The sequence below is a fragment of the Urocitellus parryii genome, chromosome X (assembly GCF_045843805.1).
Source record: "Urocitellus parryii isolate mUroPar1 chromosome X, mUroPar1.hap1, whole genome shotgun sequence".
In the NCBI taxonomy this organism is placed as follows: domain Eukaryota; kingdom Metazoa; phylum Chordata; class Mammalia; order Rodentia; family Sciuridae; genus Urocitellus; species Urocitellus parryii.
This window is the reverse complement of record NC_135547.1, coordinates 67144717-67288895: the sequence shown is the minus strand read 5'-3', so window position 1 is coordinate 67288895 and position 144179 is coordinate 67144717. Positions and strand designations below refer to the sequence as shown.

The following is a 144179-nucleotide window of genomic DNA, read 5'->3' as shown; positions in this document are numbered from 1 at the left end:
ATAATTTTTTGAAGTGAAGTGTCTTTACTGATTTTATACCTGGACTGAATATCTATTGGTGAAAGGGGTGTATTGAAACCATCCAGTATTATTGTGTTAGGATCTGCTTATGTTTTAAATCAAGAAGTGTTTCTTTTATGTTATTGGGTGCATAACATTTTGTGGCATACATATCTACTATTGTTACATCTTCTTGTTGGTTTTTTCCCTTTACCAGTGTGAAGTGGCCCTCCTTGTCTCTTCTGTTGTTATGTTTTCTCCAGTATGTGATGGTTAATCCTGCTTTTGTTCAGACTTCATTTGCATGCAATATTCTCTTCCATCCTTTTACTTTCAGCCTGTGGTTGTCTTTGCCTAGAACATGAGTCTCTTGCAAATAGTATATATTTAGTTCTAGTTTTATAATCCACTCTTCAAGTCTATGTGTTTTAATTGGATAGTTGAAATCATTTATATTGCATTATTATGGTATGATGTTTATTATTTCCTGGCATTTTGATTTGTTTCATATATTTATTTCAATTTACTTCTCATTTTCTTAACTGCTCTTATAGTGAGCTCCATTCTTTTGGGGTGTTTTAGAGTTTGTTTTAAAGTTTTTCTATATGTACTATTTCCTTAATTATTTTCTATAGTTATGTTTTAGTGGTCAGGAATTCTTGAAGTTTATCCTAATCTTTTAAAGGTTTTATTTCCCTTTAATTCATAGTTGCTGGCAACTAATTGCTATATTCAGCAAAACTATCCATATGAATTAAAGGGGAAATAAAAGCTTTTGGAGCTTGGTTATCTCATTCCAAGTACTCCAGCATTTTTGAGGTTGATCTGAGAAATTTATCTTATTGATCTGGTTTATCTTACTGTGTGTGTGTGTGTGTACAAAATACATATACATTAAAAGCCTCAGAGTAAAAGTTTAGGACATATATATGTATATATACACATATTGCATATATGTCCTAAACGTTTACTCCTGAGTCTTCTAATATTCTATCCTTATTTTCTATGTTAGTCATCATGATAATGATATGCCTAGGAGACAGGTTCTTTTCTGTTTTATTGTATCATTTTTTTTTTTTTTGGTGCTGGTGACTAAACTCAGGTCTTATGTATTCCATGAAAACTCTTCCACTGAGCTATATCACTAGCTTAAGAGATTCTTTCATGATACTGCATATTTGGTGTTCTATATGCACCCTGTATGTGGATGCCTATCTCATTTTGAAGTCTTGAAAACTTTTTTTGATCTTATTTCATTGAAAAGGTGCTAATGTCATTGACCTATATCTCCATCACTTCTTTAGTATGGTTTCTTAATGTTGACCCAGAATTCTTGCATATTCTGATAATGGTGTTTTATGTTATTTTTCTTTACTGCTTTCCAGTTGTTTCCAATTGTATACCCTCTCTTCTAGGCCTTAAATACTATATTGAACATAATCTAATATTTTAGTGATACTTTAAACTTAATTTGATTTATTATGCCTTTCACTTCTAGGAGTTCCAAAAGATTTCTTTTCAGAATTTCTGTCTATTGAAATTGCCTTTTATGTACTGTATTTTGTCACCCAATTCATTCCTAAGATCTTCTTTTAGTTCAGTAATTATTTTAGTCTTTCCAATTTCATAGTCTTTCCAATTCTAATTTCAATATTTTTTTGGCTTCCATTGTTGTTGGGTTGTAAATTTGGAGGGAGTTCTCATTGGCCTGCTTCATCATGTTTTCAGAGGTCTTAGATTTGTGTATCTGTTGAGATGTTTTTTTCTTCCGATTTTATGTGATGTTACTTGGGGTAATAGTTATATTTTTAAAATAAGTTCTATCCTGGTGGTATATCTTAATTTAAACACTCAGAATCAACATAATCCAGGCATTAATTTCTTTGAAATTAAATTTTATCCTTTGAAAGGAGTCATGCCACAAGTCACAATGGTCATTAAAGTAAACCATATATCAGAATATACTGTAAATGTAATTGATGATGATGCTTATATCTGTATTAACCAAGGGGTGTTAGAAATAAAATATAATAGGTTAAAAGGGTTACACATTAATACTTCTATACCAAGCTGAATTTGAATGTGGAATAAAAATACAAAATGCAGAGAAATTAAAAATGGAAAGATTGAAGAAAGAGGGTGAGAGAAGGAGAGGAGAGAGATTAAAAGGGGAAGAGTAAAGTGGGTGCAGAAGAAGAAGATAGAGGGGAATATCTGTATATAGGAGACACTAAGTATTTGTTAATATCAGTCAGTTAATGAATTAATTATCATACAGAGATCCAGATTACTTATAGCTAAAGTTTTTTTAAAAATAAAGCCATTTTCAATCTGCTGTTTCTAATTTTAAAAAGAACCAAATGTTAGAAAGTCATTCAAATTCAAATCTCATACCTTTTACCAATTTCAGTTCTGACACAGAGTGTCCAAACTTGTTAGGTAGATCTGTATGCAGAAATTTACTCCCTCTTTCCTGTCCTTATCTGCTGGAGGGTGGATGAGAATAAACTGCTTTTCTGTCTTAGAATCGCTAAATTGTGTCTGGGGGTGAAAGTGTAAATCTGACAGGGCAACTGACAGCTCCTTCACTTGCTTCATCTGTAGACTTATTTTGCTGAAATTATAGCTCTCATTCTGATATTCCCTGTGTGCTATGGAGAGGTGTGTATGTAGATTTAGGAGGGTGAGATTTCCCCTCTGACCCTGTTTTGTCCCATTTCTGTGCTTCCTGTCAGTCACACTCTTTATCTCATAGATCAGACTTTCAATTTCAAGGGTAGGTGCCCCTTGTTCTTCTGTACTCTGCAGAGTCTCAGCAGCATCCCCGTCTCACTTCTATGTTCATACTGTTATCAGTATGGACACTCACGGATATGGTGAAAAGTAAAGCCTAAGTTGCTGTTTGATTTTGGATAATTAAAAAGTATGTATGTAAAACACAGGACAAAAAAAGAAAAAAAAAAGAAGAGAAAGAAAGCAAAAAATAACGGAGCATGCTTCTGCAAACAATGTTATGTTGCATGAACTCCATGTTTGCTGACTTGAGAAATCTGAAAATGAATTCCTTCAAGCTGTCAGTGCTTTGACTTTTTGAACCATTTGTTGAGGATTACTGATTCTCTATCCAGTTGGAGAACCTTGGGACTTTCTACCTGCATAGGACAGCCCAGGTTTTCTAAGTTTATTATCTGCTCTGATTGTGGATATTTGGATTAACACCTGTTTTTCTTAAGCTTGGTGGAGAAATGTGTTTTGCCTTGTTGGAGGTGTGTTTCCCTTCCCCAACAGAGTCAGAGCATGTGAAACACTGTTACTATCTGTTGCCCTAATTAATTCTCTTTAAAGTCTAAAAACCAATATTTTTGCAGGTTTTCTCCTGCACACTGGCTCACTGAGTTGCCTCACTGTTACTTAACCCTCCATTTCCCAGCCTCTATTGGCTACCGTAGAACTGCTGTTTTATTTTTACTGGGGACCTGCTGCAACACTATGGATTCCTCTGAGCTAATATCTTTCCTGTGACCTGATTTCTTGATTGTAGTTAGAATTTAGACCAAAGACATTATAAATGACAATGTCATTCCAGTATAGTAAAAATCTATGTAAAATGATAAATGTGATACCAGAATATTAATTATCCTTGCTTGGTCCACCATATAAACACTACTGGTATTTTACCACTTGAGACAACCTTAACAGAAGTATTGCTTTTTCTAGTTAGAAAACTGTTGGCAATAGTGAATGATAGCTATAAAGCATGGTAAAAAAAAAAAAAAAAAAAAAGGTCTTATCCTTAATTAGGGGATTAACAAAGTGTGATGGAAGTAGAGGGAGTAGTCATTTTACAAAGTTTTGGGTTGGAATGAACAATGTTTTTGTTTCTTTCTTTTATTCCCAATGTGCTTTGAAATGTGAAAATTTCTAACATTTCATTGTTTGCTATACTATATTTTCCAGAGAGACCTTGCCTTCAAATCTCTCATGGGGATCATAATGTAACTAGTTGATAGATGATAATGTGAAGTCTGACAATTTTTATTCTGTGCTTGAACCAATTTTTGAACACTCAGTTTCTCAGAGTGATACTTTTTTATTTGTTCTTATTAGTTATACATGACAGTACAGTATATTTTGACATATTATAAATATGAGAACTATAAATTCTCATTCTTCTGGTACATGATGTGGAATTATATTGGTTGTGTGTTCATATATGCACATAGTAAAGAAATGTCCAATTCATTCTACTGTCTTCCCTAGTCCCATTCTCCCTCCTTTCCCTTCATTCCCCTTTATCTAATCCAAAGTACTTCTGATCTTCCCTACCTCCCTTATTGTGATTTAACATCCACATATCAGAGAAAACATTTGGCCTTTAGTTCTTTGGGATTGGTGTATTTCATTTAGCATGATAGTCTCCAGTTCCATCCATTTACCAACAAATACCAAAATTTTATTTCTCTTTATGGCTGAGTAGTATTCCATTTTATAAATATATCATATTTTCTTCATCCATTCATCTGTTGAAGGGCACTTAGGCTGATTCCATAGTTTAACGATTGTGTACTGAGCTGTCTTTATGTGACTGCATCACTATAGCATGCTAATTTTAAGCTCTTTGAGTATAAACTGAAGAGTGGGATAATTGGGTCAAATGGTGATTCCATTCCAAGTTTTCTGAGGATTCTCCATACTGTTTTCCATAGTGCTTGCACCAATTTGCAGTCCTACCAGCAAGGTATGAGTTAGTCAATTTTTCCACATCCTTGCCAGCATTTATGGTTACTTATATTATATTATTAGCAATTATAACCTAGTTTATATATTGTTATATTAATTAAAGAATAAAAAATTTATAATTATTATTATCATATAATTATATTTTTTAAACTACATTGAAATTTTTGTAAGTGTTCCACATCTGGGATGATGAGGCAAAATGACTGAAGTTCTGCCAACACATTCTAGGGTTTCTCTATCTTGCATTTCCAAACCATTTCACATTCTTCCTGCAAACCAATTCCAAAGACATCTGAACCTCCTCATCAGGTATAATCATAGTGATGACCCCACTTATAGGTTCCAATTTTCCATGTTAATTATTTTCCCATCATTGGGATGCAATACCTGAGAAAATAAACATAGAGGAGGAAAGGTTTATTTTGGTTCACATTTAGTGTCCATGGTTGGCTATCTCCATTATTTTCTCATCCTGCTATGAGGTAGTATATCAAGGCCCAAGGGCATGGAAGAGAAAAGTTATTCACTAGAAGCAGGGAAAGAGAGAGAAAGAAAATAGAGAACCTGCCTTATTGTTAATAAGAAGAATAAAGCAGAGCCTGGGGTTGTGGCTCAGTGGTAGAGCACTCACCTAGCAAGTGCAAGGCCCTGGGTTCGATCCACAGCACCACATAAAAATCAATAAATAAAACAAAGGTACTATGTTCACCTACAACTTTAAAATATTATATATATATATATATATAAAGAATAAGCCAATTTGGCCTCTTTTTCCTCTCATATGGCCTACTCTTGCTTTTGCCTTTTTTTTTTTTTTTGTATTAAACCCACGGATGCTTAACCACTGAGCAACATCCTCAGCCTCCCCTTTTATTGGCATGATATATCTTTCTTCATCTCTTTATTTTTAGTTTACTGGTACGCTTATATTTAAAGTGGATTTTTTTAAGAGAGGGAGTATGGACTTGTTCTTGTTTTGTGATGCACTTTGAGAATCTGCCTTTTGATTATTATATTTTATACCCTTAATGTTTATTTTTTTGTTATTTTTAGTAATATATGACAGAAGAATGTATTTTGAAAAATGTGTATATATATATATATATATATATATATATATATATATAGAGAGAGAGAGAGAGAGAGAGAGAGAGAGAGAATAATGTATTCTATTTAGGATTCCATTCTTATGGTTGTACATAATGCAGAGTTACCAGCTCTTTTGTATGTTTAATTTGAAATGGGGTCTTGCTAAGATGCTTAGGGCCTCACCACATTGCTGAGGCTGGTTTTGAACTCTAAGTCCTCCTGCCTCATCCTCTCCTGAGCAGCTGGAATTAAAGGCATGTACCACCGCACCAAGCCACCCTTGCATTTGTAATTACTTTAGTACCTATCAACATATATTTCTTATCAATATGAGGAATTTACAGTAATATAACAGTAGAATACAATAGAATCATAAAATATTAGAAATAGAAAAGACCTTAAGGATTACTTAATCCAGCATCCTTATTTTGCCAATGAAAAACTGAGGAAAGAAGAGGTAAAATAATCAGTTCAAGGACCCCACATATGATTAGTAACTAGTGACTGCCTGAAATCTTTACAACCTTTGTAGGAACAGGAAAAAAAACTGTGGAGAAAATATAAATTTATTTCCACTGGAGTTACCACAAGGCATCCAGTAAATTTAGTACATGGCATCTCTTTTTATTTCTTCCCTGTATATAGTAAGTAGTCAAAAGTAGTTTTGAATAAATGGATAAATTTCCTTTGTTCTTATTGCTTTAGTTGCAAGTTCTATTCTGGAGTTTGGATTTCATGTCTGCTAAAAAAGTTAAAATACATGGAAAGAAGATAAATCAGAACCTGATTTTGCTGTGACTTGGTTCAATAATAACTGTGTTTCCAGCTCATTTCTGTTTTAGGTATCTTCAGACATTTGACTTCATTTAGATGCGTACTATCTGCCTGTTATTCAGCCTGTCCTGTATGCACACACATGTGTACACACACACAAAAAAAAATACACAATCCAAAATAGCAAGAGAGCTATATTTAGAATACAGGATGCTTTTTTCCTAATCCAGTATTGTTTCTACTCTAAACCCTCACACAGTTCATAGATGTTTAAATGAATTTTGAGTTATACCGATACTGAGACCCCAAATAACTCAGACCACACATTGCCATTCCAATTAATCCTTTATTGCTGGCCAGCAGTAGGCACTCTACTCTAAAAGTGAGATAGTCAGAGTGGCACATCCCCTTTGGTTTGGCCTCATATTTAAGCCAAAAAAACATAAAACAGAGTTTGGGGGTTTAGCCAACACAAGCAAGCCAAGTTACAGAAGCGGGAGATTGCAGTCAGGTTGTGGGAGGCTTAGCCATTCAAAATAAGCCCAATTACTCCAGTTTCAGAAACAGGAGATTGTAGTTATATAGTTCCATGTTCTTGAGAGGAACTATATAAGGAAAAACAACTTGCCCCAGTCATGACCTTTCTAGTTGGCATGGCTATTTCACAAAATGGAGTTACTAAACAAAATGGAGTCTCTATAGTCAAGACTTCTGTTTCATCACATTTGAACTCCCAAAAGTCAGTAAAAGTTGCTCCTTTATTAATGAAAATGACAACATATTAAGTGACTAAAAACAACTAAGCAATAAAAATTGAAATTAAAATTATAAATTTTAAAATTTCTTCTAGAGCTTTTGCTATTCTCTTTCATGCAAAGTAGCTCTTTATATTTAGCCTATTGGTTTATCTGTTCCAATACTTTCTCACCTAAATAGAAGTTTCTTGCAATTAGGTGTGTTTTCTATGTTTCATGTTATTTCATTAAATCATTGTAACAGTCCCAAGAAGCAGATAAAACACTACACTTCAAAATAAGGAAACTATGATCTATATAAAATAATATACTTGTCTGGAGACAAAGTTAAGAGGGGTTTTCTGGTCCCTGAAACCAGTGCTATTTCTATTGCATTTAAGCTTTACAAACCTCATTAATTATCTATTTAGCATTTTTACTCTGTCACAAAATGATTAAAACAGATTGTTTAGATAACATATTTCCAGTTAAGTCATTATATTTTATCAGAAAAACTATAGCTTCAATAAAATTTATGCATTTAGAATAGACTGTTGATAATTAGTTGTCAATGGCAAGCGTCATTTTGTTTGCTGTAACAAGTATTTAAAATGTGGATATGGTCTTAGAATTGGGTAATGCAAAAAGGCTAGAAAAAAATTTGATGAACATGTTATCCCAACACTAAATTATTTTTAACAGACTGTATATAAATATGCATGATAAAAGCTCTGTTACCATTGGGTGTGGTGGTACACACTTGTGCACCTAGGGACTTGGGAACTGAGATTGGTGAATCACAAGTTTAATACCAGTCTCAACAAATTAGCCAGACTTTGTCTCAAAACAAAAGCAGCTCAGGATGTAACTTGGTGGTAAAGTGCCCCTGTGTTAAATTCTCAGCACCAACAAACAAACCCTTAAACAAACAAAAACAAACCCTTAAACAAACAAACAAGAATTCTGCAAGGTCTCAAGCAAAAACCAAGAGCACAGTCAGGGAAAAAACCCTATATTGACTTAGAGAACACATATATAACTATAAAACAAAGTATTGGTAGAAATATGGACATTAAAGATGCTTATATCAGTACTTGGTAGGAAGTGAACAACAGAGGAAGTTGCTGCACTGTTGGCTTTTGAAAATTAAGTCAAGTAAATTAGGTGGCCTCTGGAAGGGATAGAAGAGATTCCCCACAGAATCTTCCAGAAGGAATGCAACTGTGCAGACAAATTTTAGAGATCTTGTCCCCAGAAGTATACTATAATAAATATATGTTTTTAAGATGCTAATTTTATAGTGATTTGTTAAGCAGAAAATAGAAAATGGAATTTGGGAGAGTACCTTCAAATCTATGTGATGTGATTTCTAAGGAATTTGCTTCTTGATTTGCCACCTGAATTCTATCTAGAGCAAATTGATCTGGCCAATTAAATAAAGCACTCTTTAATTACTATGGAGGGAGCTTTTGTTAAAGATCAGATTCTGAGCTAGTGGGTCTGGAGTTGGGCTTGTAATTCTGCATTTCCAAAGTTAATGCCAATACTGATGCTCCACTGATTATGCTTTAAGAAGAAAGACTCTAAAATAAATCAGTAATTACAATTTACTTTACAGCTCACATTGTAATTTTAATTATATTGTAATTTAATTATTCCTATACCACTAAAGAGAGTCATTTAAAGTGATAGAGGTTGAAATTAAAGCAAGGATTTTCCTTTAAGTGGAATGGGAAAATTTTGTCCTTATTTTTTCAATTTGAATCTTCTTCACATATTTTTTTCCATAAATCTTGAAGTGAAGCCATTCATTTTTGTTGACTATCCTGTAGAAAATTATATATTAGAATTGTAGCCAGTTGGTGAAATAGCTATCAGTACTAATGAAATGAAATATTCCCACAAATGGTTATTTTGTACCAAAATAGCAGGAGATTTAGAAAGTTAGATCAAGATATGAGAACAAAATCAGTGGTATGCCAACAATTTAAATAATTTTTTTATTAACAGAATTAACTGTACAAATAAATTGAATTCACTGTGATATTTTCACACATGGATGCATCATGCATTGATAATATCCACCCACATTTCTTCTAACATTGCCCTATTACACTGCACCCTGTCCATTTCCTAGTAATATTTCTTTTACTTACTTTCAGTTTTACCCCCTTATTCCTGTTTTTTTCCACATGTGTGAGAGAAAGAGATCATGCAAATTCTTTTATGTGTATGTCTGTAGTATTTAAGATGATTCCAACCAGTTCCATTCAATTTGCTACAAATGACAAGATTTCATACTTCTTTATGACTGAATAATACCCCATTGTGCATATATGTAATATTTTCTTTTTTATTAGAGCATTATAGTTATACATTATAGTTGGGTTCATTTTTACAAAATCATATGTGTATTGTATTTGATTTTAATCCCTGTTCCTTCTCACTTTCCCTATCTCTCTCTCTCTCTCTCTCTCTCTCTCTCTCTCTCTCTCTCTCATTCTGCTTTGTCTACTAATCTTTTCAGTCATTTATTCATTCATTTTGATCACTATTTTCTATATATAAAGGTGATGTCTCCTGTGGTATATTTATATATGCATATAATACGCTTTTATTAAATTCATTCCACATTTTCTCCCCTTTCCTATTCCTCCTCCCTCCTTTTCAATTTCCTTTTTGTACCCCACTGAACTTCCCTGGATCTCTATGATATCCAATCTCCTACCTTCATTCCCTTATTTTGCTGTGCCTTCCACATATTAGACAAAATATTACACCCACATTTTCTGAGTCTGGCTTATTTAACTCAGTATAATTTTCTCCATTTCCATCCATTTACCAACAAATGCCATTATTTCACTTTTCTTTATGGCTGAGTAAATTTCCATTGTGTATATACATCACATTTTATTAATATACTCATCTCTTTTTTTTGGTACTGGGGAATCAGGGGCATTCAATCCCTGAGCCACCTCCCCAGCCTTATTTTGTATTTTGTTTATCACCTTGCTTTTGCTGAGGCTGGCTTTGAACTTGTGATCCTCCTGCCTCAGCCTCCTGAGCTGCTGGGATTATAGATGTGGGCCACTGCACCCCACTCTACTCTTCTATTGATGGGCATCTGGGCTCATTCAATAATTTTGCTATTGTGAACTGTATTGATATACACTTTGAAGTGGCTCTGGCACTATATATGCTGATTTTAGTTTTTTGTTTGTTTGTTTGTTTTTTGGTTAAATAACAAGGAGTAGGATAGCTGGGTCATATGGTGGTTCCATTACTAGATTTTAAGGAATTTCCATACTGCTTTCCAGATTGGTTGCACCTAATTTACATTGCCACCAATAATGTGGGCTCCTTTTCCCCATATCATCCCCAATATTTATTATTTGTATTCTTGATAATTGCCATTTTGACTGTAATGAGATGAAATACTTGTGTAGTTTTGATTTTCATCTCCAAATTGCTAGATATGTTGAACTTTTTTTCATATATTTGTTGGCCATTTGTTTTTCTTCTTCTGATAAATATCTTTTTATTTTCTGATCCATATTGTTAAAGTATTTATGGGTTTTTTTGGTGATAAGTTTTTTGAGTTATATATGTATTCAGGGTATTAGTTCCCTGTCAGAGGAGTACCTGGCAAAGGTTTTCTCTCATTCTATAGACTTGTTCTTCATGCTCTAAATGGTTTTCTTGGCTGTGCAGAAGTTTTTTTAATTTGATAGTGTCCCATTTATTGATTCCTGGTTTTATTTCCTGAAGTTTAGGGGTCTTGTTGAGGAAGTTGGTGCCTGTACCTATATGATGTAGTATTGATCTTATGCCTTCTTCTAGCATTTGCAAGTTTTCTGGTCTAATACCTATGTCTTTGATCCATTTTGATTTGACTTTTTGAGTTAAAATTTTCTACACCTGGATAACATATTTTCCAAGATCCATTTGTTAAAAAGGCTACCTTTTCTTGTAACATTTATTTTTGGCACTTTTTTCAACTATCAAATGACTGTAAGAATGTGGATTTGTCTCTGCAATTATTTTTTAATATTTATTTTTTAGTTATAGGTGGACATAACATCTTTATTTTACTTTATGTTGTGCTGAGGATCAAAGCCAGTGCCCCACACATGCCAGATGAGTACTTTTCCTCTAAGCCACCATCCCAGTCCATGTCTCTATAATTTCTATTAGTTTGCTTTGGTATTTATGTGTAACTTGATGCCAATACCATGCTCTTTTTGTTACTACAGTTTTATAGTATAGTTTTAAATTTAGTGTTTTGATGCCTCATGAACCAATCTCCTTGCTCAGGAATGGTTAGACTATTCTGGATCTCATAATTTTCCACATGAATTTAAGGAATATTTTTACATCCAGTTCTTTGAAAAATGTATTTGATATTGTGATATAGATTGCATTTAATCTGATTATTTGTTTTTGTAGCATGGCCATTTTGACAATACTGATTCTCCCTCTACAAGAATATGGGAGGTTTTTCCATCTTCTTTGGTCTTTTTTAGTTTCTTTCTTCAATGTTCTGTAATTTTTATTATGGAGTTATTTCACCTCTTTGGCTAGATTAATTCCTGTATTTTATTTTTTGAGGTTATTATAAATGGAATTGTTTTCCTGATTTCTTCTTTGGCTCAATGACTGTTGGAGTATAGAAAAAGTATTGATTTATGGGTGTTAATCATGTATCCTGATACTTTGCTAAATTCTTTTATAAAAGAAAGCTTCTACTGGATTTTTTTGGTCTTCTAGATATAAGATTATATCATCAACAAACAGAGATAGCTGGATAAGTTTGAATTTTCAGACATACACACAAACTTATCCAGAGATAGCTGGATAAGTTTGAATTTTCTCCTATTTGTATCCCTTTAATTTTCTTCTTTACCTGATTGTTCTGGCTAGAGTTTTGAGAATATATTGAATTGGAATGGTAAGAGTAGGCATCTTTGTCTTATTCATGGTTTTGCAGGAAATGTTTTGATTTTTTTCTCCATCAATATGATGTTGGTTTAGGGTTTGTCTTTTATAGTCTTCAAAATGTTGAGATAAGTTCCTTCTATCCCTAGGTTCTCTAGTGTTTTATATATGAATGGAAGCTGGATTTCAAGCAAAGGGTTTTTTAGCATCTATTAAGATGATCAGATGATTCTTGTTTTTTTTTCTATTTAAGTGATGAATTACATTTATTGACTTTCATATATGTGTAACAAACCTATATATTGAAATTATTCATGCTGTATATACTATTCTACAAGGTTACTTCTTTGAAAAATTTACTGTATATTAAGCCACCAGAATTCTGGTTTCAGTTTGGCACTTGCTTATCTAGTCAAGATCAAATGTGCAAGTAAATCTAGGGGGAAAAAAACCTTATATTAGTTGCTATGAAGAGATATCAAAGAAAAATATTTCAGCCTTCACTTTTAGTAGCTTAAAGTCCCCCAAAATATAAAAGTGACTTAAAAGGATACACCAAGCGGCAAGTAAATAAATGCTAAGGAAAATAAAATTGGGAGTTCCCCTGTAACAATAATACCCCACAAAACGGCATGATCAGAGTGCACTAGAGTTAAGAAAAGTTCTTTTCTTTTTAAAAGTAAGTGCCTACCATATCTTAGGGACTGTATAAGGCACATATCTGTATTATATCACTTAACTCTCACAAGAATCATGTGATGTTAACATTATTAGTGTTACCTTAATAATGAGGAAACTGAAGCATAAATAATTAACTGGCCCAAGGTTATACAAGTGGAAAGTGGCAGAATAGGTACTAGAACTCAGGCCACTCTCAGTTCAAAGTTTGTTTTTAACCATATTTACTTGTAAAGTGTACATACTAATGGAAACCAAAGTAAACAAATCCCAATTAGATACATTACATACTAAAAAAAAATCACTATTATTTTAGATTAATATAACCAGATGATTTGGGAGTTAAGTTACAGATGAGGAACCTAATGATAAGAGAAGGAAATTACAAACTCAAAATCACAGTACTACTAAATGTCATAATTGTAACTAGAAAACAAGTTTTCTGACTTCTTGTAACTATTTTCTCCCAGTTTGTCCCATTTTATCAAGAAAGACTTTGTACAATATAAATTTCCTATACTGATTTTATGTAGTCTTAGCTCAGTTATGCCAATCACATATAAATAATGCATATGATTTAGCATATTACACCACTACCCTGATTGACTCTTATATGTAATTTCTTTTGGGGACCAAAAGCATGGAATATAAGAAACACACCATTCAAAGTTATGTTTAGTACAGTAAGAAGACACCAAATCACAATACATGTTTGTTTTATGATCCCCATGAATATTAGTCTATTTTGCATTTTGTTATTCCAGTAGAATCAATGACTGACTCATGTGCAAAATTGGTTATGACCATTTATGAATGATATAAAAAATGATCTATGCACTAACAAATTATAATGAAATTGATGCTGAGCCAGACAAAAGTTGCTGAATTATAAAGAGAATACACATGATGACTTTTGTTCCTTTTAGCTAAATATTAGAAGAGATAATTCCCTTAATTCTCTCAGTATCATCTACTTCTGGCAATCTCATTTTTTGAGTATACAAGATATGGTGGTATACATGTTGAAAGGGTTGTAATTACAAAGGTAGTTCTTTTGTTGTACACATTAATTTACTCTGTAAAATGGTTTCTGAATTAAAAGTGACATTAAAATAGAATGTTTTAGGGGCTGGGGATGTGGCTCAAGCGGTAGCGCGCTTGCCTGGCATGCGTGTGGCCCGGGTTCGATCCTCATCCTCAGCACCACATACAAACAAAGATGTTGTGTCTGCCGAAAACTAAAAAATAAATATTAAAAAATTCTCTCTCTCTCTCTCTCTCTCTCTCTCTCTCTCTCTCTCTCTCTCTCTCTCCCTTACTCTCTCTTTAAAAAAATAGAATGTTTTAAAAATTTGGCCAAGAATATTAAACTGTATTGATCAATAAAGATTGTAAGTATTAATTGTCGACCTAGGTAGAAAATTGTTATAGGTAATGGAAATGTAGACAAGACCAAGATAGGTAATGTTCCTTCCATTATAGAACCAATAGACCCTAGTTTTATGGTCAGGGAGAGGACAATAGGAAGGGAGGCAGTCAGTGATAAGTAGTCTGCAAAGAACAAATTCCAAATAAACATGATAATTTTTCATAATAATGAGGACAAAAATACAGGAAGATGTAATAAATTTATTTGGAGTTAGGAGAGAATATTTGATTGTGTAGTAAAAAGCAGCCTTGCTGAGGATAGACCTCAGATCTAAGCCCTAAATATTACAAAGTTCTAGTGAAAAGTTTGCAAAAACCTAAATTAGGATAAAAAGTTTGCTGTGTTTGAGTCCAATGTGACTGTATCAAAATAAATTAGCATAATAGGCATCAGGGAATTGTAGTTGGCATGGTACAATGGAGACAGGTCATGTATGATTCCTATGTCAGAATATATTATTATTGATATATTAATATATATATAAATATTATCAGTTATAATTATATTTATTATATAGTTAAATTCACTCACAACTCATTACCTTGGCTCCTGCTAGTACACAAATATTCAGCAAATGCATGACAAATGCACAACTTTTTTCTCATTTTTTTCTAAAGGACCTTGGCAAATAGCATCTGTCAATTATATTCAACAGGAAAGATATTTGTAAAGGCAATTTTTTCCTTTTTAAAAATTCTTGATTTTTATTAATGTATTTAAGTTAAACATAATATTTGGATTCATTTTGATATAATCATCCTATGTAGTTATTAACTGGTGGATTTTTGTCTGCCTTATCATCTTCACCATTCTTTTCTGAATGCATTTAGTCCTCTTCAATGTTCTTTCAAAGCATGATGCTAAGATATGAGTACCTTATCTAAGGGTGAATTAATCATTGCAAAAGACAGAGGTCATCATTGTGCTATATTCTCAAATAAGCATAGCATAATTTGGTAGATTTAATTCTTCCTGTCTCCCCTTCCCCTGCTTCAATCCCCTTCTACTCTATTGGTCTCACTTATATTTGGTTATGTGTATGTATGAATATTGCATAATGATTTCCACTATTATATATAATTATAATAAACAAATAAAATTTTTAAAAGAAATGACTAGGAAACATGAAAAGTAAAAAAAAAATAAAGGAGAGAACACATTTTATGCCCAGTATCCTATGTCTTACATATTTGTTTTTCGGGGGAGGGCATACCAGGAATTGAACTCAGGGATACTTGATCACTGAGCCATATCCCCAGCCCTATTTTTGTATTTTATTTAGAGACAGGGTCTCACTGAGTTGCTTAGCACCTTGCTTTTGCTGAGGCTGGCTTTGAACTCTTGATTCTTCTGCCTCAGCTTTCAGAGCTGCTGAAATGTGTGTGTTACAGGTGTGTGCTACCATGCCCAGCTTGTCTTGCATATCTTTAGAAAATTGCTCTACCAAAACCCAATTTCCAAACCCTAAATTTCACTAGTATCAAGTGTACAATTTAATGGTCTTCAATATATTCACAATTGTGCAACCCCCATCACTATTCCATTTTAGAACACTTTTATCACTTCTCAAGACATGTCACACCCATTAGTAATTACTCTTCTTTTCCTGCTAACACTCAAGCTTCACACAAACACTAGCCAAATTTCTGTTTTTTTTTTTCAGATTTGTCTCTTGTGGCCAATTTATATGAATGATATGCACAATATGTGGCACTTTGCAACTAGTTTCTATTTTATTTAGTATGATGTTTTGATGTTTTTCCATATTGTAGTGTGTATCTATACTTAATTTTTGATTATAAAATAATATCTCATTGTAAGTAAACACTACATTTTATGGATCCATTTTTTAATAATGAATATTAGGCTTGTTTCCTTTTTCTATTATCAACAATGCTTTTATATTGAATTATATAAAACATGTTTTGAATTTTTGAGATATATTCCTAGGAGTGGAATTATTTCATCATATGATTACATTTTGAGGAACTGCCAACTTTTTACCAGTCTCTATATTTATTTTAATATTTCACTTGGCTGTTAATTTGAGTATTTTTTTAATTTAGAAATGTAATTACAGCAATTGCATTAAGATATTTGGAAATTTCATAATTCTTTCTATGGATTTTTGCTCGCATACTTTTATTTGCTGCTATATAATGATTACATATAGAACATATGGGTTATTGTTAGTAGTTTCTAGAGTGCTATATATTAAATTTTGTTTAAAAATCATTTGTGCATTTGAAACTTTTCAGAGTTATTTTAGAGCTTTTAAAATGTTCTAATGAATGATTTTACAGCACTGTTTACTTGTCCATTGTGAATGTTTTGACAGGAACCAGAAGAAAGGCAGGTCTTGAGAATTTTCCAATGTGATTCTAAAGCCAAAGTGACGGAAATCCCATTTCAAAGACTGTTTTCCTGAAGCTTCCTAAACAAATTATAGTCTCAGAGGTGAGTCTCCTTCTGATTAGTTGAATGTAAGCAATTAGTCTTGGAGATAGGATTGCTGACATTCCTTCCTCCCAGCCACTTCCCAAGAATAGCAAACTTTAACGAGGAAGAAGCATGGCCCCTGTCAAGGTTCTTTGTGCAGAGAATGCTCATTGCCACATCTCAGGTCTTTCTAAGTATTTACTATGACCCTCCTTCTTACTAATCCTAATCTGAATCACTAAATTTCAGCATAGTGACACTTTTCCAACACCATTTTCCTTTTGATATTTCTATCTTAAAGAGTTTTACAATACGTATTTTGAACTATATTATCTTGTGTTTGAATTTATGTCCTGTATAGTTCACTAATAAAACCACTAGCCCTTTAAAAACAAGGACCATCTGTGTGTGCTCCCCCTTTTGCATTCCCTAGAGTGCCTACAATATATCTATTAGAAGCTTAGTAAATATACATTGTCTGATTGATGTTTTCACTGTTTTTACAATAGTTCTAGCTAGAAAGACATTTAAAATCTATTCCTTGCTTTCGAGCAACCCTACCGTATGTGATAAGATACCTTATGTGTTACAAAAAAAAAAGAACAAAAATCAAAAACAAAACTTCTGGAATTAGAAGAATGGATTCTAGTTCCAGAACTATTGTAAATAAATTTAGTTCTGGTGCTAAATATCTTTTATAAATGAAACTCATATATATTGGAACCACATAAGAGAGTAATATCTTCATTTAAAACATCATATTCTGGGCTGGGGATGTGGCTCAAGTGGTAGTGCGCTCGCCTGGCATGCGTGCAGCCCAGGTTCGATCCTCAGCACCACATACCAACAAAAATGTTGTATCCACCGAGAACTAAAAAATAAGTATTAAAAAATTCTCTCTCTCTCTCTCTCTCTCTCTCTCTCTCTCTCTCTCTCTCTCTCCTCTCTCTCTCTCTCTATCTCTCCCTTTAAAAAATAAAATAAAACATCATATTCTTAAATGCATTGATAACAAGATAGTCAGGAATGTCTTAACCAAGATCTGTGAGAAGAAGAATTCAGAAATCAGCTTAGCTTTCAGATAGCCTTATATTAATCCTGATGAAGTTCCTGAAAGGTTGACCAAAAACCAAATGGATTGTTATCCATTTCAATGACCCTTAATGACTATGTTGGCTTCCAGAATCCCTTTTCAAAATGTCACACTGTACATCATAAATATGTACAAAGACATGTCAATCAAAACTAAAACAATATAATTTAAAAAATGTGTATCCTTAGAGAAATCATACCACAAAATTTAAAACTATTAATAGTTTTATTTAAATTATCAAATTATTTTTATAACACAATAACCTTGCATTAACAACATCTGAATAATATGACATCAAAGCTTATATTTATATAAGGTAAGCACAAAATCTGAGGGACAGTGGGAAGTATCAAAAGAGGAGAAAGTAGAGTGGTACTTAATTTTCACAATTTTTGAGGTTCTTATGGAGGATACTTCTTTTTAATTTACCTTCTCCCAGATCAGAAAAAGGCCTATGGGCAGTTGACAAATTTTGATCACTCACTGCAAGACCAACAGTTAGTTTAGTGAGAATATATGTGGGTACCTCCCTCTATTTATTCCAAAAAATAACTGTTGAGTGCTTAGTATATATTAGACATTGTATAGTACATATTAGACATCAAGTATAAACTGATAAATATGCTAGACAGACATCACAGACTTTATATCATAGTTGAATAAAGATAAACATTTTCAAGCATTCATTGAATGAATCTTTATATCCACCTGTTGCTGAGATATGTAAATATTAGAAGATGGAAGGAAAAAACTTATACAAGTTTAGAAATTTTATCTTACCTCAGTGAAGAATATTGGGGTCTGAAGCATGTAGAAATATCTCAAAGTGGAAGAGATGTTGATTTGCCTTTTACCACCTACAGCAAGAAACAATATGACATTATTATACTTTTAGAAGTAATATATGGTATTTTCTAAGTAAACTTAATTAAAATATCTACAGGACTTTTTATATGCATTGAACATGGATTCTAAAATTTATATAAATAAATAATTAAAATAATCTAGAAAATATTGATAAGTAGAAATCTGATAAAGGGGAAGACTTTCAGACTCCAGAATCAATATATTTTATGAAGACATAATAAAAAAACAAGACAGTAGATCACACAGCTTGTTGTAGAAACAAATAAGAACATCAGTGGAATATAATAGACAGTTTAGAAACAGATCTTTGTATATGAACATATATGTATGCTAAAGATGGCATTTCACATCACTGGGAAAAGAAAGACCCATTTAGTAAATTGGGTTAGGATACTTGGCTAGCAATTTTGGAGAAAAATAAAATAGATCACTTACTCACACAAGGGCTGCTATCTTTCTTGTGAACACTTAGGGTCCATTGTAATCAGTCAATATCTATGCTACATTAATAGTTCAATATTGTAAATTTGTCAACATTTTAAAACAATTTCACATATTGAAAATTATTAAGTACAGTAAAGGAGCACTTTCTCTTGAATATTTTAAGGACATTGCAGTATGAAGAAGCTCCTTCACCCTCTAGTACTTTATTTCTGACAAAAAAAGGACATTTCCTAATATTGGAAACCACTGAAATCAAGAAAACAACTTTCATACATTACTAGCCTTTAATCATCAGACCTCATTCAAATTTTTCCCTTTGTCGCTTTTAGTTGTTGTGTGTCTTTAAGCTTGTTCAAACTAGAAGAATTCCTTTGTCTTATCTTGGCATTCATTACCTTATCACTTTTAAAAACTAAAAGCCAGTTATTTCCTAGAATAACCTCCAATTTGCTTTGTTTTATATGTACATATAAGTTGATTTAATCCATCTAACTTTTGTAAGAATATCATGGATAAGATGCTATATTCTTCCTACTGAATTCTCTCAGGGGTGCATGACTTCAATTTATCCCATGACTAATGATGTTCACTTGATCACTTGATTAAGGTTATGTTTACCAGACTTATTTATTTTATTGAATAAGAGTTTGAAAATACAAATACTTTATTCCTCATTAAACTTTCACTTCCTTTATTTACTTACTAATATCATGTATTCACATTTCCTAGTTTATGCAATGTTATTATCTGCTATTATTATTCTTTTAATGTTGAAATTACATCAAATAGGATAATGGGAGCTCATTCTGGATGGCCTCATCAATCTTTTGAGATATTTTCATTATTCTTTGAGCACTTTCTTTATGCCACAACAAGATGCTCCAAGCCAATCTTGTGTTTTCCTTGCCCCAAGTCTGTAATCAACAGCTTTAACAAAAAGCTCCAATTTCCTTAATTGGAGAATTATATTCAGAAGCTGAGATCTGAGATTGGTGTACTTATTGTTTTGGGAGATTACAACTTTTAAAACTCAGGTGACAGCACTAAGAAATATATATATACACACACACACACACATATACATCTACTTATATCTCTATTTTGCAATGTATGAAATTACACTGATTAATTTAAATTACAATAAACACTGTAGGGTTACTATAATTTGTTTCTTTTCATATTTTGAATTTCTGTCTCCAACAGTGAGAAATTTGTTTTCATTATTCTTAAAAATTATTTATTTAATATAGCCTCTCTGTATAACAACTCTTTGTTGCAATTATCCTCATTTATTCACTCAATCCAAAAAATGGCATTGGGACTAAATTTCTCAGGAAGGGAAAAGGAAAATGAAGAAACTGTTAGATTTTCTTATAAATAATACTTCATGATAATATTTACAAAATTAATCAACAATAAGGAAGATGTGAATATATAAAACAATGCAATATAAATAATAAAACTTTTAAAGTATCTAAAAATATCAAAGATGCCTATATAACTTTGAAATAGGAAAGTCATATAAGATTAAAAAAAAGTAAAGAAAGAGACAAGAATAAAGATAACATTAATATAAGTGCAACATTAAAAACTTGTATCACAAAATAAGTCATAATAAAATACTGGAAATGAAAAAACCATCAATTTATACAGTAAATATTTGTCACATTTAAATGACATCTGTAATAGTAAATAGAAATGATTTTCATCATTTATAAAGGGCAAACATATCATTTATTCTTCCTATTTTCATGGTGAATCTCATTAAAAAACATGGGCCCAGGTTGGGCTGTGGCTCAGAGGTAGCACTGTTGCCTGGCATGTGCAAGGCACTGGGTTCGATTATCAGCACCACATATAAATAAATAAAATAAAGGTCTATCAACAACTTAAAAAAATAGGCCCATAAGAGATTCACATTTAAAATTTTTTTGTTCTTCACATTTATGCGTGACAATAGAGTATAATTTAACTTATTTATAGAAACATGGAGTACAACTTATTCTAATTAAAATCCCATTCTCTTCATTGTACATGATGTAGAGACTCACTGTGATATTCATATATGTATGTAGGAAAGTTATGTCAAAATCATTCCAAGGTCTTTCATATTCCTTCCCTGTCTTCGTTCTCTTCATGCTCCTTCCTCTAATCAATTGAACTTCTATTCTTCCTCTCCCTTGTTGTCTGTTAGCATCCACATATCAGAGAACATTTCACTTTTTTGGGGGGGGATTGGCTTATTTTGTTTATTGTTATAGGCTCCAGTTGCATTCATTTATTGGCAAATACCAGTTTCATTATTCTTTTTTTTTGAAAACATAATACCTTTATTTTTATTTTTTGTGTAGTGCTGAGGATCGAACCCATGGCCTCACATGTGCTAGGTGAGAGCTCTACCGCTGAGCCACAACCCCAGCCTCTCATTATTCTTTATGGCTGAGTAATATTCCTGTGTGTGTGTGTGTGTGTGTGTGTGTGCATGTGTGTATCACATTTTCTATAGCCACTCATCTTTTGAAGAGCATGTAGGTTGGACCCATTTCTTAGCTATTGTGAATTGAGCTGCTATAAACATTGATGTGGCTGTGTCACTACAGTATGCTCATAGTAAGTCCTTTGGGTATATACCAAGGAGTAGGATAACTAGGTCAAAGATGGTTTCATTCTACGTTTTCTGAGGGATTTCCACACTGCTTTCCAGAGAAGTAGCACAAATCTGCAGTCTCACCAACAATGTATGAGTGAGCCTTTTCCCTCACATCTTCTCCAATGTTTATTATTACTTGTATTCTTGATAATTGCCATTCTGACTGGAGTAATTTTAATGTGCATTTTTGTAACTGCTACAGATGTTGAACATTTTTCATATATTTGTTGACTGATCATATTTATTCTTCTGTGAAGAGTTCAGTTCCTTGGCCCATTTACTTATTGTGTTATTTGTGTGAGTTTTTTTTTGGTGTTTTTTTTCCAGTTCTTTATATATTCTGCAGATTAATACTCTGAGGTGCATGTGGCAAATATTTTTCCCTTTCTGTAGGCTCTCTGTTCATATTTTTTATTGTCCTTTGCTGTGAAGAAATCTTTTAGTTTGATATCATATTTAATTATTTTGCTTCTTACACTTTAGAAGTCTTATTGAGAAAGTCAGTTCCTATGTTGACATAATGGAGTGTTGGGCTTATCTTTTCTTCTAGTAGATGTAGGGTCTCTGCTTAATGTCTAGGTCTTTGATTCACTTTGAGTTGAGTTTTGTGTAGGGTAAATGATAAGGGTTAAATTTCATTTTGTTACGTATAGATTTCCAGTTTTCCAAGTACCATCTGTTGAAGAGACTATATGTTCTCCAATGTATGTTTACGATGCCTTTGTGTAATATGATTTAACTACATTTATGTGGGTTTGTTTCTGTGTCTTCTGTTCTATTGGTCTTCATGTCTGTTTTGTTGCCAATGCCATGCTTTTTTTTTTGTTACTATAGCTATAGTATAATTTAAGGTCTGATATTGTGATGCCTCATGCTTCACTTTTCTTACTAAGTATTGTTTTGTGTATTCTTTGCTTCTTATAATTCCAAATGAATTTCATGACTGTTTTTCTATTTCCTTGAAGAATATATTGGAATTTTAAAAGGAATTGCATTAAATCTGAATAGCATTTTGGTACTATAGCCATTTTAATTTTGCCTATCGAAGCACATGGGAGGTATTTCTATCTTCTATGATCTTCTTCAATTTCTTACTTTAGTGTTCTGTGGTTCTCATTGTAGAGGTCTTTCACCTCTTTTCCAAGATCCACATTAAAAAAAAAATTTTACAGTGTATAATCAGTACAGTTTTTCCTACCATTAGCATTTCATAATTCCAAAATTAACCCAAGATAATCTCACGTGCACATGGGAGACAAATCACAAGATGTAATTTATATTTCTCCAGATAAGTTTTAATTGATCTTCCTTTATATTTATTATATAATTTTTACAGCATCATGTCTGGATTTTGTACTCATTTGCATGTTACTATATATGTCTGTGGATCTCTTAGTGCTTACTCAGTATAATTTATTTCTCTTTATTTCTTTCCATCTCTCTTATATTGGTACCATGTGTTATTTTTGTTGGCTGAACTGTTTAATTTCTCCAACACTTCTTTCAACCTTACCTTCTTAGTGGGACTCTTTTCTCCAGTTGAGAACATTCACCATATGTGTAGATTTTATTGAGTGCCTAAAACTAAACAGATACACCTCAAATTAGACAAGCTAAAAGATAAAATCCTCCTTAGTTGTAGCTCAATATAAACTGAGAGTGGACATATTACTTTTGCCTACCCATTTGTACATATTTTCCAGGGACTTTAAAATAGAGTTTTCTATGTATTTTTTCAGTGAATTTTGAGTGATGCAAGGATGTGAACATGGCTAGAGTTCATATTTATTGGACCAAGGGACCAGACAGGACTGCTGTGTAACCTTTTCCCTGGTTACTTTTAGCAGGATCTCCCTTGATTTTGGCCTACTTTCAAGGCCTGACCTTCTAGTAAACTGTTGAACATAATATTCTGCCAATGAACTGGTAAGCATATTAGAATTGGGATCTCAGGTTTGACAAGAAGGTTTATACATATTATCATCCAGTATATGCAAAAATAACTATAGAATAGTAGAAAAATAAGTATCCCCAGTTCTGCTACATCAACAAAGGTATTAAAAGGTGTATAAAATAATAGGAAATAAAAATATTAAATAAACATAGAAAAACATGTTAAAACTCACATGCTAGTAGAAAATGCATTTTAAATTATGTATTTTTCACCCATCTGTATGGCAATAATGGAAGTGCTAATATCAGGTATTGATAGAATTGCAGGGATATGAGTACTCACACATGTATGCTGGAAGAGATAAAAAATTGATAAAAATAACTTTGTGGGGCAATTTATTTATTAGAATAAAAGTGTTAATGGAAAAGTTTTCCAAGAATTTGGGAAGATAAGCAGTACACTGGCTATTTGCTCCACAAAAAATAAAGGAAAAATAAAAGAATTTGGCAAGAGCAATTTTGCTGTTCTTTCTCCAAAGACACTATGAAAAAATGCCTGAGTATCAATTATAAAGAACTTCTAATACTTCTTGCTTTTCTTTTGTAAAAGACAATTAAAAAATCTAATAGCACCTTTGCTTTACTTATAATTATCTCTTTTGAGTTTGTCTATTCCTCCCATGCCCCCACTCCCTATCCCACTATGAATCAGTCTCTTTATATCAAAAAAAAATCAGCATTTGATTTTTGGAATTGGCTAACTTCACTTAGCATTATCTTCTCCAACTCCATCGATTTACCTGCAACATCCATGATTTTATTCTCTTTTATTGCTGAGTAATATTCCATTGTGTATATATGCCCATCTATTGAAGGGCATCTAGATAGGGCAGAGGGGTGGGAGGGGAAGAGAGGGGGCATGGGGTAATTAATGATGGTGGAATATGATTATCATTACTATCCATAGCACATGTATGAAGACACGAATTGGTGTGAATATACTATGTATACAACCAGAGACATGGAAAATTGTGCTCTATATATGTAATAAGAATTATAATCCATTCTGCTATCATATATAAATAAGAAAATACATAAAAATAATTATCTCTTTTGAAAATAAATTCATTTGCTCTTTCATGACTTGATAGTTCATCTGCTTTGTTTACCAACCTTGCTCTTGTGACTAGCCCCATAACTTTTATCCCTTCAGCATAAGTTGACAAGTTAATGAATCACATTCAGAACACCAAAGCTCAGAAAAATAAATGTTTGAAAAATATATGGGACTGGGAGATATAATTTAGTGGATAGAGCACTTATCTAGCTCATGACGTCCTAGGTTCAAGCCTTAGCACTATATACATACATAAAAAGGTACACCTATTCTGAAATACATTAAACTATATAGATAGATAGATAGATATGATGTATTATGGGTGTATATATATATATATATATATAACCTAACTACATATATGTATATATGTATATGTGTGTATATATATGTGTGTGTGTGTATAATACCTATCTTATCTCAAGCCCTATCTTCCATTACATTTGTAATAAGTATAAAAATGCCATAAATGAAAGAAGTACTAATAAATTGAGAAAAATAATTCAATTTCAAAACTGAGAAAATTATTCTTTTTGTGACCTGATTTTAGTTCACTGTTATGCAGAATATATTCTTATAATAAAACTGAGATAATACCTCCATCTAAAGATGAAAATGTAGGGGGAAAGGTGACAAATACCCCTGTTTATTTGTTAGAAGTCACATATCCTTTAAAAGTCTTTTATCAAACTTTCCAACAGACAATTTCCCTTCAAGTTGATATATAGTCATTTTTTTTTCTTGAGTGGTAATTAATTTAGTATGTTAACTTATTTGGTATTTAACTTCTTTCTGATCTACTGATAACATTCAAAGAGCCGCCTTTTGTATGAATCCTTTCCTGATCTTCCTGTACTCCTCTAAGCTCCTACAATGAATTTAGTGTATATTCTACCCTTGTCTTTTTGTTATTTACTTCCCATTGTTAGGTAACTGTCTCATTGTTAGGTATGTTTTTGATTTCTCACATTAAAGACAAATCTCTAGTAGCTAGGGATTATGTTTATCAATTTTCTAAATTGCTCCCATCAATCACATGGAAAAGTTTCTTGAACATTGTAGTATTTGAGAAATATATGCTATTTTTTAAAGAAAATATTTATATTGCTCAATTTTAGAAAAGCTGATTCAGGATTCAGGAAAAAAAATGAACAGTAAAGCAATAACTTCTAAGTACTGGGCTAGTACTCTTTTCACAACAATATGGTGGCTCCAAAACTTTCTGTGTCCTATAATTTGGTGGTTCCAAAATTTATGTTTATATTTTGGATTCATAAAAATTATTGGTATATTTTTAAAAACAGAAACTCCTTGGTCTTTCTCCTTATGGTATGTTCTAATTGGGACTTGCCATCTTCTATAAGCCATATACTTGTGATTGCTTCTGCATTACAAAGACAAATATGTCAAGACTTGTATTCAAAGAATTCATAGTACGATGGGTGAAACAGATTTATAATCAAACTAAATTATAATACAATGAACTGTTAAAATAAAGTTATGTGGAATAATCTATGAAAACCCAGAGAAACATTCTCCTCTATGGTACCAGAGGATATGCTATTCAAAGAGTGGATAATAATTAGAAATTATCTATGTAGATAATGGGAAAGATCTCACATGTAAGGGCACAGAAGTTTCAAGAACATCACAAGGCAAGGATACCACAAGTAGTTGAATAAGCCTTGACTATAAAGCATGTAATTTGATTATTGAATATTGAAAGATAGGGGAGAATGATACTGGCAAAAACTAGATGTTGAAGAGTCTTGCATGAATCGTGGATTATGCTCTATAGGTGATAAAGTTTCATAACTAGGAAAATAACATAGTTACAAAGGAACACTCTAACAGCAGTATGGAGAATGTACTAGAGATAGAGAACTGTGCACTAGTTAGGAAGTGATTGTAATATCCAGGGACTTCATTTGTGCAGTAGCAAACAGTGGTGGATGAGCATGAGACTAATCTTAGCATGAAGTAGAAAGCAGAAGACTACTCAGACTGGAGTAAGAAATCTTTGTTTGGAGACTTAGCCCTTCTTACTGAAAATAAGGTCAGTAAACAATTTCAATCTTAACATTTATTGAGTGTAAAAATATTCAAAAATTACTCTGCCTCTTCACTGGGTGGTTATGAGCATCAACCCAGCTATCTCACTCCTCGGTTTATACACAAATGACTTAAAATCAGCATATTACTGCAACACAGGCACATGAATGTTCATAGAAGCCCAATTCACAATAGATAAACTATGGAACCAAACTAGATGCCCTTCAATAGATTAATGGATAGAGAAAATGTGGTATATATACACAACGGACTATTACTCAGCCTTAATGAAGAATTAAATTATGATATTTGCAGGCAATGGATGGAGCTGGAGAATATTATGTTAAGTGAAGTAAGCCAAACCCAAAAAACCAAAGGTTGAATGTTTTCTCTGATAAGTGAATGCTGATTCATGATGAGGGAGTTGCTAGGAAAGAATGGAGAAAATTTGGATTGGGCAGAGGGGAGTGGAGTGAGGGGAGGGGAGGGGAGGGGGTACGGGGTGAGAACGATGGTGAAATGAGATGGAGATTATTAACCTATATCCATGTATGATTGCATGACCGGTGTGATTCTGCATCATGTAAACCCAGAGGAATGAGTAATTGTGCTCTACTTGTGTACAATGTGTCAAAATGTATTCTGCTCTTATGTAGAACAAGTAAAAAAAAATAAAAAAGAAATAAGGAATGTGAAAAGTATTAGAAAGCAGAAAATAATTATACATTATTATATATTGTTAATGATAAGAATTTAATATAAAAATAATAAGAACTATTGATTCAGGAAAACAAAGTACAGAATTTAGTGAACTCCCAGCTTTGACACCTGTTCCCAAGAGTTTGTGTATGATACTATATGGTTCTCCTCATTATATTTCTACATTGATTTCTTGCTTTGACATTCCAGTTAAATACTAAATTTTTATCCATTTTATAATCTTGACAAATTTCAAATGTGTAAAAAATTAACTATCATGCTGAATGAGGAGATTATCTATACATTTTTATAACTATTTTCTGTCTAATTTTCTCTGTATTTCATAGGGATACAAGGCCAGGTGCAATATTTGCAAGCCCTTTTCTCTCTTCCTGTGTTTGGATTTTAAACACTGTTTGGGTCAACATTTCCTCCTCAAACAATGCTTGTTATGTCTCTGCTTGTGAACATTCAATAAATTCAATCAAAAGAGTAGAGAATCAAAAGGGAAGAGATATTGATTCTCTTTAAACAAACCCCAGGTAATCTCTTTAATGTTTTACATTAACCAAGACTTCTATATCATCATCTATGTTTTCCAGATTCTTTCCTTAGCAATGACTAGTACTTATCCTCATTTTAAGCTTAAATGTTTATTCAGTAGGTTATGCTTCACTATAAAAATAAAATTTAAAGTTACATCAAAGTGAATAAAATAGATTCCCTTTGGGTAGTTATACCATCCCTCAGAATTTAGTCATAACTAAAGCATTTATCTAAGTGTAACTTTAGTTACAGTTACTACAGAGTCTGGCATTCACTTTGGACCTTATAAGTAAATTATTCTCTGATAAGTAATGAAAAAAGGTGATTCTCTTAATTATTGTGTTGATGAAATATAAGAATATGCATGCAATTATAAATAATGGTACAGCAGTTTGACATTTAAGGTTGTCTATAATCTGGATATAATCTACTTTCTTATGTCTGTTACTCTCAATTTTATACACCTATGCACCAGTGTACTAGCTCTTCTACACTCAAATCTCATGACTCTCACCTCTTTAAGCTGGAATCTTCCTTTCTTCTAAAAAGTATAGTTGTCTATTCCCTCTGCCACTGTAGACCCTCTCCAATATTCTCACCAACTGGGAAATCACATTCTTCAATTCTTTCACCACTTTAAATGCCTCGTTTGTCATTGGATTTTTTTCCTGCTCTGTCATATTTCTTCCTTTGATTCTTTCTTCCATTTTATTTCCAGCTCTCTTTTGCATCTTTAGTCTGTATCTCCAGAAGTGGTTGCTTAATAAATATTTAATAGTAGAATGAATGATATAAGACAGCATAAAATTAAAAACAAATTTATTTATATACAAAAGAAATACTATAGAACTTCCTAAAGAAGAGAATGGGATTCTTAGAACTATTTCACTGGAAAAATGTTCAATTTACTATATCTCCATAGGAGGAGCAGATAAGACATTAAAATATCTAATGGAGTATTACACAGCACTAAAAAATGACAAAATCATGGAATTTGGTGGGAAATGGATGGCATTAGAGCAGATTATGCTAAGTGAAGCTAGCCAATCCCTAAAAAACAAATGCCAAATGTCTTCTTTGATATAATGAGAGCAACTAAGAACAGAGCAGGGAGGAAAAGCAGGAGGAAAAGATTAACATTAAACAGAGACATGAGGTGGGAGGGAAAGGGAGAGAAAAGGAAAATTGCATGGAAATGGAAGGAGACCCTCATTGTTATACAAAATTACATATAAGAGGTTGTGAGGGGAATGGGAAAATAAACAAGGAGAGAAATGAATTACAGTAGATGGGGTAGAGAGAAGATGGGAGGGGAGGGGGGATAGTAGAGGATAGGAAAGGTAGCAGAATACAACAGTTACTAATAGGGCATTATGTAAAAATGTGGATGTGTAACCGATGTGATTCTGCAATCTGTATTTGGGGTAAAAATGGGAGTTCATAACACATTTGAATCTAATGTATGAAATATAATATGTCAAGAGCTTTGTAATGTTGTGAACAACCAATTAAAAAAAATTCTCTCTCTCTTAAAAAATATCTAATGGAACTGATATTAAGAATACAAAGTTTCTAAAAATAATGACCCTTATATGACATACACTTATCAGTTTAGGCATAGGCATTACTTGTTGACCATAGGCCCTCCTCTTGGGAAAAGACTGCCAAAACATAGGATATGTATTTGTAGAGCCAAACACATGCTTTCAGCAGGCAAAGTATCTTCAAAGAGTAAAGAGAGATAAGCAGCTTGACTCTGTATATCAAGTTTCTTCTTACAAATTTGCCATTTTTGGGCTGGGGATGTGGCTCAAGGGGTAGCGCGCTCACCTGGCATGCATGCGGCCCGGGTTCGATCCTCAGCACCACATACCAACAAAGATGTTGTGTCCACCGAGAACTAAAAAATAAATATTAAAAATTCTCTCTCTCTCTCTCTCTCTCTCTCTCTCTCTCAAAAAAAAAAAAAAAGTAATGCTTTAAAAAAAAACAAATTTGCCACTTTTGTTTTCTGGGAATTAGTAGTAGTAAGACTCAGACAAAGGATGGGGATATTACACTAGCAAAACACATCCTATAGTCATGGAAGAAGAAATTAGGCTTGAGGAAGCATTTATTTTTCTTCAAAATTCCACAGTTTTTGTTTCCTTTAAACCATTGGCATTGATCATTAACCCTATGTTATACCAGAAGTGTGTCTGCCTCCTCCCAGAAGGGGAGATCAGCAGTTTACACAGGCAGTCTTGCTCCTACGTTTGTAAAACTGCTACTTTAATATTGAACACTACTCCTTCTATTTTGCTTCCCATTCCAAATAATGTCCAGCCATTTCACTCAGCATAAGCTATTAGATATTCTGCTATGAGTTAAACATAAAATGCTAATATTCAAGTAATGAAATTCCAATATAAATATGTCCCTTATTTGAATATAAAACCTATTCATCAAATTTAAAATGAAAATTACAACCTTACAGTTAAATATCCTTGAAAGTTAACATTTAAACACAGCAAAGTCCAAAGGAATCGAACTTACAAATTACAATCTTCAGCCCCTCTGAAGTAACAGATTTGAATCCACTTCCACTGAATTTATAAAACAGGTCAATCTTCACCGCTGTAACATTTTAATTCAGAAAGTAATGTTACTCTATTAAAATTTCAATGGAAACAGCTTTAATAATGATAAATAAGGCTAGCATGGTAGATTTTAAGAGGGTGTTACTTATTTGCAATCTATGATCTTTGCACTTATACTCCATTGGGAGCTACAGAATTATTCTGCTTATTTATGACACAAGTTAATCATGTCTGGAGAAAATCTACTAATGAATTCTATTTTATTTCAGAAAGGAGCATAGAAGATGATCCATCCATCTTAGAAATGTGTAATGGGGGAAGACCTACAACTATTCCTCAACATGATTTTCTTTCATGTAAAGACTATACCTCTGTTTTATCTAAGAAATTGCCCTTGGTGGATTCCTGAGGTAAGCTTTCATTGATGTTTCTTAAGTCTATAATCCTAGGGCCCAAGTGAAGATCAATACTATTACTCTTTCCATGAGACACTGTCCTTCTGAGTGATTCATTCTCTATATACAAGGTATTTCTGTATCGTTTCTGCAATAGTGGCATGAATTTCTCACATATTATTTTTCTCTATTGTTTCTCTACTCCTTTCAGAAAGATTTCTCATGGTTTGTAATGATTTTACGTACTTATAAAGTTGAATTTTTTTCTTCAACAGTTAATGCTGTTTTTTGGAATCTATCTTCTTTCTTTTTACTTTGCCTTTATTTCTGAATGAACAGCTAATTTTCCTAACATATTCCCAAATCAGTTTACTCTGAGTCCTGCAAAAGTATCCCTGTTAAGATAAATTTCCTTCATCTTTCTAAATTTTTAAAGATATTCTCCTATTCATACTAACATCTTTGTGACTCTTATATTTGATTAATTATTGTACTTGGCTTTGCCAAAGTTATTTCTGGCTTCTTTGACAAAGTGTCCAAAGGGTCCCAGTTTGCCCTGTGCCGGAGACCCTTGGATGATTCGAATTTAAGGGCATTACTGCTTTTCTCCCTGCCACTAAAACTTCTGATTATGAAAAACCAATGAAATAAGAGGATACTTGTATATGTCTTAACCTTTTGTGCTTAACTGTTGTCCTGTAGACTAAAGGAACCTCCTTAGGGTAAGGGAAACATCTATTGATTGTTAAGCGCATAACAAACACCATTTTCTGGAGGAATTTATAGGAGGAGTTGGTTAAAATAGAGTGTCTCCCTCTTGCAGCATTTTTCTTAAATACATTAAGTTCATCTGAGCATAGGAACAGTAATGGGAGATTTTAACTCTGCAAACAAAGGGAACCTGGATGTTTCCTTACTAATCATCCCATGTTGTTAGAGTCTGTAAACAAGTCAAGATGGCGCCTGGCATTTTTGCAGAGGGAGTGGTTTGAGAAGCCAGCAAGCCATTAAGTGTGGAGATTCCTTATTGGTTGACTGCTGTATCTAGTTTATGTTAATTAAGATAAGCTGTGTAGAATGTATATATACCCCTCCTGTCCTACAATAAACGGCTCCCACTCCTGCTGTATCAATGTACACAAGTTGCTCGTTGCCCCCGGTTATTTTGCTGCAGCCGGACTGGGGCACTGTGTCTTTTTCTCAGTACTACAATCTTAATTGCTAGTATTTCTGAATGGCAAAGGAAGGGAGCATCCAGGAGGGAATGGATGCAGGGTTTGGAGTGTTGCATGGCCCCAAACGAGGCAAATGTAATTGGGGCTTTCCCTCAGTGCCATTCATCTACCAATCACCTTAGATACACCTTAGGGCAGTCGGGAGGAGTTTACAGAGAAGGGACCTTAGGATTTTCACCTGAGTGTAGCTCAGGCCAGAAATTCTGCAGTTATTCCATACTCCTCCATCCACCTCCACGCATTCAAGGCAGATGGGGACTAGGGACACTGTGTATTCACACCAATTGCTCTCTGGGCCTGGACAGAAGAGTATGAAGTGGCTTCAGCAGAACCCAACATGCCTGCTCTGTATTGACCAGGTGATTGAGAGCTGCCTAGGCCTGGAAACCTCTCACCCCTTGAAGAGTGGCGGCTGCAGTAACTGTATTTAAATAGCCAACGGGTGCCCATCATTTCCAAAATGAAAGAGACAGAAAGATGCACCTCAAACAGATGTGGGGGTGCATGGAGAGGAGCTTACCTCGGGGTAGACCTCAGTGGTACCTCCAAATATGATACTGCCAGTTATCGGTGACAAGTCCTGCTTCCCCACATGTTGAACTTAGAACATTAGAGAAGCATGCGGAGGCAAACATATGAAGCAGAGTTTATTTAAAAAGAGGTAACATAGACTTCTCCCGCAAGGGAGAAGGGGGCCATAGGTGGTAACATGGTATCCCAAGAAACAAGATGTTCTGCCCTTTTTATAAGTCCTAGGCTTCCTTTGTTCTCCTGCCTCCTCCTCCTTTTATCTTTCTCCTTCCTGCATAAGTGACTGGGCCCAGGAATGCTCAGTGGGATGGCCAAAAGGTGTAAAACAGGTGGGCTGAAGGGGGAGGGTCAAGATGGAGTAGATAAGGACACTTTAACAACCTTTTAGCTCCCTGTAGGGAGGGGGAAAATCCTGGGACAGGTTACCTTGGCAACAGGTTTGAGCAGGGGCAAGTTCTTGATAAGATCCCTCAGGGGACAGTCTCCAACTTTCCAGGCTCACTCAAAATTGGCCTCCTTGAATGACCTGCCTTGATTTACCTATCTACACTGCCTGCCTGTCTAATTCTGGCTTCAATTGTATTTATGTGGGTTTGTCTCTGTATCTTGTATTTTGTCCCATTCATCTTTATGTCTGTTTTGGTGAAAATACCATGTTGTTTTTGTTACTATAGCTCTGTAGCATAATTTAACATCTGGTATTGTTTTAGTCAGCTTTTTCACTGCTGTGACTCAAGGACCGGACCAGAAAAACTGTGAAGGGAGAAAGGTTTATTTAGAGGCTTATGGTTTCAGAGGTCTCAATACATAGACATCAGGCTCTATTTCTGGGAGTTTGAGGTTGAGAAACTGATGTGATTCCATTTTTGAGAAACCAGCCTCTAACTCAGAGCAGGGCCTGTCCAAAGGGTAGGTGACCCTTGTCCTTGGAAAAACCCAGAGCATTCCTAGGCCCATAGCTACCCTGCTAAGTCATGTGTCAGTAACCAGATGTCCTTCACTCAGCAATGCAAGTTCCTGGAAAGCCCAAAGAATGTTTGAGGCCAAGAAACAACCAATCAGAGTGAGACAATAAAGATATCTGGAATGCCAGGCAACCCTCCCAGTAGTTTTGGTGATTCATAACATGATTAGGAAACCCTGCAGTTTAGCATATACACTTGCAGTCTAAACCAATCAGTCAAATATGTCCACCACTGGAACTAACCAATCACCCTTACCCAATTTGTTCCCGCCAGTGAATGTACTAATCAATGTTGAGAGTTGTTTGATTTTCCTGTGGTGTGAAACAATTTGCTGTGTGATGTTGTGACAGAGTATCCAAAAAAACCTATAAATCCTCACTTAACTCAGGGTCAGGACTCACTCCTCAGCACCACTGTGTCAGAAACAGTTGTGAGTCCAGGCTTGAGCTTGCAATAAAGACTCTTGTATGATTGCATTGGATTCGGCTCCGGGAGGTCTATTTGGGTCCCACAAATCTGGCATTACAAGGTGAGGTAGAACATAATGGTGGAAGAGTGTGGCAGAAGGAAACAGTTCACATGGTGATCAGGAAGGAGAGAGGGAGAGAGGGAGAGAGGGAGGGAGAGAGAGAGAGAGAGAGAGAGAGAGAGAGAGAGAGAGAGAGAGACTGCATGTTCCAATACAAAATATATACCCCATAGACATGCCCCCAATGAACCACTTCCTCTGGTCACACCACACCTGCTTCCAATTACCACTCAATCACATGAGGGATTAATTCACTGATTAGGTTAAGGCTATAACCTAGTCTTTCTGCTCTGTACCTTCTTCATTGTCTCACATGTGAGCTTTCAGAGGACATTTCACATCCAAAACATAATATTCCACCCTGACCCCAAAAAACTCATACTTATCTGACAATGCAAAATACATTTAGTTCATTCCCAAGAGTCCCCATACTCTCAACATGTTCGGAAATTGCTCAATGTTTAAGTCCAAAGTCTTCTCTGAGGTTCAAGGCAATCTCATATTGTGAGCTTCTGTAAAATTAAAAGCAATTAACATGAATCCAATATATAAAGGTACAGAGTAAATATTTCCATTCACAAAATTAGGGGCATATAAAGAAAGGACAGAACCAAAGCAAGACCTAAATCCACATGGGCATACAAGTTCTAGAGCTCAATATCTAGCATTTGGGACACATGGCATCATAATGTTCTCTCCAAAGGTCTTGTGCAGCTCCATCCCTGTGGCCTTGTTTGATGCAGCCCAAGTGGCTTTTGTTGTTGTTGTTGTTGTTGTTGGCTTGTCTCTGCTGTATTCCTGCAGCTTTCCCAGGGCGATGGCCCATGTTACTGGCATTTTCCTCACATCCCCATACTTTGACTTTTCAGGGAGTGCCCACAGGGACTCAGACCCTGCTGCACTTTGCATGGCCTACCAGACATTCTTTTGAAATCTTGGAGGAAGCCTTTATGACTTCTGCATTCCTGCAGAACCAGCATGATTGATGCCAAGGTCTGCTGCTATCTCAAACCATAGCCAACCCTCCAGGAACCCTGGCTGCAGCAGCCTCTGATTGTCTGCATGGCTGAGTGTGTTGAAAAACTTGCTAGATCCCCTTAAGCAAGCAGAGTGCCCTACTGGTCTCAGGAGAATTTTCACCTTTACTCTCTAGAGCTTGAGATAGGTGATTTAAAAAAACCTAATAAAATGTTGATGTCTATGAAATAATCTGCCTAAATTCAGAAATTTACAAGGATTGTTTCAAAATGTGAACAGAAAAGGAGGTTAACAAATGGAAAAGAGAAATTAGAAGGTTCTAGGTATGGATTTAATAGAGGGAAAATGTGTTTCTGGATAAGAGAGTCTTTGTGATTAAATAAGTAAAAGGGTTTAAGTAAGTGCTAAAGAAGGTCTGTGTATACAACTATGATTAAACAACAACTGTTATTTTGCAATAATGAAATATGTTATTTCTTTAAGAGCTAAATTTGGTTAATATAAAAACATCAATGTAATTGTGGTGCTATTAATGTGTTCATATCTTCCAGGTATACAAGTCTGTAAGGTAGAAGCTTTAAAAGAGCATTATATTGGGCTGGGGATGTGGCTCAAGTGGTAGCGCACTCGCCTGGCATGCGTGCGGCCCGGGTTCGATCCTCAGCACCACATACCAACAAAGATGTTGTGTCCACTGAGAACTAAAAAATAAATATTAAAAATTCTCTCTCTCTCTCTCCTCTCTCACTCTCTCTTTAAAAAAAAAGAGCATTATATCAAGCTGGTGTTCTAAAGTTGTATGATGATTTTAGGCTTAAAAGAAAAACATGTTGGAGATGTATTTATATCATTTGTGTTCTATAACTGGACTTGTTATCAATAAGTTATGTAAAGTTCTATGTTACTTATTACACTAAGAAACAATTTAAATGTATTTTTAAGTTAATGAGAGCCTAATCTATGTAAAGGTTTTATTGCAAAACACAAATGTACTTTTCTACAAAAGGTTAAAATCTTTCAGCCTTTCTTTAATTCATGTTTTAGATGTGATGTTATTTTGTGTTAGCTAATATTCTTGGGAACTTGAGCAACAATTTATGTAGGCTTTATAAAATGATGTTTAAAAAAACAAAGATCAGCTTCAGAACTACAGTACTTAAGATTTATGAAGAAACCCACCTTACCTGAAATAAGGCTCTGTGTCCCATCTCACAACATGTAAAAATGACTAGAAAAGAAGTAGGCCAGATTTCAGTACATTTAAAGTTGTGTCCAAAAGTTGGTTTTTGTCAAGATTACTTGGATCTCAAACAGGGGATTATAATATATAACTCTGCCAAAATTCAAGGTAGCTATTACATGAACTAAATATGTTTTTACTCTTGATAATTTTATTTTGTAGTTTTTTTTTTTTATAAATGGTCTAAAGAGTGCCTGTTAATGTTTTGCAGAGATTTAAGAACACACAACCTGGGTTGATTAAGATAATAAGTTATCACCTACAGTATAGAGAGATAGACATTAAAGCCCAGTACTCTTAATATAAGGCTGTTGAAATTTATTTGTTGGATGTTTAAGATTAAGTTTTAAAATTAAAGTTAAATTAAAAGGGCCAAGAAAACCAATATTTGGCTCTTGCTCTCTGAGTCAGTCTGAATCCAGGGAGCAGGGGACTTCTCCAAAGAGCTTTGCAACTCTGGGCCATATAACCTCCCCATCAGGGAGATTAATGGGATCACTGGAGAACAGAAAGCCAATCAGTGCATTTGCTATGAAGAGGAGGGTCATCAGAGAAGGGAGACATCCCTGATGCTTCTAAGGGAAGCCACATGGTCAAGCAAGTCCTGGACCCATCCTAGCACAAATGGCACTAGCAGAACTGAGAAGCCGCTCTCAAGTTTCCCCAGGAATGACTCCCATTAAAACTCAGCTGACTGTTAACAATAGATAAAAACACAAGTTAGTTTGACTACTTCATCTTAAACACTTAGCAAAGACAGTTAAAACCAAAACACAGCTATTCCTGGGCATTTAAAATAATAATAATAAGTTACATTTAAATGTAACTTCCAAGAATAAGTAAACTGGAGGCTACAAAAGAGATTCTTAGGCAGGAATGCCTGATAACTATTAAAAAGAACTGCCAGAGTAGTTTTTAGTTTAAGGCCTACAGCTATTTCTAACCTACACAGGTAGGTTTGGTGTTTGCTAGTATGATTATCCAGCCCTAAGTAACAGAAATAAAGGTATCTCTATTAGACACAGAGGTCATACTAGTAAAAGGATTTTGCAAGATCAGATGACATTAAATTATTAAACTGTATCTTAAGGGGAAGGACATCTGTAACCCTAAAAGTTAAATGTTGTGTTTACAGTTCTAATAACTGGGGATGTTAAAGCCTGGTGAGGGAACTTATGTACAGTGACATGTTCCAGCTGCTGCAACACTTATTCAGTACTCATGGTTTTTGTTTCTCTCATAGAAGCACCCATCCCCAGATGACAACCTGTTTTTCCCCAACCAGACTTCAAATGGAACTGACTTCTAAAAGGGAACTCACGCCCCCCACGTCGTCCCCCATGTGGTCCAGCCCCCTCATGTTCAACACCCCTTTTCAGCTCTGAAGCAGCCAGAATGAGCCATCGCCCCTTCTCCTTAAAGCAATAAAGAGTTACTAAAATTAGGGGGAATGAAGCCAGAAATAGATAGACAGTTTAGATAGGTAAATCGAGTCAGGTTGGATCTAGGAGGCCAATTTTGAGTGAGTCTGGGAAGTTGAAGACTGTGCCCTGAGATTACTGTTTACCAAGATGTACAGCCTGCCCAAATAGGCCCCCAACTGAGGGAACCATAATTTGTTCCCAAGTTTCCAGACAAAGGGGGGAATGAGAAACCAGCCTCTACCTCAGAGCAAAGCCTGTCCAAGGAAGGGACATCACCTTTGTCCTTGGAAAGACCTACAGAGCACTCCTAGGCACATTCCCATCCTGCTAAGTTGTTTATCTACAAATAACAGGAGAGATCTGGGGCACCAGGTGTCCCTGACTCAGTCAGGCTAGGTGGGGACCCATAGCAACCCCCTAGCAGCCACCAATCAGCATGAGACAGCGAAAATACCTGGGATGCCAGATAAGCCTCCCAGTAGTTTATGGTGGTTGATAACATGTTGGGAAACCATGTAGTTCAGCATGAACACCCCTCTTGGCTTAAACCAATCAGTTCAAATGAATCTCCCTCTTATAGTAACCAATCACCCCTACCCAACTGGTTCCCTCCAGTGAATGTGCTAATCATATTTTAGAGTTGTTATTTGATTTTCCCACAGTGTGTGATGATCTGCTAAGAGATGCTATGATGTATGTGGGGGTCCCTGCCTTCTCCAAAGAATGTATAAAACTGCTGCAAACACTGGGCTTGGGGCCTCTCAGTGTCACCAGTTGCTGTGTGTGCACACGGAGGACCGAGCTAGCTCACAATAAACACCTCTTTGCTGCTTACATCGATCTTGGTCTCTGGTGGTCTTTTGGGGGTCCCGAATTCGAGCATAACACTGTAACTTCCTTAGCCCTAGTTTTCCTTCAGCCTTTCAAGTTCAACTTTTAAAAATCTTTCTTCTCTGATTTCTATTCCTGAATATCACAATAAATTTGGCTAAAAGGCAATAGCAACACCCATTTCACCACCCAAATGCTATGCTGCCTAGAAATTTCTTCCATCAGATTAAAAAGTTCATTGGTTTTAAAATCAGAATCACAGAAATTCTCAGGACACGGGCAAAATGCAGCCAAAATGCAGCCAGATCATAACATGAAAGGCCTCTACTCCAAATTCTAATAGAGCTCTCTTCCACTAAACCCTCTTAAGCCCTTTCTTCACTGTCCAGGCATATTGGTATTCTGGTCAGAATTCCTACCAAAATCAGCCAAGACTTGGCTTACAACAACCTAAAGCTCACAACCATTTCCCGTTTCCAACGCAGCAGTCCCAGGGAGTGAGTCCTGGTCCTTTGTTCAGTGAGATTTTATAGGTTTTGGGGGGACACTCTATGCATCGCAACATCACACAGCAAATTATTCCATACCACAGGAAAATCAAACAACAACTCTTAGCATTGATTAGCACATTCACTGGTGGAAACAAGTTGGGTAAGGGTGATTGGTGAGTTCAAGAGGTGGATACATTTGAACTGATTGGTTTAAGCCGCAAGGGGTGTACTGCTAAACACTGAACAAAGAGGGTCACTTGGTATTTCAGGTATTTTCCCTGTCTCAAGCTGATTGGTGGTTGCTAGGGGGTTGCTATGGATCCTCACCTAGTCTAACTGAATCAGGGACACCTGCACTGCAAAGCCCTCCCATAGATCCTTTCCATTAAACAACTCAGCAGGGTAGCTATGTGCCTAGGAGCACTCTGTGGGTTTTTCCAAGGACAAGGGTCACGCCCCCTCCTGGACAGGCCTTGAGGTAGAAGCTGGTTTCTCAAAAATGGAGTCACATCAGTTTCTCACAAAAAATTCTGAACCACATGGTCAGTTTAGTCATAACAACATCCACACTCTCAGTACCAATTTCTGTTTTCATCAGCTTTTTTTGCTGCTGTAGATAAATGACTTGATCAGAACAACTGTAGAGGAGGAAAGATTTCTTTGGATGCTTACAGCAGGCTGCATTTCTTGGGACTCAAAGGGAGGTTGAACATCAGGGCAGAAGAGTGCAACAGAGGGAAACAGCTCACATGGTAATCAGGAGGTGGGAGAGAGAGAGAGAGAGAGAGAGAGAGAGAGAGAGAGAGAGAGAGAGAGAGACTGGCTTTATGTTCCAGATACAAAATATAAACCACATAGACTTACCCCCAATGAACCACTTCCTCTGGCCACACCCCACCTTATTGTCTTATTGTCTCTAGGCAAAATCTTTAGTCAAATTTAGTCAACTCAGTTACCACTCAGTTGATCACATGAAGGATTAATTCACTGATTAGGTTAAGGCTATGACCCAATAATTTCTCCTCCATACCTTCTTGTATTGTATCACATGTGATCTTTTAGGGAACACCTCACATCCAAACCATGATGGGTATTGTGATGACTCATGCTTCAATTTTATAATAAGTATTTTTTGGCTACTCTTTCCTTCTTATAATTTCAAATGAATTTCATAATTGTTTTTCTATTTCCATGAAGAATGTCATTGAAATGTTAATAGGAATTGCATTAAATCTGTATAGCATTTTTGATAGTATGGCCATTTTGACAATATCAATTCTCCATATCCAAGAACCTGGGAGAATTTTCCATCTTCTAAGGTCTTTTTAAATTTCATTCTTTAGTGTTCTGCAGTTTTCATTGTAGAGGTCTTTCACTCTTTTTTTTTAGGTTGATTCCCAAATATCTTATGTTTTTGGAGTTTATTATGAATGGGATCATTTTCCTTATTTCTTTTTCAGTAGATTCATCACTGATGTATAGGAATGTCATTAATTTATGGGTATTCATTTTATACTCTGCTACTTTGCTGAATTCATTTATGAGTTCTAGATATTTTCTGGTGGAGTTTTTTGGGACTTCTAAATATAAAATTAGAAAGAACATTCTCCAGTTCCATCCATTTACCTGCAAATGCCATGATTTTATTCTTCTTTATGGCTGAGTAATATTCCTTTTTTGATTATATGCTTCTTTATTTCTGTAGTCAGACTTGTATTCTTTGTTTAGTTGTAGATGTACACTGTTATGCTTGAAATCGGGACCCCCAAAAGACCACCAGAGACCAAGATCGATGTAAGCAGCAAAGAGGTGTTTATTGTGAGCTAGCTCGGTCCTCCGTGTGCACACACAGCAACTGGTGACACTGAGAGGCCCCGAGCCCAGTGTTTGCAGCAGTTTTATACATTCTTTGGAGAAGGCAGGGACCCCCACATACATCATAGCATCTCTTAGCAGATCATCACACACTGTGGGAAAATCAAATAACAACTCTAAAATATGATTAGCACATTCACTGGAGGGAACCAGTTGGGTAGGGGTGATTGGTTACTATAAGAGGGAGATTCATTTGAACTGATTGGTTTAAGCCAAGAGGGGTGTTCATGCTGAACTACATGGTTTCCCAACATGTTATCAACCACCATAAACTACTGGGAGGGTTATCTGGCATCCCAGGTATTTTCGCTGTCTCATGCTGATTGGTGGCTGCTAGGGGGTTGCTATGGGTCCCCACCTAGCCTGACTGAGTCAGGGACAGCTGGCGCAGCAGATCTCTCCTGTTATTTGTAGATTAACAACTTAGCAGGGTGGGAATGTGCCTAGGAGTGCTCTGTAGGTCTTTCCAAGGACAAAGGTGATGTCCCTTCCTTGGACAGGCTTTGCTCTGAGGTACAGGCTGGTTTTTCACAGTGTGCCCTCATGGTCTCTTGAAGGAGTTTTTACTTGTTCATCCTTGAGCCTGAGATGGGTATGGTCTTTCCTATTCCTGAGATGCCCTGGAGCCACCTTTCCTATTGTTTCTGATAAAGTACTTAGCAACATCTCTTTATTGGTTTTAATATCTTTAACAAGCATAATATTTTTAGCCCTTGTTTTACTCACACTTTTTCTGGCCAAATGGCAAGTTTTTCAAGTATTTCTGCTCTACTTTCTGCTTCTGATTATAATAGTAAATTTGATTAAAAACCTGCCAGCAATATCCATGACACTCCCTGAATGCTGTGCTGGTTTAAAATTTTCTCCACCAAAGTAATTAGTCCATCACCTTTAAATTCAGTCTCAGGACACAGAAAAAGTGTACACAACTTCTTAGTCAGAAGGTAACATGAATAGCCTCCAGTCCAATTTCCATTAGATTTCTCCTTCTCCTCTGAAGCCTGCTGAACACAGAATATTCTTCACAGTCCTAACAGTATTCTGTTCTCTTGAACTCCCACAAGAATCCCCCAGTAAGCTCCACAGACAACATTCTAAAATATTCCAAGCTTGTATCTCTAAACTTCTTGAAGTTTTTTTTCTCCAAATTCCAAAAAGCTCCAAAAGATTCTGAACCACATGATCAGTTTAGTAACAGAAATAACTTTACTTCTTGGTTCCAGTTTCTTTCTTTTTTGTTCTATTTGTTTATTTTTTTAGTTGTTCAAAACATTACAAAGCTCTTGACATATCATATTTCATACATTTGATTCAAATGGATTATGAACTCCCATTTTTACCCCGTATACAGATTGCAGATTCACATAGGTTCCACATCCACTTTTTTACCTACTGCCATACTAGTGTACGTTGTATTCTGCTGCCCTTTCTATCCTTTACTATCCCCCCTCCTCTCCCCTCCCCTCCCATCTTCTCTCTCTAACCCATCTACTGTAATTCATTTCTCTCTCTTGTTTTTTCCCCTTTCCCCTCACTTCCTCTTATATGTAATTTTTGTATAACAATGAGGGTCTCCTTCCTTTACTATGCAATTTCCCTTCTCTCTCTCTTTCCCTCCCACCTCTCATCCCTGTTTAATGGTGATCTTCTTCTCATGCTTTTCCTCCCTATTCTGTTCTTAGTTGCTCTCCTTATATCAAAGAAGACATTTGGCATTTGTTTTTTAGGGATTGACTAGCTTCACTTAGCATAATCTGCTCTAGTGCCATCCATTTCCCTGCAAATTCCATGATTTTGTCAATTTTTAGTGCAGAGTAATACTCCATTGTGTATAAATGCCACATTTTTTAATCCATTTATCTATTGAAGGGCATCTGGGTTGGTTCCACAGTATAGCTATTGTGAATTGTGCTGCTATGAACATCAATGTAGCAGTATCCCTATAATACGCTCTTTTAAGGTCTTTAGGGAATAGTCCAAGAAGGGGAATAGCTGGGTCAAATGGTGGTTCCATTCCTAGCTTTCCAAGGAATCTCCATACTGCTTTCCAAATTGGCCGCACCAATTTGCAGCCCCACCAGCAATGTACAAGTGTACCCTTTTCCCCCGCATCCTCTCCAGCACTTGTTGTTGTTTGACTTCCTAATGGCTGCCAATCTTACTGGAGTGAGATGGTATCTTAGGGTGGTTTTGATTTGCATTTCTCTGACTGCTAGAGATGGTGAGCATTTTTTCATGTACTTGTTGATTGATTGTATGTCCTCTTCTGAGAAGTGTCTGTTCAGGTCCTTGGCCCATTTGTTGATTGGGTTATTTGTTATCTTATTGTCTAATTTTTTGAGTTCTTTGTATACTCTGGATATTAGGGCGCTATCTGAAGTGTGAGGAGTAAAAATTTGTTCCCAGGATGTAGGCTCCCTATTTACCTCTCTTATTGTTTTTCTTGCTGAGAAAAAACTTTTTAGTTTAAGTAAGTCCCATTTGTTCATTCTTGTTGTTAACTCTCGTGCTATGGGTGTCCTATTAAGGAATTTGGAGCCTGACCTCACAATATGTAGATTGTAGCCAACTTTTTCTTCTATCAGGTGCAGAGTCTCTAATTTGATATCAAGTTCCTTGATCCATTTTGAGTTAACTCTTGTGCATGGTGAGAGAAGGGAATTCAGTTTCATTTTGTTGCATATAGATTTCCAGTTTTCCTAGCACCATTTGTTGAAGTTGCTATCCTTCCTCCATTGCATGCTTTTAGCCCCTTTATCAAATATAAGATAGTTGTAACTTTGTGGATTAGTCTCTGTGTCCTCTATTCTGTACCATTGGTCCACCCGCCTGTTTTGGTACCAGTACCATGCTGTTTTTGTTACTATTGCTCTGTAGTATAGTTTGAAATCTGGTATCACTATGCCGCCTGATTCACACTTCCTGCTTAGAGTTGCTTTTGCTATTCTGGGTCTTTTATTTTTCCATATGAATTTCATGATTGCTTTATCTATTTCTACAATAAATGCCTCCAGTTTCTATTTTAATCACTTCTTGTTGTTTTTGTTGTTGTTGCTGTGACCAAAAGACCTGACAAGAACAATGTAGGGGAGGAAAAGATTTTTGTGGGGCTCACAGTTTCAGAGGTCTCATTTCATAGATAGCTAACTCTATTGCTGTGGGTTCAAGGTGATGTAGAACATCATGTTGGAAGGATATAGCAGAGGAAAGCAGCTCAGAACAGGGCAACAAGAAAGGATAAGAGAAAGGAGGGGAGTGCTCTTTTCACCAGGGACAGAATATAAACCCCAAAGACATGCACCCAGTGACTTACTTCTTTCAGCCATACTCTATATGCCTACAGTTACTGCCATTATTAATTATTAATCTAATGTTCTGATTAGATTAAGTGTCTCATAACCCTGTCATTTCACCACTGAATTCCTTGCACTGTTTCACACATGAGATTTGAGGAGACACCTCGTATCTAAACCTTAACTTAGTCATAAAGAAGAATGTAATAATGGTACTTGCTGGCAAATGGGTGGAACTGGAAAACATCGTGCTAAGTGAAAGAAGCCAGATCCAGGAAAGCAAGGGTCAAATATTTTCTCTCAGAAGCATAAACTATACCAAGATAAGGGAAACAAAATGGGTATGGGAAAACCACATAAAAGTAAAAGAGAAATCAGTGCAAAGGGGAAAGGGGTCTGTCATGGAATGAGGAGAGATAGGAGAAAAATGGAAAAGTGGAATCAATCAGACCAAACTTTCCTATGCACTTATGTGAATATACCACAGTGAATTTCACTTATATGTATATCCATTATTCACTATTTTGAAAAATTTATAAATAAATTGAAGATTGGTAGAATAAAGAACAGGGGAAGGAGGGGGAGTGTATTATTGGCAACTAAATTGAATCAAATTATATTCTATGATTGTAAAATTATGTCAAAATTAACCCCAATAATGTGTATAATTATAGTACACTAATAAAAAATAAAGAATTCTGTCTGTTACATGAAAAGGCCCAGCTCTCCTTGCATACAAATTTCTGCCTTCCAGATTAATATCATAAGTACCTGTTAACAAATGTGTTACTTTTCAAAACTAAATTGGGAATAGAACTAGAAACATTTTTAATATTTATATTGAATTTTTATATAATACAATGTTTTCTTTTTTACTCTCTTCCTCATGACTTTAAAAATTGTATATCTATTTCCAGTTTTATACATATACATATGGTAAAAAATGCACACAGTACAGAAAGGTCTAACATAATAAATAAATATCCTTCTATAACATGGAAGCTCTGATGTCTTCAAAATCTTTAAATAGTCATATGAGTAACACACCAAATAATGTGGACCTCAGGGTCTTTTCTCTAACACCTTTGCTACTTAGGAAACATTCAGTTTTCACCTTCATTAAGAAAAATTAAAAAGAAATATGCACACACTGATCTGAGACAGAAAATCCAGGTAGCACCTCAAACACCACTGGATTTAGTTGTGCTTCCAGAGTCCTAAGTGTTCTGAAGACACTGTTGCAGGAGCTTAGCCAAGTCCTTCCTCAATGCCACAGGTCCTCCTGGCCGGCTGCACATCCTTGGGGATGAGAGTGACTCTAGCATGTAAGGAGAGGAGGTAGGCATCCTCAAACAGGAAAACTAAAAATGCTTCTGCCACCTCTTGAAGGGCCAACAGGGCCTGGGCTTGCCAACTGAAGTCCACACCATGGTGAATTTAATATGTATTTATTTAACCAGGTGGTTGAAGGGGTACTTTCTTATCAAGAGGTCTGTGCTCTTCTGTAGCTTTATGATTTCCTTAATCCAATCACATCTTCAGTGACTGTATTGACAGAATAAAGAACCTAGGGAGGTGCCCAGCTCTTGGGCAGGGAATCGACTCAAGCTGAGCCTCTTCAGGGCCTTGGGCTTGTGGCTTCAGCAGATTGGGCCATGGCAGGCCTTTCTGGATCCACGACTCCTGTTCAGCCTTCTGGATCTATGTGCTTCAGGCCTGGATAGAGGACACAAGAGTGCCCTGTCAGCATGCCTTGGAAGGAGCCTATATTGCCTCTTTCAAATTAATTTTAAGGTTGTTTTTTCTGGTTCTGTAAAGCATGCTGTTGATATTTTGATGGGGATTGCATTGAATATTTATATTGCTTTTGATAGTATGGCCATTTTAACAATATTAATTCTCCCTATTCAAGAACATGGGAGATCTTTCCTTCTTCTGAAATCCTCTTTGATTCCTTTCTGTAGTTTTCAAAGTATAGATCTTTCACCTCATTGATTAGATTAATATCCAGGTATATATATGTGTATGTGTGTGTGTACACACACACACACACACACACACACACCACATTTTTTAATCCATTCATCTACTGAAGGGCATCTAGGTTGGCTCCACAGTTTAGCTATTGTGAATTGTGCTGCTGTAAACATTGATGTGGCTGTGTCCCTGTAGTATGCTGTGTTTAAGTCCTTTGGGTATAGACCAAGGAGAGGGATAGCTGGGTCAAATTCCCAGATTTCCAAGGAATATCCATACTGCTTTCCAGATTGTTTCCACCAATTTGCAGTCCCACCAGCAATATATGAGTTTGCCTTCTTCCCCACATCCTTACCAACATTTACTGTTATTTGTATTCTTAATTGGTACCATTTTGAGTGGAGTGAGATGAAATCTTAGAATGGTTTTGATTTGTTGACTAAATATTTAATATATGTTGACTAAATATTTAATATATTTAATATATGTTTATGAAGCTTTTATTTATGTGATTTGATGGAGAGTTCATTATTATCTACATGTGCACTCCACAAATTTTAGCATGCTTCATTTATCAAAACTTAAATCATGAAATAAGCAGACACTTTATCAAACCATCAAAAATAGTGGGAGAGGAATGAGGAAAAATAGTTTAGAGTAAATATGAAATTAAAAAATATGAAATAAAAAGTACATAATAAAATATATTTTTTCTTGAGAGTGAACAAGCATGATTGCATATCAAATTAAGACACTTGGATTGGATTAAGATGTTTTAGTATAACAGCTATTTTATTGGTAAATACCAGGGGGAACTCAATCAGACCAACAGAGTGGACAGGAGAATGGTCTGAGGAAAAACAGCGTGGGAGCTTGACCGGACTGGGATTTTATGGCATTTAGGCAGGAAGGGAAGGACTTGGGACAGGAAAGGGGATTTCTAGGGTCCCTTGTCCCACTGGAGTTGGTCAGGGGAGCTGCTGAACTCCAGGATTAGCCAGAGGGTTCTGCTGACTGACAAGTGTTAGTCAGGAGATCCCGCTGATTGACAGGCATTTCCGCAGGCACCTGATTGATGTTCCTTTCCTCGGGGTCTGCTTTCTTCTAAGTCACAGCCACCAACCTGACAGTTTGAATCACCAAAATTTACTCATGTCTTCTTCTTCCCCTTTTTGTTTATCCCCTTCCTGTACCTCATGACATTCCTTTGTTTATTGTTCACTCTGTCACCCAAATTTGAGAGAAAATTCATGACACTTATCTTTCTGTTTTTAGCTTATTTCCCTTAACTTAATTGTCCTTGTTTAGCAAGACATGATTCTTTTCTTTTTTTATGGCTGAAGAAAACACCATATTGTACATATGCCACACTTTCTTTATCCATTCACCTATTGGCAGAAACCTAGGCTAATTCCAACCTTGGCTATTTTTTTTATTGAGCTGTGATAAATATGGGTATGCATGCATGTGTAAAATTTTCTAACATTAATTCTTTCAGATAAATAGCATGAACTGGTATAGTTGAATCATATGGTAGCTCAATTTTTGGATTTTTGAAGAACTTTTATTCATATTTTCATTGTGTCTTTACTTATTTATATTTCCTCCAAGTGTATTAGATTTCCTTTTCCTTTGCATTCAAAGTAGAATGTATTATCTTGATATTTTTCTGCATTATTTAATGGAATATTTTATTTAAACAGAATAGTTTGGTTCTTTTTGACATAATAATACATGCATGGAATTTGATTTACTCAATTTTAACCCCAATTCCCCTCCCATCCTTCCTCCTATGATTCTAAATCCTCTACTCTACTGACCTTCCTTTTTCACATTTATTTATTTATTTTGATTGATGCTTTCTGCATGTACATAAAGATGGAATTCCTTGTGGTTGATATGCACATAGTATACTTTTGTGAAATTCATTCCACATTTCTTCTCCTTTACCATTTCTTCTCCCTCAGTCTCCTTCTTCTACTCTACAGGTCTTCCCTATATTTAAATTATCATGCCCCCTGCTTTTCCCTCATTTTGCTCTTGCTTCCACGTGTAAGAAAAGATTTGATTCTTGATTTTATGAGTCTGGATTATTTTATTTAGCATGATGTTCCCCATTTCCATCCATTAAAAGGCAAATGCTACAATTTCATTCTACCTTATGAATGAGTAAAATTCCATCGTGTATATATACCACATGTTTTAACCCAATTATTATTTTTTTTAAAGAGAGAGTGAGAGAGGAGAGAGAGAGAGAGAGAGAGAGAGAGAGAGAGAGAGAGAGACAGAATTTTTAATATTTATTTTTTAGTTCTCGGGGGACACAACATCTTTGTTGGTATGTGGTGCTGAGGATGGAACCCGGGCCTCACGCATGCCAGGCGAGCGCACTACCGCTGAGCCACATCTCCAGCCCTTAACCCAATTATTGATGTACATATGGGCTGGTTCCATAATTTGTATATTGTGAATTGGGCTGCTTTAAACATTTATATAACTATACAATTCTAGCATAGTGATTTTATTTATTTTGCATAATTCCTTGTGAAGGGGATAGCTGGGTTGTATGGTGGCTCCATTCATAGGTTTTTGAGGAATCACCATTTTGTTGCACTAAAATGCAGTCCCACTAACAATATAAGAGTGTGCCTTTACCTCCCACATTCTCACCAGCATTTATTATGAATTGTTTTATTAGTATTACCATTCTGACTGGAGTCGGATGAAATATAAATTTAGTTTTGATTTGAATTTCCCTGATTTCTATGGATGTTAACATTTCTTAATATATTTGTAGATCAACTGTGTTTCTTCTTTTGATAAATGCTTGTTTAGTTCTTCTGCCCATTCATTGATTTGGTATTTAGGGGTTTTTTTTGGTGTTAAGTTTTTTTTGAGTTCCTTATACATTGTGCATAGTAATACCCTCTCACAGGAATACTTAAATGCTTCTTTCTATATTGTAGGTACTCTTTTCATGTTCTTAATTGTTTTCTAGCTGTGCAGAAACATTTTAATTTGATGCAATCCTACTTACTGATCCCTGGTTTTATATCTTGAGATTTTGCTATATTTCAAAGGAAGTTAGTACTTGCACTAGTATGTTGGAGTGATGAACCCATATTATTTTTTCTAGCAGTTACAAATTTTTTTGGTATAATTCCTAATTTCTTTGCTTCATTTTGATTTGCCCCATTTAAGTGAGAGAAATAGGAATCTACCTTCATTCTTCTATGGGGATATACAGTTTACCCAGTACCATTTGTTTAAAAGGCTATCTTTATTTCAACATATATTTTTGACACCTTTGTGAAGTATCAGATGACTGTAAGTACATGTGTTTGTCTTTATATCTTCTGTTCTGTTAAATTGGTCCTCATGTCTATTTTAATGCCAATATCATACTGTTTTTGTTACTATAGCCCTTTAGTATAATTTAAGACCAGATATTTTAATGCTGTGCATTTTTCTTCTTGCTTAGGATTGTTTAGGCAATTCTGTGTTTCTTATTATTTCCTATAAATTAATACTTTTTCTTTATTTGGTGAAGAATGTCTTTGTTATTTTGATGGAGATTGCATAGAAGATGATATTACTTTTGGTAGTATTATCATTTTGACAATATTAATTCTGCCTATCCAAGAATATGGGATACCTTTCCACCTTCTATGGTCTTCTTCATTTTTTGTCTTCAGTGTTCTATCATTTTTATTGTAGAGATCTTCAACATCTTTAGGTTAATTTCCAAGTATTATTTGAGGTTATTGTAAAAGGAATGATTTTTTTTATTTCTTTCTCAGCAGAATAGAATATAATAAATTGGAATATAAGAAAACTAAAAGAATTGGAATATAAGAAAGCTTTTGATGTATAGATGTTGACCATGTATCCTGCTGCTTTGTCTAATTTATTTTGGAGCTCCAAAACCTTCTAGTGGAACTATTTAGATCTTCTAGATATGGGATTATGTCATTAGCAAACAGATAAATTGATTTTCTTTCCTATTTGTATACCTTTAATTTCCTCCTTTTGCTTGACTGCACTCTATTGAATAGAAGTGGTGAAAATGTGCATCCTTGACATGTATGATTTTAGAGAAAATATTTTTAGTTTTTCTTCATTCAGCATGATGTTGTCTTTGAGTTTGTCATATATAGTATTTATATTGTTGAGGTAACTTCCTTCTACCTCAAATTTTTCCAACAATTTTTACATGAATGGGAACTGGATTTTATCAAAGTCTCATTCTGAACATATTGAGATGATCATATAATTTTTGTCCCTATTTCTATTTATGTGGTGAATTACATTATTGATCTGCATATGTTGAACCAAAAATTCATCCCTGGGATCAAACCCACTTGATCCTAGTGTACTATCTTCTTGGTGTGTTTTTGAAAGAAGTTTGCTAATATTTTATTAAAGATTCATACATATATGTTCAGCAAGTTTGTTAGGCTGTAATTTTCTTCCCTTGATGGGTCTATCTGGTTTTGGTATCAAGATTATACTGGCTTCACAAAATACATGTGCTAGTTTAATCTGCCTGTCAATTCCAAGGAATAATTTGAGAAATACTTGGGTTAGTTCTTCTTTAAAGGTCTTGTAGAATTCTGCTGAAAAATCCTTCTAGTCTTGGTCCTTTCTCTTTTTATTTTATAGGCTTTTCATTGTTTTTCAAATTCATTGGTTGATATTGGTACTTTTAGGATTTCTGTATTTTCCTGGTTCAATTTGGGCATGTAATATATGCTAGAAGTTTGTTAATGTCTTTTAGATTTCCAGTTTATTGGAGTGGAATTTTTCATAATAGTTTCTAATGATCCTCTGGATTATCAGCAGAAATGTCTGCTGATAATTCCTTTAATCTATATATTTTTTAATATTGGTCCTCTCTTTCTTTTGTTTAGTTTTGCTAAGAATTTATCAATGTCATTTATCTTTTAGAAGAACAAAATCTGTGCTGTATTGATTCTATCTTGTGTTTTAATTCTCAGTTGCATTATTTTTGACTTTGATCTTAATTACTTCCTGCCTTCTACTGATTTTGAAATTGTTTGTTCTTTTTCTAGGGTTTTGAGGTAGAGCACAAGCTTTATTTATTTATTTTTTTGGAGGGGGTGATCTCTCTTTTTCTTAATGTAGGCACTCAATGCTATAAAATTTCCCTACTAGAACTGTTTTTATATAAAAACAGTTTTAATATATTATATTTCTGTTCTAATTTTTTTCTAAGATTCCTTGATTTCTTCTGTGATATATTCTTCTTTTAAAAGTGTATTGTTTAATATCCATTTGTTTGTGGTTTATATTGTTTGTTTTGCTGTTTATTTTTAGTTTTATTCTATTATGATCTAGTAGATACATAAAATTATATCAGATTTTCTATGTGTTCTAAGACACATATTGTAATCTAGATAATGCTCTATTTTGGATAAATGTTTCATGAGCTGCTGGGATGAAAGTAAATTCAGCTGTTTTTGGGGTGAACTATTTTGTGGATAACTATTAGGTACATTTGATTTATTGGACCATTTAGGTTAGAAATATATTCATTGATTTTATATTTTGATGAGCTTTCTTTTGGTGATAATGCTGTGTTAAAATCACCTGTGATTATTATATTGAGGTCAGTGTGGGATCTAATGTCAAGTTGTATTTTTTAAAAAATTAAGTGCACTTACTCTTGGATAATATATTCTTACTATATTTTCTTATTGGATTATTCCCTTTATGAAGATGTAATACACTTCCTGGACTCTTCTTTTGCTTAAAATTGCTCTGTCAGATATGATAATAGGTACTGTTGCTTGGTTTTGAACTACATTTGCATAGAATTTTTTCCATACTTTTACTTTCAGTCTGAGGGTATCTTTTCTGATGAATTGAATCTCTTGCAAGAAGCATGTATTTGGTTCTTAGTTGTTGATCCATTCTGCTAATCTACATCTTTCAATTTGGAATTTTAGAGTATTTAATTCAGTGTGATTATGAATATGTGTTTGTTTTTTGCCATTTTGATTTGTTTGCTCTATTTTATTTTGTCTATACCTTCATTAGTTGTTTGTTCTTCTAGTGACCTTTATTTGGTAACTTTTTGTCATTGTTGTTCTGTGTATATTATATCTGAGTACTCTTTAAAATGCTGGCTTAGTGGTTATAAAATTTTTAGTTTATCATTACCATTAAAAGTTTTTATTTCTCCATCACTTTTGAAACATCATTTGCTGGATGTAGTAAACCTGGCTGGAAACTTCTTTCTTTTAGAGCTTAGAATATCTCATTCCAGCCACTCTTTGATTGAAAAGTCAGAGGTGAAGCTTATTGGTTTGCATCTAAATATAAACTAGCATTTTTCTCCTGCAAGTTTTAATATCCTTTTATTATTTTATATTTTAGGCATTTTGCTTATGATGTGTCTTGGATAGTTTCTTTTATGACCTTGTTTATGTGTGGTCCTATATGCCTCTTGTATACAAATTTATCTCATTCCTAATATGGAGAAAGTTTTCTGTTACTATCTCATTGAAAATGTCCTTAATGCTTTTAACTGATATGTCTATGTTTTCTTCTATCCAAGCAACTCTCAGGTTTGTTATCTTGATGTTGTGCTATAGTTCTTATATATTCTGGTCATTGTCCTTTATTGCATACTGAATATTCACTTTCATATACCCTGTCTTCAAGGCCTCAAGTTGTTTCTACAAGCCACAAAGTTCTATTTTATATGCAATTTAATCATGAATAAATATTATTTCAAGCAAATTATTAATTTGATTTATTGTGTTTTTTATTTCTGATATTCTGATTAATTTCTTTTCATTTTATCTATTTATTTATTGAAACAATCTTTCATGTCCTATATCTGCTCTCAGTTCATTAGATCTTCTTTTAGTTTACTGAACATTTTATTTTATTTTTTTTATTTTTTTTTCATTTCCTTTTTTTTTTTATTGTTGGTCGTTCAAAACATTACATAGTTCTTAATACATCATATTTCACAGTTTGATTCAAGTGGGTTATGAACTCCCAATTTTACCCCGTATACAGATTGCTGTATCACATCAGTTACCCTTCCATTGATTGACAAATTTCCTTTCTAGTGTCTGATGTATTCTGCTGTCTGTCCGATTCTCTACTATCCCCCCTCCCCTCCCCTCCCCTCTTCTCTCTCTACCCCTTCTACTGTAAATCATTTCTTCCATTTGTATTATCTTGTCTTACCCCTCCTTTCCTCTTATATGTCATTTTGTATAACCCTGAGGATCGCCTTCCATTTCCATGCGGTTTCCCTTCTCCCTCCCTTTCCCTCCCACCTCTCATCCCTGTTTAATGTAAATCTTCTTCTCAAGCTCTTTGTCCCTACCCTGTCCTTGTTTACTCCCCTTATATCAAAGGGGTCATTTGGTATTTATTTTTTAAAGATTGACTAGCTTCACTTAGCATAATCTGCTCTAATGCCATCCATTTCCCTCCAAATTCTATGATTTTGTCATTTCTTAATGCAGAGTAATACTCCATTGTGTATAAATGCCACATTTTTTTAATCCATTCATCTATTGAAGGGCATCTAGGCTGATTCCACAATCTTGCTATCGTGAATTGTGCTGCTATGAACATCGATGTAGCAGTGTCCCTGTAGCATGCTCTTATTAGGTCTTTGGGGAATAGACCGAGAAGGGGAATAGCTGGGTCAAATGGTGGTTCCATTCCCAGCTTTCCAAGAAATCTCCATACTGCTTGGCTGCACCAATTTGCAGTCCCACCAGCAATGAACAAGAGTGCCCTTTTCCCCGCATTCTCTCCAGCACTTATTGTTGTTTGACTTCCTAATGGCTGCCAATCTTACTGGAGTGAGATGGTATCTTAGGGTGGTTTTGATTTGCATTTCTCTGACTGCTAGCGATGGTGAGCATTTTTTCATGTACTTATTGATTGATTGTATGTCCTCCTCTGAGAAGTGTCTGTTCAGGTCCTTGGCCCACTTATTGATTGGGTTATTTGTTATCTTATTGTCTAATTTTTTGAGTTCTTTGTATATTCTGGTTATTAGGGCTCTATCTGAAGTGTGTGGAGTAAAGATTTGTTCCCAGGATGTAGGCTCCCTGTTTATCTCTCTTATTGTTTCTTTTGCTGAGAAAAAACTTTTTAGTTTGAGTAAGTCCCATTTGTTGATTCTAGTTGTTAACTTTTGCGCTATGGGTGTCCTATTGAGGAATTTGGAGCCCGATCCCACAGTATGTAGATCATACCCTACTTTTTCTTCTATCAGATGCCGTGTCTCTGATTTAATATCAAGCTCCTTGATCCATTTTGAGTTAACTTTTGTGCATGGCGAGAGATAGGGATTCAGATTCATTTTGATGCAAATGGATTTCCAGTTTTCCCAGCACCATTTGTTGAAGATGCTATCCTTCCTCCATTGCATGCTTTTAGACCCTTTATCAAATATAAGATAGTTGTAGTTTTGTGGGTTGGTTACTGTGTCCTCTATTCTGTACCATTGGTCCACCCGCCTGTTTTGGTACCAGTACCATGCTGTTTTAGTTACTATTGCTCTGTAGTATAGTTTGAAGTCTGGTATCGCTATACCGCCTGATTCACACTTTCTGCTTAGCATTGTTTTTGCTATTCTGGGTCTTTTATTATTCCATATGAATTTCATGATTCTTTTATCTATTTCTACAAGAAATGCTGCTGGGATTTTGATTGGCATTGCATTAAACTTATAGAGAACTTTTGGTAATATCGCCATCTTGATGATGTTGGTTCTGCCTATCCATGAGCAGGGTATATTTTTCCATCTTCTAAGGTCTTCTTCTATATCTTTCTTTAGGGTTCTGTAATTTTCATTGTATAAATCTTTCACCTCTTTTGTTAGGTTGATTCCCAAGTATTTTATTTTTTGGGGGTATATTGTGAATGGAGTAGTTGTCCTCATTTCTGTTTCAGAGGATTTGTCGCTGATATACAGGAATGCCTTTGATTTATGCGTGTTGATCTTATATCCTGCCACTTTGCTGAATTCATTTATTAGTTCTAATAGCTTCTTTGTAGACCCTTTTGGGTCTGCTAGGTATAGAATCATATCATCTGCAAATAGTGATAATTTAAGTTCTTCTTTTCCTATTTTTATGCCTTTAATTTCTTTTGTCTGTCTAATTGCTCTGGCCAGTGTTTCGAGGACTATGTTGAACAGAAGTGGTGAGAGAGGGCATCCCTGTCTTGTACCAGATCTTAGAGGGAATGCCTTCAATTTTTCTCCATTCAGAATGATGCTGGCCTGTGGCTTATCATAGATTGCTTTTACAATGTTGAGGTATGATCCTGTTATCCCTAATTTTTCTAGAGTTTTGAACATAAAGGGATGCTGTACTTTGTCGAATGCTTTTTCTGCATCTATTGAGATGATCATATGGTTCTTATTTTTAAGTCTATTGATGTGGTGAATAACATTTATTGATTTCCGTATATTAAACCAGCCTTGCATCCCAGGGATGAATCCTACTTGATCATGATGTATAATTTTTTTGATATGTATTTGAATCCGATTCGCCAGAATTTTATTGAGGATTTTTGCGTCAAGGTTCATTAGAGATATTGGTCTGTAGTTTTCCTTCTTTGAAGTGTCTTTGTCTGGTTTCGGAATCAGGGTGATGTTGGCCTCGTAGAATGAATTTGGAAGTTCTCCCTCTTTTTCTATTTCCTGAAATAGCTTGAAAAGTATTGGTGTTAGTTCCTCTTTAAAGGTTTTGTAAAACTCTGCTGTATACCCATCCGGTCCTGGGCTTTTCTTAGTTGGTAGTCTTTTGATGGTTTCTTCTATTTCCTCTATTGTTATTGGTCTGTTTAGGTTGTCTATATCCTCCTGGCTCAATCTGGGCAGATCATAGGACTCAAGGAATTTATCTATGCCTTCACTATCTTCTATTTTATTGGAGTATAAGGATTCAAAGTAATTTCTGATTATCTTCTGTATTTCTGAAGTGTCTGTTGTGATATTGCCTTTTTCATCCCGTATGCTAGTAATTTGGGTTCTCTCTCTTCTTCTCTTCATTAGCATGGCTAAGGGTCTGTCAATTTTATTTATTTTTTCAAAGAACCAGCTTTTAGTTTTGTCAATTTTTTCAATTGTTTCTTTTGTTCAATTTCATTAATTTCAGCTCTGATTTTAATTATTTCTTGCCTTCTACTTCTTTTGCTGTTGTTTTGCTCTTCTTTTTCTAGGATTTTGAGATGAAGTATGAGATCATTTATTTGTTGGTTTTTTCTTTTTTTGAGGAATGAACTCCAAGCAATGAATTTTCCTCTTAGAACTGCTTTCAATGTGTCCCATAGATTCCGATATGTTGTGTCTGTGTTTTCATTTAACTCTAGGAATTTTTAAATTTCCTCCTTGATGTCTTCTAAAACCCATTGATCACTCAGCAACCTATTGTTCATTCTCCAGGTGATGCTTGATTTTTCCTTTCTTCTTTTATCATTGATTTTCAGTTTCATTCCATTATGATCAGATAAGATGCATGGTATTATCTCTACCCCTTTGTATTGTCTAAGAGTTGCCCTGTGACATAGCATATGGTCTATTTTTGAGAAGGTTCCATGTGCTGCTGAGAAAAAAGTGTAGCTACTTGATGTTGGGTGGTATAGTCTATATATGTCAATTAAGTCTAGGTTGTTAATTGTGTTATTGAGTTCTATAGTTTCCTTATTTAACTTTTGTTTGGAAGATCTGTCCAGTGGTGAGAGAGGTGTGTTGAAGTCTCCCATGATTATTGTATGGTGGTCTATTAGACTCTTGAACTTGAGAAGAGTTTGCTTGATGAACACAGCTGCACCATAATTTGGGGCATATATATTTATGATTGTTATGTCTTGTTGGTGTATGGTTCCCTTGAGCAGTATGAAGTGTCCTTCTATATCCCTTTTGATTAGCTTTGGCTTGAAATCTATTTTATTAGATATGAGTATGGACACTCCTGCTTGTTTCCGTGGTCCATATGAGTGATATGATTTTTCCCAACCTTTCACCTTCAGTCTATGTATATCTTTTCCTATCAAATGCGTCTCCTGTAGACAGCATATTGTTGGGTCTTGTTTTTTGATCCATTCTACTAGCCTGTGTCTCTTAATTGGTGAGTTTAAGCCATTAACATTTAGGGTTATTATTGAGATATGGTTTGTTCTTCTATCCATATTTGTTTATTGATGTTACTAAACCTGATTTGTTATCCTCTTTGACTACTTTCCCCCCTTTACTGTCCTACCTCCCATTGTTGGTTTTCAATGTTATTTTCCATTTCCTCTTCCTGTAATGTTTTGCCAAGGATTTTTGGAAGAGATGGTTTTCTAGCTGCGAATTCTTTTAACTTTTGTTTATCGTGGAAGGTTTTAATTTCATCTTCTAACCTGAAGCTTAATTTCACCAGATACACGATTCTTGGTTGGAGCCCATTGTCTTTCAGTGTTTGAAATATGTTATTCCAGGATCTTCTAGCTTTCAGAGTCTGTGTTGAGAGATCAGCTGTTATCCTGATTGGTTTACCCCTAAATGTAATCTGCTTTCTTTCTCTTGCAGCTTTTAAAATTCTCTCCTTATTCTGTATGTTGGACATCTTCATTATAATGTGTCTAGGTGTGGATCTCTTATGATTTTGCACATTCGGCGTCCTGTAGGCTTCTAGGATTTGGGATTCTGTCTCATTCTTCAATTCTGGGAAGTTTTCTCGTATTATTTCACTGAATAGACTGTTTATTCCTTTGGAATGGAGCTCTGTGCCTTCCTGTATCCCAATGACTCTTAAATTTGGTCTTTTGATATTGTCCCATAATTCTTGGATGTTCTGCTCATGGTTTCTTAGCAGACTTGCTGAGCTGTCTATGTTCTTTTCCAGTTGAAATACTTTGTCTTCATTGTCTGATGTTCTCTCTTCTAAGTGATCTACTCTGCTGGTAGTATTCTCAATTGAGTTTTTTAAGTTGGTTTATTGTTTCCTGCATTTCTAGAATTTCTATTTGTTTGTTTTTTATTACCTCTATCTCCCTGTGAAATTGATCTTTTACTTCCTGGATTTGTTTGTCAATGTGATCTTTCATTGTCTGATTTTGCTGTCTCATGTCTTCCTTGAGACTCCAGATCATCTGAAGCATATATATCCTGAACTCTTTATCTGATATTCCATCTGTTGCAGCTATTACCTCTTCTAAAGTTGAGTTGACCTGCATTGCTTGTGGTCCTTTCTTTCCTTGTCTTTTCATACTGCTCGCGTTTCTTTCTGCTTGGTGCAACTGTTGTGTTTTTGAAATTTACCCCCTATTTATTTATGTTGCTCTTGTATAGTTGAAAAGTCTCCCTTGCAGGTGCGGGCGGCAGCTGTGCCCCTACTCCAATTGGGGTGACGTGTCTACCACGCTGGCGGCTCTCTGGGCCTGTTCCGGGAGTGGAAGGCGGCTCTGCTCTGTCCCTATTCCAATTGGGGTGTTGTGACTACCATGCTGGCAGGTCGCTGGGCCTGTTCCGGGCGTTGGCGGTGGGCTTGGCTGGCGGGATTCCACCTAATGGCAGTCCCTAACCTCCCTGCTTGCTAATTAATGGCTTCTCTGAGGCGCCACACCTTCTGTAGCTGCGGGGCCGGCCGCGCGAATCAGTTGGCCTGGATCTCCGGGGTCCTGCTGCTGGCTGTTTTGATGTTGCAAGCTGTTGGAGAGTGTTGGTGTATCCTTCAGCTTTCCCGGATGGTGGCCGCTGACTGCCTGGATGGAGTGTCCACTGTGGGGGATGGGACGGGACTGTACTGCTTCCTTCCCCTTCTGAAATCCCGTACTCGGCCCAAGGGTCCGTGTGGGCTTGGCTGGTGGGATTCCACCTAATGGCAGTCCCTAACCTCCCTGCTTGCTAATTAATGGCTTCTCTGAGGCGCCACGTCTTCTGTAGCCGCGGGGCTGGCCGCTCGAATCAGTTGGCCTGGATCTCCTGGGTACTGCTGCTGGCTGTTGGGATCCCTGGCACTCTATCACTTTGATTTTTTCTGCTTGCCCCTCCCCCAGCGCTGGCTAGCCAGGTTTCCTTTTGGCTGCTACTGGGAGGAGGGGTTGGAGGTCAGGTGTCTCTAGTTTCCCCCTAGTCTTTATGGAGGCTCAGCTTGATACTCCCTCTCCCGGCAAGCCTAGGAGAGATTTTATGTGAATTCCCGCTGTCTGGGGGGTGAGCTGAATGACACCAACCTGTTTTGATGTTGCACTCTGAAGGAGAGTGGCGGTGTATCCTTCAGCTTTACCGGATGGTGGCCGCTGACTGCCTCGGTGGAGTGACCGCTGTGGGGGATGGGACTGTTCCGCTTCCTTCCCCTTCTGAGATCCCGTGCTCGGCCCAAGGGTCCGTGTGGGCTTGGCTGGCGGGATTCCACCTAATGGCAGTCCCTAACCTCCCTGCTTGCTAATTAATGGCTTCACTGAGGCGCCACGTCTTCTGTAGCCGCAGGGCAGGCCGCGAGAATCAGTTGGCCTGGATCTCCTGGGTCCTGCTGCAGGCTGTTGCGATCCCTGGCACTCTATCACTTTGATTTTTTCTGCTTGCCCCTCCCCCAGCACTGGCTAGCCAGGTTTCCTTTTGGCTGCTACTGGGAGGAGGGGTTGGAGGTCAGGTGTCTCTAGTTTCCCCCTAGTCTTTATGGAGGCTCAGCTTGATACTCCCTCTCCCAGCAAGCCTAGGAGAGATTTTATGCGAATTCCGGCTGTCTGGGGGGTGAGCTGAATGACACCAACCTGTTTTGCTGTTGCACTCTGAAGGAGAGTGGCGGTGTATCCTTCAGCTTTACCGGATGGTGGCCGCTGACTGCCTCGGTGGAGTGTCCGCTCTACTGAACATTTTAATAATTGACTTTTTATAATCTTTCTCTGACATCACATTAATTTTCATATTTGTGGGAGTTTTTGTTGTGGCATTATAAAATTTGTGGGGAGTTTTGAGTATCTCTTCCTCATATTTTCAGAGTTCTCGGACTTGTGAACCAAATTAGATGGTTTGCCATCCCTCTTATATACATGTGTCCTTTTGTGTATAGTTATCTTTTGGTTCTGGGAATTCTCCTTGTTTCTGATGAATGAGTAAATGTCCTGGAATGGGACCTGAGGTCCCTCTGTTTGTTATTCCTCCTTGAGGCCTTCATGTTGGTTTGGTTTGTTTCTCTCTCATATTCTCTGTGTTAAAATACCATTGAAGCTCATGTATGACTAAATAATGTGTGGGTGAGATTTGCTATTACTTGACATATATATTACTTGGCAGCAAGATCTCTACTATGAGTACCTGAAAAGTCCCAATAACATTCTAGTCTTATAGAAAGGGGGAAGCCTGGGATAGCACCAATGTTAGTAAGAGACATACACCCATAAGATAAATTTCTACTGGAAATGTATAAGATTAATTTCCACCTATGAAGGAATGGCGGGGTAAGGATTTAACATCACTAATAAAAAAGTGAACTACATTATGCATTAAACAGCATGTCTACTAAAACATACATGAGTGGGGTAAGAATTACATAAACTACATAGTTCTATCAGGTAATAGGACTATAGTTTCTGTATTGAAGAGAAAATAGGGTAGAAAATAGCAGATGATGGCTATAATGAAGGAGAAAAACAAAAACAAACAAAAGAAATAAAAATTAAAGAGAAAAGAGGTAAAAGGAAAATACGGTTATTAGTGGGAGAAGGGAGTGAAGGGGCAATTTTATTGTCAAAAACCAAGGTAAAAACAAAAAAAAAATGTGAGATCAAAACAACTCAAACACATGTATAATATACCCCACCTAAGTCAATCCAAGGCTAAATAATAAATGGCTGAAGAAGAAAGCAATTAGAGTGAAAGTAAAGTCACACACACACACACACACACACACACATATGTAATTGAGCATATTCATGCAATAAACACATACACCTAATCTTGCAGAATGGAAAAAAAGTAAAAAAAAAATATAAAATAAAAGATGACATGAAATTTGAAAAATTGTAAAGTTAAAATTTAAAAATAGTAAAAAAATATTATACTTGCTCCTAGAGTCCTGCTCTTCCCCCAAATAATTATTGTTTTCATCTACCAAAATATTTGCATGTATGTGTACTACATAAAACTCAATTTGCTATGTGCATGCATTGTGAAATGGTCACCAAAATCAAAATAGTTGACATATCTATCACCCCACATAGTTACCATTTTCTTTCCATCTTTCTTTTCATGTGTCTGTATGTATGGATAGAAAAATATCTATATTTTTATATATATATAAAATATCTAATAGCATATTTCAAGTATATTAGCATATTTCAAGTATACAAAGCAGTATTACTAGCTATAGTCACCATATTGAAGATTAATACATTACATCTCCAGTACTTATTCATCTTGCATACCTTAAATATAGTACTCTCTGACCAGTACCTTGTTTCTACATCAGATTCCACATACAGTGAGATCATGTAGTCTTTCTGTACCTGGCTTAGTTCATTTAGCAAAATGTCCTCCTGATTCTTTTATGTTATTGCAAATGAGAATATTTCTGAATATTAATTTTTTAATTAATGAAAATATTTCAAAATTATATTGTTTATTGGGTTGAAAAATATTTTGTCACAAGTTACTCCAAGCAACAAATAACTACAACAGATATTAGCAACCAAAATGAGATTCCATTTAAAAAAATAAAAACAAACTATAAATGGATGAAGTAGAATTGGAGCTGGGTAATCGGTGAACTTTAAAGTACTTCAAAGAAGATTTTTAGGAGAACTTGATTAAAAGAAACATTGCAAATATTTTTCTTTATTTTCTTTTCTTTTGGTACCAAGGACTGAACACAGGGGCACTTATCAAGTGGGCCATATCCCTGGTCCTTTTTATTTTTTATTTTGAGAATGGGTTTGCTGGCTTTGAACATGTGATATTCCTGCCTAAGCAGCCAGTGACCCTGGGATTACAGGCATGCACCACCCCTCCCAGCACAAGTTTCCAATGTAAGGGACTGAGAAATTACAAAATAAAAAAAGACCCATGAAGTTCTATACTTCTACTAGCAAGAGACAGTGAAGAAATTGTGTAACTTAAAACACAGGTTACATTTTATTCAGGCAAAAAAGCAGTTGATCACCAAGAGTACAAATTAGATCTTGGTGTAGAGTCAAGAGCCAGGAACTTTTCTCAGGAAGAAATAAGACTGACTCTTTATCAAGCAACCTCCAACATTTGCCTGGCAAATTTGAACATTTCTGCACACCAGGGGCTCCTTTGTGTCTTTGGGCTATTGTGCTGGCATGTCATCCAGAATAAATTTATACAAACATGGGAAGATCCAACATTTTTACTTTGTTACGGATCCCAGAAAGAAAATGTTGAGCCTTTCATGACTGAGACAGTTGCTGGTGATAGAATTGTATTACTCTCCCTAATCTTTTTGAGAATGTTCCTTTCAATCACTAGAGTCCTAGAGATTTTACCATGAAACGATGTAAATGAAAACAAATGCTTTTCTTGCATCTCTTGTAATGAATCAATGGCTTTTCACCTTGATTTGCTTCATGTGGTGATATGGACTTGGATTTTGTACTAAAAATACCAAACTTGACTTCCTATGATGTGATAAAACCAGGGTGGATAAATATAGGTTTCTTTTTGCAAAAAAAAAAAAAATATATATATTATAAAAAGAAAAATATATTGATAAGAAATAAAGTACTTGTTTCTCCTGAGGTATTAAAAACTGATGGATTTTCACTCTTTTTATTTATTTTTGGCTGCATAATCCTTGGATGAAGGGCTAGTGATTGTTAAACCCAATGTTTTTATTTTCCTCACCTAGTTGCAAGCTGTTGTAGCTATGAGTCAAAGCTCAGTTTTTCATTTTTTAGTGTAAGGTGGGACAAACTGGTTAATGATGACAAATTGTGTTTTCCATAGCCAGGCTGGTTCATAGTCCTAAATTAGAAATTGCAATAGTTGACATTTAGTGTTGGTGGATTTTTAAAACTCTTTTGGTGGGTTTTTGAGATTTGATCCACATCCCCTTTTGCTGACCAGATGTCATTTTCTGAGTTTGCTGGACATCTGGTTCACAGAGGCCTCTCATAAATTCCACTTTTAGGGTTTAGGGTCTAAATTTCTATAGGTTTTACATTGACCACTATGGATGTGAATTACCCAGAATCATACCTGGAGTGCAGAGCTTCTGTCTGGCTTTTATTTACATCTCTACAATAGATCTTATGGAGTGCTAACAACAAAGAGAGATCTCTGTCCTTGGTATTCAGAGTGTTTATGCCTTAGGCAAATTTCCTTAGCACCTTTTTCAGTCACATTGTTCCAGGCACATCACAGTATCATAATAGGATGCTGCCAGGTAAACTGGAAACTTCCTTATGAGCACCTGATCTCTTGCCTCTGGTCATGGACACATAGTTCTCAAAAATATTTCTGGCAATGGTGACCCCAAGGCCTATTGAACAATCCCCTGTGGGCCAGGTGATTTTGATTATTTTTGAATGGATAATGTCCTGCATGTACTCTGGGTTTATTAAGATCATCCTCCCTCTCTATTCCACAGGTTCCCTCAAGTCATTTTTTCCTGCACACTTGTCTTTCTGCCTGTGTTTCCCTTCTCCCAGAAGCTATGGCTGTCACTGCCAGACTAGCTGGTACATTTCTAATATATTACTTTCTTTTATTCAAAATGTATGAATGGCTTTGTTTCTATAGTTTCTTTTGCTGTCTAGTATTGAATTTATATGAGTTCCCTTTGTTACTCACCTTGCTGAGTAGCTATCTGCCCGCTTTTTAAGTCTGGTAATAGGGAACTTCTGGGAAGTGCACCCTTCCTCTAATCTTCCATTTTCTCTCTTATTATTTTTATTGTTTTTTAAGGAGAGAGAGAGAGAGAGAGAGAGAGAGAGAGAGAGAGAGAGAGAGAGAAAGAGAGAGAGAGAGAATTTTTTAATATTTATTTTTTAGTTTTCGGTGGACACAAAATCTTTTTTTTAATTTTTTATGTAGTGCTGAGGATCAAACCCTGTGCCCTGTGCATGCCAGGAGAGCATGTTACCGCTTGAGCCACATCCCCAGCCCTTATTATTTTTATTCTTGATGATTACTATCCTGACTAGAGTGAAATTTAAATTTAATATCATTTGGTTTTGATTTATACTTCCCTGACAGCAAAAGATGTTGAAACTTTTAATATATAAGTGTTAGGTATTTGTAGGCAGAAGGTTCCACCTATTGTACCACCCAGGACCGTGTCCTTCCAAGATCCATTCCTGCATGTAAATGTGCCTGCTAGCTTGCTATCCCATCCCTACTCAGCTGATCACATGAACCAACAGACTCAAAGGAAACATGGATTTTCCTCTTCTCTGACCCAAATCATCTGGATACAATCTTCTCTGTGCCTCTTTTAATGGTGTTCAATCAGGGATTTCCAGTGTCTCAGGGTAGGTATAGGCCAGAACATTGTGACAATATTTGCTGAGATATCCAGAGTTCATACAAAAGCAGTCTCAGTCATGACCTCAACAAGATAGTCTCCCACCTCACCTCTCCACTCACAAGTTGAGATACATGGAGCACATCTCAGATACCAGCCTGCTGTGTAGCCCCTAAATCAGCTAAGTCCAAACTACCTTTCTCATCTACAGATATTTCTGTAAAATATCTGTCCACCTATTCTCTGTTTTCCCTTAGTGCTACACTTCCTTTCTGCAGTATACCAGGTCAAATGTCATTACAGGTTTTGCACTGTTTTACTCTTTCCTCTCTGTTCAGAGGAAGAGAATTTCTAGGTCACTTGAATTAAAATGAATTCCCCCAGTCATCCACCTTTCTGAATAGTTGTACTCCAGATGCTTCAATTTCAAGTTACAGAGAAACTGTAGAGTTCAGCCTTCCTCTACTCCAATATTCAAATTTTAATTATTTATATTTTTTTCTTCTTTCAAAATTTAAAAGATGAAGTTTACAAGAAATAAATAAGAAGTAAGCACCAATCAATAAGCTCTATTTATTTGAAGAACACTTTGTTCTCCATATACATAAAAAATTATGTCCCTGAATAGCTTGCAAAAAGTAATTGTGTATTTAGCCATAAAATAGAAGTTATCACAAGCAAAAATTAGATTTATATACATAAATCAAAATATGTTATATTCATATAACATATTTTCTAATCATAACTCAATGCAATTTGAAATTAATAACTCAGAAATTAAGTCTCAAAGTTTTGTAGATCAAAAAGAAATTCATGTTGCTATGTTTAAAAGCAATAGAAAAAACATACATCAAAAACTTCTGAGAAACAACTAGTACAAAAAATATTTATAACCTTAAATGCTTTCATTATTTTAAGGGGTTCTAAAACTAAATAAATTCAGTATTCATCTAGAAAAAATTTGCAAAGTAAAAACAAGATAATTAAAAAAGAAGTTAGGAAAAAGCCCATAAGTTTTAAAGTTTAAATTGATAATGAAAAACAAGTAGAAAAGAGTTGAAATGGTAGTTGAAACTAAAAGTTAATTATTTAAAATGAGCAATACATTTGGTAAATCTCTCACAAGCATGATTTTATGAAACAAAATCTATATGATATGAGATAAAAAACAGAAAAGACTATTATGGAGAATTATATCAACTAATCCAAAAATTTATAATAAATGGATGACATTCTTCTCATATACCAATTATTAAAAAGATTCAAGAAAAAGTTGAAAATAACAGAAAGACGATTATAGATCTCTGATTATATGAGGTAAATGATGCATGCACAATTAACTCCACAAAGCCAAGGACTAAAGAGAATTCAGAAGTCCAGTATTGTCATTTTTGGTTAAAAAATTAATGAATAAGTGATAACTAAACCTGTCAGATACTATAAAATTGAAGGCTGCATGCTTCTGTTGGGGGAGAAACAAAAAAGTAACTCAATCCACATGGTAGAAACCCAGAAAGATTCAACCATTGGAAGCAAAATGTAATTCTACAGATATGAAAATGAGTTGATCTAAAAACATAAAGCTCTGTAAACTCTGTAAAAGAGGATTAAAACTCAAAATAGTGATCAAATACAAATCTCTGAATTAATAGGCAAACCCCCAATACCTTTCTTTCTGGCTCCATAGATCACTGGAATCCAGGTTTACATCTTTTGGTAAAATTCATGGTAGGCACAGACCAAACTAAAATCAAGACACACACACACACACACACACACACACACACATATATATATATATATATATATATATGAGTTGCCTGTCAAAATGCTGCCCCAAGTATCTAGAATATAGACTGGAACAGTCCTCAATACTCACTTTTTAGTGGTTCTCATAGTTTTGAATACCCATCCAAAGGTCATCAGATTTCTGGGAAAATCCTTTTATATAAATGTAAAAATGAAACAAAACCAAAACACAAAAATATAGGAAGTAACAGACAATTCTGGGAGCAGGAAACTTCATTTAAAAATCCCTTTGTGAATTAATTCAGGGAGTCAAGAGAAGATATTGCATCCAGAGAACAAGAATTTCTATTTCCATGAAATTCATGATAACAACAAACGTATTTAGATAATATAAAAGAATTTTGGAAATTTTAAAAACCGAATTGACATGTTAAAATTATACTATAGGAATATTGAAATGCTACATCAAATTTCTGGAAATATAAAAGAGAACAAAAATAATTGTTTATAGATAAGACAATTAGAGAATGATGTCAGAAAGTCCAACAGAATATGCATAAGAGTTCCACGAACACAGAACAGATGAATCGATATGGATAACTTTATCAAAGAACTGAAACAAGATATTTCATAAAAGGTATTGGGAAGGAGTAGAGATGGAATTAGGTCACCAGTAAGGCATGGTGAGTGATAATGGGATCAAACTTCTAAATAGAGATCCTAAAATTTAGAAAATAATGAATTAGGGATTTAATATTACTGGGAAGATTATTTTAAATATAGAATTTTAATTATTTATTTAACATGCCTTTAGCCCCCCCCCTCCTCCTCCTCCTTCTTCTTCTTTTTCTTGTTATTATTTTGCATTACTGGGAATGGAACACAGACGTACTCTATCAGTGAGCTAAATTCTCATCCCTTTTAAAATGTATTTCACATTTTTCTTGGTTCTTTTAAGTAGAATTCTTTTGATATAATTCCACAAACATTGAATATATCTTATTTAATTTGAACCTCATTCTTATGCCCATCCGTTTTTATTTTTTATTTTGAGTCAGGTTTTTTTGCTACATTGCCAAGGCTGGCCTTTAACCTGCCTCAGCCTCCTGAGTTGCTGGGATTAGAGGCATGTGCCACGGTGCCTAGATATACTTTATGGTTTTATTGTGAAAAGAATACTTGCTATGAGATCTATACTCCTAACAAATTTTACTTACATAATATATTAACTAACTATATGTACAATGTTGTATGGCATGTCTCCAAAATGTATTCATTGTATATAACGAAAACTCTATACCCTTTAAAAATAAGTCTTTATTTCTTCCTTCACCATCCCTTGACAACCATCATCATGTATTAATGGCATCAGTATATTCATTTAAAAACCTCATATAAGTGGAATCATGCAGTATAATATTTGTTTTCCTGTGACTGTCTTTATTGAACTTAGCATAATGTTCTTCATATTCACCCAAGATTTTTTAATTTTTAATTTTTTTTAGAATTTATACATGACAAGTGAATGCATTACAATTCTTATTTCACATATAGAACACAATTTTTCATATCTCTGGTTGAATATTCACACTAATTTGTGTCTTCATACATGTACTTTGGATAATAATGACCATCACATTCCACCATCATTTCTAAACCAATGCCCCCTCCCTTTCCTTCCAACCCCTCTGCTCTATCTAGAGTTCATCTATTCCTCCCATGCTCCCTCTCCCTATCCCACTATGAATCAGCCTCCTTATATCAAAGAAAACTTTTTGCATTTGTTTTTTTTTGGGGATTAGCTAACTGCACTTAGCATTATCTTCTCTAACTCCATCCATTTACCCGAAAATGCCATCATTTTATTCTTTTATTCCTGAGTAATATTCCATTATGTATATATGCCATATTTTTTTAACCATTCATTTATTGAATGGCATTAAGGTTTGTTCCACAGTTTACCGATTGTGAATTATGCTGCAATTAATATTGAAGTGGTGTGTCTCTGTGGTATGCTGTTTTTAAGCCCTTTGGGTATAGTCTGAGGAGAGGGATAGATGGGTAAAATGGTGATTCCATTCCCAATATTCCAAGGATTCTCCAAACTGCTTTCAATAATGGCCACACCAATTTGCAGTCCCACCAGCAGTGTCTGAGTATATCTTTTCCCCCACATCCTCACCAATACTTATGGTTGTTTGTCTTCATAATAGCTGCCATTCTGACTGGCGTGAGATGAAATCTTAGAGTAGTTTTGATTTGAATTTTTTAGTTGCTAGTGATGATAAACTTTTTTTTCATATATTTGTTGATTGATTGTATATCATCTTCTGAGAAGTGTCTGTTCTGGTCCTTGGCCCATTTGTGATTGGGTTTTTTTTATTTTTTGGTGTTTAGTGTTTTGGGTTCTTTATATACCCTAGAGATTAGTGCTCTATCTGCTGTGTGAGGGGTAAAGTTTTGCTCCCAAGATGTAGGCTGTCTATTTAGCTCATAGATTATTTCTTTTGCTGAGAAGAAACTTTTTAGTTTGATTCCTTCCCATTTATTGATTCTTTTAATTTTTTTTTTTGCCACAGGAGTCTTATTAAGGAAGTTGGGGCTTAATCCCACATGATGGAGATTAGGGCTTATTTTTTCTTCTTTTAGAGGAAATTATTACTTAAATTCCTGGTATCCTAAATAAAATACATTAGTATCAGAAAAGTGGGGTCTAGTACATCAAGACTCCCAGCTATAACTAATTATGACCCCTCAAGGGACACCATGGTTTTCAGATAAGTGCCACCATTGTATCTTGCAACCAACTATATCACAACCACCCTGTCAACCAGAATATCAAGGCCCTCACAAAGGAAGTTGTTGGGGGCTATCTACAGGGTAATAAACCAATTTAGGGAAGACAGGGAAATCAAGGCACAAACAAAGGACTAAGTTTCCTTAAAAACTCTGTGAAGTCCCTATGCTGTATGTAACCCTTTCCTTTCACTCTCTCTATTAAACTTTTGCTTACTACTCTGTTTTGCTTGAATTATTTCTGGTGAAATCACAAGGACCAATACCAGAGTACTGTGGTAGCTGTCCCACAATCCCTCAAGGAATTGTAGTCCTCTGCACACTGGGGAAAGTTAGGCATTCTTGATCTCATTTCCAAATACTTGCCTGTTTAGATAAGTTTCCCCAAAGTTTCAGTTTTTGCCTCTTGGATTTTTCTAGGTGCATAGGCCAAATGACTGTCCTTCATTGTCCCTTCTCTCTACCCACCTGTTCATAGCTAACTAACCTAACAGTTGAGAAATATGGAATACATAAATTTCCCCCAGAAATTGTCTTCAAATTGTATATGTTACACACTGGTAAGAGATTCTGAAACTACCCTTCTCCCACACACACACACACACACACACACACACACACACATACACACACATATATTCTAGTGAGAATAACTGAGAGAGTGTGTGTGTTTAAGAAGAAACTGAGGACCAAAGAGTGAATTACCTAGAGTCCCATGCATATAATGTGTCAGGTGTCATAATTTCCCAATTATTGCTCATTTCTTTAGCCCACCTGCCTCATAACATCCTCCAATTTTTTATCCGCATTGTAAGCATACTTCCACGAAGTCTTTTCTATTTTCCCAAGGCAGAGTGAGATCATCTGAAAACTCATGGTACTATGACTTCATCTTGATTTACTGTATTCTCTATATAGCTCCATTATTTATAAATTGTGTTGCATCTCTTATTGGACCATCTTATTAATATTTTAGCACTGTTCCCCTTGAATAACATCACATCTCGAAAATTAAAGATTATAAATAAATATTTCAACTCAAATATGATTGCATTAATAAAATATTTGAAGCACAAAGTTATGTTCATTTTTAAGGTTGGTAATGAGTCAGTGGTCAATTTGGAAAGACAATTACATGAGATATTTAAAATAGAGAGGATTCTGTACAGGAAATCAATTTCAGGTTAGTGGCAAGGTGTCTAGAAGCACAAGGAATGTGTTGGAGAAGCCAGAAAGAGAAGATGTTACTAAAAACAGAAAGCAACTACAACCTGGACTCAATGAGCCCACACCTGTTGCTGATCTGCTATAAGAGCTGCAGGCACCACTACTTCTACTCCAACTGTGCTGCTGCCGAGATTGCACTGTTACTGATGCTGCTGAAGAAATCATCCTTACTGTTAGAAGCTCAATTTTCTCATATCATTTATGGAGCTCTGAAGTCACTAACTACTAATGCTGCTGAAAGTTTATTCCAGAAGGGGAAAAATGGAACTGTTTTTTTTTCCTTGCCCTCAAATTCCTTGCCAGTCTTGCCATGGACTGGTTCTAACTTGAAACCAGCTGGCAAGGAAGCATAGGATTCAAATGTTTCTAGCATCCAGACACTTGTATCATTAAAGTCTGAGACTGGAGTTAAAAGCCAAAAGGTGAATAGGGTTACTCTTCTTTCTGATACTACTGTCATCCATATTGCTTTTGTTTTAAAGTAATTCAAGACACATGTGTGTATAAAACTTCAGAGAGCATCAGTAGAAGAGACTCTGGGAAAAGAGCCAGATTTATATGGGATGTGATTGTTCATATGAACTATGATTCAATCAACAATCAGCCAAACAATATTTACTCCATGCTATAATCATCTCCATTACTTGACCTGTGCAAAACACTGTTAGGATACCCAGAAGAGAAAGGATGGAACTGGCATTGACTGTGTGTTTACTATAATGCAAGGTGCTTTATATGTGTTATCCCTCTTCAATCTTTGAACTAACTTTGTGAAAACCTAGTTTATAGAAACCTAAACATGAAAGAAGAAATTATCCATGTTCACAGTATGAAGTAATAGATCTAGACTTCAAAATCATTTGGGTCTAATTCAAAATTCTACCATCTTTCTTATAAGTTAGTTGTATTAAAGCCATGCTTTATTTGTAATGTTTATGGTAAAGCCACCATATATATATATGATATTGTATGCATATAAAATTTAATGGGAATAATAAAATATCCAGTTGAATTTTAAATACTAACATTGATATTACAAATTGAAAATAAGCTACTAGGAGAATCCCCTCAAAGAAACAGGCAGAGGGAGAATAGAAGATCAGTGGCTCTAGAATTCTTAATAGTAGTTTAAACAAAGATGATGCTGTCAATGTTAATATTAACTAGAGTTAAAATGTGATAACTAATATTGTGTTAGGTATTGTGTTTACCATGTTTATATGAGCTATTTTATCATAGGGTCACAACAATCCTATGATGTAGGTACTATTATTATATCCTTATGTTACAAGTAAGGAAATTGAGGATTAAACAAATTAAATAGCTTTAGAGTCAAACTTTGAACTCAGGAAGTCTGGTTCTAGCACTTACAAACTTTACTAAACTTGGCCTCCCCTTAGAAAATAATGTTTTACAGATAGCCATGGAAAGGGTTAGAAATACGTGAAGACATTTTTTCTTTAATGACTTATATGCAAAAATGAAAAGAAAAGATGTGAGGTTATTGAAAAGGACAATTTCTCCTGTGTGATTTAGGAAAATGATGAGATTTAAAGAAAAAAATTATAAAAATAAGGAAATTGGTTCTGTGGACACAATACATAGAAGCACAGTAAGAGTAAGTAGAATTTTAGCAGTTGGTTTCAATATAAACTATCCCAGAATGATGAACTCTGAGCCCCCAAAACTTGGATTAGGCCTGATGGATATGGTAATGGCACAACAGATATCTAGTGACAAGACCTGTAATATTGTAGATGTGTAGGTTAGACTCATCTCTGTTCCATGGAATCTTTCGTTACATTGTAAAGATGAAAAATGTACATCTGGAATCTCAAAAATAATGTGTTTACTTTAAATGTTGATTGAGTAAATATCTATAGAGAAAGAAACAGTTTGAAGGTATCACTAAAGGGGAATAACTGTGGACACAGAGACGTGAATTTGGAGATAAACAAAACAAAATACATTGATTTTCTTGGTGGTGGTGCAGTAAGTTGTAGCAGTGGTAAAATTCAGCGGAGGAGTCACTACTGTAGAAATGATCTGGCTTCTGTTTAGAAATTTTTAAACACAAACCAACACACACACATACACACACACAAACACACAATTTTCTTTTACAATTTGTGGAATAAAATCTTTGAAAGTAGAACAAAGACATTCACACAACATAACTCACTATTAAGCATGCAACTGGAGTCCTCTAGTGGCTGAGAGATCTCTGTTAAATGAACTATAACTTCACTTAGCAGGCTTTGAAGAGGGAGATATTCTGTCACATATGAGTGTCAAAGTAGGCTTATAGGTGCTAGGGAAACTTAGGTATTTCTGAATAAGGAAACCTGCCTCCTTCTGTTATGCCATGAATTCCAAACAGATTTTTCTGGAAGTGACTGGGGGCAGGGTAATAGAAAAGATATAAATTTCTTCGGTTATTTGGGGGTAATGAAAGGACCTGAAGATAATTAGAGCAGTCAGATGTCACAATGTTTTTCAATATGACTGGGGTTTAAGAATAGAATGGTGGCTCTTATTTACATATGTAACTAAAAGAATCAATAAAAAAAGATGTGGAGGTTCTCATGAAAATTTAAGGGAGATCAGTAGAGTAGAGGAAACAGACAGGGGGAGTAAGAAAGGGAGGAAAAGAGAAAATGCTGCAGAATGATATTGAGTGAATTATGTTCTTATATCATGTGCATGTATGAATATGTAACAACAAATCCTACCATTATGAGCAACTATAATGCATCAACAAAAATTGGGGTTGGTGCAGTGGTACATGCTTGTAATCCCAGCAGCTTTGGAGGCTGAGGCAGGAGGATTTCAAATTCAAAGTGAGCCTCAGCAACTTAGTGAGGCCCTAAGCAACTTAGTAGGACCCTTTCTCAAAATACCTCAACATTGTAAAAGCTATCTTTGCTAAGCCAAAGGCCAGCATGATTCTAAATGGAAAAAAATTGGAGACAGTCCCTCTAAGAACTGGAACAAGACAGGGATGCCCTCTTTCACCACTCCTATTCAATGTAGCCAGAACAATTAGACAGAAAGAAAGAACTTAAAGGCATATGAATAGGAAAAGAAGAACTCAAACTATCGCTATTTGCCAATGACAGGATTCTACAAGTATAGTATCCAAAGATTCCACCAGAAAAATCCTAGAATTAAGAAATGAATACAGCAAAGTAGCAGGATGTAAAGTCAATACCTATAATTCAAATGCATTTCTATACATCAGTGATGAATCCTCTGAAAGAGAAATTAGGAAAACTACCCCATTCACAATAGCCTTAAAAAAAAAAAAAACTTGGGAATTAATTTATCAAAAGAAGTGAAACACCTATACAATGAAAATTACAAAATGTTAAAGAAAGAAGTTGAAGAAGACCTTAGAAGATGGAAATATCACCTGTGTTATTGAATAGAAACAATTAATATCGTCCAAATGGCCATACTATCAAAAGCATTATACAGATATGTTATTCCAATTAAAATCTCAACACCATTCCTCATAGAAATAGAAAAAAGGCAATCATGAAATTCACTTGGAAAAATAAGAGGCAATCTTTAGAAAAGAGTGAGGCAAGAGGCATCACAATACCAGACCATAAACTATACTATAGAGCTATAGTAACAAAACCAGCATGGTATTGGCACCAAAATAGACATGTAGACCAAAATGGTACAGAATAGAAGACACAGAGAAACTCACATAAATATAGCTATCTCATACTAGACAAAGGTGCCAAAAACACATTGGAGAAAAAGATAGCCTTTTCAACAAATCATACTGGGAAAACTGGAAATCCATATGCAGCAAAATGACATTAAATCACTATCTCTCACCATGCACAAAACTCAACTCAAAGTGTATCATGGACCTAGGAATTAGACCAGAGACCCTGTGCCAAATAGAAGAAAAAGTAGGCCCAAATCTTTATCGTGTTGGATTAGGCCCTGACTTCCTTTATCCAGATGCCTAAAGTGAAAGAAATAAAATTAAGAAAAAATAAATGGGATGGATTCAAACTAAAAAGCTTCTTTTCTGCAAAGGAAACAATTAATTATGTGAAGAGAAAGCCCACAGAGAGGGAGTGCTGCAGGCTGCCCGGCCCCTGGCCGAGCGGGCTGGCTGAGCTCTGCTCCTGCTGCTGCTGTCGCCGAGCACCGCCTGCCGCACTCCTGCTGGGCGCTTCCCTGCTGGGCTGTCAGTGCACGCCGGCTTGCAATCTTGCAACCGGTTGGGCACAAAAACACAAGCCAGTCAAACTGAAACAAAGTTTTATTTTGTGAGAGGCCATGTGCGTCCCCTAACAAGTGGGTCCACCCACGTGTCTTCTACCTGAGGGGGGGGCTCCACTTCCCCCGGAACACCCTCCTACCATCCTTTCCCAACCAATGGGAACTCTCCCATTACAAGAGTGACATGAGTAACCTGAGTCCCGAACCAGGTAAACAGCAGGAGTCCAATTACCATATGAATGTAACTTAACATAATCATAATCTGAATGGCTGGCTGGCAGTCACTAAACCCAAAGGTGCCTGTATCAATATTTTTGCGGTGGCTCCTAGCAAGGGAGAACATCTTTACTACACACACATAAGATAAAGCACTAATTTCTAGGATATATAAAAAACTAAAAAAAACTTAACACCAAAAATAAACAAATAAATAACCCAATCAACAAATGGGCCAAGGAACTAAACAGATACTTCACAGAAGATGATATGCAATCAATCAACAACCATATGAAAAAAAATTCAACATCTCTAGTAATTAGAGAAATGCAAATCTAAGATTTCATTTTACTCTAGTCAGAATGGCAATTATCAAGAATGTAAGCAACAATGAGTGTTGGTGAGGATGTGGGGAAAAAAGTACACTCATACATTGCTGTTAGGACTGCAAATTGGTGCAACCACTCTGGAAAGCTGCGCGGAGCTTCCTTAGAAACCTTGGAAGGGAATCACCATTTTACCCAGCTATCCCACTCCTCGGTCTATACCCAAAGAAATTAAAATCAGCATACTATAGTGACACATCCATACCAATGTTCATAGCAGCCCAATTCACAATAGCTAAACTGTGCAACCAACCTAGATGCTCTTCGGTAGGTGAATGGATAAAGAAACGGTGGGATATATGCACAATGGGATATTACTCAGCATTAAAAGAGAATAAAATTATGGCATTTTCAAGTAAATAGATGGAGTTGGAGAAGATAATGCAAAGTGAAGTAAGCCAATCTCCCAAAACCAAAGGCTGAATGTCCTCTCTGATGACTAGATTCTCATCCATAACGGGGGCATGGGAAGAATGGAGGAATTTTGGATTGGGCAAAAGGGAGGTGAAGGACGGGAACAGGCATGGGGGTAGGAAAGATGGTAGAATGAGAAGAATATCATTACCCTAGGTACATGTATATTTGCACAAATAGTGTGACTATATTGTGTATACCAGGAAATGAAAAGTTGTGTTTTATTTGTATACAATGAAACAAAAAGTGCTCCTATTTCAATCTCTAGTACCCTCCCCTAAACAGGAAAACAACATAGAAGTGCAGTTGCAAACACCCAGTCAAATAACTCATAGAAAGAAGATTATCAAATGTTTTCACTTATATGTGAAAGCTAAAATGTTGATTTCAAAGAAAAAGAACATATAATAATGGTTACCAGAGCCTGAGAAGAGTGTGGGAGTGAGAGATGGAGATACAATGGTTAATAGGTACAAGACTAGAGTTGAGCAGAAGAAATTACCTCTAATATTCTGAAGCACAGTAGGATGACTATAAATGATGATAATTAATTATTTGAAAATAGCTAGTAGAGAGAATTTTGAATGTTCTTACTACAAAGAAACAATAAATGTTTGTGTTGATGGATATTCCATTTGCCCTGATCTTATCATTATATATTGAACATATGTATTTATTTGTCAACTGTATCCATAAGTATGCATTAATAATAATATGTGCAGTTAAAGTGAAAAATAAATAAATTTATAAGATTCAACATATCATCACATTACATTCACCAATTTTTTTTTAAATATTTATTTTTTAGTTCTCAGCGGACACAACATCTTTGTTGGTATGTGGTGCTGAGGATCGAACCCGGGCCGCACGCGTGCCAGGCGAGCGCACTACCGCTTGAGCCACATCCCCAGCCCACATTCACCAATTCTTAAGCCTGCTGGTTTGTGGTGTTTAATGTACATTTAACATGATGCCTTTAGAAGCATACATAAAAAAATGAAATGAAATTGTTCTGAAAATTATCAACATTTACTACCTTGCTCATTACTTTGTTTATGTATGTGTTCAAAATAAACATAATATGCTATTAATACCCAAGAATCTGTGACGAATAACAAACAGGTAGCCATCTTATTCATGAGCAGTCTGTCCCTGTTATCCATGAGCTGCTTTTAGGTAACATTGTATCCTTTTTACCTATGAGGTTGTATAGGGAAACCCACTTAGAATGTTTTGTTCTGCCTTCTCCTAGCACTTTATGATAACATCGATAACAAACTAATGGATTAAATGCAGATGTAAAATAATTTGGGAACATGAAATTCAGATATTGTTCTAAAACCATTTGTCTGGTATAGGACTTTAGAACCTGGAGAACTCACAATTAAAATTGCTTTTCTGTTTCAATTCACCACATGCAAAAGGTTATCTAATAGTCCTTTTGTCTTATTAGAATAATATACACACACAATAAATAAGATCATATTATTTTCGTGGTTCCAGGCAAAAAGCATGCACAATATGAGCAATCCTTTGGGCAAAACTGAAACACAATTTCTGTATTTTGGAAATTCTGCATTGCTATATTTTAAAAACTTCAATATCAAACAAAATTTGGTAAAATAATGAAAATATACTTTTCAGTTGCATTTGGTCATCTAGCATTGGGATCAAGTAAAATATTTATTTGTAACGTCAGAAACTTTATTTTTTATTATGTGAAAACTAATTTGAACAAAAGATATAGTGTATAATTTTAAACCATAACAATCAAACAAAAATCTTTCAATCCACCAACCATTCAAAAGATCTAGAACCGTATGAACATTGTTGTATCTGTGGGGGTGCTGTTTTATTCTATTATATCACCTCTAACCATTCCATTCACTGCCAGGTGTTAGACACTTGTTATCAATAAGTCTCTTGTTTTTCATCTCTCTACCTTTTGTTTATACTTTATCATATATGCATATTTATACTTTATCATATATGTATATGTGTCTTAAACCACACATTGCTTAGATTAGGTTGTTTCTGAACTTTAAAAAATAGTATCATGCTGCATGTAGTCTTCTATATTCTTTTTATATCCAATATGTTGTGAATTTTCAATCAGTTGTTATTATTACACTCTATGCATTTTCACCTCTGATCACTATTCCTTTATTTGATATAGTAAAATTGTTATATACATTTTTCTTGCCGGTGCCTATTAGGCTTATTTCTAAAGATTTTCTTTTAAAGAGAATGCTTCTTGAAAAATATTCAGATATTTCTTTGAGTAAATAATTGTACCATGTTTTTCTATTCAGTGCAATTGTTCTCAAAGCGTGGTGTCTGAATCAATAACATAAGCATCACCTATTATAAATGGATATGGACTCCAACTCTGTCATACTGAATCAGAAACTCTCTGGGTGAGATGCAGTAATTTGTGTTTAACAAGCCTCTAAGTGATACTTTTTTTTTTTAAAGATAGAGTGAGAGAGAGAGAGAGAATTTTTTTTTAATATTTATTTTTTAGTTTTTGGCGGACACAACATCTTTGTTTGTATGTGGTGCTGAGGATCGAACCTGGGCCGCACGCATGCCAGGCAAGCACGCTACCACTTGAGCCACATCCCCAGCCCCAGCCTCTAAGTGATACTAATGCATGCTCATGTTTGAAAACTATCACTTTAGAATATACAGAAAAATATATATTCTATTAGTTGAATTTCTGGGTAATTATATTTCTTCTTATCTTCAACTTTATGTGATCATGTCATTTTATTTTCTGAAGAGATTGTATCAGCCTTCACTGTATAAATTCTACTTCCATTTCACTCATATTCCCTCTGGCCCTTCCTATTATTTTTTCCAACTTAGTATCTAACTCTCATCTAAGTATTCATATCTCTAAATGTTGAGGAGATCAAAAATCTTTTAATTTAGGCATGGGAGAATAGTTTTATGTAAGTGCATATTTGTGAAGTTGTATATGTTTCTTATTGACTTGTATAGCTGTGTATTGTAGAAAATAAATCTTTTTCCAGTTTTATGTGTAGCAAATATACCTTTCTCCTTAATCAAAAAATATTTTGAGAAAGAGAAGTTCTTGATATTAATGTAGCCATATTTATCATTCTCAAATAATTAGCATTATTCAATACTAAGAATCCTTTTACTGACATAATGTCACAAACTCATAATTTTATTTTCTTTTAAGAGTTTGTTTTTCTTTCATATGTTATTAATAGACTCCAGATTGATCTTTGTGTATAGCATATAAGAATCTCCTTTTATTTTTATATGGAATTAAGTCAGCACTCTTTATTATATAAGTCTTCTGTTCGTTGGTGACCTATAATGTCATTATTATCTTTTTTCAAATTTTCTTATATGTCTAGGTTTTTGGGCACTGTTATTTGAAGCCATCAAAATTATTCAAAACACACTGTCAGTATTTTTATTAGAATTGTATTGATTCTTGATCTAGAGAAATACTTGAAAACACTTAAATTCTAGGGGGCTGGGGTTGTGGCTCAGTGGTAGAGCTCTTGCCTAGCACGTGTGAGGCCCTGGGGTTCAATCCTCAGCACTACATAAAAACAAATAAACAAAACAAAGGTATTGAGTACAACAAAATGAAATATTTTAAAAAATGCTAGGTTTAAAAAAAAACACTTGAATTCTAAACACCTCTTCTTGAGTTACATGTTATTGTTGCAAGGTGTTATTCCTCCCACATAAAACAAGTTGTAATTATTTTATACCTAATGTTTGTTTGCCCACTTCTTTATTCAGTATTCCTTCTATCATTTCAGATATTTTTGTGAGGTCATTTCTTATTTGAAATATATAATGTTTAGAAATCATATTACTGAATGTTTGCACAAAATTCAGCATATATCGAAATATATTTTTATTTCTTCTGCTTCCTTGATGATAATTATTTTGGTACAGGGCTTTAGGTGGACATTTATTTTTTTCTTGTTTTGATTGTCACTTTTCAAAATCTTCTTTCAGTCTTAATGTGGTTCCTTTCAGTGATTTGTTATATACTTCTAGCTGCTTTTTCATCTTTTACATAAAAATAATGATAGATTCAGAAGGAATTGCAAAAATAGTATACTGGAGTACCTTGTACCCTTGACCCAACTCCCACCAATGGTAACATTTTAAATAACTATAATACAAAATCAAAGCCAGGAAATCACCTTTGTCTCAAAGTATGTGTATGGCTCTGTTCAACCACAACCACAGTCAATATAAAGTGTGGTCTTCTCATTACTGCAAATATCTCCATTGTACCATCCCTCTATATTCACATATACATCCCTCCCATGTCACCATTTTTAAACCTCGTAATCACAAATCTATTTTTAATATCTACATTGTTGTAATTTTGAGAATGTCACATAAACGGAAGCATATAGCATGTGGTGTTTTGATTATTTTGCTTTTAGCTCTGCAAAATGCCTTTAAAGTCCAGCCAAGTTTTTGTGATTTTGTGTCCATAGATAATTCATTCCTTTCAATTGATGAATAGTATTTAATGTATTATCCATCTAGAACAATATTTTGGTAGTCTCCAGTTTGGAACTATTAAAAATAAAAACTCTTGTGAATATAAATTTGTGTGTGCATGTATGTACATTCATGTGAATATACATTTTTATTTTTTTCTTTTGATTTAAGATTTCTAGGCTTTATGGTAAGAGCATGTTTAATTTTATCAAAGAACAAAAACAAAAACTACCAAATAATTTTCTAGAATTATTATACCATTTAACATTCAAACAAGAAACAGATGAATAATCTAATTTCTCTTCATCCTTATCAGAATTTGGTATTACTACCTTTTAATCTCATTTTACTTGTCCTTTGCTTATAGGTGTGTACTAACTAATATTTGAAAATGATCCACTGAGTAAATTAAGGCCATAATGATATATCACTGTACACTTACCATAATGGCTAATATTTTAGAAATCAATGATAAAATTATTTGGGATATATTATTTCTTCCTTTTATTATAAAATTTGAGTTAGTGCATTCCATGTTTGATAAAATTCTCAAATAAAAACACCTGAACCTAGGATTGGGGTTGTGGCTCAGTGGTAGAGTGCCCGCCTAGTACATATAAGGCCCTGGGTTCAATCCTCAGCACCACATAAAAATAAATAAATAAAATAAAGGTATAATATTTTTAAATAATAAAAAAAGAAAATACCTGAACCTAAAGATTTCCTTTTTGAATGGTTATGAATTACAAATTCAATATCTCTAATAGATATAGAAATAATCACAAGGTGTGTTATATGTTGAAAGACCTGTGGTAGATTCTGGTTTCATAAAAATTACTTATTTCATCTCAATTTCAAAATTATTTAAATAGAATTGTCCATAATATTACCTTATTATTCTTAGGAATCTAGATGATCTATAGTGATATCCCCCAATTTGTTCCTAATATTGATAATTTTGTCCACTTTTTGGTTTTGTCAACCATGCTAGATATTAATGTATTTCGTTGATCTTTACAAAGATATGCCCTTAATCTTATTAGTTTTTCTATATATATTTTATTTTTTCTATTTTATGGAATTATTATTGTTACTATTATTGTTATTATTTTATTTATTGCTGCATTGTGTTTATTTTTCTCTCAAAATTTTCTGTTTTCTTTAGGTGAAAGTCTAGGTTATGATATATTAAATATAACAGCTTTGAGAACATATAGTGCATATACCATAAAATTTACTAATTTAGGTTGAGCAATTTAATATTTTTTGTATATCCACATATCTAAACAACTATAACCAATTTTAAAACATTTTTATATCTCAAAAAATACATATTAGCAATCATTCCCCATTATGTCTCAAACTCCTTTCATACTCTGGCAACCATTTCTTTCCAATGGCAACTTTTCATTTCTATGGACTTACCTCTTGTAAATATTTCAGGAATCATAAAATGTAGTTTTCTGGGATTGACTTCCTTAAATTAATATAATGCTCAAACTTCATTTGTGTTATATAACATGTAACATATTGCATTACTTTTATGACTTACTAATATTATATTTATTTATTATATTTATTATTTTTATATTTATTCTTTTCAGTTTTTGACCATTATGGATAATGCTATGGAAGTTTATGGACATTTTTTTGTACAGACATAAATTTTTTAGGGGCTGTTATACCAAAATAATTGATGTTCCATATGGTAGCTATATTATTGAATTTTCGAGAAAATGAGAATTTTTTTTATAAAAGATGCACCATTTTACATTACCAACACCAGGGGATGAATTGTAAAATTGTCTTCCTCTTGGTCATAATCTTTCTTTTTATGTTAGCCATTCTAGTGCATGTAATATGGTTTCTAATCATGTTGTGTTATAGTTCACTGACAGGAAAATCATGAAAATGTATTCATATGCTCATTGGCCACTTGTATACCTTCTATGGAGAAACTTTGATTCATATTCTTTGCCCATTTATTTCTGGTATACTTTTGTTTTAATTAATGTATTTTCTGTTTGTTATGATTTGGTTATGTCTCCTGAAAGCTCATGTGTGAGACAGGCAGAAATGTTCAGAGGTAAATTGATTAGAATATACACATAACCTAATCAGTGGATCTATTCATTTGATTTATTAATAATTTGAAAAACAACTACTGCACTGGTGGTAACTATAGGCAGCTAGGTTGTGGTTGGAGGAAGTAAGTCACTGGAGGAAGGCTTTTGGAATATATTTTGTTCCTGCAACTTCAATATCTGTGCTTTGTGGAAATCATGAACTAAAGAGCTACCTCAGCCACACCCTTCTGTCATAATGTTCTGCCTCATATCAGGCCCAGAGTAATGGAGTTTGTAGACCATGGACTGAAACTCTGTTACCATGAGACAAAACAAACTTTTCCTCTTCTAAGTTTTTACTGTCAAGTATTCTAGTTTTCAGCAATAAAAAGCTGACTAACACAATATTTTATATATACCCCCAAATTGAACAAATACTACAGAGTTCTCATAGAACTGCAGAGTACTCCAGAACTGCATAGTTTTGCCTATTATCAACATCTTGCATTAGTTTGTTACATTAGCTATAATTCATTAATCCAGATGGATTAAGTATTAACTACATTCCATAGTTTATACTAAATTTAACTTTTGAGTCCTATGGATTTTAACAAATGCATATTACCATTTGTATACTATTATAATATCATACAGAATAGTTTAGTTACCAAAAGTTTTGTAGTCCTTTATTTATTCATTACTTCCCCTATTATGAAAACTCTGGGAGGAAATGATCTTTTAATAATCTCGATAATTTTGCCTTTTTCAGGATGTCCTATAGTTGAATTACACAACATATAGCCTTTTAAGACTGGCTTTTCTCACTTAGCAATATCCACATATGGTTTCACCATGTCTTTTCGTGGTTAGACAACTTATTTCTTTTTATTCTGAATAACAGCCCATTTTATGTTTTATTTACTAACTTGTTGAAGGGTTTCTTAGTTACTTCTAGTTTTTGTTAATTATAATTAAACTGCTAGATATATTTGCCTGCAGTTTGTGGTGTGAAACATAAAACTTTTAACTATATTATGCAAATACAGAGAAGCACAATTATTAGATTCTTTGGAAAAACTACTTATCTTGATAAGAAACCACCAACTTCTCCTTCAAACTGTCTATTCAATTTTACATTCTCACCAGAAATTTTAATTGTGTTTTATATTTGCACTAGCATTTGATAACTTAGTATTTTAAACTTTATACATTCAATAGTGTGTAGAGGTATCTTGTTGATTTAACGTGAAATTCCTTAATGACATATGATGGTAGTTTCTTTTCACATGCTAATTTGGATTGATCTCTATATTTTTAGTGAGGTATCTGTTCAGATATATTTTCCTATTAAAAATAATTGGTAGTTTTTTTATTGTTAAGTTTTAAGAGTTATTTTATACCATGGAAACAAAAACTGAAAGTGGGGATAGCTAATCTCATATCAGACAAAGGAGACTTCAAACAAAATAAGATAAAAAAGACAAAGATGTCCTCTTGATGTTGATTAAGGGAATCATCTAAAACAAGGTATAATGGTTATAAATATTTATGCCCCAAACAATGATGACCTATGCATATAAAACAAACCTTTCCAATAAAATAATCAAATAAACCATAATATAGTAATACTTTGTGATACAATATATCTCTTATTAATAAATAGGTCAGACACACTAAACAAAGACTCCTCAGAACTAAAATATAGTATTAATAAAATATTTCTAACAAACATCTACAGAATATTGCATTCACTGACATCTGAATTCACTTTCTTTTTTTTTAAAGAGAGAGTGAGAGAGGAGAGAAGAGAGAGAGAGAGAGAATTTTTAATATTTATTTTTTTTTTTTTTAGTTCTCGGCGGACACAACATCTTTGTTGGTATGTGGTGCTGAGGATCGAACCCGGGCCGAACGCATGCCAGGCGAGCGCGCTACCGCTTGAGCCACATCCCCAGCCCTGAATTCACTTTCTTTACAGTATCATGTGGACATTTCTCAAATAAATTACAATTTAGGGCAAAAAGCAATCTTAGCAAATACAAAATAATAGAGTTAATTCCATACATTCTAACAGATCATAATGAATGAAATGATACCATGAGGGTAATTCAAAGAGAAAAGTTTGTAGTTCTAAGTTCCTGCATTAAAAATAGAAAGTTACGAAATAAATAATCCAATGTTATAATTCAAAGCCCTATAAAAAGAAGAGCAAGCTAACTGCAAAATAAGTAGAAGGAAGGGAATAATTATTCTCAAAATTAAAATTAAAGAAATTGAGAAAAAAAAAAACAATACAAAGGATCAATGAGTCAGAGTTTTTTTCCAATGAAAAAGAGATTCACAAACACTTAGCCAAATAAACCAAAATAAAGAGAAGACCCAAATTAAAAAAATAGAGATGAAAAAGGAAATTTCATAATTGACAATTCTGAAATACAGAGGAACATTAGAAAATATTTTGAAAATTAACACTCCAAAAAACTACAAAATCTTGAGGACATTGACAAAGTTTGAGACACATACAACCTACCAAATTTAGCTATAGAAAAACTAGACACACCAATATCAAGCAATGAGACTAAAGTAACAACTTAAAACCTAACGAAAAAAAAAAAAAAAAAAGAAAAAGAAAAGAAGAAGTCCAGGACCAGATGGCCTTTCAGTTAATTTCTATTAGACCTTTAAGGAAGAACTTATGCCAATTCTCCTTAAATTATTACATAAATTAGAAAAGGAGGGAACACTAAGACATTAATTTTATTTAGCCATTGTCACCCTACTACCCAAACCACGCAAAGACACATGAAACAAAAAAATCTTCAGACCAATACCCTGATGAACATAATGAAAAAGTCCCTAGTAAACTATTGGCAAACATATTCAAACACACATTAAGAAGATAGAACATCATAATCAAGTTGGTTTCATCCAATTGATACAAGATTGGTTCAGTGTGGTGAGCCGTTTCTGTGAACTGTGGCCGCCATTACAAGATGGCGCTGGTTTCCCCTGTAGTCTGTGACAAACAACTCCTTATCAGAATGAGTTGGCATGCTGTGACTTGGCACCCTGTGAGAAAAGTCCACGTGGCAGCTTCGCATTGGGGCTTGAGGTGCTTTATTAAGGCTGGGAGGGGCATCCAGGAGATAGAAGAAAAAGTATCAAGGACCTGAATAAACTGCTGAGAGAAGATTCCCGAGTTGCGTCTTCCTTGCGGGCAAGGGGTCGCGACAAGTGGCGCCGAGACCCGGGAACCAGAACTTTCAGTCAGTCAGGGGTGGTGCACCGGTTAGTCCCAGGTAAGTGGGATCTGCGATGAAAGCAGGGATAGTCCCAGTAAGTGGGATCCGCGTCCAAAGCGGGGTCAGCTCCTCTACAAAGAAAGAGAGAGCCTCATATTTATTGCAGCTGCACTGTGTACTTTCACTTTTGTTTTCTGTGTTTCTTTTGTTGTGTCATCTCGTTTTTGTTTTTTTGTGGTATCTCTTGTTGTTTTTTGTGCGTCTTTTGTTGTTGTGTCATGGGTGTCGCATCTTCAAGTCCGCTCCTCCTGGCCCTAGATGGCCTGTTACGTTCCAAGGGCCTGGAAGTGAAACGTAGTACTTTAGAGAGATTTTTACAGAAGACAGATATTGCTGCGCCGTGGTTTGCATTTTCGGGCAGCCTTACTATACCTAGTTGGGACAAATTAGGGAAAGATCTGGATTTCGCTTACAAACAAGGAACTTTAAGGGGCAGTACCATTCCGCTTTGGAAATTAGTGAGGGGGTGTATAATGGATGGTAAATGTCAGAAAGCTGTGAGCGAGGGTCAGGCCGTTCTTGAGCAATTGCATGAAGAAAAATCGGAGGGGTCACATAGCGAGGTAGCAGAAAGTATTAGGAGTAAGAGGGGTGAACAGATAAGGGAGTCTGAAGTTAAACAGAGGAGAAGGCTCTATCCGGACTTGACTGAGTTAAAAACTCCCAAGGACACAAGTAGCTTGGACAGTTCTGAGGAATTAGATCCACCCTAGCCGCTCTCAACCCCGCCTTCTCATCTTCCCCCTCCCTATCAGGCCCACAGAAAAGTCTTAATTGACCTTCTCCAGAATATTCACCATGGCTTATTTTAGGACTTTCAGCAAAAGAATCTCTACAAAAAGGTTTAATGTAGATAAACTTCCTATTTTCATGTTGCCCTGTTTTATTTGGCTACTGTCTGAAAAAATCAGCATTCCAGGCACTGGACACTCCCTTACTAGTTTTTCACAAAAATATGTAAACAAGGCCTCTGGCCTTCAGCTGGGCTTCACAGTGCTGACTACATTTCTAAGATAAGGGAGTTACTAACTGGGCTCCAGGGTAACAGCTGGCAGGAGGAAAAACTGGAAAGGGAGATAGAAGAACTGGAGGGTCGATTAAAAAAGTCAAGATTTAAAGCACCTACGGCCCCGATGCAGTCATGCTCCCTCCTTGTAACCCCGATTGGGACAAGGACAACCCCAGAAGGCTGGGGGGTGTTCAGTGGCAGCCTAAGACGGCCCAAACTTCCCAGTAATTGAAAACTTGGATGCCGATGGACAGCCGGCCAGAGTACATGTTCCTTTAGCCTTTAAGGATATTAAACAACTAAAGGAGGCAGTTACTAATTACGGATCCCATGCCCCCTTTACATTGACTCTCTTCGAGTTTTTCTCTGCCAATCAGCTGACACCTAGTGACTGGCAACAGCTTTGCATGGCTGTTTGTCTGGAGGGGATTTTTTGTTGTGGAAAAGTGAAAATCAAGAGAGGTGTCGCGAACTAGCCTGAGTCAATCAGGACACCGGCTTCCCACGGCATAACCTTGAAATGTTAACTGGCTTGGGACTATATGCTATCATAAGTCAGCAAATTGATTACGATCCTGGGGTCTATGCTCAGATAGCTGCAGCAGCCGTTCAGGCTTGGAGGGCTCTACCTATTTCAAATGCTAAAACAAAAATTTCAAAAATTGCTCAAGGACCCTCTGAGCCTTATTCTGACTTCATTGCCTGATTGATACAGGTAACAAAAAAATATTCCCTAACTTGGAACAAGCCATGCCGGTCATTAAGCAATTGGCTCTTAAAAATGTAAACTCCTATTGCCAAAATGCTATTAAATCTACCAGAGCAAAGAGTGTTGATGACATGATTCGAGCTTGTAAGGATATTGATGGAGCTCATATTACTGGACAGGTTCTGGCCGCTGCCCTCAAAACGGGAACAGGGGCCCGCCCCAAGGTCTACTGGGCAATCCAGGGACGGAATGGTGCCCCGGGGAGTGGGCGACTTTGTCACCTCCCACGGACCAACCCCTTTCTATCTGTAGACTCCCTAGGGGAATGCCAGGAAGTACAGGATGTACAACTGCAACCGCAGGTCGCAGAGACAGAACAAGCTGCTACCCCAGTAAGATCTTGGCCAGGCGGGGGAAAATGCAGACAAAATCAAACAAAATGCAATCGGCTAGGAAAACTTGGGGAACTTTTGCCCCGAAAATGGGCAGCTGACTCCATGTTGTTTGCATCACCATGGTAACCATGGGGTGCCTGGCCGGAAGAGCTGCTTCCTGGTCCCACCTCCCACACTTTTGCGGGCTTCCGATTGGTTCTTCCACAGTCACTCAGACAGGACTTCTGGTCCCGCCTTCCAGCCACTAACCTGTACTGCTGTGTTTCAGATTTCTACAGGAGCTGCTCAGAGCCTGTATTTTTTTAACAAAAAAAAATGCCTACCTGTAAATGCTAATGAAAAATATCTTTTTCAGACAAAACTTAATTCCACAGGTTTCTATGTTACAGTCCTAAATTTAAGCTAGTTCTAAGTTAAATAACCTGACTTTTTCTCTATAGTTGTGTTACTACATAATGTTCTATTGATGAGAGATATCAAATATGCTTCTTTATATTTTACTTTTAATTTTGAAGGTTATGAGGATACATTTGCTCCCACAGGAACAAGCCGGCAAAGTTCCTGTGATGACCAAAAAATCCTTATTTTCATTGCTAACTATAAAAATAAAAATGTATACTCAAGGATCTTATTTCAGTTACATCAAGTGACGTCACATAGAAGAGTGCACTCCTAGTTAAAAATAAATTTAAATGGATCCAAATATTTTAAGACCACGTGGTTACATAAAGTTAATACAATTATAAGTCATGTTCTTATTCTTAATATATATATATATTTAGATATTTAGATAACCTATATTTGTTAATTTATAAATTAATTAGTACATGCCTAATTAATTAGATAATATATATTTGCCTAATTGTTTTTCTTCAACAGAAAACCCATAATTTATGTTTTATAGTTACATTTATCAGATACTCTGCCTTTTCAGTTACAGATATTTGAGATAAATGTGTTTACTATAAATTTGCTTTTAAGTAAAAATACAATCAAGTAATTTCTAAATCTCAAAGCAGAATTAATCAACACATTTTATCTGGGATTTTGGCTGCTAATCAAAGGATAGATCTGCTTCAAGCTCAAGTTGAGGAATTGTCTGACCTAGTACATTTGGGTTGTATTGATCAACGAGCACATTTATGTATAACCTCTGTCAGATTTTATGATTCCAGAAATGCTTCCCGCATCATTGGCGAATATTTGGCCGGAAACTGGTCCATGGAAGCGGAAGACATGATCCAGTCTCAACTAACCCAAATAGCTGTCTTGAACAGTACCCGTGTCGATCCCGTGACCTTGGGACAATTCACCGATTGGATATCTTCTGCCTTTTCCTTTTTTAAAGAGTGGGTGGGGGTAGGCGTTTTTGGTGCAATGTGTTGCTTCGGTATGTTCCTCTGTTTGTGGTTTCTCTGTCGCCTCAAGGCCCGCAATGCTCACGATAAGGCTATGATCATACAAGCTCTTGCAGCTTTAGAAAATGGCAATTCACCTCAAGTTTGGCTTGCGCATCTTAAACAGTAAATCTTTGACATGGTCGTTGCACCCCAAGTTATTATAACATTGCACTGGGATCGACATGTCTTTCCTCGCTGTTCTCTTAGTGTTGGAAAGCCCTTGCACTCTGCCGGTCTTGCTGCCATTGCACACAGATGGGTTTCCACACTAGTGCTTCTCTATCGCTTTAAAGTCCGTGCCTTTCTTTCAGGGTGCTGTCAACTTGTTTGTCATTGTACACAGCCACAGTTCAGCCTCAGCTATCCCCCTCCGTCCACCATCGTCACGGTACAGGATGCGAGGCAAGGCACTGCACTTGAGTGATCCTTGGAGTGGACCTCAAGGAGAGCATGTCCTATTGCATGCGGGTTTGACGTCCTTCCTTACCCCACCTTATCCACGCCCCGCCCCACGAAAAAAGGCGTCGGCTGATATGGCCTCGGATCTGGGGAAGGCGCCTCCTTAGGGCTGAGCCATACTATGCAGCCACTTCTGCACAGTGGGATAGGACCTCTACTCTCGCCTGTATTGTCATATAAAAACAAAAAAAGGGGGAACTGTGGTGAGCCGTTTCTGTGAACTGTGGCCGCCATTACAAGATGGCGCTGGTTTCCCCTGTAGTCTGTGACAAACAACTCCTTATCAGAATGAGTTGGCATGCTGTGACTTGGCACCCTGTGAGAAAAGTCCACGTGGCAGCTTCGCATTGGGGCTTGAGGTGCTTTATTAAGGCTGGGAGGGGCATCCAGGAGATAGAAGAAAAAGTATCAAGGACCTGAATAAACTGCTGAGAGAAGATTCCCGAGTTGCGTCTTCCTTGCGGGCAAGGGGTCGCGACAGTTCAGCATACACAAATCAATACATGTAATTCACCAGATAAATACAATTAAGGACAAGAAAAAAAATGATTATCTCAATAGATGCAGAATAAGCATTAGACAAAGTTGAGCACACATTCATATTTAATAGACATCATCATCCAAAGTACATGTATGAAGACATGGATTGGTGTCAACATACTTTATATACAACCAGAGATATGAAGAATTGTGATGTATACATGTAATAAGAATTGTAATGCATTCTGCTTTCATTTATTTTTTTTTAAATTCAATAAAAAAAATAAAACCAGAATTTAGAAAACAGGAGTAAAAGACAATTATGTAACCATTGTGAAGGCTACATACAATGAACCCAAGACCAACATCATACTGAATGGGAAAAAAAATAACTAAACTAAAAGCATTTCCTGTAAAAACAGGAACAAGAAAATGATGTCTACTCTCACCTTTCCTATTCAACATAGTCTTTGAGACTTTAGCTAGAGAAATCAGGCAAGAGAAGAAAATTAACAGGATATGAATAGGAAAAAAGTCAAATTATCAACAGTTACTAATATGGCATTATGTAAAAATGTGGATGTGTAACTGATGTGATTCTGCAATCTGTATACGGGGTAAAAATGGGATTTCATGACCCACTTGAATCCAAAGTATGAAATGTCAAGAGCTATGTCATGTTTTGAACAACTAATAAAAAAAATGTGTACTAGAATATCCAAAAACCCAACCACAAGACTTATAAAGCTGATAAACAAATGAAGCAATGTAGCAGGATACATGATTAACATATATAAATCAATCACTTTCCTATATTCCATTAATGAATCTGCTGAAAAAGAAATTTGGAAAACTATCCCATTCACATTACAACAACAAAAAAATGTAGGAATAAATTTAACCAAGCAGGTGAATGACCTTTAAAATAAAAACTATAGAACACTAAAGAAAGAAACTAAAGATATTCTACAAGTGTGCCAAAACATACATTGGGGAAAAGATACTTCTTTTAACAAACAGTGCTTGGAAAACTGTATAGTCATATGTAGAAGAATGAAAGTAGATACCTTTCTCTCATTCTGCATAAAATCAGCTCAAAGTGAATCAAAGTCCTAGGAATGAGCTCCATAACTTCAACTGCTAGAAGAAAATGTAAGCTCAAAACTCTTAACATATTGGTATAAAGACTTCCTTAACAAGACTCTTGAAAGACAAGAAATAGAACCATGAATCAATTAGTTGGATGCCTTCAAATTAAAAAGTTTCCACATTACAAAGGAAATGACAAAAAAAGAGTTAAGAGAGAGTCTACAGAATGTGAAAAAAATCTTTTCTACCTGGTCTTCATACAGGGTATTAATATCCAGAATATATAAAGAATCCAAGAAACTTAACAGCAAAAACTTGACCAAAGAACAGAAGTCTCTTTCAAAAGGAATAAAAATTGTCAAAAATATATGAAAAATGTTCAACAGCTCTAGAAGTCAGGGAATTGCAAATGAAAACTAAATTGAGATTTCATTTCAAGTTAGAATGGCAATGATCAGGAATACAAATAATAATAAATGCTGCTAAAGATGTGTGGGAAAAGGTACACTCTTTGTTGGTGGAACTAAAAATGAGTATGATTGCTCTGGAAAGCAGCATGAGGGTTCCTCAAATAAGTTAGAATGGAGGCACCATATGACACAGTTATCCCAATACTCAGTATTTATCCAAAAGATCTAAAATCAGCATACTACACTGATACAGCTACATCAATGCTTATAGCAGCAGTGCAATTCATAATAATCAAATTATGGAATCAGTTCAAATGCACATCAAAAGATGAATGGATAAAAAATGTGGCATAATATCTCTGAAGTTATCAATATATATTCCCATTGACTCAGCAGATTTTTATTAATTTTAAAAAATGACAGCAGAATATTACAATTCTTATTATACATATATACTACAATTATACATATATACTACAATTATATATACTTATTATACATATATACTACAATTTTTCATATCTCTGTATATAAAGAATGTTGACACCCAATTCGTGTCTTTATACATGTACATGATGTCTATCATATTCCACCATCCTTGCTGTTGGAATAACTTTCAGTCTCAGCTAGCAGCTACTAGCAGCTCAGAAGTGCCTGAAATATCCATGTTCAGGCCTGACAGGAGCGCCTGCAGGATGGGGTGAAACCATGAGACACATGTGGCACTTGTGGTTAGCATTGCCATACTGCTCAGCCAAGAAACTGGAGTCAGGGGCTTCAGGGCATGAAACCCCTGACTCAGTAAGGGCTAAAGACCCTTCCAGATTGCTTTTTGCTAGGACAACAATATTTAGAGTTTCCTCACAGCGTGGTTATGTTAGGCAGAAGTTGATTGGCTTATGGATATTGCCTTGCTTATGTATGATTGACAGGCACACCCCACTCGAACCCTATAACAATTGTGTGCATTCCAAAAAGAAACTGAGCTACTGGAAGACGACCTGAGGCGGGTCTCCAGCCAGTTCTCTCACCAGCTCCCAGAATCTGTGTGTTGATTCCGTGTCTCTACCCCCGACGACAAGGTAGCCAAGTGACCATCAACCACGAAGGGACTAGGAACACATTCACCTTGCTAATTCCCTTCCTCCTCCTTTTCCCTCCCACCCCTCTTCCCTATCTAGAATTTTCTATTCCTCCCATGCTCCCCAACCCTACCCCACTATGAGTCAGCCTCCTTATATCAGAGAAAACATTTGGCATTTGTTAAATGTGGATTGGCTAACTTCACTTAGCATTATCTTCTCTAACTCCATCCATTTACCTGCAAATGCCATGATTTTATTCTCTTTTATTGCTGAGTTATATTCCATTAATATATCACATTTTTTTTAAATCCATTCATCCACTTAAGGGCATCTAGGTTGGCTCCATAGTTTAGCTATTGTTAATTGTGCTGCACATTGATGTGGCTGAGTCCCTGTAGTACGCTGTTTTTTAGTACTTTGGGTATAGTCTGAGGAGAGGGATAGCTGGGTCAAATGGTGGTTCCATTCCCAGATTTCCAAGGAATATCCATACTGTTTTAACATATCACAGCCATGTGGGGCCAACAAAGTATGTTATCAAACACTTTATAGTTTTTCTAAATGGTGAAAAAATAGTAGCTTGGTGTATTAATTTACATTTCTGATGTAAGTAAGATTAAACATTTTTTCATATACTAAAAAAATAAAACTTCACATAAAACTATGTTGTACTTAGAGAAATATATTTCCCTTTAGTATGCAACTATTATTTTGGTAGCATTTTTTTGTGTAATGTTTCTTTATGATTTTTCAGTATTACTTACTAAATTAAATATATATCATTATGTTAGTCTCATGTCCTCAAAAGTGTTTTACAATATTTAATATTTTTGTAGCTATGTTCTAACTAAAAATAAATAAGCTTATATCTTTTTTTCAAAAAATGTGGCATATATACACAGTGGAGTTTTACTCAACAATAAAGAATAATGAAATTATGGCATTTGTTGGTAAATGGATGGGAATATAGAACATGATGCTTATTGAAATAAGCCAACCTCAGAAATTCATGGGTTGAATTTTTGTCTCATATGTGGAAGCTAGATCAAAATAAGAGGGAAAATTGGATGTATGTGTGTGGGGGTGGGGTGGGTGTGTATAATTCCATAAAAACAGAAGACAGATCGATGTAGTAGAGAAAGGTGGTTGAAGGAGAGGGAGGCAGGGTGGGGAAAAATGGACAGAAATTGAACAAACTATCCTGTGTACATGTGGGAATATACCACAGTGAATTTCAGCTTTATGTGAATTTATAAAGCACTAATTTTAAAAACTTTAAATAAACAGAAGAAAGGCCAGTTAAGTAGAGAAAAGGGAACAAAGTTAGGAGGGGTATAGATGGGAAATACTGTGAACTGAATTGTAGCTAATCATATTCAAAGCTTACATAATTATATCACATAAATTCCAATATTATATATATATATATATGTGTGTGTGTGTGTATATACATATATATTTATGTAATGCACTAATTAAAAAGATGTTAATGAAAAAAAGTGTTTTTCTGTATTTTCATAAAAGTAGTTTATGAAATATATGTTTGCTAATACTTTCTCAAAGTATATGGCTTGCTCTTTCATTCTTTTAATAGTGACTTTCACAGAGTATACATTTTTTATTTTAATATAGCATAGCTTCTCAACATTATTGTATCAGGTTTTTGGTGCTGATTCTACAAACTCATTATGAAATCCAGTGTCACCTATATTTTCACCTATGTTATTTTTAGATGTTTTAGAGGTTTGGATGTTAACATTGAAATTTATGATCCCATTTGATTTAATTTGTGAGAGTTGTAAGATCATTGTCTAGATGATGTTTTTGAACATTCACATCAATTTGTTCCAGTGGTATTTGTTGGAAAGCATACCCTTTCTCCATTGAATTGTCTTTGCTCCTTTGTCAAAGACTAGTTTTCTATATTTGTGTGGTTCTACTTCAGGCCTCTGTATTGAGTTCCATTCATTAACATGTCTGTTTTTCCATAAGTATTATAATGTGCTGATCTATGTAATTATGTGTTAAATCTTAAAGTTGGGTGATGTTAGTCCTCTAATTTTGTTGTTCTTAATTGTTGTATTGACTCTTCTGGATAATTTTTCTTTCTATATCAACTTCAGAATTAATTTGTTAATATACACAGAGTAGCTTTCTGGAATTTTGATTGGGATTGTATTGATCTATAAGTCTGATAGGGAATAACTTCTGTCTTAACAATATTGAGTATGCCAATATTGACATACTTCTCAATTTATTTGTTTGTTTATATATTTATTTAAAGCTTGTCTTATTTTCCTCCAGACTTATTCAGGTAGAAATGATAAATAAATTACAAAATACCAACAAAATAAATTTAAGAAGACACAAAAATTTCATGGATTAAAAATTAATATTGTTGGGCTGGGGTTCTGGCTCAGTGGTAGAGCGCTTGCCTAGCATGTGTGAGGCACTGGGTTCATCACATTAAAAAATAATATTGTTAAAATTTCCACACCAACCTAATTGACTGACAATATTAACACATTCCTCATCAAAATGGCAATTGATTTCTTCCCAGAAATATAGTAAATAATACTAAAATTTATATGAGACACAAAAAACCTTGAATAGTCATGCAATCTTGGACAAAAGAACAAAGGTAGAGACATCACCATTTCTGATCTGAAATATTATAGGGCTATAGAAATAAAGACAGGATGATACTAGCATAAAAAACAGTACATAGTTCAATTGAAGAGGTCTTCAATGCCAGAAATAAATCTATGTATCTACAGATGATTTCTTAGAGGAGGGCAAGAAAAAAGGAACCTTGATTCATAAATATTCTTGTGTAATATAAACACAACATAAATACTGTATATTTTGCCAATTAGATTGATGAATGTTGTATTTTACGTAATTTTTTGCTTTAATATTAATTGCTAACTAACAGTCATTCACCAATAATCTCATATTTACAGTAGCCACTTGTATTTCTTTCTCTGTGAAATTTCTCCACGTTCTTAGTCATTATTTTCCTCTGGGTGACTGATATCCTTACTAAGTTTATCCTGAAAAATAGACATTTGCAGTGGATTTTTCAATAATTTCTTCTTATCTGTCTCTATATGTTTATTTTATTTCAGATTTTTTGTTATAAACTTTTTATTACATTAAAGTTATACATAATAGTGAAATTATTTTTATATATTCACAAATATTTATCATATAGTTTTCTCTATTTCAATGACCAGTACTGCCACCTTCCTTCCCCTATTTCGTCCCCTTGATGTTTGCTCTACTCTGTTGATCTTACATTTATTTATTTAAATTGATACATTATATTTATTTATAAAATTGGAATAAATAGGGTATATTCATGTATTTATCTGGTATAATTTGATAAATTTCATTCACCAGTACTTCCCCTTGCCCTCCTTCTTCTCCCTTGTTTTTACACTTCTGTTCTACTAATATCTTTCTATATTCACAAGATTCTCTTTTACTTTTGTTTTTCTCTTTAGCCTCTGCATATGGAAGAAAGCATTTGATCTTCAAATTTCTGTATCTTGCTTATTTCACTTAGCATGATGTTTTCCAATTTCATCCATTTACCAGTAAATTACATAATTTCATTCTTTTTTTATGACTGAGGAAAAATACATTGTTTATATGTACCACATGTTCTTTATTCATTCATCTATGTATGGAGACCTACATTGACTGTCCTGGATTGTGCTATGAACATTATTATGTATGTATTATTATAGTGTAATGATTTTAGTGCTGTTGAATAAAGACCAAGGAGTGGTAGATTTGGGTCATATGATAGTTCCAGTCTTAGCCTTTTAAAGAACCCCCATACTGCTTTCCCAGGTGATTCTAATGTTCTGTCCCAAAAGTAGTGTATAAATATTCCCCCATATTCTTTCCATGAGTTATTATTATTTGTATTCTTGATGATTGCCATTCTAAATGGGGTGAAAAAATCACAGTATAGTTTGGATTTGTGTCTCAACGATTGCTAAAGGTGTTGAACTTTTTTTCCATATATTTGTTGCCCATTTTTATTTCTTATGTTGAGAATTTTTTCTTTAAATATTTTGTCTATTTATTGAATGGGTAATTAGTTTTTGGTGTTACATTTTTTAATTGTTTATATATTCTTATTATTAATCACCTTTTAGAAGAGTGAATAGCTGAGATTTTATGATTATAATGACATAATTTTTATAATTATAATGACATAATTTCATTCTTTTATTATATATATTATATAAAAATTTATAATATATATTATATATAAAAGGATATATATAAGATATAATAAAATAATGAAATTATGTCAATTGCTGGTAAATGGATGAAACTGGATAGCATTTATACATACATATTTATATATACTCTCATATATTTGTTCATGTGTATGTATGTGGTGCTGGGGATTGACCCCAGGGTCTTGTGCATGCAAGGCAAGCACTCTACCAACTGAGCTATATTCCCAGCCCTCTCCAATCCTATAGGCTCCTTCTCCACTCTATTGTTTCATTTTCTGTGCAGAAAGTTTTAAATTTAATGCTATACCACTTATGATTCTTGGTTTTTATTTCTTGAACTTTATGAGTTTTTATATATATATTACATGTATAATATAATGTTATATATTATATATTTTACATATATATTCATTCTCAAACTTATCAGCACAGTGAGAACACATACATAATCATGAAGAATGTAAAAAAGATAAAAATATACTAATAAAATATAGAAAATAGAAATAAAAATAATTACACTTGTAAAAAATGTTAGAAAAGGAAAAGCGGGCAATAGAAAAACAACATTAAAGAGAAATAAAGGTCTTGTTTCCATTGACTTGTTCAAACTGTTAGCAAGGATGTATTTGCAGTGCTTTTGTTGTCATACCATTCTTTGTATTTACTTTTGGGCTTTGTAATCTTTTGGTCAAAGGCTGGGAATTGTTAACCTTAAAGTCTTTGTGTTCCTCACCATGCTGTGAGCTGTTTGGGCCTGGAGAAAAAGCTGGTTGTAGTAGTTCTCAGCTTCCCTTCTCATATTATAGAATGGGATCTACTGGAGATGGCAGACAAATTATATACTTCAATAGCAGGCTGGTACAGAGTTCCAAATTGGATATTTTATAATGTACTTTGGAAATCTGTTGGTGTGCTTTGATATGTGATTAATACTCCTACTTACTGCACAGAGGCTGATCTCTGTTGGAAGCCTGAAGCTCAGGAAACTCCTGAAAATTCCACATTTATGATAAGGAGTATAAACCCCCACAAGCCTCAAGTATTCCATCACTATTGATATGAATTATCCAGGATTGGACCTCAAGGGTAGATGTACCTGTCTGATTAGTTACTGGCATCTTCCCAGTTGCTCTTAAGGACTGACAGCAAGAAAGGAAACTCTTCCTCCTTGGCCGAGAAACACTCTCAACCACACAATAGTCAACTGTGGCAACTTCCTTTATGAATTCCCAATATCCCACCTGTGCTGGCTGCTACATAGCCACTTGAAAATGATTTTCTTCACTTCAGCTCTGGCTCAGCAGGATCCTTCACCCAACAGTACAGTTAATTTTATTACTTGAACAGAATGCACACAAAGAACAGCAGGAACAATAGGTAGCTAACCATGTTGCCCAGGAAGGTGGTCACTAGTGCCCCACAGTAGCAGAAATGACAGTGAAAGCACCCTTGCTGAATCCTGCCCCTGCAGCAGCCCTGAAATCTCAGATGCTACATTTGTTGCACCTTCTTTCTGGTATCTGGGGGTTTGGAAGGAGACAGAAAAGGGAGGATTCTCTAAGCAGATCTGAGACCTGACCTTCACCTCAGAGAGATTCTTCTTATTGCATAAATAACTTTTGTTATCTTTAAAATTTTGTCCCATTTCATATAATGCTTACTGAAAATTCAAATAAATATTAAATTTTCAGTGTTTGAAAATACCTTTCATATTACAAGATTGTAAATATTCTCCACTTATATTTCATTGTAATGATTTAGTGGATTTATTTGATGGGTTTTTTAAAAATTTTTCACTATTATGGATTTTTTAATGGTATGATGCAGAAACTGTGTGAAGTCCCTAAGGCAGGGAGGACCTTGACATAATCGAGACAATTAAAGAAAATCACTATAACTGGAACATGACCCAGGGATCAAATTGGAGGATTCTTGTAACAGTTGAATTCATTTGAATATGAATAGACATCAGAGACTATATGTTGCTATATGTCTGTGTAAACCTGGAAATATAAGATGGGAAAAGACAATTAGATTGGATAAAATGGGAGAAATAATACAATTATCCAGGTCATGTACTCTACAGTCAAGTTGCATCAAATATACTTAATTCATGAAATAAATCATAATACCAGAGGTAAGATTTGGAATAATTTTTGTAAGCTCCCTTGGTAATTCTGATATAGTCAGACTTGAGATACTCTGATTCAGTGTCTTCTTCAATTTTCAGGTGCCCTTCTCCAGAATATTCCCATGTATCCTTGAAATTGTGTTTACCAGATGTGAACATAGCTGGAAAGAAAATTCAACATACTGAGTTTCAAAAACATTAATTTCCATTAGGAGTACCAGGTTGTTCAAAGAAAGAAAAAATAATGCCATTAACTAATATTTGAGGGCTACAGGTTATTTTCCAACCTCAAGAACTTTCCAGAAATGGTAGTTAGTTTAATGATATTTTCATATCAAATCTATATTTTTAAGTGTCTTTGAAAAATATCATGTAGATAATAATATGATTTATGAAATATATTTTAAAAACTTCCAGTTACCAGTTATTTCCGTGTGGCCTAAATGTGTTTTGTGTATAATAGAAAAATTTTTTTATGCTGTTATTTGTTTTCTTAATTACAGAAGTTTTGATAAGAGTTAACTTTGGATGGAAATACAGATAAAGCAGGAAATTCATCTGGCAAGAGTGAAAAACTCACAGCAGAGGAGCTCTGCCATAGGCCTGTATTTTATAAGTCTATGGCCTTCATGCTAAATCCTACACTTTCTTTTTTCATTAGTTAATTTCACTTGTACCTTGGTGACTATTGTACAGAACGATCCATACACTCATAGTTTTTCATTTAATTGCCATGGAAATTTGATAATTTCATCCTAAAGGAGAGTTGAGGAAAACCCAGGAAGAGCTCCGATTACTGAAAACTGGAAAAAATTAATCTTGATTAAAGCACTTCCCCCATGAAAATAGGACCTCCTGAACTTTGTAAGGGCTGATTACTGGAGGCCATTCTTTAGGGAATGCATAACTGTACTTATTCTAGGATTTTTCAAAAATATTGAAATGAAATAGTGGAGACATCAAAAAAGACTTTTAAAGGTGTAATTTAATGGAATGTTGGCAGCAACTTATTTCAGTTCCTCTCTAAAATGAAGTGCCAAAATATGCAAACTACTTTCCAAAACCATGATGTTTGTAAGGAATGTCTGTCAGCTGTCATCACCAATAAAACTTTCCAGGTGAAAAATTTGAAACTGGAAGATCACAGGAGATTTATTGTTCACTTTAAAAAAGGCAATGCATATACTAATTGTTAGGAATCTGGTGGACTTCTTTGCTTCACTAAATTATTTCAAACATAAGAATTAGGAATAATTTGCAAAGATTAAGTTACTTAAAATATTTTGTTTTCATGGCTATTCATCTAGACTACAAATATCAGTAAATATAGCTTCAACTGTCCCACCACATTAACTCAGTATTATAAAAATGTTGCTTTCCATCTCTCTCTCTCTCTCTCTCTCTCTCTCTCTCTCTCTCTCTCTCTCACACACACACACACACTCACAGAGAGAGAGAGAGAGAGAGAGAGACAGAGAGAGAGACAGAGAGAGAGAGATGATAATCTATTACAGTTCTCTGCTAAAGTCTCAATGCTGAATGGCCTAAATTAATTTTATTCTATGGGGAATGTCTCTTTTTTGCTTCACAGGGCAATGAAAATACAGAAATAAACAGTTTTTATGTCTTGAGTCATTGTAGATGATGCTGCCTTGGTTGAAAACAGTATTTGCATTGCATTTTTAAATTTCTGCATCTGGCATGAATGACAGGACAATTTTCTATTTCAATACCAATTATGTAATTTTCCACCATGTCTGTGCAGAAAATTGGAAGATTTACACCATTCTCATTAAGTTCAATTAATAAATGTAAATATTAGCTCCTTATATTATAGACATTTGGTATGCAGTTTATGGACAGTAAAATGCCAAATATATTATAGTTGTTATTGATTCCAGACTCTTCAAAGTTGAAAATATTGTGTAAATCTATTCTTGGTGGTAATGAAAGGGCAGGGATGATAGTAAAATCCAGGGTTTCTTCCACATTGCCTGTTTCCATGGAATACTTCAATGAGATTTTGAAATTTATTTTGAAAAATACAAGTAATTGTGTACACAGTGTATGGGAGTTAACTAAGCAATTATGTATTTGAACCAAGAATAATCTTATTGGAAAGAATTTAAGGAAACTCAAAGAATGTTCTTCTACACTGTGACAAAACACGTATTTTTCCAGGACAACAATAACAACATAAATAAATAAACTTAGATTCAAATAACTTTAGTCTTGAAATGAATATTAGAAGTAGAGCCCATATTCTTATTTATTTTTATGACATCTATAACAGATGATTATAATAATAATTAAACATTTCACTATTGGAAATTCTATTTAATTGAATGACATCTTTTTAAAGAAATTCTTCTTTCACTGATCTTTTCCTGGTAAGTTTACTATAATTTATGTTAGTGTTTATTTTCAGAGCACCTAGATTATTATCCATCTTCCACAAGCTAGTTCTCACGTGTTGGAAAATAGCCATTGTATCCTTTAATTGATTCTTGTATAGACTACATGTCCCAGGTTCCTTCAAACTTTACTCATATGACCTTATTTCCAGACTGTTTATGATTTAATCATCCTTAAGATGTACTAATTTGTCAATACTTCTTTTGAAACATGATCTAAAACCTTCTTCAAATATGGACACTACATTGCAGATTTTTCAGTCAATAGGTTTCAGTGTTAAACTGGACTGCCATACCTTCCATACTAATTCCATATGGCCATCAATTATGTGGCATTTTCCTCTGCCATTTTCATGTTATGCAATAATGTTAACTTAATAAAAACAAATTCAGCTTTTCTGTGTTTATAGGAAACAACAGTTGAATTAAAAGAAAATATTAGAAAAACAAACCTCTGCTATTCTTCTATTTCCTAAATGTGGATGTATATACAGAAAATAAGAATTTGGTGAAAAAAATATAAACTATAGACAGATTTTCTGAGAACCACAAATTCATGTTTCAGCTTATGGAAAAATACAAACTGATTTCTCTTACATGTTTCATAGCCACTTGGAGTTACGAAAAAATAGCACTACAAGAAAGATATCCTAGAATGTAGAAATAGCAAGAACAAAGCTAAATAAGTATGATACTCTGTACACTGAAACCCAATTTGGTTCTAGATAAACCCTAACTGGGGGAGTCATGGACAACATGGCCACCAAAAGAAGTTGAAAGCAGATTGTACAATATGTTGGAGCAGGTAATAGAAGAAAATATAAAAATTCTGGACAATTATTAGTATATGAAGAGACAATTTCTAAGATTCTAAGCCACAAAAATATGGATGCTGAGGGAGAATAATATTAAATCTATATTCTGCCTACTACAAATTTTGCTTCCTTTTTTCACTAGTCAAGTCTCTCATGACCTGACAAACAAGCTCTTGAACAATAATCTCAGATCAGTTTTTCCACAATAATTAAAAAAATATGGACAAATTCAAAAAACATTGACCAACAGAACATTAAAAAAAGAATAGAGATAGAACAGATAGAGTAAACAAAGTCTTCAAATGTTAACAACTTACTCAAATCACACAGTTGCATTAGAGGGGATGGCTAAAAACTGTAAATACCTGTGTTCAGCATCCTTTGATTTACAAAAGACTGACTCCCTACACTTGGGGGGGGGCACTACTAGGGATTTAAACTCAGGGACTAGCATGTGCTTTACCACTAAGCTACATCTCTAACACTTTTTAAATTTTATTTTGAGACAGGCTCTCACTAAGTTGCTCAGTCTGGCTCCAAGATTACCATCCTTGGGGCTGGAGTTGTAGCTCAGTGGTAGTGCTTGCCTCGTACATGTGATGCACTGTGATCAATTCTCAGCACCACAAATAAATTAGAAAATAAAGGTCCATCAACAACTAAATTTTTTTTTTAAAAAGTAGCTGGGATTATAGGCAGAATGACTCTTTTTGATGCAGACATTCAGAAATGACAAAATTAACACAAAAGAAGAAAAAATCCTCAGAATAATCCTACTCTCACTTTTTTGTTTATCTTGTCCTTATATGATAAGCCAATCCAAAATATAACTATATATATATATAAATATATATATATATATATATATATATATATCTCCAAAATATGGGAATAAAGATAATAACCAAAGGTCAAATGATGTATGAAAACAAGTCTATCTAGATATAATGGAATCATACATCATGAAATACAGACACTCTGAATCACTGGAGAGAGCTGGAATAGGACTTATGAACCCTGGTAGATAAGGTCATAAACAAAAGTATAAACATATTTGATAAATTAAAATAATTAATCACTAAAGTATGTTTTAATTATGTTATAAATTGAATTCCAATCTTTGGAGACTGTTTTTAACAGCTGACCCTTGACAGTTACTATGTTAAAGCTCATATTAACCACATTTGTTTCCAAAGGCAGACACAGAGGTTGTATCTATTTTTCCATGGTTTGATTCATAAGCAACATAGTATTAAAAGAACCTGGTAAGAACCAAACATTTTTATGGAGCACAGTAACCAGTTGGGGGTAGTGGTGGTACTATAAAGTAAAGTAAGAGTATTTTTATCATATCAATTGATTGATTTCTATTTGCCTATCCCTTTCATTGGATAGATGTTTCCCAGGAAAAAGAGGATCGTCCTATTACTTTTCAGAAAATATATATTCAGTGTTATAAAGACATAATTATCTCTTTAATGTCTCAAACTCTACCACATGTATAATTTCTTAAAAACTAACCATTTCTTACAAAACATTTCATGTACTTTAAGGGTATATTCTCTTATATGCTGCCAAAGTGTCACAATGATTTTTTTGAAAATAAAAACATATTTTCTAGGTGCATTGGAGACTCTTAATTAAAGGAAGTTAATTATTACTCACAAATATAATTTGTCATCAAGAGTTTACATAATCTGGTTTGATTTTTTTATAAAAAGTTAATGGTTTTCATCAACAAATGAATTTCCATAGTTATGATTTGTAATTTGTGCCATCTTCAAGGGAATAGACAACAACTTATCTGCAAGGAAAGACAAGTAATAATGTAAAAATAAACTATAAATTAAACAGAGTGATTAAATTAAGTTATAACAGCATTGGAAAAGAATCAGTATTATCTTGTTCAAGAACTATAATTTACCACTTTGCCAAAATTCAGTCATTTATAAAATTGAAGCTATTGGACTAGTTTGATAATATCTAATGTAATTTCTAATTGTAATATGCTATCATTCAGAGAAATTAAGAGGTAAATTAAATCTGTTCCAAGATCTTGTTTCTCTTACTAATAGCATTTAAATAACTCTACTCTTCCCATGATCCTTCCTTTCAGTATAAATGATTTATTTGTATTATAAAAAAGTAAATCACAAACATGAAAATAGTATTCACTTTGACCCATGATACAATCAAATATAATATATATTCTTAATAATGTAGAGCTACTCCCCTTCAGCTTCCTCTAAGGTTTTTCGTCAACACCATTCTTAAGCTAGGCAGCAATAATAATCATTTGTATTTCCACATGATCTCAACATTTCAAAGGGCATTTGCTTTTATTTTATCTTCTACAATCATCTTGTGAGTAAAGACTAATGATAATATCTCTATTTGTCAAATGTGCGAATTGAGGCAGAGAACAGTATAATTACTTGTCTCCTGTCATGTAGTTAACAAGTCTGAAAACTAGGCCTATTAATTTCTATTTATTTGTGCTTTTAACTATATCATTACCCATCCTTGACTGTTCATGAGAATGATAACTAAATCAGTATACTATAATATACTTCCTAACAAGAATCCCCAAATCTTAATGACTTCAAATAACCCATAGTTATTTCTCACTCATGCTACATATCCAGCATGGATAATCAGAGGCTTCTGCATCTTATTAAGTTATTCAGTGACCATACTGGCAGAAGCTGTACCATCCTACAGTTGTATGATATGGAATACTTGTCCTACTTGATAAACTAAGCAGAGAAGCAGAAAAACATAAAAAAGTTTATATCCACATATTTAGTTAGGTATTGGTCCAGAAGAGGTACACATTAATTTCACTTGCAGCCTATGTGCTAGGACTGATAACACAAACTCACCTAACCACAAAGAACCTGGTAAATATGGAGGAATACAAGGATGTTTGGTAACTAATAAAATGTCTTAATGTGTACCAGGTAATATGATAAACATTGTGTGGCATCACCTTATATAATGTTGAGTGCAGTTCTGTTTTCCTAAAGAGAAGGCTGTGTTTGAGTTTAACAATCCACACAAGACTATATGGATAGCAAATTGTAAATCCAAGAGTGAAACTGATTCTAGAGCCAACACCATCATGATTCGTCCAAGTCCACATCCTCTTCAAATGTCTTCATTTAGTCATTTGTTGATCCTTTTTTAAAATGTGAGCTATAATTTTTGCCTGCTTCGTCTTACATGTGACCCTTATTTTTATTTCTATTTCATTTTAAATGTTTGAAGTACTTTGGATGAGAGAAGGCAGATGAATGGATGATAAATCACTTTTGTTGTATTTTCCTTCTTTCTTATAATAGTACCCCTGCTTCAATAGGAGGCCTTAGAAGCTAGCCAGAAATGGTTATTTAATATCCTTAATCTACTGCCTATTGCTCCAGTACATTCATCTCCCTTATTATTCCTTCCCTAAATATAAAATAATACTTCTTATTTTCATTTTTATCTTTCTTGTAAGAAACATTAACCTTCAAAATATGCTTCCTTTTTGTAACTATGCAATTGTCACTAAGGTTACAACATACAACTATACTTGTAATTAATGATAGTGTAATCCAGATATAGCTAATATTAATTATTTTTTACAAAAAGAATTAAAATGAAAGTTATTAGATGATTTTATTATTCAAAAACTACATTATATACAAACTCACAAGTCACTTTGACGAATTCTTCAGTATTTTTATTAATTGGAATTTAAAGCATGTCATTCACATGAAAATTGTTGGACCTGGAGGTCATCATGTGAAGTAAAATAAGTGAAACTCAGACAAGTATTGCATGGTTTCTCTCTCTTTAGAATCTAGGGGGAAAAAAGCAACATGAAAGTATAATGTGGACTATTACAGAATGGGAATAAAAGGAGTGAGAAAGAGTAAATGTGGGTGATAAAAAGGTTGGATATGATCAAAATTCTTTATATGTATATATGAAAATGCCACACACAACCTGTTATTTTGTACAAATAATATATACTAGCAATTATAATAAAAATAAAACAAGGAACTCTGGCTAGTGTAGAAAATATTGGCTTAATACACATTTAATTAAATAGTTCAAATAATATTTGGCAATAATATGATTTGAATGTCCCCTCGAATATCCAGGTGTTGAAATTTAATATCCAATATGATGATATTAAGAGCTGAGAACTTTGAGATGTGATCAGGTCATGAGGGTTCTTCAATTCATGAATGAGAATAATACTCTTATAGGGCTGGGGCTGTATTATAGTGGCAGAGCATTTGCCTAGCATATGGAGGCACTGAGTTCAATCCTCAGCACCACATAAAAAATTAACAAATAAAATAAAGGCATTTTGTCCATCTTCAACTCCAAAATTTTTTTTTTTAAATACTCATATATATGAGGCTTCATACAGTGATCAAATCACTTTCCTTTATACCTTACATCACGTGGGGACAGTATTTATCCCCACTGAAGGATGTAGCGATGAGGTGCCATCTTAGAAGCGAAGAACAGCCCTCACCAGACAACTGAAAGTGCCTGTTCCTTATCTTGGACTTTTCAGTCTCTGAAACTGTGAGTACTAAATTTCTGTTCTTTGTAAATGACAAAGTCACAGTTAATTTCTAATAATAGCACAGAGGGGAAAAGACAACCCTGTGTCTCATAGATTCATTTAATTTGAGGCCTGAAAGTGAATTCCCTCATTTCACCAATGAAGGGATTGTCATCTATAAGGAGGTATTTATTTACAATCAGGCACACAGAGTCAATACCCCTAAGCCTCCAGATTCTCAGTCTAGTCTAATTTAAAACAATACCCATATAAACAAACTCTTGGAAAGTTGAACTTAAACTCTTTTAAAATATGATACGTATTTTATTAACTTAACCTATTTCTATTACACATATATGACTCATTGCCCAGACTAATTCAATTGGAAAATTCTTATTGATTACAAAGAAATAACTAAGGTTATACTCAAAACAGAGAAGGATAACAGATTTTAAAATATGGCTAGAATGTCGTCCTTATTAAGTAGTAATATATTGTTAACTTGGCTTTACATAATTTTTATGTATCTTTGTACCTTTAGACTTTTTTTGATAAGCATGGATTTCTTTTATAATTGAAATGAGTTTTCAAAAGATTTTAAAACAGCATAGCTACTCATATTTGTCTAAAATCTTTCACCAAGTGATTCAATGTACATTCTTGACTTACAATGAAAAAAAGTAAACAATCATATAATACAAAGCCCCCCAAAACAGAGGCAGTGTGTCATTCAGAAAAAGCACCAGGCATTTAAAATGTGTCCGTTTGATTATTATGACAAAGAATTAGATGATCTGAATTCTTCTCTCAGATTTGTGAATTTAGGCAAGCAGAAAGACATCACTTCACAGGATTTTTTTTTCTGTGTCTAACAAGGATAAAAACATCTACTCTTTCAGCATCACCAGTTTGTTATATGTATTATATTATTTAATATATGTGTAAACTCTCGGGATAATGAAAATTTCTCTACATACCTAAGATATTAATTAGCATGTTAATATAAATAAAAATGTATGTATAACATAGATCACATTTGCTCTACTCTATAGCTTGCCATTTTATTCACTCTTAAAAGGCAAAGACCAAGGAATTAAGTTACTTTTGCTAAATTTTATAGCCAATACAAGACAAACTTGGAAACTACTATTCTTTGGGCATTTCACTAGGTACTTTACTGATATATGATTTTTTCATCCTTCCTATAACCCTTAGAGATAGATGTCATTTCCTCCATCATATGTAGGAAGAAATCAAAGAACAGAAGGGTTAAGTAAATTGTTCAAGGTCGCACAGCTGGGAAGTAGGAGAGCTAGGATTCATATCCACGTTTGTTAGACTCCAAAGCTCTTTCCTTTATTTTGGGCTATCTTTCAGAGATCATACTCACCTTCTGGGGCAATGTTCAATATCATTTGGCATGAATGCATGTTTTCCAGAAATTGAAAAAATATAGAACTTTGTTTTCTTCTTTTCCTAAAGCACTTGCTTTCTCTCACAAAATAAATGGCTCTCTTTTAATGTCTGTTCCATTGACCTTGTGTCTTTGTGCTGAACAATTTTTTTTAAACTTGCCCTTTCTGTAAGACTGAAATGTTTTTGATTGGATTTATCATACTGCAGAAATTTGGGGCCTTTTCAAGTTTAAAGTGTTTACAAGGATACCCTTTTCTCCTGGATTTGATTATCTCATTGACAGCAGCTGATATCCTCATGCATAGGAATGTATTTACTTATAGGCACATAAGTAATTCATTTATAAAATTGAATTATCTTACTAGGGAGATTGTGTGTTTTGATTGTGTAGCAGTCCTTCTGAAACTGACTTGCAATTGATAAAAGCCAGATGGAAAGCGGAAACAGTCCATTTCATGACTCTTTAAAAGTTTAAGTTTGTTAACCCTTGCTCTTCACAATTTTTTGAAGTTTGGTGGTAGGGTGGAAACAATTTGTTGGTGAGTTTTAATATGCAAAGTAGCCAGTAAGTGCATAACATTATGTACCATGGAAAAGAGTTTAAGCTTTAGAAGAGTTTGAAGGACAACATAAAGTTAGCTATTATTTAGACACTTTTTAATAGATCCTTATTTTCTTATTTGTATTTTTTCTTTAAAATAGATCTTAATGTGTATATACGACAGTGCACCTTATTTGGGCAGTAACTGGTTCTTAGTATCACTAAATATCTCACCACATTATCACATATTTTGTATTATTGGTTCAAATGGAACATATAAATATGTATCTTAAGATGGAATTGTTGTTTTCTTCTTTTAAAAAAATATATTTTTAAATATGGACACAATATCTTTATTTTATTTTATTTATTTTTATGTGATGCTGAGGATAGAACCCAGTGCCTCACAGTGTGAGGCAAGTGCTCTACAACTGAGCTACAACCCCAGCTCCATGTTTTCTTCTTTTCAATGTTTTTACTAGTGCATTAAAATTATAAACAACATGCGGTTCATTTGGACACAATTATACATTTATATAATATAATTTGCTCCATTTCAGTCCCCAGTATTTCCTTTTTTTCTTCCATCCTCCCATCCCCTGTTTTCCTTCCTCTATGATATTGAACTTCCTTCTATTTATTTATAGTTTTTAAATAGGTACTTTATAGATATATGAAAGGTGAAATTCACTGTGGTGTATCTGTATGTGTACATAGCATAATTTAGCAAATTTCATTCCACAATTTCTCCCTTTACCTGTCCAGCCCCTCCCCCTCTATTCCATTCCTCTAGTCTATTGATCTTCCTTCTATTTTTATGAGATTCCCTCCTATTTTCCCTTGTTATGCTCTAGCTTCCACATATGAGAGAAAACATTCAACCTTTGAGTTTCTGTTATTTTTTTAAATAATAATTTAGATCCTAGATAATATTGTAAGCAATTTTATAGATTACAACAATCTTCATAGCAAATTCTCTAGTGGATAGTATTATCAGCACTGCCATTCTTCATACTGAAGGACCTGAAGCTGGGAGAGTTTGCACAACTTTCTTTAAAAAAAAAAACCAAACATTTATTTTTTAGTTGTAGTTGGACACAATATCATTATTTTATTTGTTTATTTTTATGTGGTTCTGAGGATCGAACTCAGGCCTTTGCACATGCTAGACAGGCACTCTACCGCTGAGCCACAACCCCAGCCTTACACAACTTTCTCATGGTCACACAACTATTAAATAGTGGAAGCTGTATTTGAACCCAGAAAATATCTGCCCTATACTCTGTACTCTTTTCCTTTATTCTACATTTCTCCTTTGAATAAAAATGCATTCTGTTGTCATATATACCTCATTAGAATAAATAAATAAATTTAATTTAAAAAGACTAGTTAATCATGATGTTACAATGAGCATCATCCAAAGGAATCAAGCACTTAACTCTTTTTAGTTTTAATAATGGCACTATCATCCCTCCTCTCTCCACAGTACACAACAGTAGAGTCATCAAATAAACTTTCCCTTCAATCTCACATTAAATCACTTGTTAAGATACACAAATCATACCTCTACAGTAGTTAATTCCATTATCTATGCTACTATAGTAGTTTAAGCTCTAATCTACTATCACTCATATGTTGTCACTGCTTCTCTCTGCATCCATTTGTCCCTGGCATAAAATATATTACATAACATCAGTAGAGGTAACTCTGGTCATACCTATGGCACTATCCATAAACTTCCTGAATACTTTCATATTTAAGTCCAAAGAACCCTCTCTGACATTCAAGGTACTCAAAAATTCAGCTAGAGTGTGCCTTTCCATGCTTACTTCACAGCCTTCATTCACGTGTCATATATTTCAATGTAAAGAAGCCTTTGCAATTCCTTAAAGACAGTCTTTAATTTTCTGTCTTCTTTGTCTTTTCAGTAACATCCCTTCTGCCTACAATTACTTCCTTATCATTTCTGCCTGATATTCTGCTAAGTCCTTAAAAGCATATTTCTAACTGTGCATCATCTGTCATTTATTTCCAACTCCATTGTATATAGTTTGTATATATTTTCCTCAGGTGAATGTTCATCAAATTAGTTTGCACCTTTCTTGGACTGTTTTCTTATTAAGGCAACTAGCAAACTTATTGACTCCCTTTCCTTAATCTTCTTTTTAGGCTTTTTAATATAAAGGCATATGCCTTCTTGATAGTAAACCTTGATAAACTGGGTTCAATCCAATACAAGGTGTGTTCAGCATATGCAAATTAATGAGTGTAATTCACCACAGAAATATAATTAGGGACAATAATCAGATGATTATCTCAATAATCGCATAAAAGGCCTTTGATAAAATCAATCACCAATTCAAGTTAAAAATCACTGGAAAAAAACAGGCATAGAAGGAATGTACAACAATACTGAAAAGGCCATATATGACAAAACCAAAACCAACATCATAATGACCAGAGAAAAACTAAAATTTAAGTTTCCACTTAAATCAGGAATAAGACAATGATGTCAGATCTCACCACTCCTATTCCATATAGTCTTTGAAACTCTTGCCAGAGCAATCAGGCAAGAGAGGAAGTAAAGGGATACAAATAGGGAAAGAAGAAGCCAAATTATCTGTTTCCTGATGACATGATCATGTATATAGAAGACTCAAGAAATGCCACTAAGTTACTTATGGAGCTGATTAATAAATTCATCTGAGAATACAGGATCAACATTCATAACACCAACATTAATAAATCAGTAGCTTTGATGTATTTCAATAGCAAGGGGAAAAATGTATTGCACCTAATACATTGTTGGTGTAACTACAAATTAGTAAAACCATCCTGGAAAGGAACATGGAGATTCCCTGAAAAACTAGGAATGGAACCACCATATGACCCAGCTTTTTCATTCTTTTGCATATATCCAAAAGAAGTAAAATCAACATATAATATGATACAGCCACATCAATATTTATATCAGTGCAATTCAAAATATCCAGGATATAATACCAGCCCAGGTGTCTCTCGATAGATGAATGGGTTAAGGAAATGTGGTATATGTGCACAATGGAATTACACTCAGCCATAAAGAAGAATGAAATTGTGGTATTTTCTGGTAAATTAATAAAAGTGGAGAATATTATACTAAGTGAATTGTATCAGACTCTGAGAATCAAGTTTTGAATATTTTCTTTCATGTGTGGATGCAGAGTAAAATAAGGGAAAGGGTGATTATATATCCTAAATGGGGGCTCAGATATCATAAAGATAGGGGGATGTTCAGTGGTGTTTAAGGAGATTGAGGGGGAGGGAAGAGGAATTGGAAAAGTAAAGAAGTGTGAAACAAAATGGATAAAATTATACTATGTACATGTATAAATACACAAAACTGAATTCCACCTTCATGTATACCTATCAATTAAAAATAAATAAATAAATGAGTGGGCAGTAAGAGTAGAGGAAGAGGTATAGGGAGAAAAGGGAGAGGGAAAGAGAATGCATCAGTAACAGAAATGGAGTAAATTAAATTCCTTTCATGTATGATTATATATGTACTATTATGTACAACTATAATGCACTAATAAAAGAAAAAGACATTAAAATAAGCCTTCTTTATCTTTGTATTATACACAAAATTAATCAAATCTCTATAAATTTATAGGTACTTAATATTTACTGAAATGAGTAGAGATGCCCCTATCATCTCCTGTGAGTTCACAGCCCACATTAAATGAATTATGGTATTATTAACAAGTACAAAGTAAACTAATTTACCCTTGAAATACAGGTATTTCTGAGAACAGATCTCTATGGAATTATAAAAACAAATGGTATCTCAGTATATATAGTGAAATAACAGAAAATTATTTTGTTTATGTAGAATATATGAAAGAAACTCCCAACCTGCCTCCTTGCCATAATGCAATGAGTTTAAGTATGAATTACAAAGTAATTTCATTACTCCACCAACAAACCTTAGCTGTCTTATTATGCATGTAAAAGTATGGTTGAAATACACTTGAGTATTCTAAAACATACCTGATGTGAAGTTGGAAGTTTATTCTTCTCCATATCCAGGGGAGCATATATCCTCACAGTCCAAAATGTAATAAAATCTTCTAAAATTTGAACTCTAGCTAAAGAGTTGAGGCAGAGTTGGGAAGGCACTGATATGACAATCTATAGACAATGTGATCTAGATTTAGTTTGTTACCAACAAGTTCATTGTGCCTAAGCTAGACTAAAAATAATTATTTCCTACATTAATCTTTTATATGTCCAATGTTATTTGATAATACCTATAAAAATCATGACATATAGATGCAAATTATTTCTGGGAATGCCATTTGAACATTTATAGTAATAGTAGCTAGTACTTATAATGTGCCCAGCATTTTCTTAAGTGTTTTACATATATTATCTGATTTAATAATCACTATAATACTATGAGATCATTTTCACTACAGTCATCCCATTTACGTATGTAGAAATTGAATTGCAGAGATGTAACTTGTCAGAGGCACTACAGATTGTAAGTTTGGCAGAAATGGAATTTGATCTCATGGAACTTAACTATTTTATGTGTATCCAGAGTATATGCAGAACTCAAAAAACAATCAACAAACAGGCAAAAGTGCCATGACCCATGTAGTATCAACCAAGGACCTTGAGTAGTAGTGAATTGAAATGCAGAAAACCACAGAGACATTTTGAAATAAAGCTGAGTCAGGTGGAACACTGAACTCTGATGGAGGAACAGTAACATAGAACTAGTTCTATAAGTTTATTATATAGGGTCTTAAAGTTAGGAAGTTAAAACTAATGGACATTGTAAATTGTTGAAGGCTTATGAATAATCAAGGACTTCTTTGTTCACTAAAAAGTTACAGAGCTAGAAACATTTTTGCAACTATCCTGCTGCATCCAAGAAGTCTATTGTATTGGAATGTCTCATATCTGTTAGCGTCAGAGCCAAGGGTCAAGGCTGTTAAAATCCTCAACTTTTGGCAAGGAATGTTTCCCAGGATTTTCTTTTGCCAACACAACAGGATCAAGATGATTACTAGGGACTCATCCAGTCTCTACATCTCCCCTTTATTTTTGGGGGGAGGGTACCAGGGATTAAACTGAGGAGCACTGAGCCACTGAGCCACATCCCCAGCATTATTTTGTATTTTAAGTAGAGACAGGGTCTCATTGAGTTGCTTAGTGCCTCACTTTTGCTGAGGCTGACTTTGAACTCATGGTCTTCCTGCTTCAGCTTCCTGACCCCTTTTTATTAGTTTTTAACTGTAACAGATGCATGTCTACTTGAAGGTGTTGGAACTGGGAAAGGACAAGCTTGCAGCTGACTGTGAGAAAGCAATATAGAATTTAAAGTAAGGAAATAAGCCCCTTGAGATACCATGTAGTGTGTTTTAGCACTAGGATTTCTTTTTTTTTTAATATATTTTTTTTTATTTTTATTTTTTACTTCTCGGCGGACACAACATCTTTGTTGGTATGTGGTGCTGAGGACCGAACCCGGGCCGCACGCATGCCAGGCGAGCGCGCTACCGCTTGAGCCACATCCCCAGCCCAAGCACTAGGATTTCAAGGGTTGAATCTAATTAGTTCATTTAACAGCTTTTCTGCAAAATTGGTAGGAGATAACATAGAAATCATATTTTTTTATGACTTGGATGTAACAGTGTAGTTGTACAGGATCTAAACATCATTGCTATGATTCCAAATTCCTAATAGAAGCATTTTTATCTTTTCCAATCCCATTGGGAGCTATTGTATAGAACAGGTGTTACACAAATAAATTGATAAGCAACATGGCATCATGATTGTTGTCTGATCTTAAGACTCTATATCTGATTGCCTAAACTCATTACATTAACATTTAAAGCATTTAATTTAGCTTCAAGTTTATTATCAATATCCTCCTGATTTTTAAAGGCTCTTGAAGTATTTTGTTCCAAAACATTGCTATCTATTCATTTTTTATTTTTAAATTTTATTTATTTATTGTTAATCAGTTAGCTCTCCTTTGTTTAGATTTTATTACCCCCTATGAGTAAAAGAATGTTTACTGTTGTAAGTGGAAATGGGTGGTGACTGTTTTGACTGTTTTAGGTTTGAGAGGGGGCAACATGGGGCGAGGTTTTTGATTTTTGGAATGTTCTGTGTCAGTTGAGGGATCTGTGGAAAAATTTTGGCTTAGAGAGAACAAGTTATAAAGCCATCTGAGAGGTAGGTGTTCTTATGAGAGGAACAAGAAGACACGAGTATTGGAATGAGATTAATACATAATAAATGTCACAGTATCTGAAACATGTCAATGAATATCATGATGATGATAGAAAACATTATATTTTATTAGGATGTGTAAGAGAAAAGTTTTTCCATGACAAGGCTGTAATGACATGACCTTATTTGGTAATACAAATCTTTAAGGATATTAGTTACATTGTCAGAGTTATCAGAAATGTTAACATAACACTTAGTTTTTATAATAGCATAGATATTCTCATAAGATATAGTTAATATATCTAATGCCATCTGATCTTTATAAAATATCAATTTACTGGAATCTCCTGTGTGTATAGTAGAGGTCCCTTTATTTTTGTTACTTAGGGCTAGATAATCATACTAGTAAATATGTATTATCTGTCTATTAGGAAGTTAGGAAGATTTGTAGGCCTTACATTGATAAAAAAGGTTTTGGCTCTGATAGTCTTTGTTTGATACTTATTAAGCACTCTTGTCTCAGAATATTTTTAAATAGTATCTAGTTTTATTTAATCTTGGCGGGGCTGACACAAGTGCACATCTGAAGCTACATTAAAGAACTATTGTCTTTTCTTTTAAGACATAAACTTAAAATGGCTGTACTTTGCTTTAAGACCAAGCTGGTCAAACTGACCTTGTTTTTGCATATAGTTAAGAGTCAGTTGAGTTTTTTTAGGAGGTCATTCTTAGGAACTTGTGAATAGTCTGTAGTGTCATCCGTCAGATTAGGTCAAGGTCTTGTTGGTTATGGGACTTCTCTAGGAAACATCAGGGATATTTTATTTCCAGTGCCCCTCCTCTTTGTAGCATGTGTACTGGTTGGCTTTTGTTTTTCTTGGATCTCATTAATACCCCTGATAGGGAGGTCATGTGGACCTGAGTTATAAAACTCTCAGAGAAGTCCCCTCATTCCCTAGGTTTAAGTTGACTCTTAGGAAAGAACCAAATACTAGCTATATATTTTTTTAAATTTTTGGTCCTTGTATATTCAGTCCCTAAGTTTTGGTTTTAAACATCTAGAAAGCCAGTTTCACCAGTCTTAAATTAGGAGTACTGGGGTTTTATCTTTAATGTTAATAACTTTATGGTTATTTACATTTACCATTTAATTGGGGTTAGTATTAGTACTGGAAGCTAGCCTTACATCTTGTTTGTTCTACAGGTGATGGCCTATTATCTTAAATTAACTGAGGCTGTTATATAAGAAGTTGTACTTCTATAAGGTACTAACAAACAATAGTTATAAAGTTTATAAGAAAAATATAAAATAAAATTAGCAAAAGTAAAAACACTTAGTTTATATAGTAGCTATGAACCAAGAAACATAATTTTCATAATCCCAAACTTTTACTTCAAACTTTAGTTTTTCACAGGTAGGAGTCAACATTACAGATGTTTATTAAAGTCTCTATTAGATTTAGCCTGTTAGAAATTAAAATAGAGTCTATCAGACTTTTGTATTATGACTTGTTTTTAGTGAAGACACAGAAACAAAGTAATCTTAAACTTTTGTATTTATCAATGTGTGAAAACACATTTAATGTTTGAACATATTACCTTATAGAATTTAAGAAGTCAAGAGTATTTGATTTTATATTTAGTAGTTGATGTTTTAGAACTTTAACTTTATAAATTAATCAGATTTTATTAGTTTTTAAACAAACACATTTATGAAGATTGATCCCATTTATGTAAAATACAATTCACTTATTTTTCACTGTAAAAAGCAAGATATCAGACAAGTGCAGTTAATAGCATTAGCCATCTCTTTTCTCTTGAAGGAGAATTTTAGAGGGAATAAATATTACATTTTAGACATTTTATAGAAACTAATACTTTGTTAATTTTCTGACCACCTGGAAAATCTTGAGTTAGTAATTTTTACTCTAATTTATTTACTTAATTTAAATTAAACCCTTTTTTAAGTCACACGAACTAAAAGATATTTGGATCAATTTTTATTTAAATTTTGATTTATGAACACTTATCTATCTATCTATATGTAAATTTTGATACCATGTACATGAAATATGGACACAAGAGTGTATGTAGACACAGTAATACAATACACATATGTGTATGTATACATAAAATACACAGGAAACAAAGATCTTGTAGTTTTATGTAGGTAGATTTTCACAGGTAGGAGACAAAATTAGATATTTATTAAAGTCTCTATTAGATTTAGCCTGTTAGAAATTAAAATAGAATTTATCAGACTTTTATATTATGACTTAATATAAGGCATGCCTGCCCAGTTGGAAATGCCAGTTGCAAAGTTCAACAGCCGTGGTAGATACTGAAACCAAAGGTTCAGGAAGCCATTTTTCCTCAATGGCTATTAGATTTACTTCCAACACCACCATGTTTGTGTCTCTATTAGGATTTTGTAAACAGAGATATTTTAATGTAATTGAGAGTCAACCCTTAAAAAATCGACCTTTATAGTAGATAAAATAAGACTAATAAGAAAAATATATTAATTTAGGCATGAAGAATAAAATGTGAATTTACCATAAAATCATGAGCTCAAAAATAGAAGAATTAAAAATAAAACAATTTCAAAGATAATACAGCCAAAACTACTTTAGTAAAGGAGCATATGAAACTTTTTAAAAATCAGATCAGAGTATACCTTTTTTCTATTTTTCTACTGTTTTAGTTATACATGAAAGTAGACTATATTTTGACATTATACATTCATGTAGTATAACTTTCCATTTCTGTATTTGTACATGAAGTGGAATTACAATGGTTGTATATTTCTATATGAACATAAGAAAGTTATATGTGATTTATTTTAACTGTTCTATTTTTATCCCCCCCATTTCCTCTGTTCCCCTTTGTCTAATCCAATGAACTACACCACTCACCTATAATATTAGTGGGAAGCATAAGAAAGGAAGGTTCGTGTAAAACCAAAATATCTTGATCTTTGTTGTGTCTAGTCATACAATTAGTGAGATCACAATTAGTACACTGTAGAAAATATGGATTACTGTTTATTTTTGTGATATTAGTGTTTCCTTTTAATAATATATAAGGAGACTGGACATATCCATAAAGCATAACCTGAGTTAGCAGTGCAAACACTGGTTAGATCTCCAAGTGATTGACTAGTGAAATTAACAAGATCCAAAGTAGCAGTTAGATGCCATAAATTCTTTTGAATACCTCCTGAACTTTGGTCAATATATTAATAACAAACCCTCCAGGAGTCATGAATTTATTATGAGGATGTACTGAATCAAATCTATGAGACCAGTCTAGGACATATGACTCAGACTGGAAAATGTTATGTCTTACAGGAACTAAGTTAGCATAATCTACTCATTGAAGTGGTGGAATTAGAACATTAAGGAAATGGAAAGTGTTTGACAGAATCCTTATAACTGGAATTAGAAAAACCTATTTTAATTACAGTGTGATATATATATTCATTCCAAGGACTGGAAACTGTGGCAACATACTTACCACCATAGGATATAAGAATATTTTGGGACACTTGTAAGTACTAAGTTTTTTGATGAAAAGATGAACAAATAGGGGCATCAGCACTATACCCAGAATAAGTATAATTAAAGTATGAGAGGGAATAATATGAAGGTCATATTGAAATAGTACAGATATTTATTGTATATGAGAGCCCTGGAAGTCTCAGGTGAAGATTTTAAGGTAAAGAAATGGGTGTGTGTATATGTGTGTGTTATACTTCCCACTAATATTACAGGTGAGTGGTATAGTTCATTGGATTAGACAAAGGGGAACAGAGGAAATTGGGGGGGGGATAAAAATAGAACAGATAACGAAAACAGCATGGTACTGGTACCAAAACAGGCGGGTGGACCAATGGTATAGAATAGAGGACACAGTAACCAATCCACAAAACTACAACTATCTTATATTTGATAAAGGGGCTAAAAGCATGCAATGGAGGAAGGATAGCATCTTCAACAAATGGTGCTGGGAAAACTGGAAATCCATTTGCATCAAAATGAATCTGAATCCCTATCTCTCGCCTTGCACAAAAGTTAACTCAAAATGGATCAAGGAGCTTGATATTAAATCAGAGACACGGCATCTGATAGAAGAAAAAGTTGGTTATGATCTACATACTGTGGGAGCAGGCTCCAAATTCCTCAATAGGACACCCATAGCGCAAGAGTTAACAACTAGAATCAACAAATGGGACTTACTCAAACTAAAAAGTTTTTTCTCAGCAAAAGAAACAATAAGAGAGATAAACAGGGAGCCTACATCCTGGGAACAAATCTTTACTCCACACACTTCAGATAGAGCCCTAATAACCAGAATATACAAAGAACTCAAAAAATTAGACAATAAGACAACAAGTAACCCAATCAATAAATGGGCAAAGGACCTGAACAGACACTTCTCAGAAGAGGACATACAATCAATCAATAAGTACATGAAAAAATGCTCACCATCGCTAGCAGTCAGAGAAATGCAAATCAAAACTACCCTAAGATACCATCTCACTCCAGTAAGATTGGCAGCCATTAGGAAGTCAAACAACAATAAGTGCTGGAGAGGATGTGGGGAAAAGGGCACTCTTGTTCATTGCTGGTGGGACTGCAAATTGGTGCAGCCAATTTGGAAAGCAGTATGGAGATTTCTTGGAAAGCTGGGAATGGAACCACCATTTGATCCAGCTATTCCCCTTCTCGGTCTATTCCCTAAAGACCTAATAAGAGCATGCTACAGGGACACTGCTACATCGATGTTCATAGCAGCACAATTCACGATAGCAAGATTGTGGAATCAGCCTAGATGCCCTTCAATAGATGAATGGATTAAAAAAATGTGGCATTTATACACAATGGAGTATTACTCTGCATTTAAAAATGATAAAATCATAGAATTTGGAGGGAAATGGATGGCATTAGAGCAGATTATGCTAAGTGAAGCTAGTCAATCTTTAAAAAACAAATACCAAATGACTCCTCTGATATAAGGGGAGGAAACAAGGACAGGGTAGGGACGAAGAGCTTGAGACGAAGATTTTCATTAACAGGGTTGAGAGGTGGGAGGGAAAGGAAACGAGAAGGGGAATCGCATGGAAATGGAAGGCGATCCTCAGGGTTATACAAAATGACATATAAGAGGAAAGGAGGGGTAAGACAAGATAATTCAAATGGAAGAAGTGATTTACAGTAGAAGGGGTAGAGAGAGAAAGGGGGAGGGGAGGGGAGGGGAGGGGGGATAGTAGAGAATAATACAGACAGCAGAATACATCAGACACTAGAAAGGCAATATGTCAATCAATGGAAGGGTAACTGATGTGATACAGCAATCTGTATACGGGATAAAATTGGGAGTTCATAACTCATTTGAATCAAACTGTGAAATATGATGTATGAGGAACTATGTAATGTTTTGAATGACCAACAATAAAAAAAAAAGAGGTAAAAAAAAAAAAAAAAAAAAAAAAAAATAAATCACACATAATTTTTCTATGCGCATACAGAAATACACAACCATTATAACTCCACTTCATGTACAACTACAGAAATGAAAAGTTATGCTTCCTGTATATGATATATATAATCATTTCAATTTCATTTTTTTCCATGTGTTGTAGTGTTTAGGGAGGAACTTGTTAAAAAAAAAAAAAAAACAAGATATTAGAGTGTCAAGAGCAAATGAGATAGCCATTTAGGTCTCACAGTGGTTTGAATTTAAAACTGACACTTTTTTTTTCTTTTTTTCTTTTAGTCTCAAAACAGTTTTAACCTTGCAAACTTGGTAAATTCTGTTAGTCTCTGTAATTTACATTTTAAATGCAAGCTTAGGAGGGATAGAGAACTAACAGAAGCTAAGAAGTTTTCATTTTGAGCTTGAGAGGCCAAACCTCCTTAGTCTCCTAAGATGTGTTGTTATCTTTGGAGTTTTAGTATCTAAATGTATGTTTCCTTTGGAGACCCAGGGCAAGTTTCATTGACAGAATTTAAAAATTTATCAAGTTGATGACTTTTGATGGAATATTATCAAGTTTTAAGCATTACTCTAAGCATCAGCACATAAAGGCTTCTCTTGTGAGAACTGGAATTTCCCACGTTTTACAGCCAGTAGCTATCTTGCTACTGATATTACCTCCTTAACTTCGACCTCTCATTGCCTTAAAGATTCCACAGTGATGTCTTTTAATGTCAGGATCTCACAAAACATGCTTGCATTCCAGGAGTGTCTCCTTGAATTCTTTTGGTTTTGAGTTCACCAGTACTCAAGCCCCTTGCTGGGCACCACCTACTGCAAAGCATGCAGAATAAACAAAGGATTTCTAGTAGGGATAACAGGAGATAGATAAAATCAGGATACATTTTTAGGAAAAGCTTGGGCCAAGTGGGCCACTACATTCTGATGGAGAAATAGTGACCCACAACTAGTTCCACAAGTTTATTATATAGGATCTCACAATCAGGAAGTTAAATCTATAAAGGCATTGTGAATTGTTCAATGCTTCTGAGTTATCAAGAGGCTTCTTTGGGGCTGAGGTTGTGGCTCAGTGGCAGAGCACTTGCCTAGCACATGTGAGGCACTGGGTTCAATCCTCAATACATATGAAGAAGTCAACTAATAAAAAAGAGGCTTCTTTGTGCACTAAAGAGTTACAGAGCTAGAAACATTTTTTGCAGCTATCCTGATACACCCAGGAAGCCCATTGTACAGGAACATCTGATAACTGTTAGCATTAGAGGCAAGTGTCAAGGCTGTTAACATCCTCAACTTTTGGCAAGAAATGTTTCCCAGGCTTGGCTTTTGCTGACACAACTGGATCAGCTGATGACTGGGGGCTCACCTGCTGTCCACACAAAAGACCTAATCAGATACTTCTCGAAAGAAGAAATATAAATGGTGAACAATTATATGAAACAAATTATCTAGCAATTAGGGAAGTACGAATCAAAAGCACACTGAAATTTCATCTAACTACAGATAGAATGGCAATTATCATCAGTACAAATAACAATAAATGTTAGGGAGGATGTGGGGTAAAATGTAAAGTCATATATTATTTTGGGGGCTGTAAATTAGTTCAATTACTCTGGAAAGCACTATGGAAATTCCTTAAATAACTAGGAATGGAACCACCATATGACTCAACTATCCCATTCTTAGGTATATATCCAAAAGGTTTAAATCAGCATACTAAAATTATGCAGTCACATCAATGTTTATAGCAGTATACTTCATAATATTCAATATTTTGAACCAACCTAGGTGTCCTTCAGCAGATGAATGAATAAAGAAAATTGGCATACACACACACATAATAGAATATTACTCAGCCATGAAGAAGAATGATATTATGGCATTTCTTGGTAAATAGATGGAACTGGAAACTATCATGGTAAGAAAATATGCTAGTCCCCCAAAAGATAAAATTTGAATGTTTTCTGTGATATGTGGAAGCTAATCCAAAATAAAGGATGGAGGTAAATATCAAATAGAAGGAATATCAGTGGAGTAGTTGAATGGAATTGAAGAGGAATGAGGAGGGGTAGGTAAGGAAAAAACAGTGAAATTAATCTAAGGTAAATTTCCTATGTGCAAGTATGAATATACCACAGTGAATCTCAAAATCATGTATATTCACAATATATAATAAAAAATCTGTAAGTAAATAGGAGAGAGATCAGTAGAGTAGAAGTCCAAGAACAGGGAGGGAGGAGGTGAGGGAAAGGGGAAGTACTGGGAATTGAATTAGAACAAATTATATTCCATGCTTTATAATTATGTCAAAATGAATCCTAATGTTATGATATATAACTAAAAATGACCAATAAAATAAATTGAAATAAAGACTTAGATTATAATATATTGGATTGAAATCTTTACTGGCCATATCTACTTAGAATCTTATGGTCCTCTTATAATTGGATGTCCACATTAGCTGATATCTTTCCCATGGTTAGGGAAGGTTTCAGGGAGTATTACATTCCATAGGCTTTCTCTGCCTTTTCTGTTTTCCTTTTCTCTCATACATTCCCCAAATATGTGTATTTATTTAATGGTGTATCCCAAAGTCTGAGAGGCTCCCTCCTTTCCTTCCTTCCACCCTCCCTCCCTCCCTCCCTCCCTCCCTTCTTTCTTTTTCTTTCTTTCTTTCTTTCTTTCTTTCTTTCTTTCTTTCTTTCTTTCTTTCTTTCTTTCTTTCTTTCTTTCCTTCCTTCCTTCCTTCCTTCCTTCCTTCTTTGTTTTTCCTCCTCCTCCTCCTCCTCCTCCTCCTCCTCTTCTTCCTTCTGACTGGAATGATTGAAAAGATGTAATTTCATGTTCTCATATTATTTCTTCTACATTTTCTAGTTTCTTTGTAATCATTCTTTTAAATTATTTCTCAGACATTTTTATAAAAAATAATTTTATATAGAATTTGTTGCTAGAAAGTTATTATTTTGAAAGTGTCATGTTAACATGCTAATTTTTCAATTTTCTGTAATAATACGTTGAAATTTCTACATTTGGTGTATCATTTACCTCTACTATATTTATGTGATGGCCCTTGTAGTAAACAATTTTTTCTAAAGATATAGCTGAAAATATGGGTTTGGTATACAATGTTGGCTTGATTTCAGATATATGCCATAAATTAGTCTCTTTGTAGCCTACTTCACTGTAATAAATGAATGAGTATCATGCAAAGGTGGTGATTCTTTTAGTCTCAGGCAGGTGTGCTATACACAGAAGGGAACATGGGGTGTCCACTGTGTGGTGAGTTTAAGAATTCAAGTTGTATCCAAGTAGCATGGCCAATGTTTCCTGGAAGATGGCTTAGTCAATCTCTGATGTTGTCAAGGGCCTCTGGCACTGGCAGCCCCAGTTGCAGTTGGGGAACTCAAGCACCTGCCATTAGATAAGGCAGAAGCTTAGGCTCACACAATGCATAAGTAGAGAATATAGGGTGTCATAGCACCCCATCTTTGGCACTTACACCCAGCCCTGACATCAGTGTGTCTCAGATGTGGCATGAGGAAGGACAGTGGCAGGACTTAGGGTGTTTGTTGCTAAACTCAATGGTAGGGGAGTATACATGCATATATATGATGTTTACAGGAAGTTGGTGTTATGAACCACAGTATGCTGGATGCTGTGTTTGATGGAATAAAACTACTTATAGTTAGTTTTGAAGCAGTTGAAGCAGAACCAGAGCATGGCATCTTGCCTGAGTGGGAAAGGAGTGAACAAACATTTATGACATAGGGAGCATATGGGTGGATAAAGACATGTGGGTACCTGCCTTCCTTTTTGGCTTTAACATGAGTCCATACATGGATGGCCACCCTTTACTTACAAAAAACAAGCAATTTACACTTTCAGTTCTCAAGGAAATGCTCTCAGTTCCCCTATGCTGAAGTGCCTGTTATTTTCAATGAAAGAAACAAGATGAGCTAAGGTGCTGAGATTCTAGCTTATGTTCTGGACCAATTTAGACCCAAGAGTGTGCAATTAAACATGGTAGTATAGTCAGATGTCTGTAAATTTTCAGAGGTAAGGAAATATGGAGGTTTATGTCCCTGTCAGTCTGAATTCAGACAAAAGCTCTCCTCTCAGGATTTAACCAAGTCATAGATCCCTTGGCTTTAAATGTTTGCAGAGAGATGATGTGAGTTCCTTATTCAAATAATAATAATTCTGCAGACTCCAGGTTACTCTTCTAACTAGCCTGGAAGCCTACAATGTCTATAAAATTTTCCACTAGTTAAGATTACCAGCATCTGCAATGATAGAGCTTTCCAGGTTTCTTGTTTACTCTTTTCCTTACAAAGATAGTATTCCCCCTGTGTTTAGTCAACTTTTCATCACTGTGACCAAAATATCTGGTAATAAAAATGTAGAGAAAAAATGTTTATTTGGGCTAAAGATTTCAGAGGTTCAGTCATCTCCATTGCTCCAGTACTGAGGTGAAACCCAACATCATTGCAGAGGGTGTTAAGGAGGAAAGCTCCTGAGTTTATGATAGATGGGAAGTATAGAGAGTGAGAGAAAAACTAGAGAAAATTATATAATCCTCAAGTAATTCCCCCTAGTATTTTAGTCAATTATTTTGCTGTTGTGACTAAAGGACCTGAACAGAACAACTCTAGAGTACGAAAGTTTTATTTAGTGGCTCATGGTTTCAGAGGTCTCAGTCCATAAGAGGCTGGCTCCATTCTTTGGAGCTTAAGGTAAGCAGGACATCATGGTAGAAGAGTGTGGCAGAGGGAAACAGCTCACATGGTGATCAGAAAGCAGAGAGAGCAAGAGGCTTCACTCACCAGATACAAATATATATCCCAAAGTCAAGCTCCAAATTCCCACCTCCTCCAGCCACAACCTATCACTTCAGTTACCAGTCAGTTAATTCTTATCAGGGGACTAATTCACTGATTTGGTTAAGACTCTCACAACCCAATCATTTCTCCTCTGAACCTTCTTGCATTTGAGCTTTTGGGAGACATCTCACACCCAAACCATAATGCCTAGTGACCCACTTTGTTCAGTTGCACTCCACCTGTTTAACATGAAATTAGTCCATTCCATTTAATAATTTCAGAAAATGGATTAATACACTGATTAGGTTATGTCTCTCATTATTTAGTCATTTTACCTCTTACATTAACAAAAGAGATTCATGGGGATGCTTCATGTCAAAACCATAACATTATGCTCCTGGTCCCCAAAATTTTACGTTCATCTTACAGTGCAAAATACATTTAGTCCACTTACAAAAGTCCCCTTACACTTAACACTTTTAGCATTTCCCAAAAGTCTAAGTTCATGATCTCCTCTGAGATTAAATACAAAATATTGGCTGTGAGTTCCTGTAAAGATCAAACGCAAGTAACATATCCAATATATAATGGCACCAAGCAAATATTTTCTTTACAAAAGGGAGAAATAAGGGCAGAGATATAATGGACATGACAAAAACAAGTCAGAAAACTAACATGACAAACACTAGGTCCTATAACTCCATATCCATTGTCTGGATCACCTGTTGGCAAAATGTTATCAAAAAAAGGCTTGGGCAGCCCTGCCACTTTGATCTTGCTGGTTATAGGTGTCAGGACCTCTCTCTTTGGTTCTGTCCACAGCCAGAAGGTTTCCTTGTCAAACATTCCATTTAACTGTCATTTCTTAAGCCTGTGGGTGTCCATTCCAGTTTTGGCTTCCCTCTCACATCTTCATGCATTGCCTTCTGTAGGGCTGCTTGCAGATATTCTAACCATGTCACACTTTTCCTAGCCTCCAAGACCTTCCTTCAAAAACTTGGAGAAAGTCTTCATGACATTTTAAGTTTAGTATCCTGTATTACTGCAGAACCAACATCATGTGGAGAACACCAAAATCTGCCACCACTTTGAGCAGTAGTCTGGCCCCCTTGGGCCATGACTGAAGTGATCTCTGAGGGTCTGGGTGGATGAACCTGAGGATACAAATCCTAAGGAAATAGATTTCCAGATCCCCCTTTGCAAGCAAGTTTCCCCAGAAACTCTTAAATGAGTTTTCAATTATATACCCCCAAAGCCAAACTTCTCCAGCCACAACCTATCACTCCACTTACCAGTCAGTTAATCCTTATCAGAGGACTAATTCACTGATTTGGTTGACTCTCACACACTCTCAACTCTCATTGAACCTTTATTGAGTGTGATCTTGCTGTTTACTAAGATTTTCTCAAGACATCATTCCTATTGTCATTGTGTACAGTACTTGGCTTCTCATTAGCAGTAATATTTTCAGCAACCACAACTTCCTTGGCTTTAATATTACCTATACTTCTATCCTGGCAAATCAGAAAGTTTGTCAAACATTTCCTATCTTCTTTTCTCCCAGTTCTCACCATGAATCATGTTAAAAGCTGCCAGAGACATCCATGCCATTATGTAAATGTGTGATACCTTGAAATTTCCTCTGCCACATTAATTAATTTATCACCTTTAAGTTGAGCTTCACAAAAAATCTGAGGACATGGCAAAATGCAGAAATACCCACTGACAGAATATTATGTAAGCAGCCTCTACTTTGATTCCAGTAAAGTCCCCTTTCCCCTCTCGTAAAACTTCACGAGCCCAGTCTTTACTGTCTACAATACTATCAATATTCTAGTCTTCTGAGCTCTAACCCTGAACTGTGTATTAAATTTCTGCTTATAAAATTTTAAGTGTTCTCCAGATTGCATGCCCAAAGTTTTCCAAATCCCTACCACAAACCAGTTCCAAAATCTTCTAAACCACATGGTACATTTAGTCAAAGCAACCACCTTATTTCTAGGTACCAAGTTCTGTTAGTCATCTTAATATCCAACAATAACAGGTTATAGGAGAAAAAGTTTATTTGTACTCCTTGTGTCAGAAAATCAGTCCAGTCATCTGACTCTTTTGCTCTTGGCCTGAGGTGAGAGAAAACATCATGGTAGAAGGGCATGGAGGAGGAAAGTTGCATGGCTCAATACAGACAGGAAGCAGGGAGAGATTGGGGGAAGCAAACAACAAAATATATGAACCCTGTAGTGCAGCCTCAGTGAACCACTTCCTCTAGTTATTCTTTACCTACCTAGAATTGCAACCCAGTTAGTCCACTCCAATTATTAATCCAGCAAAATGATCAATCCACTCATTAGGATATGGCTCTTTTAATCTAATATTTTCAGCTCCTGCATTTACACAACATCCCTACTCATCTGGGTTGCCCAGGAAGCAATTGGTATGATGATTTATCTCTCTTTCTATTCTATTATTCCTGTTATTATAGTTTTATAATCTTGTAATCTCTCCTGTACTGGGTTCCAATGATCTTCTATGCTCACCCACCACAAAAGGGAACATTGTTTTACTATTTTGTTTTAATTTGAGATAAGGAGGAGGTGAGTACTCTTATCTCTACTTCACTATCTTAGAAGATCTATTGAATTGTTCATATTTGGGGAAAGATTTTTGAATGGATGTTCATCAAGGATAATAGACTGTAATCATCTTATCTGTGTTTAGTATGAAAGTAATAGTGACATAAAATGTGTTTGGAAGTTTCATCCTCAATTATTTGGAAGATATTTAGAAGGGTTGATATTAGTTCTTTTTCAAATGCTAAGTACTACTCAATTATAAATTCATCTAGCCCTGAAATTTCCTTTGTGGAAGACTTTTGGTTGATGATTTAATTTCTTATTTTTATTGATTGCATATTTTCTATTTCTTTATGATTCAGTTTCGATAATTTATGTTTCTAGTAATTTGACTTTTCTTCTTTGTTTTTCAAGTTGATTATATCTAGCTTCATATTAATTGCTTAGGTTTCTTTCCACATTGGAGTGTCAGTTGTAATTACTCTTCTTTTATTTATATTTTTATTTGAGTTGTCTATATTTTGTGTTGTTTATTACATATTTATCAATTTAAAAATCTTTCCAAAGAAAATTCCAATTTTCTTTTGTCAATATATATTTTTTAATTGTATCTATTTTTTTCATTTTTAATTAGAGAGAAAGAGGCAAATATGTGGATAGGAATCAAAGGTATTGGGAGACTGGAGTAAAATGGCATGGCTGAACCTTCCTGCGCTTTGCCATCATTGGCTATTCAGTCCAAGTTCACTTCTTCCTGCGGGGATCCCTGTAATCCAGGTCCTCAACATCAGAGTCCAAGTCCACTCCCAGCACAGTCCTGTCCAAAAAGAAGGAGTTGAGAGCCAGGTGGCCCATGTTCAGGAACTGGTGCATCTCTGCCATGATTACCATCTTCACATGGGGCAGGGAGTTTCATATAGGAATCAAAGCCCACAAGGGAGATAGATGATTGTCACTCAGGCCAAGTGGGGAAGAGGCCTGAGTGTGACATCTGTGGGATTCCCTTGGTATGCTTTCTTGGACACTAGTAATTACTGGCAGGAAGACTCAAATTCACACACGGTACAAATATAGCAGGTACATTTCTAAGAGTGGGGAAGGCAAGATGGGGTGGCAAGATGGTGAGGGATTGGTTTCTACTTATTCCGACTCATTTTACAGCTACCTTGTCAATATATTTTATATTGTCTTTCTAAACTCTATTTAATTTATTTGGAATCAAACAGACTTTTCACACCCTCGTACCTTGGTACTAAATCTTCCCACTGTGGCCTTTCTGTACATCGATGGTTAAAAATTTCTTACTGCTATGAAGGCTATGAACATGGAAACTTATTTTCTTCTGTCTTCTTGGCATCACCTTCCTGGTGCAATTCTCTTAATCCAATACAGATTTCTTTATACTTACCTCCTTTCTTGCTATTATACTTTCATATATCATATGCACAAAGTAAAATAATGTGTACAATATTTATGCAATTACATATTACTATGATTTGAATATGAGGTTTACCCCCAAAGCTCCTGTGCCAATACAGGAATCATTGGAAGTAAAGTGGCTAGATTGTGAGAGCTATAACCCCATAAACTAATCAGTTCATCCTCTTTGAATGGACTGTCTATGTGGTAAATGTGAGGTGTGACTGTAAGTGATGGGTCATTGGTAATATTCTCTGAAAATTTTCTTTTTTAAAATTTATTTTTGCATTACAATTCTTAATACACCATTATACCATAATTTATCATATCTGATTATATGTAAGATATGTTGACACCAAATTCACATCTTCATAGATGTATTTTGTATAATGATGAGGGTCTCCTTTCACCATCCATACTATTACCCTTGGTCCCCTCATCTCTCTGCTTCTTTGCCACCCTACTGTGAGCTGCTTTTATATGCCACATCCTTTAGCCATAAAGTCTTGTCTTACTTTGCCCCAGAACAATTGACTTAGCTATGATCAGAGACCTCTGAAACCATGAGCCCAAATAAACTTTCTTTCCTCTAAGTAGTTCTTGTCATGCATTTTGAACACAGCAATTCAAAAGCTGATTAAAATATATCACTTTTTTAAAAGAAAAAGAATTTGAAACTATACTATTAAAATATATTTAAAATAACATATATTGACATTCCTTATTATTTAATGTAGATAAAAGTCACTCTCTGATGTTGAAAGCTTTCAACCTAAAGACCATCTTCAATATTTTTCTATAAGGCATTTACACACTTGTTATTGTCTATGATGGCCTTACTCCTGCAACTAGTCTTTGCTTGACCCCATGACTATGGAATATTTTGAAATCTACATGGTGCTCCATGACTCCCAAATAAATATACTCTCTATTACTGTAGAACTATCAACACATTTACATTAATAAGGCTTATTGCTTATGCCTTCTAGATAAAGAGGTTAAACCACACTTGGAATCACTGGAGCATGGACTAGGGAAGCTGAAGGATGGCGTGAAAATGTAAGCAACACAGTTCCAAGGTGGTGCAGAGAAGTGAATACTATGGTCACAAAGTACCTTTCTGGACACTTTATCTTCGATGTCCTAACTTGCCTTGAAGATCTCTGAAATGCCTTCAGGATCATCATTCCATTGTCTTGACAAATAGATACTGGTTTTTCTTTATCCATGTTTAGTTTATTCAGTCTGGACAGCACTTTTAATTATTTACATGGTTAAACTTAAGGTTTTCAAGATTTTCTCTTAACTTTCTTCAAAATTACAAGCTCTACCTTAAAATATTTTCTCTAATTTTACTGAAAGAACTAAAAAAATACAACACACTGAATAATTTTCTGCTTTGATATATCTTTTATAAAATATCCTATATTGAGGATTTTGTAAGATGGAATAATAAAGGAAGTCACATTCATGGCTGCTGTTTGGCATGAAGCCAAGAAAGCAGATAGGATCCTGGTCAACAAAGTGGATGAAAAAAAAAGGGGGAGGAGGAATTTTACTGGGATTTAAGACTGGACTTCAAAGTAGATCAGGGCCTTAGGATGTTGGTTATAATAAAATAATGAAAAAATCCCCAATGTCACTGTCACCAGTGGCAGTGCCAGTTCGAACAGTTTCCCTGAAAACAGAGTGGAGGAATAAGGGAATTAAAGGAATCCTCATATTTAGGAGCACTGTGATGCTTGAGTACAGGGAAATTTGAGATAAAACACACTGCTGCACTAACCTGAAAGGCATGCTGCACAATATTCTTGTGAAGGAGAGGAGCAACATTTCTCCTGCCTGCCCATGAAAAGAGGAAAAAGCCATTTTCTAGCTACACTATGGAGGCCAGCATCTGTGGGGGCTGATTCCTGGCAAATCCAAGGTGGGCCCAAAGTGTGTGGGCCTAGAAAACCAACACCTCACAACATAGAGAGGGTAGAGAGGGTCAGACAAAGAGAGGGTTTTACATAGGAAAATAGAGATCATGGAAACCCACCTTGCTCCCCGCTCCCCTTGAGTTCAGAAGCTGGAAGGATCAGCAGGAAGATGTGTTCATCTGGGAATTCAAAAGGATGGTAGCAGGAGAGATTGCATTTAGAGAGTGAACCCATGAGATCAGGAATCACGAGTCCAGGGATTATGACAGGAACAAAGATTGACTCCACTACTATACAAATGGAAGCCAGGCATGGGGTATAGTCTCACAGCATGGACCAGCAGCTTCTGGGCCCTGGAAGTGTGCTGATTTAAAATCTTCAGATCAATCATATTTCAATGAAGAACCTGGAGCCTAATCAGGCCTAATTTATCTATATGATCTACTCTCACATTCCTACAATCGAACCCTGAGGTTGGAGACATCACACTCAAGCTCATTCCACCTAATACTACTGAGAAAGGAAGCCAGGGAATTTTAAAACTCCAACAGAAACAATTTTTTAAGTTTTCATTGAGAATTTTTTTCCCTGTTTAATTGTGAGCTGAATGATTTATGGACTCACATGCACATTTGTCTCTTTTCTCTCATTTCTACCATTTTTAAAGGCAATTATTTTCATGGCTGTCCTTTCAGGACTAGGGTATTTGATTACAATATTTAAGTTTTATTTTGTATTCTTTTAATATAATATTTATTTTTCATTTTTATTTTATATGTATTTTTCTCATTTTTCTATTTCCCTTGATTCCCTTCTTTGCTAACATCCAAACTCCATTGTACTCTTTCACTCTTCCTTCAATTTTTTCCTTACATTTTCCTTCTTCTCCTTCATAATTATCTCATGCTACATCTCTTCTTTTCTCTTCCTGCTTACCATTTTGAATGGTAACTTACAGTTTGTAAGTGGACAATGACTGATCACATTTCTGTTTGTTTATTGTGACAAGTAACATGGAGATGTCATAGCAGGAACTATTAAGTCTAATGGCGTATATTGTTTGCATTGGTTATCATTTGTCTTCACCTAAACGGCAAGGTACTGAAAACTTTTAGGAACACTATAATTCCACAGGGTATAAACTCCACAGCCTAAAACCTAAATTATTAGATGGTTAAATACACAAACAACATGAAAAAAGCAAGGGAACATACTACCCCAAACAAACAAAAAAAAACTTCAATAATAGAATCCATCAATACCACATTAGAAGAAATATCAAAGAAGGAGTTTAGAAAGTTCATAGTTAAACTCATCTGTGAGATAAGGGACAATGTAAGGAGTTAAATCAGAGAGAAAAAAACAGGAAATGAAAGATCACTTCAATACAGAGAAGAGATTCTGGAAAAAAATTATGTGGGAAAACCTCAAAAGGAAGGAATCAATAAACCAAAGAAAAAAAATCAATGGAAAGCATCACCAGCATGCTAGAACTATTGGAAGACAGAGTTTCAGGCAACTAAGACAAATATATAATCTTGAAAATACAGTTGATCATGGAAAAAAGATGCTAATAGACCATGAGCAGAGCTTCCAAGAAATATGGGATAACATGAGAAGACTAAATAAATATTTATCAGGATAGATGAAGGATCAGAGATACAAAGCAAAGAAAATCATAATCTTTCAATAAAATAATATCAGAAAATTTCCCAAATATTAAAAAAGAAATGGAAAATTAAATACAAGAGACTTATAGGACCCCAAATATACAAATCACTACAGAACCAAACAAAGGCACATTATCATGAAAATGCCTAACATTCAGAATAAAGAGAATTTTAAAAGATGCTAGATGAAAATGACAGGTCATATTTAGAGGGAAACCAATACAGATCTCAGTTTATTTCTCAAGCCAAACCCTTAAAGGCTAGGAGGTCTTGGAATAATATATACCAAACTATGAAATAAAATAAATGACAACAAAGAATACTATACCGAGAAAAGTTAAGTTTTATAGTTGATAATCAAATAAAAATCTTCCATAGTAAACAAATTTAAAAGAATTCACAACTAGAAAGCCTTCACTACAAAACACTCAATAAAATATTTCATGAAAAATAAATAAAAAATAAAATTGAAAACCAGCAAAGGCATGAAGTACACTAGAAGAATAATCAATCAAAGGAGAAAGTAATTAAAATAAAAAACAAATAAATAAAAATGACTAGTAATAAAAATTATTTCTCAACAATAACATTGAATATAAATGGTCTAACCTCATCAATCAAAAGACATAGATTGGCAGATTGGATTAATAAATAAGACCCAACAATAAACTGTACTAAGAATTGAAATCAGGGTCACTTAAACACTGAGCAATATCCCCAACCATTTTTTTTATATGTATGTTATCTACAGACAAGATATTGCTGAGTTTCTTAGTGCCTCATTAAGTTGCTGAGGCTGGCTTCAAATTGTGATCCTTTTGCCCCAGCCTCCTAAGCCACTGTGATTATAGCCATGCTCCACTACACCACACAATATGCTGTCTTTAAGAGACTCACCTCATAAGCAAAGACTTCCATATAATAAAGATTAAATAGTGGTGAAAATCATATCATGTGCATGGATCTTGTAACCAAGTAGTAGTTTCTATACTCATATCAGATAAAAAGGAATTTAAGCCAAAGGTAATCAGAAAAGACAGAGAATTGTTTCATACTGATTAAGGTAATTATACATCTACTAGGTATAACAATTGTAATTATTTATATCCCCCAAAATGAAGCATCTGTGTATATCAAACTCTTCTCAATTTAAATAATCAATTATATCACAACACAATAATAGTAGGTGACTTTAAAACACTTCTCTCATCACTGGATAGATCTTTTAAAAAAACTAAATAAGACAGAAAATTTTAAAAATATATAATTAATAATTTAGACTTAACAGACATGTACAGAATATTTCATCCATCAATGGTGACAGTTTCTTCTCAGGAGCACATGGATTATTTTCTAAAATAGACCATATTTAGGCCACAAAGCAACTCTTACCAAGTACAAAAAAGTAGACTTAATACCTTGCATTCTATAAAGTCATAACAGAATGATAAAATTTAAAAGAAAAATAGAAGCTACTCTGACACATGGAGACAAAATAATATGCTATTGAGTGAACAATGGATAGCAGAAGAAGTCAGAAGTTAAATTAAAAAAATACTCAGAGGTTAATGAAATTAGTAATGAAACATATCAAAATTTCTGGAACACCATGAAAGTGGTTCTAAGAGGAATGTTCATTGCATTGGGCTCATTCATTAAGAGAACAGAAAGTCACCAAGTAAATAATGTAACATTACATCTCAAGTCCCTGGAAAAATAAGAAGAAATCAACACCAAAGCTGTGGAAGACAGAAAATTATTAAAACCAGATGTAATATCAAAAAATTGAAACAAAAATTTAAAAACTCAGTGAAAATTTAAAAACTCAGTCATAAAAAAGAATGGATTTATGACTTTTGATGGTAAATGGATGGATTTGAAGACTATCATGCTAAGTGATATGCAAATACCACAAGACCAAAGGTTGAATGTTATCTCTGATGTGTAGCTGCTAACACACTACAAGGAAGGGAGAATAGAAGTTCAGTGGATAAGCCAAAGGTGAATAAAGGGAAGGGAGGAGATATGAGAATAGGAAAGACAACAGAATGAATTCAACATAACTTTCCTATTTTCATATATGAATATGTCACCAATGAAATTCCACATCATGTACAAACACAGGAATGGGATTCTGATTGAAATAAGTTATACTCCATGTATGTGCAATATGTCAAAATATACTCTATTGTCATGTGTACACAAAAAGAACAAATTTTAAAAAATTGAAATGAAATATCCTATCATCAATATGAAGTTTTCCTTTCCTCAAAGTCCTATGATTTTTGAACCAAGATTCTTGCAATTGTATGATAAGTATAATAAATATGGACTTTATTTCAGTTTGAAACACCTTGGAAAACCTTGTTTCTCACATCATCTGAGATATCATTAAAATGTTTTTTACATGCTCAGAGGTTCATTCTGGGCCACATATTCTTCCAAAATTTATTTTAGGACTGTTTTTCCTAGTTTTCTGAGGAATGCATTGATATTTTGGTGAGGATTGCATTGAATCCATGTAAGGTTTTTGATTTTTTGGCCATTATTATAATATTAATTCTACCTATCCAAAAACACCAGAGATCTTTCCTTCTCCTAATATAATCTTAAATTACTTTCTTTAGTCTTTCATAATTTTCATTATAGATGTTTCACCAACTTTGTTAAAGTATTCACAAATATTTTAACCTTAAGATTATTGATGTAATAATAAAAATAGCATTATATTAGAATCAAAATAATTAGAAAAACTAATGGAACAGAATATAAAACATACAAATACACATAAATAGAGTCATCTGATACTCAACAAAGTTATCAAAAACATATGTTGGATCAGGAAGCTGAGACAGGAGGATCATGAGTTCAAAGCCAGTGTCAGCAACAGCTAGGTTCTAAACAGCTCAGTGAGACCTGTCTCTAAGTAAAATACAAAATAAGGCTGGGGATGTGGTTCAGTGGTTGAGTACCCCTGAGTTCAATCCTCAGTACCTGCAAAAAATATGTTGGAGGAAAGATAGCCTTGTTAACAAACAGTGCTGGAAAAAGTGGATATTTATTTGTAGAAGATTGGAATTAGATTACTATTTTTCACATACTACAAAAGTCAAATCAATGTGGATCAGAAAGCCAAGAATTAGGTTGGAAACTGCAACTACTAGAAAAAAACAGCCTCAACAATTCTTCATATTGGCACTGGCATAGACTTCCTTAATAAGACTTCTAAAGCACTGGAAATGAAACTAGGAATTAATAAATTGGATGGCATTGAATTTACAAAGCTCTGTATATTGAAGGAAACAATAAAGAGTGCAAAGAGAGTGAATACCATATGGAAAAAAATGTCAGCTACTCTTCCAACAGTGGGTTAATAGCTAGAATTCATAATAGGATCAAAAAAACTGAACATCCAGAAAATTAGCTCAAATAAAATGGCAAAAGGACAAAACAGATACTCCTCAAAAGGAAAAATATAAAGGGCCAACAAGTAGATGAGAAAATGTTCACCATCCCCAGCAATCAATGAAATGCCCATCAAAACTATATGGATATTCCATTTTGCTCCAGTAAGAATGGCAGTCATCAAGAATACAAATAATAATAAATACTGGGAAAGATATGGAAAAAAGGTACAATCACACACTTTTTGGTGGAGCTGTAAATTAGTACAACCATTCTGGAAATCAGTATGTATATTTGACAAAAATTAACAAGAGACTTTCTGCCATCTTGTAATCAGTGGATGCCTGATGGGATTAGAACATCTAAAAAGCAAATATGTCTGAAAGACTTTGATTCAAGGCCATTTTTGTTGGCTATATTTGAGGACTGTGGAACCAAAGGGAGCCATAGCTCTTCTTTAAATTAAAGGCATTGGTTCTGGGGTTGTGGCTCAGTTGTAGAGCACTTGCCTGACATGTGAGGCACTGGGTTCAATTCTCAGCACCACATATAAATACATAAATAAATAAAATAAAGGTCCATAAACAACGTAAAATTATTTAAAAAAACAAATAAATATATTTATGCTAGAAATGAAATTGAATCCTAACTGGGCCAGAAATATACCTGTACACAAAGCATAAACAACAAAGTGACTTCTGACAGCAAATCAAACAAAACCAGAATAATCTGGGGAAAGGTAATACATGCCCAAGAAAACAGGGGAATGGTTCAAGTCAAATTTCAAAGCAACATTTCTGCTAAGGCCATTGGACAGAAAATTTATATGATATTATTCTGTTAAAGGATTTAAACTGATAACAAATAAATTAAAACGAATTTATGCTCTTATAGAAGCAGCATATGACACAGTTATCCCATTTCTCAGTACTTGTGCAAAAGAACTAAAATCAGCATAGTATAGTGATATAGCCACATCAATGTTCATAGCAGTGCAAAGGACAATAGTTAAGTTATGGAATCAGTCCTTGTGCCTATAAACAGATAACTGTAAAGGAAATGTGGTGTAAATATTCAGTGCAGTTTTATTAAGCTATAAAGAGAAATAAATAATGGCATTTATTGGTAAATGGATGGAAATGGGAAACATCATGCTAAGTGAAATAAGCCAGACTGATTATGCCAATGGGCAAATTTTTTCTCTCATATGTGGAAACTAGACCCAAATAAGAAAAGATATATGGGATTCCATGAAAGTGGAGGGTAAAAGAGTTGACCCCAAGAAGGTGAATAATAATGAGGGAGAAGTGACTGGAAAAGAGAATAACTGAGGAATGAAATGGACCAAAGTGTGTTTTTTATATAAATAGATATACCAAAGTGAATTTCACCTGTATGTATATCTATAAAGCACTAATTTATTAATTTAATTTAAAAATTTTTAAATTTATTATTCATGACAGTAGAATGCATATCTACATAGATGTGATATAATTTCTCATTTTTCTGTCTGTAGATGTTATAGAATCACATTGGTCATGCAGTCATATATGTACATAAAGAAATAATGTCTGTTCCTATCCCCACATTCCTGTCTTCACTTTCCTTACCTAATCTAAGGTAACTCTATTCTTCTCCAGTATCCCCCCTATTGTGAATTAGCATCCACATATTAGAGAAAACATTCAGCCTTCGGTTTTTTGGGATTGGCTTATTTTGCTTAGCATAATATTCTACAAATCCATCCATTTACTGGCAAATGCCATAATTATTTCATTCTTCTTTAAAACTGAGTAATATTCCATTGGAAATATATATATATATATATATATATATATATATATATATATATATATATATCACATTTTCTTTTTTTTAATTTTTAATATTTATTTTTTAGTTCTCGGTGGACACAACATCTTTGTTGGTATGTGGTGCTGAGGATCGAACCCGGGCCGCACGCATGCCAGGCGAGCGCGCTACCGCTTGAACCACATCCCCAGCCCTATATCACATTTTCTTTACCAGTCATCTATTGAAGAACACCTAGGTAGGTTCAGTTTAGCTATTGTGAATTGAGCTGCTATAAACATTGATGTGGCTGCATCACAGTAGTATGCTGATTTTAAGTCCTTTGGGTGGAAACCGAGGAGTGGAATAGCTGGATCAAATGGTGGTTTCCTTCCAAATTTTCAAAGGAATCTCCATATTGCTTTCCATAGTAATTGTACCAATTTGCAGTCCCTCCAGCAATATATGATTGTACCTTTCCCCCCACATCCTCACCAACATTTTTTGTGGTCTGTATTCTTGATGATTGTCATTCTGACAGGAGTGAGATGAAATCTTAGTGTAGTTTTTGATTTGCATTTCTCTAATTGGTAGAGATGTTGAAAACGTTTTCATATATTTGTTGATCAATTGTATTTCTTCTTCTGTGATCAAGTCTCTGTTCAGTGCCTTAGCCCATATATTGATTGTGTTATTTGCTTTTTGGTGTTAAGTTTTTTAAGTTCTTTATAGATCCTATAGATTAATGCTTTATCATATAGGTGCATGTGGTGAAGTTTTTCTCCCCATCTGTGAGCTCTCTCCTCACATTACTGATTGTTTCCTTTGCTAAGAAGAAGTTTTTTTTTTTAATTTTAATCCATCCCATTTATTAATTCTTGATTTTACTTCTTGCACTTTAGGAGTCTTGTTAAGGAAGTCAGATCCTAGGCTGACATTTTGAATATTTGGGACAATTTTTATTGTATTAGGCACAGGGTCTCTGATCTAGTGCCGAAGTCTTTGATCCACTTTGAGTTGATTTTTGCACAGGGTGAGAGATAGAGGATTAATTTCATTTTTCTACATATGGATTTCCACTTTTTCCAGCACCATTTGTTGAATAGGCTATGTTTTCTCCAGTGAATGTTTTTGACACCTTTGTCTAGTATGAGATAACTGTGCCATTGGTCTATCTGTCTATTTTGGTGCCAATACCATGCTGTTTTTGTTACTATACCTCTGTGGTACATTTTAATTTATGGTATTGGGATGATTCCTGCTTCACTTTTCTTGCTAATGATTGTTTTTGGCTATTCTGAGTCTCTTGTTTTTCCAAATAAATATCATGACTGCTTTTTCTATTTCTATGAAGAAAGTCATTGGAATTTTAATAGGAATTGCATTAAATTTGTATCACCCTTTTGATAGTATGTCCATTTTTACAATATTAACTCTGCATGTCCAGGAGCATGGGAGATCTTTCCATCTTCTGAGGTTTTCTTCAGTTTCTTTCTGAAGTGTTCTATAGTTGTCATTGTAGAGATCTTTTACCTCTTTTGTTAGATTAATTCCCAGTTTTTTTTTTTTTTTGAGGCTATTGTGAATGGAGTAATTGTCCTAATTTCTCTTTCAGTGGATTCATCACTGATGTACAGGAATGCATTTGATTTACGGATATTGATTTTATATCCTGCTGCTTTGCTGCATTCCTTTATTAGTTATAGAAGTTTTCTTGTGGAAGTTTTAGGATCTTGTAGATACAGAATCAATTCATCAGCAAATGGTGATAGTTTGTGTTCTTCTTTACCTATTTGTATTCCTTTAATTTCTTTCTTCTAATTGCTCTTACTAGAGTTTCAAGGATCATATTGAATAGAAATGGTGAAAGAGGACATACTTGTCCCATTCAAGTTTGTATAGGGAATGCTTTCAATTCTTCTTCATTTGAATGATGTTGATGTATGTTGCTACTATCTCTAGTTTTCTTAGAGTTTTGAACATGAAGGTGTGCTGTATTTTGTCAAATGCATTTTCTGCATCTATTGAAATGATTATATGATTCTTGTTTTTTAAATCTATTAATTTGGTGAATTATGGTTACAGATTTCCATATGTTGAACCAAGCCTGCATTCATGGGATGAACCCCACTTGGTTGTGATGCACTATCTTTTAAACATGTTTTTATATGAATTTTGTCAGAATTCTATTGAGAATTTTTGCATCTATATTAATTAGGGATATTGGTCTAAAATTTTCTTTCCTTGATGTATCTTTTTCTCAGTCTGGTATTATCAGGGTGATATTAGCCTCATAGAATGAGTTTGGAAGGATTCCATCCATTTCTATTTCATGGAATAATTTTAGAAGTATTTGTATTAATTCTTTCTAGGTCTTGTAGAACTCAGCTGAGATTCCATCTGGTCCTGGGCTTTTCTTGGTTGGTAGATTTTTGATGCTCTTTTCTAATCATTATCTGAAATTGATCTGTTACAATCATGTAAGACCTCCCCAATTAGTCTGGGTAGGTCATATATCTCTAAAAATTTGTCTATGACTTCTGTATTTTTCTATTTTATTTGAGTATAAATTTTCAAAGTAGTTTTTAATTATCTTTTGTATTGTAGACATGTCCATTGTGATATTTTCTTCTTTATCTTGCATTTTAATAATTTGAATTTTCTCTAATTTTTTTTGTTAGCATGGCTAGGGGTTTATCTATTTATTTTTTTCAAAGAACCAACTTTTTGTCAATTTTTTTGTTTTGATTTTATTTCTGATTTTACTTATTTCCTGTCTTCTGTTGTTTTGGTGTTGATTTGTTCTTCTTTTTCTAGGGCGTTGAGATATAGTGTTAGGTCATTTATTTGTTGACATTTTATTCTTTTAATGAATGCACTCAATGCAGTAAACTTTCCTCTTAGTACTGCCTTCATAATGTTCCAGAAATTTTGATATGTTGTATCAGTGTTCTCATTTACTTCTAAGAATTTTTTTATTTCATCCTTGATTTATTCTACTATCCATTCATCATTCAATAGTGTATTATTTAGTCTTCATTTTGATCTGCATTTCTTTAATTGCTAGGGATTTTGAACATTTTTTTCATATATTTGTTGATCAATTGTACTTCTTCTGTGAATTGTCTGTTCAATTCCTGAGCCATTTATTTATTGGACTTTTTGTTTATTGGTGTTGAGGTTTTTGAGTTCTGTATATATCCAGGAGATTAATGTTGTATTTGAAGTGCATTTGGTAAAGATTTTCTCCCAATCTGTAGGCTCTCTCTTCACATTATTGTTTCCTTTTCAAGAAGAAAAAGAATGGTTTTTAGTTTGAATCCATCCCATTTATTGATTCTTGATTTTGTTTTCTTGAGCTTTAGGAATTTTATTAAGGAAGTCAGTTCCCAAGCTGATATGGTGAATATTTGGGAAAATTTTTATTAGGCACAGGGTCTCTGTTCTACTGTCTAAGTCTTTGATCCACTTTGAGTTGATTTTCATGCAGATTGAGAAATGGGGATTTAATTTCATGTTGCCACATATGGGTTTCCAGTTTTCCCAACACCATTTGTTAAAGAGATTATCTTTGCTTCAATGAATGTTTTTGGTGCCTTTGTGTAGTATGAGATAAATGTATTTATGTGGGTTTGTCTCTGTGTACTTAAATATTCTTTACTATTGGCCTATGTGTTGGTTTTAGTGCTAATATCATGCTGTTTTTGTTACTATGGCTCTGTAGTATATTTTAAGATCTGGTATTATGATACCTCTTTCTTCTCTCTTCTTGCTAAGGATTGCTTTGGCAATTCTGGTTCTTTTTTTCCAAATTAATTTTATGATTGTTTTTTTCTCTTTCAGTGAGGAATGTTATTGGGATTTTAATAGGAATTGCCCTTTTGGTAGTATGTCCATTATGACAAGATTAATTCTGCCTATTCAAGAGCATGAGAGAACTGTCCATATTCTAAGGTCTTCTTCAATTTTTTTCTTTAGTCTTCTGTCATTTTCATTGTGGATGTCTTTCACCTCACCTCTTTTGTTAGAATTGATCCATAAGTATTTTAATGTTTTAGGCTATTGTGAATGAGGTAGTTTTCCTAATTTCTTCTTTCAGTGGATTCAGCATTGATGCATAGGAGTGTTTGGTTTATGGGTGTTGGTTTTATGTACTGCTACTTTGTTGAATTCATTTATTACTTCTAGATGGTTTTGGGTGGAATTTTTTTGGATCTTCTGTATAGAATCATGTCATTAGCAAATAATGATAGTTTGAATTCTTCTTTTCCTATTCAAGTCCCGTTAATTTATTTCATCTGTCTAATTGATTTGGCTAGGGGTTCAAGGACTATGTTGAATAGAAGTAGTGAAAGACAGCACCTCTGTCTTGTCCCAGTTTTTTTGAGTGAATGCATTCAATTTTTCTCCTATAGATGATGTTTAAATAAATCAACTTTAAATAAATCAACTATTTGTTCCATTAATATTTGGCCTTGTTTTTAGCATAGATAGGTTTTATATTGTTGAGGTATGTTCCTACGATCCTATTTTTCTAGTCTTTGAACATGAAGGGGTCCTGCATTTTGTCAAATGCTTTTTCTGCATCTACTGAGATGATCATATGATTCTTGTTTTTAGGTCTACTGATTTGATGAATTTATTGATTTCTGTATGTTGAACCAATTTTGAATCCCTGGGATGAATCCTACTTGGTTGTGGTGCATGTCTTTTCAAAATGTTTCTGTGTGTAATTTGTCAGAATTTTCTTTAGAATTTTTGCATCTATGTTCATCGGGGATATTGGTGTGAAGTTCTCTGTCCTTGATGTGTCTTTGTCTGGTTTTGGTATCAGGGTGATTCTAACCTCATAGAATGAGTTTAGAAGGATTCCTCCTATTCTATTTCCTGGAATAATTTGAGGATTATTGGTGTGAATTATTCTTCGAAGTTCTTGCAGAGCTCACCTGTGAATCCATCTAGTCCTGGGCTTTTCTTGATTGGTAGGTTTTTTTATGGTGTGTTCTATTTTATTGATAGTTAAATGTAGGAACATGGTGTTATATAAATTCCTTTTAGAACATTTTAATACTGTCTCAGAGATAAATTATATCAATAATCCCATTTTTGCAGAAGGTTTTATTTCTCCCCTGATTTCGTCCCCTATTCATTTGTCATTCAAAATGTAGTTTTTAATTTCTAAGTGTTAGAATCACTTCTGTTGTTTATATTTTACTGATTTCTCATTCCCTTCCATTATGATTTGATAGAATGCAAAAAGATTTTGTGTATATTTTGTATTTGTTAAGGTTTGCTTTGAGATCTAAAATATGATCTGTTTTATAAAATACTCCATGTTCTGCTGAGAAAAAAATAAATTCAGCTGTTGATGCACAAAATATTTTACAGGTATCTGTTGATTTCATTTAATTATTAGTATTTTTACTTTAAAAGAATATTTACTTAGTTGTTTGAGTGATCTATATAATGGTCATAGAGGTATGTTGAAGTCACCTACTATTTTGGTATTGTGGTCTATTTGATTGTTCATATTGAGAAGAGTTTGTTTTATGCACATATATGTACTATTGTTTGGGACATAAACATTTATAATAATTATGTCTTCTTGTTAGATGATTCCCTTAAGCAGTGTTAAGTGGCTTCCTTTGTCTCTTATAATTAATTTGGATTGATGTTCATTTTGTCTTATATGAGAAGAGATAATCCTGCTTATTTATAGATATAATTTTATGGTATGATTTTTCCCATCCTTTCACCTTCTGTGGATATTT

General features: G+C 34.6%; 1 protein-coding gene across 1 annotated transcript; it reads right to left on the bottom strand.

Annotated features, from left to right (window-relative positions):
• Positions 1 to 45793: 45793 nt before the first annotated feature.
• Positions 45794 to 129083, bottom strand: LOC113197828 (histone H3-like centromeric protein A). Its single transcript, XM_077793632.1, is given in 3 exon segments — positions 45794 to 45975; positions 45978 to 46081; positions 128950 to 129083. Coding segments are annotated over 3 exon segments (420 nt in total).
• Positions 129084 to 144179: the final 15096 nt, after the last annotated feature.